The sequence below is a fragment of the Buteo buteo genome, chromosome 16 (genome assembly GCF_964188355.1).
Source record: "Buteo buteo chromosome 16, bButBut1.hap1.1, whole genome shotgun sequence".
Classification (NCBI taxonomy): Eukaryota; Metazoa; Chordata; class Aves; order Accipitriformes; family Accipitridae; genus Buteo; species Buteo buteo.
In genome coordinates, this window is record NC_134186.1 from 4,534,159 (window position 1) to 4,644,001 (window position 109,843).

The 109,843-nt window shown below is 48.6% G+C and overlaps 4 protein-coding genes and 1 long non-coding RNA gene across 21 annotated transcripts in view; all 5 read left to right on the top strand.

The window, feature by feature from the left end:
- The window catches only part of LOC142040633 (uncharacterized), a 15,886-nt gene extending 7,355 nt beyond the window's left edge, over positions 1-8,531 (top strand). Inside the window, exon 3 of the long non-coding RNA XR_012653244.1 lies at positions 7,802-8,531. This is a non-coding gene — a long non-coding RNA (uncharacterized LOC142040633). The remainder of the gene's footprint in view (positions 1-7,801) is intronic.
- A 6,667-nt stretch (positions 8,532-15,198) lies between these two features.
- On the top strand, positions 15,199-76,743 carry ARID1A (AT-rich interaction domain 1A). Of its 2 annotated transcripts, XM_075047538.1 has the most exons (21): positions 15,199-15,372; positions 16,365-16,602; positions 39,179-39,391; positions 40,096-40,557; positions 41,567-41,680; positions 57,288-57,528; positions 57,898-57,987; positions 58,697-58,864; positions 59,488-59,803; positions 61,126-61,271; positions 61,358-61,467; positions 63,908-64,117; positions 64,675-64,882; positions 68,732-68,864; positions 69,234-69,406; positions 69,586-69,736; positions 69,895-70,026; positions 70,137-70,233; positions 71,706-72,579; positions 72,833-72,963; positions 73,798-76,743. In XM_075047538.1, the coding sequence occupies exons 2-21, from the start codon at positions 16,459-16,461 to the stop codon at positions 75,520-75,522; spliced, it is 5,838 nt and encodes a 1,945-aa protein (XP_074903639.1). In that variant the 5' UTR covers positions 15,199-15,372; positions 16,365-16,458; the 3' UTR covers positions 75,523-76,743. The 2 variants fall into 2 exon arrangements, with proteins under 2 accessions (XP_074903639.1, XP_074903638.1); XM_075047537.1 differs by lacking the exon at positions 15,199-15,372 and having other exon boundaries at positions 15,409-16,602.
- Positions 76,744-79,446: 2,703 nt separating this feature from the next.
- Positions 79,447-87,252, top strand: PIGV (phosphatidylinositol glycan anchor biosynthesis class V). 8 transcript variants are annotated; one of them, XM_075047539.1, is made up of 5 exons: positions 79,457-79,515; positions 80,127-80,402; positions 83,029-83,182; positions 84,602-85,759; positions 86,578-87,252. In XM_075047539.1, exons 3-5 carry the CDS (start codon positions 83,096-83,098, stop codon positions 86,884-86,886), a joined length of 1,554 nt encoding a protein of 517 aa, XP_074903640.1. In that variant the 5' UTR covers positions 79,457-79,515; positions 80,127-80,402; positions 83,029-83,095; the 3' UTR covers positions 86,887-87,252. The 8 variants fall into 8 exon arrangements, with proteins under 8 accessions (XP_074903644.1, XP_074903640.1, XP_074903647.1 ...); XM_075047546.1 differs by having other exon boundaries at positions 80,127-80,290; XM_075047544.1 differs by lacking the exon at positions 79,457-79,515 and adding an exon at positions 79,621-79,696.
- A 368-nt stretch (positions 87,253-87,620) lies between these two features.
- ZDHHC18 (zDHHC palmitoyltransferase 18) lies at positions 87,621-102,756 on the top strand. 9 transcript variants are annotated; one of them, XR_012653113.1, is made up of 11 exons: positions 87,622-87,946; positions 90,494-90,654; positions 92,579-92,728; positions 92,872-92,976; positions 94,128-94,265; positions 94,760-94,808; positions 95,267-95,369; positions 96,890-96,999; positions 98,315-98,414; positions 100,892-100,984; positions 101,920-102,059. XR_012653113.1 is itself a non-coding variant. In XM_075047551.1 (11 exons), exons 4-11 carry the CDS (start codon positions 92,584-92,586, stop codon positions 102,328-102,330), a joined length of 1,161 nt encoding a protein of 386 aa, XP_074903652.1. In that variant the 5' UTR covers positions 87,820-87,946; positions 88,505-88,596; positions 90,494-90,654; positions 92,579-92,583; the 3' UTR covers positions 102,331-102,756. The 9 variants fall into 9 exon arrangements, 7 of the variants coding, with proteins under 7 accessions (XP_074903649.1, XP_074903651.1, XP_074903654.1 ...); XM_075047551.1 differs by lacking the exon at positions 100,892-100,984 and adding an exon at positions 88,505-88,596 and having other exon boundaries at positions 87,820-87,946; positions 101,920-102,756; XM_075047548.1 differs by lacking the exon at positions 100,892-100,984 and having other exon boundaries at positions 87,621-87,946; positions 101,920-102,756.
- Positions 102,757-105,856: 3,100 nt separating this feature from the next.
- SFN (stratifin) lies at positions 105,857-107,110 on the top strand. The gene has a single exon (XM_075048731.1). The coding sequence runs from the start codon at positions 105,920-105,922 to the stop codon at positions 106,658-106,660; it is 741 nt and encodes a 246-aa protein (XP_074904832.1). The 5' UTR covers positions 105,857-105,919; the 3' UTR covers positions 106,661-107,110.
- The last annotated feature ends 2,733 nt before the right edge of the window (positions 107,111-109,843 follow it).

Consider the following 109,843-nt stretch of genomic DNA (forward strand, 5'->3'; position numbering starts at 1 on the left):
GCAGTTTACTCAATGGTGTACTGTTTCTGGGTGTAGTCAGCTAGCAGTGACTGATACACAGGGTACTGGTGCAGAACCGGGATGGCCAGGAGCAGTGGCCACACATCAGGATGATGAAATTGCATTCCTAGAAACCTGGGCAGATCTCAGCTGTCGAGGCAGAATACAAAACAAAGACTTTCCTTCACATGCAGAAACCCATTGCCATCTGTGGAAGAGCATAATTTCTGATTACTTCCAACTGAAAACTAGCCAGTTTTATGTCAGGGATATTGTCATGGGATTTTTTTTTTATGTATCTGTCTGGAGAAGGTGCTGATCCTTCTGTGTCATAAAGCTTGGCAATGCATAAGAAATTACCTAGAGTTTTTCCTGGGTACAGTCTGTGAATCAAATAAGAGTTATGGGGTTTCAAGGAGTAAACATGGTCTGTCGAGCCAGGAGAAAGAATTTATGAACACAAAGAACAACTTCTTAATGGTTGTACATGACCTTGCTCATCAATGTAGGTGATTTACCATTGAATGGATGTAGAATGGTATTAATGAACTTCTTCAGAACAAACTCATTAGAAACTTGAGCTTGCCCTGATTCGTACAACATCTGTGAGAGGCAGGGAAAGATGCTGAAAAGTGGGTAGAAGCAAGGAATGGAAAGACACTTTCAGTGTTATGGACGTCCAGTGAAAAAGCCTCTGCAAAATAGCCATTTTGTAAGGAAAAACTGCACTGTGATTTTATGAACAAGAGGTAACAGAGCAAATTAATCAAAGAAACAGTGTTTGACCTTATTAACAATTACTGTAGGTGATGTCATGCTACTGTGGGCTGAGGTGGAGCTCAGTGAAGTTCTTCAACAAAAGTCTATCAAAGTAGTTTGACTTAGAAAAATAAAATTAACAAACATTTAATCTGAAATGCCTTGTAAACTTTAAACTCAGAGTGCATATATATTTGCATAAGTGATGCACTTAATGCACTCCCTCATCTCTTCTGGAGCTGGCAGTTGCAAAAAAGTCCTCCAAGTAACTTCCTGAAACAGTAGCCTGAGACAGTGACCCAGAATGGTGTGTTCTTCATCTAAAAGTCCAATTTTTTAATTGAAATATTCCTTTCTCACCAGCATTTTTCTTCCTGTATTGCTATAATAATAAATATAGCTGTCACAGAGACATCAGGAGGTCCTTAGATCCCGTCCTGACTCTGAGACAAGAGAGAGGTGCTTATCTGTATCGCATACAGACATTTTTATATCCTGTCCTTAAAAAAATCTGAAATGCAGGGCATTCCGCAACTTCCCATGCTAGTGTTTTCATTGTTTAAATGTCACTTTTGTTACTTTACCAGATCTTACTGTGAATTAAGTCTATTACCTATTCTACTTTGAGTGGACATGAATGTTTGATTGCTGACCTTTACTGTAACAAAATGGACTATTGGTATTTTGTCCCTTCTCAATTCTCACATGATGTCTCTCCTCTTTTTCTTTTTTTTTTTTCTTTTTATTAAGCAAATCCCATATTTCTGTTTGTTCTTGGGAGTTAGATTTTCTCAGCCTCCCAGCATTCTTGTTGCTCTCTTTGTGCTCTTTCCAGTTGGTTTATATCTGGTTTTATGTTTTTTATGTGGTACCTGAAAATGGATTCAATATTCCAGCTGAGATTTCACCAACACTGGGTTGAGCAAGATAATTGTCATGGGTGTCCTACGTAAAGCAGCCTTATTAAATATTTCTGTGATGTATTATCTTTATTGCGTTGACTCAAATTCAGTTTGTGATCCATTATAACCACTGGCTTCTTTAGTGCAGTACTGCTGCCCAGACAGTTACTCGCCTCCTTGTGCATGTTCATGTCTTGATCCTTGGCTACAGAAAAAACTCTGCTGAAAATGCCATGCCTGAAGACAAGGGGGAGAAAAAGATCTGGTTTTCCAAATGCACTATTCTTGTGAAGTCCAAGTGGGTCAGCCTGACAATGGAAGCGGAATTGTGAGATAATGTTAATTTTCAATATTGGATGGAAATTATAATATGTTTTGTCTTATTATTACTCAGAAAGCATTAATTTCATAAAAAGTTCTAATATGACCTGGAATAGGAATGTTTGCTTGCAAATGCAAAATAACATGAGTCTTAGATTATCATTTTCTTGCTAAACTTTTTCACTCTCCTGCTATTCACGAAATGAGCAGAATAACTTTGTTAATGTCCCTTTTAAAAAAATAATAGACATAGTTGCTAGTGTTGAGATGAACCAAAGTTAAATCTGAAAAGCATTTGAAGAAAGAAGAAAACAACAACAGAAAAGTTATGGGATTCTGATTTTGTCCAAAACATTGATGACATGAAGATACAATTTATGGATGTGAGGTGTCCTCTTGGTCTTCCATGCAGTTATCTGGTCAGAACACTGAAAAAAGAAAAAAAAAAAAAACAAGAAGGAAAAAAAAAAAAAAACAAACTGAAGAAGCTTTTCAGCTCCATGCCCCTGCCTATTATTGTTTATAGAAACATGAAGAGGTGGCAGGTGCAAGGAAGGAATCTTTGACAGCATGGAACACCGTGCATTTGAAATCATGAAAAAAATCTCCAGTGGTCAAACAGTTAAGAATAGAAGATCCCAAGAAGGGCAGCTATGGTTGGTTTGCTAAGGAAAAGTATCGCTAAAGCAGGTATGTTTTGTCTGGAGAGATTAAGAGACCTTACATGGAAAGAAATAAGTGATACATATTCCTGGTTATGTTATTTATGATGGAAATGAAAAGCTGTTATCAAAAACTAGAAATGCAACGTGAGCCTTTTATGGTCTTCTGGGGAGGTGCCATGCTCTCTGGCTTTTTGGAAAGCTTTACCCTTAGAAAAGCTGCTTCTTTCAACAGTTCTCTGCAGAACTAGAGGACCGTTGCACTGCTGAGGTGACAGTGTGTAGCCTTGACTACAACAAGGATCACTGCTTAGTTCTCCAAGCACTGTCTGACACAGAGAATTTGCTGAGCTTGTGCGTACTCCAGGGCTGGGTCAGCCTACATATTACTCACTCTCTCTATTTCATGCTTCTTTACGCTCTTGTGACCCGGATGAATTTAACAGGGAACTGAGCAGTGTGTTCAGTTTTCCTGTGTACAGTTCTTACAGTTTTGCCCATCTTAATCCAGTTCCTCACACTGCTATGCAGTCTCTTAATTATAAATCAAATCATATAACCTGCCTTCTCAAACCCTGTCTCATTCAATGAATGTTTTTTTTCAGATTTTCCTTTTATCCTTGTTATTTGATGTTTGCTTACATATTTTATTTATTGCATATAATTCAAGTGCTGCAGTAAATACAGAATTACTAATTGTAATGGATTTTCGTGATGATTTTAGTTTTCATTATAGTATCCGAATACTTTTTAACCACCATAAATGTATCTTCACGATATTGCAAAGAGATTTTCCTGATTTCACTGATGCAAAGCGGGGAAATTAATAGCCAAGCTATCAAAGTTCTCCACTGTATCTGTATGTTCCACAGTGACAATAAACAAATTTTGAACTTGCCCCCAGTAAACTAATTGTATCTTCTTTATTGATCATCCACTAGGTTGCAGGTGAGCTTTCAAAGGGGGCTGCTGGTACTGGTTAACCCCTCTGTTTGGACTTTCCTAATGTTGGGCTTGAGGAGCCTCCCTTAGCTGTCTTATGCCAGGCTTTTGAGGCAACCATACCTCATTTTGACAGTAAGGACATCAAGCGCCAGCATAAAAACAGTTAGTCCTTTTCAGCCTGGTAGCCTCACTAGAAGGATTTTTAAAAATCTAATTTTGTAATAATAAGACATTCTAATCTAGCTATCATCTTAAATGTACTTAGGCCTTTATATATATTTGGTGCCAACATAACCCTTTAGTTTAAATACCTGTGTTCAAGCCATAATCTATGTATACAAACTAACCCTATCCCATATCAGCCTTTCTTTTGTTGGAATTAGCTGAAATAAAACTTCAGTCTTTTCTCATGATAGATTCTTTGCTCTTATAACCATCTTAGGAAGCCTTTTCTATGACTATTCTAGTTTTCTTGTATCATTCTTGAATATAAACCGTACCCAGAATTCTGCAAGAGCGCTGTTGCCATAACATCTGGATGTGCCTTACCTGGTCTTTAGATCACATTTGTCATCTTCATTTTTGTGATGTTTAGTCATTTCTGTGACTAAATAATGCTTCTGAGTCTTCATCCTTCTCTATTAACTGTGATGAATTCCCAGTTTACAAGAATTTTGGCTGTTAGTCCCTGTGTGAACAGCCTTGTGATTTGCATTAATCTTATTACTGCATTCCACCAGTCCATTCCTCAGGATTCCTGTGCTGTTCCAGAACCTCATCCAGTTCTTCATTTAGGATATTCCAGTTTTCTGTATTGATGGTTTTTGATTTTGTCAGTAACTAGCTATATTAACACTTTTTTTTCAATTCCTTGTGCTCATATCACTTAAAAGCGATAAGTAGCACCAGTTCTGAGACCAGTGCTGGAACAGCTTTTAAAGCACTCGCTCTAGCCCAAAAGTTCCCATTTCAACACAATTCAGCATGGTTTTTTTAGCCATTTTTTACCCACAAAACTTTTCTTGCACTAATCTTCACATCTTCCAGTTTAACTTGTATTTTCGCATGTGGCACCAGATCAAATGCTTTACTGAATTTAAGGTGGGTGAGATGAACTGTGTTTTCCTTTACCAAGAAAAATCTGCTTTCTTATCAAAGAAAGACATCAGATTTGTCTGGCATGATTGCCTTTATTAAACCTATGTTGCATCTTATCTGATTATTTTCCTGTACATCTCTTCCCCCTCCAGGGGAAAAAGAACTTAAGTTTTACATCTCACTGAGGCCAGGCTAATTAGTCTCTAGTTGTCTGGACATTACTTTCCAAGTATTTGGCTTGATTTTGTTGTTGGTTTTTTTTCTTTCTTCCCATAGTAGAATGTCAATTTTAGATTATTTTTGTACCTCTAGAGGTGGTAGAAAAATATGCACTCACTTGCATCACAACTCAACTGTAGTGCTTCATGTTTTGGTGCTTGGTGTTTTTTCTTTTTTTTTTTGGCGGTGTTTTATTTGGTTGGTTGGTTGGGTTTTTTTAAGAAAGATGCTATGTCATGGCTATTGATACAGGAAAAGTAATGAATTTTGAAGTATTGCAAAGTCCTTAAAAAAAAAAGAAAAAAAAGAGAAGATTCTTAAATGGTGATAGCTGAATCCAGGACTCCTTTATCCTGTGTAACTGTTCATAACTACCAGTGGATCATTACAGCCCGTGGCAACACTGATCACTGACATTCAGAAGTTATGTTCCTCGTGCTGCTTCAGCATTATTTACTGTGATCATCCCTGTGTTTTACAGAAAGTGTAGTGTGCTGGCTACTCTACACCTATGTATAAGGTAGTCTTTAAGAACATACAGTCTAAGAATAGACAAAGTAAAAGAATACAATAGGAAGGTAGTGAATCTGGAGGGTCAGGATTACATAGGGAAGGCTGCAGTGCTCAGTGATTACATGAACCCATGCCACTGGAAAAGGTAGGTCATTAACTATGTTTCTTCAAGGTAGGAAAAAAACACTACTTTTAAATACTTTGTTTCATAATGTATGTAGTTACACTCCTTAGCAATACATGGAATGAATATGAATCTTTCTGAGCACATTTTTCTCAGGTACCTAATTATAAACATTGGAATGTAAGCAACAACCATTAAATGTTTGAATTTGGGGTTTGTTGTTGTTGTTTGGGTTTTTTTGCCAGATATACTCAATTTTTTTAGAAATATTTGAAAACTATGTCTTTTTTATGATTCTTCAGTCTGTCTGGAGCTCAGGGTTCTGCTTTACAGAGAAAGTGAACATTTCTGACCAATGCCTTTGTTTTACTGAAAGTGCATGTGATAGTATCAGCCTTTATAAAGAACTAATATAACTAAGGTTTGATTGTGGGCCTCTTTAAAGGCATAGATAACTGTTAGATAAAAATGACCTTGTTTCACAGTTCCAGTACTGAATTCTAAAATTTCCAGCAAAGCTGGTCTGAATGTCCTTAAATTTTTGTTTCTAACGCAAGTAAATTTCACTGAGGTACATACTTGTGAAGTTAAGAGTCTTACTTTTAGGCCATGTACATTTGAGCAAGATTACAGGATGGAGGCCTTAAAAGCAGAAAATCAGTCACATCCCTGCATGCAGACTTCTGTGCATGTGTAAAGTCCTAAAGCTCCCCATGTGGGTTAGATTACAGAATTAAGAGTTTGAAATACACATTTATGGGTGACTGTTGAAAGGTAGATCAGTAGAATTTCTGTCTGGCCCTTTCATGATCAAATGTTTCAAAGCTGGTCAACACCTTGTTTATGTGGAATATTGCAATTGTTTTGTTTTATTAAATTTTCTATCAGTTATTTGTGCCTGCCTTTGTACAGCTGAAATGAAGGGACATTACTAAGTGTTCTCCCCATAGCATGAATATTTAACAGTTTGTGTTTTCTTTCTCTGTATTGTGTGTGTGCCTATATAATATCAACAAAATATCTTAAAATCAGTTTTTGCAAGAGATTTTCAAAGGACATAATATGATTGAGTCACAGTGCTGAGTAAACTCAGCTATTGTAGAATTTCACCTGAAATACTAGAATGAATTTGCCAAATGGTGGTATTTTACAAATAAGCATGGATTCAGCTAACTTCCCCTAGAGATTTTATTTCAGTTTGATCTGAGTTCCCAGTACTGGTGAAAGCGAGTCTTTTAGAAATAAAAAAAATCTTTAGCCCATTTCAAAAGAAGATTTTCTTTGTTTTCTCAGATGTACAGATACTCATTTTCTTGAACTAGGAGCTGGTATGAGTATTCTGGGCGGATCCTGCAAAGTGCTGAGTACATGGTTAACTTTAAGGGAGTATATGCTTAAAATCACTGGGACTGCTGATGTTTAAAATTACGCATATACTTAAGTACTCTGGTGGCCTGAGGCCAGTGGCTTTTGCATCTTCTAGGACTGAGCCCTAAGGAGACTACAGTGAGCAGTTGCAGCTGAATTTTCCCATTTTAAGTATAAGGTTTAAAGCACAAATTCTGACAGCTGTTTAATTAAAAATACTTATTTTAAATGCGAGGAATGCAATATGCAGAGTCGATACGCCTGGTTTCTTTCCGTCTCTCCTGGCATCCGAGCTCTTGCTCCTCTACAGCGTTAGTGCAGGGCTTGCAGTTTTCAGTGGTGCTCCGTTCCTGCCTTATCCTCTTCCATCTTTTCCATCTGCTTCATTCTGTTTGGAAAATGGCAATGTAGAATGTGTTTGGTGTAACCTTAATCCTGACCAGCATCTGGGCTCCGTTTAAAAAAAAAAAAAGCATCTACTGCAGGCAAGGGTTCTGTATGTGTTTCCCTGCTTTAGTAAAACAAAGTTGCGGGGGGGGGGACACCAACCAAAAATAAGCATAGCAAAATAATATTTAATTGACATGTTGATGAATATGTAGGTTTTAATATGTTTTCCTGCATACATGGGCAAACCGTGGTGTTTGTACTTTTCACCTCACATCTATCCTGGTGGGTGTCATGTCCGAGGTAAACTGGATTTGCACCATTTTAGAAAAGGAGAGAAAAAGGGTGGGTGGTGGTGGTGTGGTGTCTGTCTTCAAATTTCTTTCAACAGCCACGCTGTTAATTACTCACAAATACGTAAAAGTTAATGCCACCATAAAAAATGTGATGAACTGAAATTCCTGCGTGATGCCTTATGACATTTCCCTATTAAACTTTTACAGGCCTTTTAGAGGTCCCCGATGGCGAGGCGATTTTATGAAATACTCCAGAAGAAAGTCACGAAGGTGAAATTGCGGCGACCCAGCCGTGACTGCGGATGGTCCCCCCGTCCCCCCCCACCCCGGCCATCCCGCCCCGGTTCCACGACCGCGGACCGAAGCCGCCGATCAGGTCGGTGAAGCCCGGTGGCGGGGGGCTCGCACCCCGGGCCGGGCCGGCAGCCCTTCGTCGGGGGCTCCTCCGGTCAGCCCCCGCCGGTCCTGGGATATTTCCAGAGCTCAGCCTGTCGGGCAACCGGGCGCCTTTGAAAATCTGGCGCTAGATGTCTTCGGCACCTGGAGATCGCGCACATGACTCCGTAATTGTGCACCCTGCGGAGTAGCATTGTGTTTAGCCACACGTTAAAACAGCCGCTTCAGAGCGAGTTCCGATGGCTGGGGTGTGACTCCTCATTACAAAGCGCAGAATAACGCTTTTCAGCCAATTGCCCTTCCCTGGTGGGTGTCCCCCCCCCTTCCATTTTTGGTTGCTGTTTGATTTTTCCCGACCCCGAAGCCGGCGGTTCCGTGCCGCATCTGCCCTGCGCTCTCAGCTCAGGGCTGTTGAACTTCACTCCCCGAGCAGCCGCAGAGGTCGCTTCTGAGCAGCACGAAAAGGGTTGGTTTTTTTTTTCCCCCTAATCCGCGCCCCCCCCCCCCCAGGCTCTCAGTCCCTCATGGCCAGAGTGGAAAAGCACGTTTAAATCCTGAACTCGGATTTCCCACGTGGTGTCTGGTTGAGCTGCTGTCACAGCCACGCCGCGCACTCCCTTGTACAGGGCGAAGGCGCATCTATCCTGCCTCTGCTGAGAACGCAGGTGGTGATTAATATTTTTAATCAAGCGGTATTTTCAGGACACTGCACTGAAAACCAAACTTGTGCGAAAAGCTAGCACTCGTCATCAGCCAGCTCCTGCTTTCTGAATCCACCACCAAGTGTACAAATAATGAGGGGATTAAAGTTCTACTCCACCTTCCGTGGGCGACTGTTTATAAGTGATCGATGTTTGTCAGTGATTTGAGGGTTAATTCAGCCAAGTTTATAGTGTTTGGCATTCTGGGTCCGTACACATGCAAAGAGCATGTGTGGTTTTGGAGTGAAGAATTAGCAGTGTGTACCGGGAGACAAAAACAATTGTTTATGTGAATACGGGATATATTGGATACGTGTATAAGCATTAAAACGGGGGGGGCGGGGGGGAGGGAGGGGGAAGCTTTTTTTTAGTTGACTTTTCAGCCCATTCAGAGATCATGGTCATAATGCACAGTGTTTCAACACTGGCTGGGGAGAAAGGGAAACAGAGGGGAGGCAGGGGAGTACCCAAAGTTGCATCTGGTCTTCAGATCTCGCTGTAATTTCTAAGGGAAGGTGTCCCCTACCTTGAATTATTTAGTTTAAACACACCTAGAGCACACCTCATCTTTAAGGCCTCTCTCCCGATGTCTCTAGGAGGCACCCTTTATCGAGCAAGGAGATAAAATCTTGGCAAAAAGAGCACCGAAGGATGTGAACCCCTCGGAAAATTCCACTTCCTGCACAGCAATGCTTGTCCTTGGGTCTCTCACTCATTCCCATGCACTTAACAAGGGATTTCTGCCTGAGGCTACCACACCAACTTTCTAAATAAATGCCGTGCTGCAGAGAATACCCGAGCTCCCTGCTTTGGCAGTTAATCTCAGCTCAGCACGATCTGTCTCTCCTCTCTTCCTACTTCCCTCCATTTTATTTCTCCGCTGGTTTTTCTCTTCGGCAGACTCCAACTCTCTCTCTCCTGCTGAACTTGCCGGGAACAAAAGGCTCCGTTCCAGATCCAGCCCGCAGTTGCCGTGAGAAACTTCCTTGCAAGCGCTGTCTGTCGCTCCGCTCTCCCTCCCTCGCTCGCTCCCTCCCTGCCTCGGTAAAATGGCAGTGCAAGAGCTTTATGAAAAGGGTGAAAAAACCTCCTTTCTCGGCGCCTGCCTCTCCCGCAGCAACCCCCCTCCCAGCCCAAGTCGTGACGCCTGAACTCAAACTTCTCTGAAAAATACACTTTAGGAGGGCAGAATTTCACGGGAGTGAATATTTTTTTTTTTTTACACTCCGCTGAAAAGAGCAGCTGAGGGTGGGAGAAACAGAGGGACAGCTCGCTGGGAGCCGGTAGCTTTCTGTATGCAGGCGAACCCGCTGCTGATTTCACCTCCCTGCACGGCATTGCCAGTTCCCAAGTACTTGAAACAGAATAATAGTTTTGCTTCAGTGGGAAAATCCAGGCCCAGAGTTGAGGTCTTTCTCTTTTCGCAGCTTTAAAAGCCTTTTTTTTAACTCTTCCGAGTGGGGTTCGCAGTGTAACGCGGTTGTTTTGCGAGCCCACCCGACAGGTCCCAAATCTGGTGGGATTCAGTAGGAAATTAGAGGGTTGGCTCCTGATCCAGTGCAGGGGTTTTTAAAAACTCCGGTCCGCGTTTTTGTTTTTTTCTTTTTTTTTTTATTTTTGCCTTTTTTTTTTTTTAAAGTAGATTTACTCTTCCTTCTCCGTGCGAGCGCTCAGCACCAGAGAGCTGCTGTGTGAGGGCAGCTGTGCAGCCCGGTGTGCACACCAGCGTGTATAAAACAAATGCGGTTTGCTCTTTCCCTGCACTTTATTATTGTTTTCCTCCCCGAGTCGTCCCCTTTCCGAACATCTCTCAATTCTCGCTAGAATTACTAAATTCCAGCTCCAGCCTCATTTCTATTGACGGGTGAGAGCTGCTCTCCTCGATGAGCCCCGAATCCGCACCCATGTGCCCCAAAACTTGCTCCTGTTCCGCTTTTACCACGCCGGGGATGGCTTAGGTGGGAGATGGCGGAGCGGGGGCCGTGGGGCAGGGGCCGTGGGGGCAGCGGACTCCCGTGACAGCAGCCCCGGCTGCCCCGAGCCCGCCGCTGCCTCCCCGCGGGGCGTTGGGCTCTGCTCCGCGGCCCTTCCTCTCCGCAAACTCCGCTTCGCCTTTTACTCCTCCTAGCGAGGGCTGCTAAAATAATGCATTTCCTTGAGTCAGGCCGAGTCCACTTTCCTCTCTTAATATGCATCCAAAGTTTTGCAGCTCCCTGTCAAATGTTAACACCAGAGTCTGGCAGGGCGGCCGAGGCAGGGGCTCGGTCCCTTCCCTTTGTAACCTGCGGTGCTCGCTCGGTGGGAAGCGGCAAAATCCCGTGTACAATCCACTCCTGCCTTTGAGCTGTGCTGCTGCGTTCAGCAAACTGACAGAGTTACCTTCTGCTGAAACTCCACTTCAGTTGGCAGCGTAGAGCTCTCTCGCTGCCTGCCCCTGTGCCATTGTGTCAGCGCTGGAGAGGGATTTTATACAATATCTTGACATTTTTTTAAGAGGATAAATAAGCATTGTCTTGCACAACGCCCAGCATGTTAGCCACTCACAGCAAACAAATAATTCAAATTAATATTAGTGGTTATGAAGCTGCAACGAGAGCGCTTAACCTAGATACGACAGTGGCTAAAATACTGGAAGGCATGGGCTGGGCAAATATAAACATATTTACAGGAAATGTAATTTTCTTTAGCAAAACTACTCTCAGATAAGCTGAGGTACAGTAGATAACCTTCCCCCACTCCATTCCATATTTTACAGCGTGCTCCATGAATTATAATAGATGGGTCTCTTGTTCTTGGGTCCAGTCTGCATATCTCAGCATACTGTGCCTTTCAGTAAAATGGAAGAGCATCCTTCTTCACCCAACTATATTAATTGCTTCTCAGCTCATTTCATTCTAGCTTAGTTGCGCTAGTTAATAGTTTATTATAGAAACTCTACCCAATTCCTGAAGTAAGAATCCAGTCCACGTTTGTAGCAAGTTGAAAGGCTGGGGATAATGATAACTTGTGTGTGTGTGAGCGTGAGGGAGCGCGGCTGACTTTAGTCCGGTTTCCATGTCAACGATTCAGTCCATATTTGCCATCACACAGTTGGCAGAGCCTTTTTTTTTTCTTGGGGGGGGGGGAAGACACTACTCCTGTTTCTAGTACTCTAATCTAGACCAGGTTTCCTAAACTGCCTTAGTGTTGGGTTAAATGGCATGGCCACCTTCATGAAGGAGACTTCCACTCAGGAGGAGCCAGCCTAGTGGTGGTGGCCTGCAGTGCCATGTGAGAGCGCAGAGCTGGTTCCCCAGCCTATCTGAGCAGCCAGGGGCTGAGCCTGTTGTGGAGGAAAGCGTGCTCAGCACTTAGGGAGATGGGGAAAGGAGGACTGCTGCATGCTACTTAGCAGGGATTGCTCAGGCTGAGAAAAGACTGTTGATGTGTTGCAATGAAAAGTCTTGTCCGGTTCTGCAGAGCCGGGAAGATGGTAGTTACAACACGGGATGACATGACTGGCGGGAGAATTTTCAGCTATTAGGTGGAAATGTTGTTAAGAGCTGTACTGTCATCTGCTTCCCAAACCCCATAGTTGGAATTTCATCAAATGCCTTAATATTTAATAAAGTGCCAGGGCCTCATTGATGAGGCATATTCAAAATCTGCTTCAGCTTTCACAGACATTTGGTAAAGTGAGTGTCTCCTTATTGTGTGGGTGGCTGGGGAATCCAGTCTGCTTTTCACATTACAATCAACACCAGGTTTCATAGTCTGCCATAGCGCTCTTTGAAGAAGATTCCAAAAGATTGACACATGTAGAGAGAGGTTGTGAGCACAGGGTCTTTACCTGGACGCACCTGAGCTGCAACCTAAGCTCCTGAACCGTAGTCGTTGAACTTTTGGTGGTGCTCAGTTAGACTGGGGGGCTTTGCTTCCTGAAGTAGACTGTAGCTTTGGAGTTGGGGAGATGGTTGCCTGAGATGGTTCTGGGATTCAATGGCAGAATTCTCTGCAGTTTAGGTTTGGTTTTTTTTTAAGTTTAGCATAAATGAAACATCTGAAGAAGAGTGTTTTGGTGCTGTATTGCACTATAGCCCACCATAGACATTAACAAAGCCACTGGGCCTCACTTGTGAGAGTCTAGCCTGATGTGTTGAAGGAGTTTCCCCCCCTGCTTCTTTGTCTTCCTAGAACCCAGGGTTTGATCAAGTAACAGAGGCTCCTCTGAAGAGAGCATGTAGATCAACTTTTTGTTCTAGCATGTTCCACAGTTTTCAAACTCTTCTGAAGAAGAGTATCTTGCTGGTTTTGCTGCTCTGTAGTCCACACAGATATGAGTAAAGCCACAGAGCCTCCCCTGTGAGACTGAAGAACCGCACTGGGACTCCAACCTTCATGAAGGCCTTTGAGTACTATCACAATACCAATGTCATCATTTATTACCGTTTGGTTTCTAGTAGTTTATTTACAGCTGTGGAGAAAGACCAACTGGCCAATTCGCTGAGACGGAATCTGCTCTGTGTTGCACAGTCAACTGTAAAGACTGGAAAATGGCAGAGCTTTGTTCGGGAGCCTGCAGGGCACTTTATTGCTCTAGAATACATTTAAAATTTTGCTATTTATTGCCCTGTCCCGCCTCCCCTCCCACTTTCCAGCTTTGGCATAAACCCCTTTGTTCCGCCACCTGCATTCTAGATGATAAATATTTTATATTGTAAGTTTTATAATGAGTGTGAGGGTTGAGTTGACAGCAGGAGACACCGAAATCTTCAATTCATCCATAACAGGCATACAGTGTTGGCAGTGATTCAGTCCTTCTACGCACTGCCTTGCCTCTTGCTCTGGACTCAAGTTTCCCCACTGACATCAGTGTTGTTCAAACGGGATTTCTTGTGGTGTGTCCTGTTGATTGTTAGACTTGGGCTGAGCCCGGTGCTTTTTTCACTGTACAGCTGGTAATCGAGGCTACTGCTGCCCTGTTTTTTGTTGTGAGGTGATGTTCTAAAATGGCAGCCTCAGACCTCAAAAGTGTCTTTTGACTCCCCACCCATTGTTTTCTGATGTTTCCCCTCTCCTTAAAGTTGTATTTACTTAAACTTCACTTTTCCAAATATTTCCATATTCCAGAGGAGACACCTGCCCATATTCAGTATGTGGGACCCAGATCTACACCGTACCATGACCACCATTTTTACTAGGCAACTGTGTCCTAATTTCTGAGTGCTTGGTTTTTATAATCTAATAACTTATCTTTTTGTACCTTCCATGCTCTGCTGCAGACCCATACCATCTGAAGTAAAATACGCAGCTACAGAACCTGCTGGCATAGGACAGGCCGTGTCCGGGACGGAGTTCCAGGTACGTTTCTCTCCTTCCTCTTCCTGCTCTGGGAGAGGCTGCGGGGACGGAGGAGGTGGGAATCTGGGTCTGAAACGGTTGCAGAAGAACAACGGCCCAATTCTCAGTTCACCCCTTGACGGTTGGGGAGCTTCAGCACCGCATAACCCTCTGCGATTGCCAGAGCATCCCGTCCCGTTGCTCAACGTGTTGTGTCTAGACACGTTCAGGTGGTTTTGGTTCTCCCCATCCAGCCGCCCCGAGGGAGTTCCTGGTTCAGCGCCCACTGCCCTCACTTTGGCAGCAGCGGGAACCGGACTTTCTTGGACGTCTGTCCATGTGTGCCGTTACAGTTCTGGCGTGCCGCCAGCACCTTTTCCAGAGGGACACAACCGGCGGAGAGGAAATGACAACCGCTAACAGTTTGCAAAGGCTAATTCTAAATGGAATTTCTAGGGACAAAGAAGAGGCGCTTCGTTAACCCACGGGCCGTCTCGCCGCCGAAACCCCAGAGCCGGCGGCCGGCAAGGCGGCCCTGCGCCCTCGCCGCTCTCCCGGGGGGACTCCGGCCGGAGGACGTCGCCTCGCTGCCCTGGGAAGCGCCCCGGCAAGGTAAGGGAGGCCGCCCCCTCACCCCGAGCGGCGCCGGGCCGCTGCCCGCCGCCCCGCCCGCGCTGCCCGCTCCCCCGCGGTTCGCTCGGGTTCCCAGCCCCGGGCCGCTGCCGCTGCCGCTGCCCCCGCCCGGCCCGGCGCGGCGCGGGGCTCGGCGGCCGGGCAGGGCTCGGCTCCGCGGATCCGCTGCGGGTTTTGCGTGCGGCAGCCTCCGCCGCGCCGAGCCGCCAGCGGCCGGGGCCGGCCCGCTCCTCCTTTGTGACGGGGGGGAGGCTCCCGTCCGGGCCGCGCTCCGCTCCGCTCCGGGTTTGGCAGGCGGCCGCGGCGCTGGGTAAAATGGCAGTGCTGAGCCTCGTGTCGGAGTGAGCCCCACTCGGCGGACCAGAGTCGGGAGCTGCCGCGCGGCTCGCCCAGCCCGGCCCCGCCGCCGCTCGGCCCGGCTCCGGGGACGGCGCCCGCCCGCCCGCCGTGTCCCCCCCTCCCTCCCTCCCGCCTCTCCCGCACCGGGAGCCCCGTCCCGGGTCCCCCCCCCCCCCTCCTCCTTCCCCCCCACTCCCTCCTCCTCCCCTTTCTCCGCCGGCTGCAACCGAGGAGGTACAGCGGGGCCAGGCCCCGGGAAGCCCAGCCCAGCGGAGCCCTCCCCGCCTCGCCAACCAGGCCGGGGGGGAATGAGCCCCCGCTGCCCTGAAGAGCCCGCCGCCGCCTGAGCGGGGAGCAGCAGAGCAGCGAGGCCTCACGCCGGCCGGCCAGGCAGGGAGCAGCTCGGGGGGGGGGGGGGACCGGTCCGGGGGGGGGTGGCTGGGTGGGGAGGGGGGGGGGATCATGGCCGCTCAGGTCGCCCCCGCCGCCGCCAGCAGCCTGGGCGCCCCGGCTCCATCCGAGCTGAAGAAAGCGGAGGCGCAGCAGCGGGATTGTCCCCCGGAGGAGGCGGGGGGTGAGGCGGCGGCGGAGCGCGGCGGCGGCGAGAAGCAGGCGGAGAGCGAGGGCCCCACGGGGAAGGAGCTGCAGGACGGGGCCGAGAGCAACGGAGGGGGCGCAGGGGCCGAGTCCGACCTGAAGAGCTCGAACGGGAACCCGGGCCCCAGGCCCGCCGCTGCCGCCGCCACCCTGAACAATAACCTCCCGGAGCCGCCCGGTGGCGGCGGCAGCAGCGACGGGGTGGGGGCGCCGCAGCAGCAGCAGCCGCCGCAGCAGCCTCCCCCTTCCCACCCGGCCGCCTTGCCCCCGCCAGCCTACGGCTTCGGGCAGCCCTACGGCCGGGGCGCCCAGGCTGCTGCCGCCGCCGCCGCCGCCGCTGCGGCCGCCGCCGCTGCCTTCCACCAACATGGCGGACAACAAAGCCCTGGCATGGCAGCGCTGCAGAGCGGGGGCCTGGAGCAGTCCTACCCGGGGCCGGCGGGAGCCCCCGCGGGGCCGCCCCCTCCCCAGAACTCGCACGGCGGCGCCGAGCACGGCTTCCCCAACCACCAGTACAACTCCTACTATGCGGCCGGGGCCGGGCGCAGCGCCGGCTCCTACCCGCCTCCCCCCCAGGCCTACGCCCTGAGCTCCCCCCGGGGCAGCGCGCAGAGCTCCGCTCCGGCGGCCGCCGGCGCCAAGTCCCCCGCCGCCGCCGCCGCCGCCTTCCAGCAGCAGCGCTTCGGGGTCATGGGGCCCTCGGCCGCCGGCGGCGCAGGAGGAGGGGGCGCCACCCCGCAGCCCACGGCCACCCCCACCCTCAACCAGCTCCTCACCTCCCCCAGCTCCGCCCGCGGCTACCAGGGGTACCCCGGGGGCGACTATAGCGGCGGGCCGCAGGACGGGGGAGCCGCCGCCAAGGGCCCGGCCGCAGCGGAGATGGTCTCGCAGTACGGCGGGGGCAACAGCCAGGGCTGGGCCGCGGCGTCCGGCGGGGCCCCGCCGAGGAGCCACCACGCGCCCATGAGCCCCGGGAGCAGCGGCGGCGGCGGCGGAGGACAGACCCTCGGCAGGAGCCAGCAGGTAACGGCGGGGCCGCGTGGGGCGGGCGGGCGGCGCGCCGGGGTGGGGGGGGGGGACGGACGGACGGACGGGCCGGGACCGGGCCGGGCCGGGACCGGGACCGGGGCCGGGACGGGCCGGGGGCGGCGGCGGGGGGCGAGGGGCCCGGGGCGGGGGGACGGCGCCGCTCCCGCGGTTCCCCCCGCCGGGCCGGCGCTGCCGGGGAGCTGCCATTGTCTGTGCCTGCTCGCTCGCTCTAAAATGGCTGCCTCGCCGCCTTCCCTTCCTCCCTCCCCAGCCTTTTGTGCGAGGCTCCCGGCGAGCGGCCGCCGTCCTCCCCGCCGCCCCGGCCCGCTCCGGGGGCTCCGGCGGGGGAAGCGGCTCGGCCGCCCCCGGCGGAGGGCGGCGAGGAGCAGGGGAGGCCGGGCGCGGGGGGCCCAGGGCTTGCGGGCGGGCCCGCCCGGGCCAACGCGTGGCCCCGGCGGCGGCGCCGCCGCCATCCGCGCCGCCGCCCCGGCCCCGCTGCCCGGCTCCCCTCGGCGGCCGCGCCGGCCCCCGCCCCGGGGGGGGCCCGCACCCCTCGGCGGGGACCGGCGAGGTCCGCCCGGGCGGCCGCGGCTCGGCCGGGCCGGACGGGGCCATCTTCCCCGTGGGGCGGCCCGTCGGGCCGTCGGCCGGGGCCTGTGGCTGGGAGCGCTTGGTAAACAGCTCGGCGATGGGAGCAGTAAGTGCAAGATCGCTTTGGTTTGGGATTTGAATTATGGAGGTAAAATCCTTCTGTCAAAGCCAGGAGACAGTTGGTCTTAGGTTGACATCCTATCTGTGATCTGATTGGCTCCCCATCTCCTGCTCTTGGCCATTTATAATTGCCTCTGATGTAATGGTACAACAATCCTGATGAGCTCATAAACTTTTACACTCGGCTTTTCTGCCAGCCCCGGACCCACGGCAGCCCTGCCGCTTCACTCGCTGCCTCCTCGTCCCCCCTCGCCGGAACCGGCCGTGACCTTGAGGCGGTTGGGTGGCAGCCCCGCATCGGCGGGAGCGGAGCCCCAGACAGCCTGCCCTTGTTGCATTGTGCCTGAAACAAAAGAGGAGGCGATGGCATTTTGTTTGTACCTTGGGTTTATTTTGCTTGTGATGTTTTATGCAGCCTGGAATAGAGTCTGTGTTGTCGGAACAGTGGCAGGGCTGCTCTGCACAATGGGCTTGCTGTTTATTTTGGTTATGTGACTTTCCCTTTAGTATAAATGATTTCTTTGATGGCTCTGAGGATGCGTTTGTTCCTGGCTAATTTTGGCCCTTTTCAAAACTGGGGCTGTTTGGATTCTTTATTGGATGGGGAATGTGGGGGTTTCTGGCGTATGTTACAGCCTTAAGAAGAAAAAAAAAACACCAACAAACAACAAAACAATCAAAACCAAACTTGTCGCTGAAGCACCGAAAATGGTGAATTATCAATTTACGTTCAATAGAGCTTTAATATAGGACGGGCCTGACCCTCTAGCTGTGTGTCTCAGGGCACATTCTGACTTTTATTTTCAATAAGCGCTGATGTGTCTCCTTCCCCCCCCCAAAAATAAAGGGACTTATTACAGACATTGAGATGCTGATTGTGGTCAGCTTCAACAGTGTCACAACTCTTGGCTTTTCAGAGGAGCAAAAATAGGAAAAACTAGCCTGAGAATTATGTTTATCGTTGTATGTGTAGAATTACCTGTTTGCTGGAAATATGGATGACCAGAAAACATGCAGGGGAGAAAGCAGTACAGCATACGCATCAGACATTTTAGATACCAGGAAAAGAGGTGCTGGTATCTAATATCGGGAAACCTTGATGAAAACCAGCTTACGTTCTGTGTTTAGACACGCATCTCCAGGGCCTGTTGTGGCCTCGTGCAGAACTGACAGACTTCCCTTTTCATTCTGCGTACTTTGCTCTAACTTCAGGCCCTGGGTCGGAGACATTTGATACCGCGTAGTGCGACATGCAGCCTCCAGAGTTTCCCTTCTTGCTCAGTACTTCTCTTGTGTCGCTCTGAAAACTGCTTAATTTTTGTTCCTTGATTACCGAAGGCAATGTCTCCTTCAGTGTCTTGAATTACTTAATTGTCTTTTCTGTCAGATTGAAGTAGTGCTCTCTGAGAGAGTGGATCTTATCTCTGCTGTGGTCATCAAACTGTCCTATGGTGACTGGTAGCGAGTATTCGATTATCCTCAGTGAAGATTTCAGCTTCCCAGGAATATGTTCATGTGTAGCTGCGATACGTTCGGACAAATGTCACAGACGTGAGTGTGTTTACTTGAAGGTACTTTTTGTATCCTGACAAATTTCAATTTAGATAAAATGTGTGCTAAAATATGGTGTCAGATTGAACTTTTCAAGCAGGTATTTTACTACAGCACATACCTGACAAAAGTGTACCTCTGTCAGTATTCTGATATGAATTTGTAAAAGCGGCTTATTTCATCTTGGAAAATGAGTTTAACTTGATTCCACGAGCTGCTGAGATAGAGTGTATTAATAATACCTGAGTAACTAGTCCCATCCACTGGCATTATTAATGCAGAGTTGTTCTGAAAATTAGTTGAACTTTAGGTAGTACAAATAGAATAAATAAAAAGTAAACCAACAGCCCCCCCCATCCTGATAGCCAAATGAATCCCCCCACATCCTTTTTGTGCCAAGGATTACTGGACTCAAACTGACAATTCCACTTTTTTTTTTCTGCTGGAAAAAGAAAAGAACAGACATATCTAGTATGAGGAAAAAAGCTTCCACATGTCATCGGTGCTGCCCACAAGAAATGGTTGACTAATAATAATCCTCCAGCCCTAAATTGCAGCCTCCTTTCACTGTGTATTCTGTTAAATTTCCTAGAATGGGAGAATTTAAAACTTTGTGTCTTTTCTGTGTCTTGTACAGTGATGAACAGAGTGGGTAGTTGCCACCTAACTCCTGAGAAACTCTGGGAGAGCGAGAGGAGAATGTAATTCCTCTGACCAAACACTAGAAAGGGAAGTGTCTCTTGGTGCAGGCTCGGAGAAGATGATGTGGGAAGAGTGTGGGGTTCTTCCGCTTGGGAATCCTTGGGATAGTAAACCTGACGTTTTGGGGATGGGAAGCAGGACTATGTAGAAAAGAGAAATACCTTTAATTCTTGATGCTTTTTAGGATTTATGGATGATGCCATAGGGATAGTTTCATCGCTCATCAAGAAAGGCAAAGTAATTTCTGTTGTGAAAGTTGTTTGGGTGGAATATTTCCTGTAATAAAATGAGAGTATAGTCACTTGCACAGAGGTGGACTCCGGTCTGTAGCCCTCACAGACACCTTTGCTTGCTGGCCGGTCCCAGGAAGGTGGTGCTGAGCAGGAGCCCCTGTGAAGGCAGGCGTGCTCCGCGTTTGTTGGGACTGCAATAGAGGACTTTGTGTTTTTTTTTTTCCTGATGATCTCTATAGCTGGGAAATGTGGAGTAGAATCAAGAGATCAGAATGGCTGTTTTACAGTGTGTGGGATGAGAAATCTGTGGTTTTCTGTGGGAATGACTTGTAAGAAACCAGGCCAGGGATCTTAGTTTTCAATTTTTCCAGCTCTACCATGTATTTGTTTCCACCCCCCCTTGCCCTCAGAGTATGTAGCAGTTCTTAATAATATGCTGGCTTTCCCAGTGTCTTGGGACTTAAAGGAAACTGCTTAAGAGAAAGGACTTCCCTCCTTTTAATAGATGGGCATTTCTTGTGGTACATGCTTTTGCTACAACAAACGACATCTCCTGTAACGGGAGATGTCTTTGGATCGCATTAAACATTGACATCTTGGATAACCTCCCCATAGGTGCACTGACATCTCTAGGCCTTTATTGTAAGTTCAGTGAAGGCAGTTTAAAAATCGTATGTTAATAAAAAAATGCTTTTGGGCCTGTTGCCATACAGTAGCTATTTTTTGTTGACTTAGATCTCAACTTTAGTAGCAAGTGAGGCATGAAAAATGTTGTTGGAAATATGTTTTTTAAACTAAATTGGCACCAAATGGCTCTGTGCTGCCAATGAGCTGCGATATCTTGGAATCGGAAATTGAGACCTGGCTCCTGTTGGCTTGTGTCGCAGGGTTTTTCCTTGCTTAGCATTGTAATGTTAGGAGCCCTTGAATTGCTCGCAAGGTGTAGCAAGCACTAGATCTTTCCAACAAAAAGGAGAGTGGTACATCTTCTTTTTCTGGGGTAGGGTTCGCCTCCGAATGAGCGATTTTAGGCCTTGTCTGTTTTAGAAAAAGTAGGAAAATTGTGCTAGTTTAATTTTGTTGTTAAGATCTAGTTGTTTCTGGTGTGGATACTGAAGTTTTTGCTGGCTTACCTTTTAGAATAGTCTGCACTAGTCTGAAGTAAACTAGGGGTTGCCTCATTCTCTTAAAATCTCTTTGTTTTCTGAAATGCCATTTCCTTCATGTTTGGTTTTGAGGTGACCAATGTTTCTAGGCAGGATATGTGTAGGGTACAGGACAGTAAACCTCAGTTCTGACTCTCAGTTGGAGCTTTTTTTCCCTGCCCTTATCACCACCAGTTTACTGGGAAACCCAGGACAAACCACATGATTGTTCTGTAGTATTTTTTTTTCTTGGTGAAATGGGGTTAGCAAGGCTTGCCTACCTGTCTTTTACGAAGTATAAATGAAAAGCTCTGTCAATCCTTATTTATTATCTGGGCTAGGGGAGGGTTTCTCCATATGGTGTCTCTTGTAATCATGTTTGTTGGTTGCAAGACAGAAACATGATTTCTGGAAGGTTATATGTTTGACTTTCGGGCTTTTTTTTTTTTTTTTTAGCTAGAATACTTGGTTTGCTAAAACTGTCCAGTTTAATTACTTTTACCTGCTACAACTTATGTTTCCTGAAGCGACTGCTCAACAAACAGGCAGAACCTCTTCCCTGTTCTTAAATAATACTAGAAACTGGGGCTGGGGGAAGCGTGAGAGTCGAATGTTTTGTCATGTACCTGTGTCTTACTGTTCTTGTAAGCTTGGTATGTTCAAAATACTTTGGTTTTTTTCTGTAGTCTTATTTGAGAACGCTGGTCAATGAATACTATGTTACAGAAGTATTACACGAGACCCTATTAAGGGTCTTGGGTGAAGACTGTTTTAAAAAACCCAGCAGCTTTCCTTCAGAGAGAAACCAATGTCTAAAATTAGGCTAAATAGTGCAGCTGTTTATCTGTTACCTCATATGCGACTTTTCCACCATTTTTCTTCCTACTCTTTTCAAAGGAACACCACCAACTTGGAAATCCAGTTTTTACCCTATGAATCTGAATCTGTGATCTCAGTAATTAAAATATTAGAGGAGAAAGATGCCCTTTCCCGTTTTTACTCTGTGTATTTGAAATTCTTTGTCTAGTCAGTTTGATTTCTTTTTTGAATTGCAACTCCTGTGTGATGGATTGCTCTGGGGAAAAGCTCATCAGCATGCCATTGCCCAATTCCTGCCAAGAATGTTTGAAACTCTCAAGTAGCAGCAGTAGCAAAGCAGAAACCGAAGGCAGGCAAGCGTAATTGCGGGGGGTGGGGTGGGAGGGGGAAATGAAAAAGATAAGCTTGTCAGTATTTAGCATTGCTGTTACAGCTGCTTGCTTTTTCTTCTGGAAGGGTCCTTAAACCATCAGTAAGGATGCCAAATAATACCTCCCCTTTTGTTCTGGTGGAAAAAAATAAAGGAAACATTTTTCTTGGGAAAAAAATGTTTTTGAGAAGTCCTGCAAAAGTTTTCTGTCATGTGCTGATTTCAAGAAGTTCAACCTTTAATTTATCCGGAGGTTATGCATGTGCAGTGGTAAAACTATACTGGAAGTCTGTTAGCCAGAGCCATAAATCTCCAGTTAGAAGTGAATGACAGGTGGGATTGGAGGAAAAAAGCAGTTTTCTTTGGCACGCTGGACCAAAACTGACATGCATTCTGTCTGGGTCCCTGCTGTCCGCCTGTTCCTGGATGACATGAGAGGACTTGATGCCTTTTTGTTTTTTGTTTTAGTGGCTGGAAAAGCAGAGAAGTTGGTCACCTGAAGAGAGACTGTGTGTACTTTCTGTGGGCTCAGGAAGACCATGCTGTGTTTATAAATTGATTCTAGTAAAATTCCAATCATAAATTCGATGTCATCTCTGCTGTACTGAGTGTATCATTCTTAAGGCTGAAATTCTGTAGAAACTAGGTTTCAGGCAGTCTTTTGTTTCACCCTGGTATGTAGAGGAGGAACGCAAGGTCTTAAGTTCTTACAATGACTTTTTCAGAGGAAGTAGCTGAGATGCTGATGTGGGAACTTGCCAAGGTGAGGCACTAGGGCTGGGACAGGGCAGAGAGTGGAATATAGGTCTTCTGAGTCTTAAGTGTGAGACTATTTTTCCTCCCTAGTATATAGTTGTAGCTGAATATATTGTTAAGACCCTTTTAATGGAGTTCTGCACTTAAAGAAGCAGCACCCAAGCCTGCCCTCAGAGGCTCGTAGAATGAAAGAAGCAGGGCTGGAACAGGAGGAGCTGCTTCTGTCAGGACTGAGCTCATGTACATATTTTACCAGTTCCTGTAGTGTCTTAATCAGATGATATTATGTATTAACATATGGATGAGGGAGGGGTTCCCATTTCTTACTCTTCTTCTGTGCACCTGCACTCCCAGTGTTATAACTCAGCAGTTCAGTCATGCAACCTGAGCATTTTTGATTTTTTTTGGACTACATCGAGAAGAGCATTTCCAGGTTTGCCACGGTGTTCTTTCTGGAGTATTTCTGAGTTTTAAGTGACAGCTCAGTAAGTATTTACACAATGTGGGCATGAGCTTTCTGTAGTGAAATGTAAAGGATGCTACATAATGATAGGTAAACTTAATAAGAGCTACTTCAGAATTTCTCAGCAAATAATTTTTTTGCTTTATGTGTTCAGAGTAAAATGATAACTGTAGCAGAATCTAATTTCTAATCATGTTCATGTTTATTTGGGGGAGAGAATAAAGGACAGAAGTGGGTAGGAGCAAATAGAAGGGGATCGGTTCATTCTGTAAATACTCATGGTAAAGAAATTTCTTTATGGCAGAGTGAGAGAGTGAACATAGTGTGTTAATTCCTATGAAATTCCCATGAAAAATCAGTTTGTGTAAATAACTCTGAAAAAGCTACTGCTCCATTACAGTTATTGGCATTTCATGCGATAACCAGCATGTCATTATTTCCTTAAGTTAGCTATAGTAATTGAAACCCTTTCAAAGACAAATTAAATTGCTGCTAACTTTTTCTTTTATTTTTTCCCCCCTTTTTTTAAACTTAAGTAACTTCCTTTTGCTCCTGGATAATTAATATTATGCCTGAACTGTCCCAAGAAGCTGCAAGTTAGACATGGAGAGTAGTTTCTAGAGAAGCTGTGGGGGACCCTGACACAGCCAGTATCCCCTCTGTGTGGAGCAGACCCCTGCTGCTCGTTCCTGCTGTGGGCTTGCCCTGTGTTTTGTGGGTGCATTTGACTGTGTGGGGAACCAGAGGGGACTGAAGAACGCATCTGCCTTTTTGGTGGGATGTGATGGTGACATCCTGGACGTGGCCGGGAGGAGAGGGCATTTTGATGGTCACTGATGTCTGACCGTGGTCTAAGGTAGCTGTGACTTTCCATCCTGAGAGATTCTGCAACTCTTCTCAAAGAGAAATTCTTGAATTTCGGAGGACTCTGGAATTTCCCCCTGGGGACAATTACTGGGTTAAACAAGTACTTTCCCCCCCCTTCCACTCACTTGTGAAATTTCATTCAGGTTTGACTAAGAGAAACCCTGAAAATTACCATTTCCCTTCTGATGTCAGCACCGTTCTGGCACCCTGCCTGTGAATAACTGAACAGGAATGTTTTAAAACCTGTGCTCGGGCCACAGTTACAGCTGCAGCTACACCTCTAGATGCTGTGGTGGGAGACCTGCTCTGCCCCGGCCAGGGCTGAAATTTAGGATACGCTCAGACCAGTGCATAATACAGCCAACTCAAATTGTCGACAGTGAGTTTGTACTTTCTTAACACTATTAGTGTCCAGAGCAGTAGTTTCAGCAGTGTGAATACGGTCTGAGAAGCATGAGGCACAGAAGAGGGAGGGGTACCTGCTCTGAAAATAGCCATTCTGTTCTGGGTTTGTGGCACTGATTTTGGTTTGGTTTTTTTTGGTTTTTTTTTTGGTGGGGAGAATGTGCATTGTAGTCTGCGCTGCCTGTAAAATCTTGCTGTTGGTTTGTTGCCTGCATTGTATTTGTAGGTGACTATATTTTTCTTGTTGAACAGAGGTCTGGATCTGAATTTGAAAGGTCATGTAGCCTGCTGTCCTGCTTCAGGGCAGGATCAGCTATACCTGAGAACAGGGCAGACAGCGATGAATGCGATGGAGCTGCCTCAGTCTGTTTCAGTGCTTTGCTACCCTTAGCATTGGACGTTAGGAAAAATATTTCAACTCAGATCATCTTAATTGAGTATCTCTTGTCCTAGTCTCTCTAGGTATGGAAAACAGGCAAAAGTGTATGGTAACCAGTTTTTAAATGCATGACTCTCTGCCTGTCCCCTGTTTCCTGGAGATAAACTTGCTAGTTAAATCACAAAATGTCTCCCTTTACTTCCAGATTACTGTGGTCGCTGGGGATTGCGTTGAAGGGATTGGACTGTCCTGCTTTGTCACCTGAACTTCTTCCAGGATTCTGGAGCTGACCGGGCTCACTCTATACTTCTCTGTATGGGATTCTTCCTGTAGGCTTGTTTAGAGTTTTGTACTTCATAATAGTCTGATGATGGATTTAAAGTCCAAATGACTAGGACTATGCACCCTGTACAAGCTTAGGAGGAGAATCTGGTATTCATTAACTGTATGTAAATAATTAAACCAGTGCCAGACTAGAGGTGGTCTTCCCTCAGACATACTCCTTGTGAAATGGTTTGAAGAAAAGTTCTTACCTTTGTGCAGAAGATACGTTGAAACGGTAGAAGTGCTGGAATTAGTTAAAACTTGATAAATTTGTTTTTTCTTTTAAGTATCTCTGATTTTGGAGCTGGCATGGCTAATCAAGGAAAAGGCTTCCCATTCAAGGCCAGTTTGCTGAGCATGATCACGTGTTCTCAGAAACTGCCTTTTTGTTGTGCTGTGGCTGCATGTGTTGTGTCAGTAGTCTTAAGGAGTACTGGAGTCCTGCCCTTCAGGCTGGGGTAGCTGTGTGGGTGGGGGGTTTATTTTTTTAATAAAAAAACCCCCCAAACTCATTTGCTTACTGTTGCGTGGGGGGCTTGTGGTAATTGTAGTGCTTTGGATCCCCTGGAAAAGATTCAGGGCAGCTGCTGCATGTAACAGGTTTGAACTTTTTTTTTTTTTTTTTAATTGTGTGTGGATAATTGAACAGTGTTGTGATAAGAAGCATTTAAGTATCAGAGTATCTCCTAGTCTTTCAGTTTATCGTGATAGACCAGCGAGGCTAGTATGAGCAGTTCTCCATGTCTCAGAAGGCTTTCCTTGCCTCCGCACCCTGCAGCTGGGTGCATGGGAAATCTTCAGAGTAGGTGCTCAAAGCCGTATCTCTCAAAATCAAGGTTAATGCTGTAACTAGTAGATTATACTTTCTCTCTGGACATGGGATTGCACCTGGAACAGTTTTCTTTGGTTTTACGAAAAGTTACCTGGCTGGAAATGTCATTTCTAGCTGTCTGTGGGCAGAACGTGGCTCCCATGGAATAGGGCACATTTGTGCGGAAGGGACTTTCAGGTGATGAGTGTGCTAATCCAGGATGAGGGTTCATAACAGAAATGGCATACAAAAGCACTCTTATTCAGCTCCTGCTCTGGAGGAGAAGCAAAATGCCTGGCTATCTACTGTCTACTCTTGGATGCGCAGAAGAAACCGACGGACCTATCCCAAATTGTTCTGCCTGCCTGTAGTTTAAAGATACTTCTAAAGTGCCTTCTTTGGCCTTCCTGTTCGGTTCACAAGGCATGACAGTGTTGCAAAAGCTTGTTTCCACGTTAATTGTGATTGATTACCCTGCAATCTAGGACAAGATTTCCTTTGAAAAGCTATATGCTGATTTGGTGTCAGGAATTAAAATCAGATGAAGTGATTAGTGTTCTATGAAATATCCCAGAGCAAGTGAATGCTCCTCGGCTTTCAACTGTGTTTTGGCCTTTAACCCTTGCCTCCCTTCTTCTCCGGAGCAAGGTGCTAACTAAATCTGTTGTCCGCACGCTCAGGCGAATAACTCCTTAGGCATATTGTATCAGGAGATCGTGGTATAATTTGCTGCTGAGCTTCAGAGTGCAGATTTACTGTCCTTAATGATGAATGCAGTGTGTTGAAAGTGCACTGTGTCAAGGCAACAGTGATACTTGTACTGAATGGTGAACATGTATTAAGGTTAGCTTTAAATCTGATCACTCTGTAAATGGCAATAAACTGTTCAGAGTTGTCACTGCTGTCAAGGTACAGTCATGTCTCATCTTCCTTTTCTCATATGAGTTGTCTTACAGTTTCTTGTTATACCTGTTCCTGAAACCAGTGAAGACTTTGCAGCGTTGGCTGTTCCTCCTCCCCCCATGGCATTGGCACAGTTACGAATTTTTGTATCTTCTCACCAGCTGCCAACACACACTCCTTTTAACTTGCTAAGCAACTCCCCACGTTGTTCATTTTGCTTTAAAAGAAAGCTGGATTTTTCTGGATGTAGATGAAATAAAAGCCCAATGACAGAAGCAAGCATGGGGCAGTGGACCCAGGCTTCAAGAGTCACTATAACCAAGGGCTGGTGGGCTTTTTAAAAAAAAAATTACTATTATTTTTAAATGACAATGACCTTGTGTCACTGCAGGGCTGGGATTCGTGCTGGGCTTGCCAAGTGTAACGAACCTGAGTCACGACAGCGTTGGCTTGATGAAGGCTCTAGTACTGTGTCTTCTCTGCTGTCTGGGAGCTGGCTTGGCTGCAGCTCTGAGTTTCTTGCCTACGTAGTCTTTTCATCTCCCCCAACCTCCTCTCTTACCAACGCAGGCATGACAGCAGCTCTGCTTTCTGGATGCAAATAGATCGTTTGGGTATAAATACTGGAGATTGGTTGTTGCTTGCTATAAAGTTACCGAATGCATCCTTGGTAAATGCAGATGGTAACTTGTCATTGCTGCAATTCTAAATATTTTTGGTTCCATGGAACTGAAGTGGAGTCTTGAAGGCTGAATTTTAAGGCTAAAATAAGAGAAGGCTCAATAAAATCCACAAAAATAGCACCCGAATTTGTCAGCTGCTGTAATGAGAAGGGAAATAACTTTTCTTCTTCCTATTAGCAAAACAAAGCTTTGTTACCTTGTTTCGTGTTGGATCCCTCCTATAAAATACCGCTGCAGAGTCAGGAGGGATGGACAGCGTTTAAGGCGTACTAGATTGCTTCCTGATGAGGTGACACTAGGGCTAACCCTGGTGCAATACAAAATGTGCTGTGAATGTCAGCTGCTACCCTGTAACTGAGGTATGTTTGAGATACTCTTGAAGTAATTAGCAGATCATTACCCCACCTCTGCTGGCTGGGATAAGGGTGTGCCTTTGGGCAATTACAGCTGGCTGATCCACATTACCCCATCACAAAGCAGAGGTGATGTCCACCACTGAACTGTGAGTTTGAATTCAAGGTCTAGGAGGCAAGGGTGATGAAGCAGAGAGTTTTGTGCTAAGTTAAACTGAGATTGCCTGTCTTTTCCACAGATTCATTCCAAGACTCAAGATGTCTTGGATTATTTTGATCTTCCTTTATGTTGCATTATACACGCTTTTAAATAAATTCAATTATTCTGCAGAAGCAAGGGAGAGCCTGTGTAATTCTGAAACATGGCTTGTAGAAACTACAGGCCCTGACATGCAGCTCTTATTAAAGCAGGCAGCTGCTCTGGACAAGATGGAGCTCTGCATGCTGAGATGAGGTAGCGTCCGACAGCTGTACCTCTTTCTTACAATGAGCGTGTCTGCGTCCTCCTCCATCTTAGTGTTGTGTACAGTAGGAGAATTGGAACTGCTGGAGGCCTGTTGTGTTTTAGAGCCCTGACCTGATCTGGAGATGTGTCTTGGGTGTGCCCTTACCAACCTGGCATGGTTAAGAGGTCATGGGAATTTGCCTGTCCAGTTGAGTCTGTTCAGCCACCATTTATTCTGGCATAAAATGAGACAAATTTGCAAAGTGATGAGATATTCAAATACAGATTGAGCTTTCAGACAGACACAAGTGGGTAGAAACCTGCAGTGCTGCATTTTATGGATGAAGAGTTAGCAAGAAATTGTTTTTAGAAAGCTAGGAGGCTATGCTGGAGGTGCCTTATCAACTCTTGAGTGTGCACCAGGACCCATTGGATTTCTGTGCAGAAACAGCTTTTAAAGAATTGATAAAACTAACTTTGTTCTGGAAAGTAAACTCTAGTGAGCCTCTTGCTCACTAGAAGGAAGTGGGTCTTCCTTCAGGGCTAAAGTTTTGGAAAACATCCACTGTGTTCAGTAGCAAAAGACATCCGTCCATGAGATCAGTATTGCTTGTTTTAAAGGAAACAGGGGTTATGGAGAATTAACTGGAAGACTGAAGTTTGCCACAGGTCGCAGTTGTCTGAATGTATTTACAGGGCTTCTGCAGCCCTTTCAGGTTTTCAATGGTGCTTAGTGCAAATATTTTGCATCTTGCTAGTGATCTGGAACAGCTGATTGAAATGAGATCACTTAAGTGGTGGTGACACTTAGTGTAATTTTGCTCTTCCATCCTAGCCCTTCCTCCTCTTGCTTTTTTTATGGCTTGCTCTTGGCCCGGTCCCATTTCTGTGGTACAACGTCAGCTTGCTTGCTCCTTCTAGTGTGTAAGTAGGCCTGGAACGAAAATGCTGTAATGAGACATTTAACTGTCTTTTTGTTGACTTGCCTCCAGTTCATTAAAGCAGATGTAGGAGGTTGGCTAAACCTAAGCCTGATTTAATATTCAGGAAGGAAGTTTCTTTCCATCTTAAAAGGAACACCACCTCTTTACAACTATCATATGTTCCTTGGGATCATCTCCCATGGAGCTGCGATGCAGTTTTCTTTACATCTTGGTGTTGCTTAGGTTTTGGGAGGAGTCAACAGTGGCACTTGGGAAATCTTGGGGTGAGTTGGTTGAATAGTGTGCTTCTAAAGTGAGTTGAAGTCTCAGAGTGAGGGGATAGCTATTTATCTAATATTCAGGTAGAAGGAAATTATATTTTCATCCTTAAGTGTAAGTTGAAATTATTGGAGGTGTTAGAGATCACACTGTCACTCTAAATAGCAAACTGCATAATCTGACTCTTGACTACCTGTGAAATGTCTGAAAATTTCAGTAGTCTCCAGCTATTGCAAAAGAATCATAATCCTTTGTTAATTTTGACTGCATTTAATTCAGTAAATAGTGTTTGTCAGAATCTAGTGCCATGTTAAAATAATCACGTAAATAGTTGTCAGCTTCTGCTTCCACATCAGGGTCTGTTTGATAAAGAAGGAACCGACTGCCCAGCCAAGTCATCCGGTCTGGGCTGGGTTGTCAGATAGGGACAACGTGTGTCGTCCAGCCTGCTGCAGTGTGAGCCATGCCATGGGCAGACTCAGCCTAGGCGTGGGCTGTTCTCTTCCCTGCCGTTCAGAGCCCCCGCAAAGGCATTACATTACGGTATTTTGAAACAATGTGGATGTTTAGCCACATTGTTGGTGTCGTGCTGGCGAAAGAGAGATGGAGAGAGAGGGAAATTAATCCTCTGGTTGTTGCCTAATTTTCAGGTGGTAGGGGATCCCTTGCACTGTTTCCACAAGGATGTGTGCTGAGCTTGCAGACAGGAGAGGAGTCCATGAGGAACCTGCCATTGTGTTGCTTGCGTGTCTCAGGAGGACGAGGGTACTGTGTGAGCCCGGCTGTGGGCAAGGTTCAGCCTGGTGCTAACTTTGTATAAACACAAAGCAGTTTCCCCCTCTCCCAGGTCAGTCCACCTCACTGTTCCCAGCATAAATCTTACTTTTGTACTACAGCTTTTCACAAGTCCAGAAAAATGTCCTATTAATGTGAGCATGCATCTGCCTTTGAGTATATCCTGAAGATTGCAGAAAACCAGCTGTGAGTCATCTTTAGATATGATAGTGGTTGAAATATATCGAGGGTCCTGAGAGATACCTAAATATTGTGGTGTGATAAGCAGTGTGGCCATGTGTCAGAGAGAACAAATGACTGAAGAAAGGAACTGAAATCCAGAGCCTTGATAAGCTGGATTTGTTGAATTTGTTAAGGGGGGCTTAAAGTCAGGCTGGGAAGGAAAGATGAGATCAAGAAATGCACTTTGTTTAAAATGCAGGCAGGCTTGGAACCTTCCAGCCCTCCACCTTTTTAAAAAAACAGAAAAACCCCAGAACCCTGCTTGTACTTGGGCATGAATGCTTGCACCCCTGTTGGGTTATTTCCAGTGAGGGTTTGAAGTGAGGCTCTCATTTCACTTCCCCACTGGATCACCTTCTTCTGATTGACTTCTTTCAGGAATAAAATGTTCCATAATGATACATACTGTAAGCAAAACTCTGGTCAGTTTTAATCAATTTGAAGAGTATTAGTAGGAGTGGTGCTTAGGAAGGTCCTCTGAGATGTGTGGACTGGCCTCTTGCTGAGAAATGTTAATAGGGTAATTACTGAATTGTGTTTAGCCAGGGAGATATAGTTCACAGTATAGCTGCTCAGAGAAAACTTATTCATCTTTTTTCCACTGGTAAAACTTAGTATCCTGGATTTACAGAAAATCTCCCTGAAGGAACTGGTTTAATAAGTGTATGATCAAGGAAAGGAGCAACATGTAACAGGGCTGATTTTAAGTTTACAGGAGCTCCAAATAGTGCGAAGCAGGTGACTGAAGTAATTTAGAAAATGTCCTGTTTTCCTTTTGTGTGTAGCGTTGATATCATTAGCTTATTCTGAGGTCTGTGTGTTAGCAGAAGATTAGAGGAATAGAAAGTGTCTTCTGTCAAACTCTGACCTACTGGAAAAAGTCAGAAGAAAAACCAGGCTCTCTCTAGTTGCAGAACTGAAACTGTTGAGGAGAGGTCAGTTATTTGAACACTTTGGCAACCAGTAATTTAATCTGCATTGGTCATTGATAATGAGATGATAATACATCACGTCTCAGTTGTGTATTCAAATCTAAGCTAGATTCTAGGATTTTGGCGGGGGGGAAATTTTATTTTTCCGTAGTTTACATAAAAATAGACTGATCCTGCACGTTTCCAAAAGGTGAATGTTTGTAACCCTGAAACCAATCTTGTACTGTATTCCAACAGTCAGGTTGTGGTACCCCAAGCTTATGGGTGTGAGGCAGAGCAACCCAGCCTGCTTCATTACTGGAGTGCTTGTTTCTCAAAGTGATGGGTACTGCCCTGGAGGGTAGGCAGGAGAGTAACTGATGGGTGCTGAGCAGTACCAGTGCAGCCTTGGAGTGTTGGCCTGCTTATGCTGAGGGACTGAAGGAAGTTGGTGGATTTCTCAAGTTTAAAAAAGGGAGGGGAAAAGAAAAAGAGGAAGTGCACATTTCTGTGATGATGTTCGCAGTAACACAGGCTTGTCGTTTAAACTGTCCTTGTGAGACACTTGACACACATCAGCGTAGTGTTTACTGCAGGGTTTTCTAGATGTTTTGTCTTTTGGGGGCATCTTCATCTACTACAGGAGGATTTTTCTTTTTATCTTAACTTTAATTTCCCCTCGGCCTCTTCCATCTCTCTTTAAAAGCAGACCACCATAGGAAGAGAGGCAATGAAGTATGACCTAGTGCACTGGCCCTTCAGAAGGCTATAAAAGGCAGCGAGTTCAGGCTGGGATATTGACCTTAGCACAGCCAGTTGCACCTTAAATAGACCAGATGAAAGTGTTCCTCACTGGAAGATGAACTGTGTTTGCTCACGAATGAGGATGGTTGTTAGTTTGTGCTCATTTCTCAGCTTGAACTCTCTAGAGTGGTTACGGAGGAATTGGGAGTCACTTACGATGGAGTTTCAGGAGATACAGACAGGCATGAAAGTGTCTGAAGTGCAAACCTGAAGCATGAGAGTGACCAGCTGAAAGTAGGGTTTGCTGAAGCATCTTGTGTTGCCTGCTGGATGTCTTTGTGTTCCCCCCCCCCCCCCCGTTAGTTCTGTTTTCTCAGCGACGTCATGGCGTTGCCATGGTTGGATGAAGTCACGAGGGAGTACCTGCCTGCTTGCTTCAGTCTTCCAGTCTGCCTGGCTGGTGTTGGTGGGTCTGCGAGGCTTTGTGCCAGTTTGGAGCAATCCCTCCTGTGCGTTTCACGTTTGTTTGCGAGTACCCGCGCTTTATGTGCGGGCACCATCACACCTAATGTAGCTTAACACTGGTGAGTATGCGGAAAATTGGGTTTGTCTTGACCAAGGCACTGGTGCCTTGATGCTGCAGGCAGCATAACTCTTACATAGTGCCCTTTGAACTTGAAAATATGGCAGAGGTTTAGTCTAGGAGGTGGGAGGTCAAAGCCCTCATCCTTGGAGGCAGTGTGAATGTGGTGTGTTAATGGTGTTGGATGTTAGAACCTCCAAGACCCAACCCAGTCTTGGTTGTCTTGCAACAGCCTGAGCTCTTGGTAGCTCCAGAGGATGTGGAGTGTACTAGAAATGGCAAAGGTCAGTGCAGCCTCTCCACTTTGATTAGGGTTGCTTCTTTGAAACATTAATGCTCAGTTGATAAAGCCTTTTGGCAGCCTTGTGATCAAGACAAAATATTTTTCCTGGGTGATTCTCCATTTGCCATGACTCTCATGTGCCTTCGCGTGGTTGATGTTTCTTAGCGGGGTGGAATGGGCTGGAAAATGGGCGGGGAAAGCTGCTGATTTTGAACCCAGGTCTTTTTCATGAGCCACTCTAGGTGTTACCAGCCTGTTAAGCTGATGCTGCTGTTGCTGATTTTCTGCTTCGTACGGCTTGTTGATTTTGATAGAAATGGCACAGAAAGGTTGGGGACCATGGGTGGTTTTATGCTCTTGCCTGGTTTCAGTGATTAAATCCAATATGACCATGATCCCAGCTGACTAATTCTTAGGGAAAATGCCTCCCCTTTCCCAGCATTGTCCATCACTAACGTAATTTTTATAGCCAACACGGCAATCTGGTTTGTAGCTTCACTGGCTGCAGAGACTACTTGCCCTTGCCTTTGGCTAACGAGGAGTTGCAGACACGAGGAAAGAGCATGCTCTTCTGCCAAGACCTAGTTTCTTCACTTCAGTAAGATCCTATCCGGCTTCAGCCCTGGGGAGGTGAGCAGTTCATTCTGTGAGCCTGTGGGACAGCGTTAACCCGCATTGGCGCTGGTCAGCATCTTCTCAGCTTGGCAACTTCCAGGCCTCCAGGGTTCAGTGGTCCCCATCCTCCGGCCAGCCTGATGATGGTAGGGGAGCAGCTGCCGCCTCTCACCGAATTCGCAGAGTCCGGTCGGGCTTGTCTTTGTACCGGCGCTCAGCAGCCAAACAATAGTTTGTGCTCGCGGGGCCATGTGGCGAGTCACGTGCGCGGTGCTGTTTCTGCCGGGGTCCTTGCCCATCTGTTCTCGGCTCTTTCTGGGTTATCAGGCGCGGGTCCAAGTCCTCGCAGGCAGCCAGCTCCATGGCCAGAGATTACGAGCACTAACCTTCCTGGCAGGAGTGGTGTGGCTTTGCTTTTATGCAGATTAGCCATGTGCTTCTCACTTCAAGGCGTTCCACAGGAAAAGACGTTTCCTGTGTTTGCTTCTCGGTGGGCGGCTCCGGCGTGTTGTACCGGCTGGGGCCGAGCCTGTATGCGGCGAGCGGGCTTGGGAGAGGGATTACGGCGTGCTGCCCCCCCTTCCCCTTCCACCTCCACTGCTACGTCACCACAACACAACCACACGCGCGCTCATACTGTTGGTGTCATTCATTCAGTGCCAAGATTGCTTTAAAAAATTCCCTTGGCCCCAGTTCAAACAGGAGTACAGCTGGGATGTGTTAGATTTTAGGCAGTCTGCCCTCAATTTGAGATGAGTTATAAATAGCAGTGCCGACTTCCTTAACTACCACTCTCCGAGGTAAAATGCAGGTTAATTACTGTGGGAATCAATTAGGGCTTCTCTCGGTTAAACAGCCAGTAATGCTTTTTATTATTTTTTATCACAAAAAATGGACAACAAATCTGGTCAGGAAAAGACATCAAATCCAAGGTGAGAGCTTAGGGCTTTTTTATTATTTTTTTGGCCTTTCTATTTTTTTTTTTGGGCAGCTGAGGAAGCCAGTTGTGGCCAATACCCACGTTTGCCAATACCCACGTTTGCCAATAATTGAATGATGCTGATTTGAAACTGGAGAGTTCAGTAAATGACTCTCCTTCCTTTTCTTCCTCTGGCGTAATAAAATACAAATATGTAATAAAGTAATCGGGAAAGTCAGAGTTACATTTTTCTATACAGCTGTGGAGAGTTTGGCTCTTGCTTCTGAAGTGGGATTTGCCTCATCCCTTTACTCGTTTTCCTGCTGGGACTGTTAAGCAAGTCCCCTCCAATTTAACCAAACTGTTCTTTCAGGAGGCCAAATTTCTCTTCTACCGGACAAAATCTGAAAAAGGATTGTTTGTGGAATCCTCTCGTCTGCTTAAAAGCTTTTTTTTTTTTTTAGGAAAACTCTGGCGTTGTTTTTAAGAATAGCTGGTTTTCACAGTGCCATTTCATTTTAGGGGTCTGACATACTTCACATTATACATACTGATTTGGAGAGCTTTTGAACTCGGCAATTTAAGCTCACTTTGGGCTTGCTGTTACAAGCTCTTAGTCTAGAAATATCTTAAGTTTTCTCGAAAGCTCAGCAGTTTCTCTGGAGCACTGGCTTACAGTTGCTTTCATTACACACCGTACCAAACAACTTTGCTTTTGAAAGTTTGACTTGTGTCAGGGCTATGTTTTGCCAAGTTTTTGGTACTTAACAGTGTTATAAAACAGCAGAGATACTGAGATTGAAGGGAGAATAGAAGCAATTTCTATGAATGCAAGGAGGTGTAAGCAGGGGGTCTGGACTTCAGTGATCAAGGAGCAACACTTTCTCTCAATTATGTCTCTCTGTGGCAGGGCCTTTGCTTTTGAAGTGTAATCACAGTAATCTACTCCTGTGGTTTCCTATTGAAAGGATTTCCCATGTATCAGTCCAGAGAAGAATCTCCAGCCTTTTGCAGTCGGAGTTTGGTATTTCCTTATTTATCCTGAAGTGTTCTTGCAAGCGAATAGGCGTCGCTTCCTCTTGGCTTACCCATCTCGTGTAACATGGGTGTACAAAGGAGCTGTGCAGCACCTCTGCTCCTCCTAAAATCTTCGCACAAGCTGTTGGATCGATCTGCACTTTGCTGCGTTTCAACTTTGACTGTTCTTTTCTTGTGGCACGTGTAGTTAAATTACCTAAAAGGATTGAGACAGCAGATTCAAGTAGACTTCCTGATGGTAGGCTCTAAGCCAGAGCAACACTGCTAAGATGAGAGCAGTTAAAGCCCTGTCAGCAAAAGAGATATTTGTCTTTAATGGGAGATTTTAAAGGAAGAAACAATGTGTTGCAGTGTTTGAGATGTACGCGGCAGCCCCAGGGAGCATGAATTAGCCTGTTGGTTTGCAACGAGTCAGGAGTGTGCGTATGAAATAGTTCCTTCATTAGAGATTAATTGGCGTTTACATTTCTTCTGTGTATAGAATTTTATCTATAAGGCTGTAATTTAGAGTGATGCTCTTCATGTTTGTTTTTAGCATCCTCTGTGTGCTAGGGCCTTGTAGAAGAGTGGCAGTTCAAAGCAGCGCAGTTTGGAAGCGCGTTGCGTACTCCTACGCTGAGCAATCAAGGTGACGACTTGGTCACATCCTGGAAATATGTTTGGGTTTTGGGTTTGGCTTTTTTTTTTTTTTTTATGGCTGCATAAACAGTTCCGAATGTTTCTTGAAGTTTTTTAACAGTCGTCATGCTTCCTGTAGGAGTCATGGAAAAGTGCATCTTCACCTTGTTTCTATCTTTCCTGAAGATATGGTTAGCTTTGCGGGTGACCACAGACAAGAAAATCTGTGCAGAGAAGGCAGCATGTGGTGTGTGCATATTTAGAAAAAAAAAATAAAAATCCCCAAACAGGAATGTATTTGAGAAGCTGCTGTTGCTAGCAGGCTGCGAAGGTGAGGTAACCAGCAAGAGGAAGCAAGTAACAAACGGAAAAGATGCTGAAATGTTCAGTCAGTAACCCCAAAGTTGCACTTGATCAGGTAGAAGAAGAAAGGCGGTGTGTGTTTGGGGGGTGGTGAAAGAGAGGTTTGACTTGTCAAAAGCTAGGGGTTGGGAAGCACTCCTGGTGGCACTGTTTTTACATACCAAAGAAGGTAGTGTGGGGAGGGAAAAGATGTTGGTAATCTAAGGTGATACCCACAAGACAAGACTCAGGAAGCATTAGGAACAATTGCTTGAAAGATGTAAACACGATTTGCATCCGTTAGGGTGTAAGGAAGCTCCACATGGGTGCTCCTCCATTCAGGAGGTAAGTCACTGTAGCTCTGAGTATTCAGACTACAGCCATCAAAGACCTCTTTTTTTTCCTTTCTGACCCCTGAATGGAAGCTCCTTTTCAGAGTATGGTACAAAACCTGTGTGGGTGCATGGCATGGTCTGTGGGGTACGGCTGTTTGGGAGTGCAGGGATTTACGGCTTCTCTGGACTTCGTCCTCTGAGGTCCTGCAGCCTCTGTCCGTCTTGCTTCTCGGTGGTAGTATCCATGATAAGTTGAACATAAAACGTAACTTTTTCAGAACTCCTGTAGTATCAGTATGGATGAAAATGGAAACATCCAGCGCAACTAAGCATGGCAGGGCATCTAAAATCTGCCTCAGTGGAGAGAATCATACTGGTGCCATGCGCGTGGTCGTTTGTGAACAGCTTCCGTAGAACGGCAAACACTGTATCTGCAGGGGTGTCCGGGGCTGAACTGGAGTGGAGGAAGGGACTTGGACCTGGTTCTTAATTGGTTTATGCCATATTGGTGCAAATTTGTCTAAGAGAGCCTGATTTCAGTTGAGTGGGTAGCCCCCCCTTACCAAAAATGGGGCGCTTTTCCTGCCATCTCCATTAAATTCCCTCCCATGGCCCAGCTCCTGTTGCCCCACAAGAGTACTATTAACTCCCCGTTGTGCCCCTACTTACTTCTGTTTGGCGTGGGCTCGGTGCTGTGTGGCTTGCCTGGCAGGCAAGACGTAGCAGACAGCTGGTCAAACAAATGTTTTCAGGGTCTGTGTGTTGGGACTTCAAGCTGTGCTGGCTGTTGGGGTAGGATTTTCTGAAGTGTAGCATACTGCACGAACTTTTTTTCCTAGGAGGGTGGATTCTGCAAACATAACTGAAATACTGTTCTGGTCTCTGGGATTCTTTCAGGTTTCCAGCAGGAGCTGGCTTTGTGTGATATTTGCTTGTGCAGGCCTGTAGTGCCACTCCTCAAGCACCTGATCTCAGCAAGAGAGGGTGGATCTGTACAAATACCACCCTAGGGCTAGTTGCAGGAAGGAATGGTGTAATAGAGAGTCCATTGTCATGGTGATCTGGTGGAAGACATCTAATTGGTATTAGGTCATCAGGAGATCAGTGAACAATTCTTATTCAGTTCAAGTGATGGAGGTTAAAGACTACGCCTGGGATTCGTTTAGAGGTCGCTACACCAAAGCAGTCCTTGCTTTAAGGTGGGAATAGTACTGCCTAGGTAGAAAGACTGTGTTTTGAGGTTTATAGTATTTTCAGGAAATATGATTGACTGTTCCTATGTCTTGGCTGCAGGCAGGGGTAGTACAGATTAGGAAGTCCTAAGAAAGTTGCATTTATTCACTTGTCTCATCATGTCTGCTCTAAAACTCAGGGACCTGACTTTCAAGGCTGACAAATCTTTTTTTCATGCATTGGAAGAAATTTGATTTAGAAACCTTTATTCTACAAAAGCCAGCAGACGCAAAGCACATGTTAAAAAAAAAAAAGGCAAAAATGGAACTGCAGCCTTGAATGCTGTCAATGTCAGTAGCACTGCCCAGTATTACTACATCAATATGGATTAAATGAAATGCGTAAGTGTAAATTAACGGCCTGTAGTGTTTTGGGAGACCTTGTTATATGTGAAAGAAGCAGTGTTTCTTGTGAATATTTAAATTTTCAGCCTAAATTTACCTTGTTGTGGAGTATCTGGATATTAAACTACTACCTACTATGGGGAAAAGTCACTTACACTGATAATTCATCTTCTTTAATGATCCTTCCGCGCTTCTTCCCTGTCCTCCGGCCATGGGAGATACGTCAGCACAAAATGACTTCTCATTGGGTTTGTTCTTTGTGAAACGTCTGTAGGTTTGAAAGGGCAACAGGAATCCTGCTGTAATTCAGAATGTAACTGTGGGGTTTAAGCCCCTGAGAAGAGGCAGACGAGCTTCTGCTTCTCTGCGCCAACCTGTTGAAGTTTTCTTCTGGGGTTTTTGGGAAGTCGTGAATGATTCCTGTATGTAGCTGGATGTACATTGTGTGTCACAACTTGCTTTGCAGCCTTCAAGCCCAATGGATCAGATGGGGAAGATGAGGCCTCAGCCGTATGGAGGAAACAACCCGTACACACAGCAACAGGGACCTCAGGCGGGGCCACAGCAAGGACATGGCTATCCAGGACAGCCGTATGGGCCACAGACTCCCCAGAGATATCCCATGGGAATGCAAAGCAGGACGCAAAGTACAATGGGCAGCATCTCATATGCACAGCAGGTAGAGCACCCAAGCTTCTGTAGTCTCTGTTTACAGCAGGGGCAGGCAGAAGAGCAACAAAGTACTGTGTCTTCTGAAGGGGCCACCTTCAACCAGGTTGGAATCGGTTGCTTAGGTAAAATGACATTTCTTTAGGCTATGTTGCACCGCATCTGGATGCAGGTGTGATCGATGGACAAAGACCTGTGGAATCCTTGCTTCCAAGAGAGGCAGCGGCAGACCATTGAATCAAACAAGGCAGAAATAAATAGTGGGGGGAGTAAGATGTTCTTTCTGCTGTGTTCTGTTAAAGACACAGCTGTTCTTTACAGAGGAAATGACTTCAGGTCAGTTTTGACTCATTACATGATCCTGCTGGACTGTTTGCAGGATTCAAAAGGCTGGGTTTTTTTGTTTTGTTTTGGTTTGGTTTTTTTGAGCAAGCAGTCTTTCCTTTCAATGTTACTATCGCTGAAAGGTGGTCAGGTAGGGATCCCTAAAAACTTAGTTATGGTGCCTATTAAAATTTTGTTACTGCGAAGAATAACATCATACACAAGTGACTTGCTGTTGTCTGGGAAGCATCTAAGTAGTGGCATTTCCAGTGCATTCCCAGTTAACTGCTCTGCACAGGTATCTGAATTTTTTCTTTTTGAGCATAACCTTATTTGGTGTGTGTATGTAAAATACCTTAATAACTGGTATAACTCTATCCTCTTCTGTAGATTCCTCCTTATGGACAGCAGGGACCCAGTGCATATGGGCAGCAAAGCCAGACTCCATATTACAACCAGCAAAGCCCTCATCCCCAACAGCAGCAGCCTCCATATTCTCAGCAGCCTCCATCCCAGACCCCTCACTCTCAGCCTTCTTATCAGCAGCAGCAACAGCCTCAGTCTCAAGCTCCACAACTTCAGACATCGCAGCCTGCGTATTCTCAGCAGCAGTCCCAGCCACCCCATCAGCAGTCCCCAACTCCATATCCTCAACAGCAGTCCACAGCCCAGCAACATCAACAGAGTCAGCCTCCCTACTCACAGCAGCAGTCACAGTCACCCTACCAGCAGCAGCAACAAACTCAGCAGACAGCTTCCTCGGCTCTTTCTCAGCAGTCATCTTCATACCCTCAGTCACAGCCGCAGCAGCAGCAGTCTGCATACTCCCAGCAACGCTTCCCCCCTCCTCAGGTAGGCTGTCTCCTGCTTTGTTTCCTTCTGTAAGTGATTTTTAAAGAATCTTGGGTAAATCCTTTTCTTTGTGCATTAAAGTTGGTTGAACTACACGTCAGCAATCTGGCTGGAATGATTACAGTAATACATGTGCTGCTTTCTCTGTTGTGTCTAGATCTGTATCTCTTACAGAGGTATTATGGTGGTAACAGGCTAAGCCACCTTAATACTGCAGTTTTGAAGACCAATGTCGAGTAAATGCAGCTGATTGGCAATACCAGTCTAAAGGATTTCATAATGGAATGGTTTTCATGCTGTGGTCTGCAGAAGTTCTCCAGGTGGTTTCCAGAGCCACTTGGTTTAACACAATAGCAGAACACAGCTTGCAGAGTGACACATAGATGGTGACAGACAAGTTTGCTCTTAAATGTAAAACTTGGCCTTAGGGAGGAGAAATAAAGCAGCAAGTGCATGGAATTGAAGAAGAAATCATGAAGCAAATTTTTTTTTTTTTTTTTTTTTTACATAAACCATATTTATTTTCAGCAAGGCTTAATAATATTTTAATAGTTGTGTGAAAAGCTGGCTGGGATGTTTTGGCAAAGATTGCAGTGCATGGAAGGTAGCTTTTGAAAAATTGAAAGATTTTAATTGACTTGCCTTGTTTGTGTAATGAAGTACTTAGAGCTATCGTAAGATGTTAAAAGATCAAGAAGCTAAGCGGACAGTCTCCCAGGACAGTCTGTGTTCTTCAGGATCTATAATAAGGGAAAGCTGGAGAATTACTGTTTTGTCATGCTTTAGACTTCTACTCCCAACACTCTCTGTAGTAGTCCAGCAGTATTTGTACTCCTGCAGAGCAGTAGACATGCTGTCTTGAACTCTTTGCTGTCTTATTTCCTGTTTTGGGCAAATGTCACCGAGTGTACATAATTCTTCCACAATGTGAGAATATACCAGGGTGATTCCAGCAGAGCCTTTATTTTATTCCCATTTGTGGTTTTTTTGGTGTTTCTTGATGTTTCAGGAGTTATCTCAAGACTCATTTGGGTCCCAGGCATCATCTGCTCCCTCAATGGCTTCCAGTAAAGGGCAAGAAGATATGAACTTGAATCTTCAGTCCAGACCTTCTAGCCTGCCGGTGAGTGGTGAGCTGCTCTAGAAGTGAATGGGGCGAGGGCAATCAGAAGCACAGCAGGATAAATTAGCACTGGTAGTATTCCACATGGAAATGGGAATGATGGAGGCTGCTTGTGCTTTTTACTAAGTCATTAGCTTCTGGCTTCCCACTGGAGATTAAATGTAATTTACAAAAGTAATGGATTTGAGAGTAAAGTTTAACCCTAAATACTCTGGTCTCATGTTCTAGCCAAAAGATTTTTTTTTTTTTTTTTTGAGCTTTCTGTTTGTAGTGTCTGAAGTACCTGACTGCTGTTAGAGTAGACCCTGACCTTCAGGGGAAAGTGTCTCTATTTTATTTTATTTTATTGTTCCTTCAGCCCACTGTTGCACTGGTGGTTAGCAGACTGACAGCGCGGTTCCCTTTCTGCGTCATTGGATCCTTATACTGCTGATTTAAGCTTCTTTGGTCCAATCAGAATGAACAGTTGGTGAAAAAGACAAGTTTATTGTACCTGGAGTGAGGAAGATCAGTCACAGATAGCTTCTTCCTTGACAGATGGAGAATTATATTTTCTTTTGCATTCTAAATCTGCTTGCTGTAGGAAGAGCGAGCAGTTGGGTGTGAGACTAGTGCCTAGTGTTCCAGTACTTTTTGGACCAGAGTAGTTTAACTTTGGGTTAAAAGTTCATCAAGAAAGTGGAGAAGGGTTAAAAGCTTAGATTAGTTTGCACAAGTTGTTCTGTGCCTCTGACTTGGAGGAAAAGTTTTGAGCTGCTGAGTTCTGATTTTGCTGGTTACTTTCATTGTAACCAGCAGGAAAGGAGTGAGCTTTTATTTTTTTATTTAGCCGCTGGCTAAGTCAGGTTCCTAAGCTGCAGTTGGATTGGTCAGAGGAGAGTGAGCTGTGTACATAGCAAAGTTATTTTTGCTCTCAGCAATGAGAACGGCTTTGTTGTGAGCCCCTTGAAATAATTCCTTTGGATTGTGGGTACAAATTGTCACCCAAAATACAAAGTGATTCTAGTTCTGACCACCTAATGAGAGTAGTTGTGGGTTGTTTCTTTTTTCTTTCTTTTCCTTTTTTTTTGCCTTTTGGACCCTGATTACAAAGATTTAATTTGTTCTGAGGCCTGGGGAAAAATCCTTTTAAATAGCATGTTTCTTTCCACTCTGCCTCTCCACAAGTTCTTCCATGTGACCCATCTTCTGGCGAAGAATGTAGGAAAAGTGAAGCCACTGAAGTAATTGAAGAAATTGCTCTAGCTCCAAACGGTGGGAAGTCCTGTTCAGTAGCATTGTTGATAGAGCCTTCATGAATCCTACCAATCAGCGCCCTCTGACTCAGATTATAGGAATTAGTTGCTCTGCTTAGCAGAAGTGGCTCCTTCTCAGCACCAAGTGGGAGTTTGTTTTATACCTTGTGGTTATATGTATTTGGCCTCTTTTGAGTTTTCCATTTTTCCAAGCGGTTTAAGAAAAGATACCCATCTGGGCTGTAAGAGTGAAGGAACCTAGAAGCAAGGGAATTTGATCCAATTTAAAAGTTTTAAATGTCCACCAATTTCCGATCAGGTACTTTAGAGGTTTGATGGAAAAAAAATCCAGGGTGTGAAAAATAGGTCCAGCTTTTAGATGTGGCTAGCTATAAAGCTTGCTTCTGTTTTAAACAGACTTTATAGTCATCTTGTTTTTCTGAGTTCATCACCGAATGATTTGCATTTAAGAAATAAAGCAGTCTTTAGCTTACCCAACCCTGGTGTATTTTTGGGCCTTCTCTTCCTTAGTAGGCAAAAATTTAAAAAAGGAGACCCCCCTGCAGAAACTCACCCTTACTCTTGTACGTGTTTCATAATTCCTTGTTGTCATGTTAGGATCTTGTAGGACAAGACCAGCACCCCTGCCTGTAAATTGAGAAATGCATCAGACAGTGATGCTGTGGAATGGTTTAAAGGGAGGACCTCTGAAGTGTATGGAAGTCAACTCTTTGTTTCAGTGATCAATCTCTTGCATGAAGTTTGGCCTGGGGATGCTTAGAAACAAGAGAGCTACGTGGAAGGGTGCTATCAATTTCTTTTTATCTTCCTTATATTGCTCAGTCTGTCTGTTTTAGAAAGTTTTATCCTACTCGGGAGGATTCCTAGATCCCTGTTTTGCCATTATGTATGACTTACAGAAGCATAGTTAGTTTATGGGCTTTTAATTTTTTGTGGAGTTCTGAGCCCTTTTCCAAGCCTCAGTGGGCGCTGTGGAATAGCTCACTGGGTATCTTGGAATTGGGGCAAATTGTGCCATGCATCATCTTTAATTAAAAATAGATCAGCTCCAGCAGGAAAAAGAGGTTTGCTGCCTTTTAGGTTCTTATAAAGTGTTAAATTTATGCACCCAGTGCCTTTACGAGTCCTTGGCCTTTATACATGAATATTGTACATCAACATTAATGTTGGAATTCCAAGCAATAAAGGGGGGAGTATTTTCTTCGCCTTATCCTATCACCATTTCAGGAGGTGGTGATCTCCTAGATTGTGATGTTGTCAAGTTGTTCAACTCCTGTGAGCTCTTGCTGGCTTTGTTAGGATCTGCCTGAGAAATGTCACATTGAGCCTTCTGGGTGGGGGTCTTCAAGATATCATCCGGATAACAATTTTTGTGTCACTAAACTTTTTCCTGATGATGTTCCTGTATTCAGACTTTTAACAGCAGAAGAGTCAAATTACTGATTTCTCTAATGCTTTGTCTGCTCATCTGTAAGCAGCAAAATGTCTGGTCTTCCATTTCTGCTTGTGTTACAGGCTGTTCTAGCTTAAGTATTTCCTGGTTTGTTGTTTCCTTTCTGAAGATTATATTTGCTGTATTTTGGGGGAGAATGCTGCTGCTAACTTGAACTCACTGATGCCTTTTAAAGAGTAATGCATCCATGTGAGTGTCCTGGCTGGTACTCTTCACCTAGCCTGCTACAGGAAAAGAATTTTCTCTGAAGAATTTGCTGCTTCCCTAGGGAGTCTCTGTCAGGATTGCAGCTAAACTAAACTTAGATTGCTATTGTGTATGGGAGAAGTGAAGTGTAGTCTTTTGTGTCTGGGTGTAATAGAGGAATAGTAATCCTTAGTATAAATCTGTTTCTCCCAGGAGATTCCCTAGTCTCTTCTCCTTAGCAAAGAATTCTTCCTGGCAAGTCGTATCCAGTTTGTTTGGTGTCTTTACCTTTTGAGGCTTGGATTCTGAGTCTGTAGGAATCAAATATTTCCAGCTATTAATTACCTTCTGCTTAGACATGGAAGGTGGTGGTAGCAAGTATAGGGGAAGCAAATAGGGTACTAGGACATCCATTTGCGTTTGGATTGCAAATCAGTTCTGCTGCAAAGTTCTCTGGAGTTTTAGGTTTGTTGGGAGGAATTTTGTATCTCATTATGGAACATGCAACAGATTGTTATCTTGCCTCAGTCTCTGTCTTATGGGCTGCTGTGAAGGAGTTGAGTGCAAGTTCCTGATGTCTTTGAGATGGATGAGGAGTAGAGCATCAAGACAGTGATTGCCACGCCAGGCTGTTTTTACACCTTCCCAACCACAGAAGTTGGTATCTGTGGCGTTAGGACTTCCAGGTTGGCCCCAAAAGCCATTTATAAAGCAAAACTGTTTTGTTACCAGCGTGTGCTGGCTTTTATTTGCTTTTCACTGGCCTTTCTGGGATTTCTTCAGTGAAACTTTCCTATCTGTGGAAACCAAAACCTTTGTGAGAGCTATTGTTTTCAGCAGTGCTTCAACAGGAAAGGTTCTACATAGGGTGGGACTTCTGGCCGAACCAGGAGGACGGATACTGGCTAGGTTTTGGATGTCCTGAAATAGCAAGGTTGCGTTTGAGTTTTTGTTGCAGCGGATACATAATGAAGCAAACTGGGGCAGCTTGGACAGGATTTTCAGAATTCCGACCCCAGAATGTCCTTAGTTTCTTTTGGTCAGTGTACTGTGTAGCCTGAGGGAGAAACCCCATCCCTGTCCTGGGCAACTTATTTTCATCTTGATGTGGAGTGAGAATCATTTTAATCTCAGTATTTTGCACTATTGGAAAACTGTTTTGCTTATTCAGCTGTGTTTTGCTTTAATTCATCTCTGACTTTAGATCTGAAAAGTGTCTTGTCAATTGCAGAAGGGAATATAACCAACTGAAAACAAATTCCTGATCCTTGTTTGACTTTTGAACGTGCATTCTGGTCTTGGGTCTTTGCAGTATGGATTTAGCAAAATTAGGTTTTGTGAGGAGGGGAGAGGAATGAAGCTGCAGAGTTTTGGATTGTGCAGAAAGAACCCTTCTGTGAATATCCCCAGCAGTTGCAGGGCATTTTTTGTTTGATTACCTTTTCCTTTCTTGAGTCAAGTAGTTTCTGAATTTGGACACTGGAGGTTGTCACAGAAGCGCCATTTGGATTTAACATTCTTACAAAGTGGTCATTTCAACTTGTACTCTGTAGGTACTTGAAGTGGAATAAAGTTGAGCTCTGTCAGCTGTGTCCCCTGACCTGGAAATAATCAATGCAACAGGCTGAAATGCAGCAAAAAACTGTCTCGGAGCTGCTGTAGATGGGGAAGGAGGTGCAGCCCAGGAAATGAATGTTTTCTTAAAAATTCTTTGAGCTTAAAATTAATCATTTTGACAATTTTTTGGGGGGGAGGGGAAAATAACCTTCTATAGTTGAATCTGCTGGTCACTTTAAGCTCTTTTTTTTTTGTCTTTTTTTTTTTCTCTTTTTTTCTTTTTCCATATGGGACTTCCTGCTTCTGTTTGGTTTGTATTTGGCCTTTTGAGCTTGTCTTATTGCTTGCCTTAAGAGAGGGATTAGTGATGCATGCATTTCAAAGCAGGTTAGTTGCATGCTGTGGTGCCTGGGCATTACAGTGGATATGCAGGTAAACACAGCAGCACCCGAAGGCTTGCCCTGAGGAGCACAATACCTGAAACACTGGTATTAGAGAGAGTGGTGCGTTCCAGTTTATGCTAATATGAAGTTTTCGATTCCAAGTTATGGTGATATAAGGAGTTGAAAATGTTTGGTTTTGTTTTGTTTTGTTTTTTTTTTCCTGACTAAGGCTCCTCTGCCTAAGCTTTTTTCCATGTGTGATTGTGTCCGTCATTTCTGTGTGGTTTCTTGAGAAGACTGTGCCTTTTTTTTTTTTTTTTTTTTTTTTTTTTAATTTTGCTAATAGTGGAGACTGTGGAGAGCTGCTTGCAAAGCTACCCTAATCTTCCAGCCACTCTAGTGACATGTTTCACGCCTGTGACCTGCTTCTCAGGGTTGCTCAGCTATTTGTCCATGTGGCAATTTTCTCTCCTCCCACTCCTTCCTCCGGGTTTGAACTGAGCTAATCCGACCCGGTGCTCGGGAGGAAACTCCCCACCCCACGCTGCATCGCCTGGGCCCGCTCCGGGCTGCGCGGAACCCTCCGCCTTCGTCGCCAATAAATGTCCCTTTTCGTGACGATGCCGAGCGGAGCCACGGATGCAGCTTCACGGGAGCCCGCGCTGGCAGCGGGCTGTGCTATGCTCGATGCCGGGCTCGTTTCCTGTTTCTATTCTGGTCGAGAGCAGCTCAGCTCTGCTTCCTGCCTGCACGCCTCGCACTGATTCCCCTAACCCCCAGCCTTTCGTTTTCTTAGGAGCGATTTCAGTTACGGACCCAACGGAAAGAGGAGACGGCGACCTCCGCGTGGAGGTGGGCGGCGGGGACGGCTGGCGGCTTGCTCGGGAGAGGACAGGCTTTCGTTCTTTTAGGCCCGGCCGGAGTGACTAGGCGGGTCAGTGTTTAATCAGGAAATTGCTGTAGGATGACCAGTTCTGGTCTTGGATCCCGAACAATAGTCCGTGCTCTGTCACACACATCCCCTGCACTGCTGCAGCCTGAAAATACAGAGCTGCTCCTTGTGTCATAACTGCTGAAGCGCACGCCTCGCGAGGTGACCCTCAGCTTTTAAATGCGCTTTCAAGAAGCTCGTTGTTGTAGGGCAGGGAAATCAGTTTTTCACTTTCTTTTGCTGCTGACTTGGTGTCGTTGGAGACCCTTTAAAATGTGCGGGGCCCTCTTGTCAGTCTGGTATCGGACATACTAGCCTCATCTTCTTCCTTGTCCATCAAAACTTAACCCTGCCAGAGATCCCACACCATGTAGGGGAGGGAGAGTCCATGTTGGTGTGACCTTCATCTGCTGCGTGGAGCGGTCACAGGGATAAGTGAAGGTGTTTAGCTTTGGCTGACAGCGCTGCACGCGTTTTAAACGCTGCCACACCTGAGCTTTCAGTTTACAGGAATCATTTTCCTGTTAATGTCCTTTTGGCGTGCTGGATTGACTTGTCTTGGAGACGTGCACGATCATAAATGCCATGGAGAAAACTGTTTCCACATGGTGCTCAAATGTGGGGCATGGCAGGGGCCCAAGGCTCAGTCTGCTCTGCTCCCTTCCTGCAGCGGCCACGCTGCTCCTATGGGCTTGTGCCCGCACCATTGTGGGTACAAGGTTTATGCTGTGATTTCAAACACGTCCTGGTAATTGGAGGAGGAGTTGTATAATTGGTTTTTATTATAATTTTGAATCAGGTCTTACCCAGGAAAATAGAAACCTTTATTTAAAAAAACCAAAAAAAAACCCCTGAATTTCCTGAAATGACAAGAAGTGACATCTCTAGGAATTGACTGTTCTGGCACCCTGACCCCGAGGGCAGCACTGGGTGTACGTCAGCGTCTCGCATGGGCCAGGTTTCCATGGTTATGTTACCTCTTCCTGTGCACACTTGCCGCTCTGAGCCAGGGCGAGAGGAGAATTTCCTTGATTCTTTCCAAATGTGTCTTCAGTTTCTCTGTCCCATCCAGATCCGTGGTACCTAGGTACGGGTGTGGTATTGCAGACAGGTTCTTGACTGGAAGTGGTTTCTCTAGAGATGCCCCAGCTGGCAGTGTTAGGGGGCTCAGCCGTAGCCCCTCGTGTTGCTCCATTGTTGCCTCCCCACAGGTACAATGGACTTTGGGAAGGAGCTGCCAGCTTTCAGCTGTCTCTACAGCAGCTTTTTTTCCAGTGAGGAAACTGCCAGATTCATCAGGCTTGCAAATACCTGATACCTTAGAAATCTTGTTCTCTCCTAAAATCATCCTTCCACTTTTTTAGGAATTGATTCTGTCACTCTTAATTGTTTCAAAGAGGCTGATAACAATACTAAAAGCTGAGTTGTCTTAAAATCCAAAGTATTGGCCTGAACAGGGGCCTTTTTAATTCTTTAATTATTTCAGACTTCTGCCTTTACTGCATTTCTTTGCCCACCCTAACTCGTGTGGTTGGCATGGTGGCATAATCACATGCTGAGATGACTAAATGCTTTGGAGTCTAAATTGAACACATCGGAAACTGGAAAGCGCCTTCCAGAGGAAGCACTGCTGGGGAATTGGAATATCCCTATGGCTGGCAATAAAGAGGGTAGCTTCCTGCCTCTTACGTGATTTAGCGTTTTATATGATCTGGGGTTTGTCTTCAGACTGAAGTAGAATATTTAAAAACCTCTGGAAAAAAACCAAAAGCTCTTTAAATAAACAGCTTGTGGTCTGTCATCTGAGACCCATGCTAGTTTCTCGCTTGCACTTGCCTTCCCAAGGCCTGGTGTCAGACCGGCCTTTCCGATGGCTGTGATTGACTTGTACGTCTTGCTCCCCCTGCATCCCCAACACCCTCCATAAACTCAGCGTTGCTGAGAGCATCCTCGGATGCTGCTGCAATGTTGCTGCTCATTGTGCCTGGGGTCCTCCATGTTTCTTTCCTGCAACTTGTTTTAGGGTCAGTGTTACTGTTGAAGCTGGAGGTTTTGTCCTCTTGTGTGGCAATACTGCTGCTAGATGGCTGGGCCAACTTCTGTGTTAGCCAGAGTGACACTACTCTGCCAAGCAAAACTTCAGCATTTACCACTGCTGCTTGGAATACTTTATGTTGTCTCAATGTTTAGATAAACCTGGGAATGCTTTTTAGAAGCTGAGCGGCTTTCAATGGGTTAAACAGAAACTCTCTTCTGGAGAGTTTTGCTGCTGCATTTGCCAGGGTCCTGCAGAGTGGCTCAGCACCCAGTGCTCCCCGAGTGGGAATGCTGGCCTTCCATGCAGTGGGTTTTCCCTTCAGCGACATCTTGTTCTGTGGATGAATCATGTTGCTTCTTCTATACTTTGTGCTGCAACTACAGCTTTTGAATCTCTCGTCTCCGAAGACTGAGAATATGAAATTTGTTAGTCTGCTCAGTGTTTGGAGGGGGAGGAAAGTACCCTTGCCCCCCTGCCTTTATTTTTTTTTTTCCTTTTTTTTAAAATTTATTTGGAGGGGGAAGAGAAGGAGGGGTAGCACAGGGTAGGAGCAGTAGATGTGATTAAAGCTCCTGCCGAGTAGATCTGTGGGAGTGGAGTATCGACCTCTGAAAAATCAATGGCTGCTGCGGTAGCAGTGCTGGCTGTTTTGCAAGGTCTCCCGTTGCAGGAATGTAGTAAAGCCAGCAGCACTTCCGTCTGTCGTCCTCCCTTTTTATTTTGTACCTGCTTTCTGCCAAACAACCAGACTTACCTAGATTTACTGAGGTGGATTAGAACAGCAGCTTATTTTTGCAATCAGAGTAAAATTTCTTGTGTGACACTGAGCCCCTCCTCCTGACAGCCTCCTTTCCAAATGCTCTTTTTCCTGCAGTGCAGCTAGAGCCAGCAGCTTCTACCAGTTTGTCTAAAGCCAGCCTGGAAGAATGAGCTTTTCAGCTTCTTTTTTGAGCAAGGAAACTGCACGAATCTCTCTTGCATGTTCTAGTCCCCATCTTAGGTTTGTAATTGTCAGCACTGAAGCCTGAGAGGAGCTTAAACTCCTCATAAGGGAAGGGAATATGGACTCCATCTAGCAGAGGCTGAAGCCTTGATAGTGTTACCTTCCTGATATTTGTTTTAGTGGGCAGGTGTTATTTCTTTGAAGTAGTAAAAGTCTAGCACTTATTCCCTTTACCTAAGGACTGCTTGGATGAGCAAGTGGCACGTAATAGGACTCGAAGGTTTTTATGCATGCTTAGTTTTGTAACCAGGATCTTGGGTTTTCCTCCAAATCAGCTTGCTGCAGAACCTGAGAGCTGTCTCGTTTTCAGTTGCTCACATGTGGTCCTTGGTCAGATCAGAGGCTGAGCTTCCAGGGACATATCTGAGGGGCCAAATCCAGTGATTTCATTGCGTAATTAAATCCCTTTGTTCCTTCTGATCGGTGATCTTGTCCCATTTTGAAGTGGATGTAAGAGAAGAGGCAAACCCATGAATTTAAAAACCTTTCATAAAACACAGAAGTGTGTTGTGCAGCTTGTGCTAGTGTGGCAGTGATCTTCCTTCTGGGCATTCCCTGTTTCTTATGCTAGGAGAAAGTCATCTTTCCTTGTTAAAGTAAAACCAAACTTTTCAGCGCCTCGGAGAGCAGAGGTAAGAGCTACGTGGCAGTGGACGAAAGCTGTATGCCATCAAGGAGACACCAGCTTGTGTTGCTAGTTGTGTTGCTAGGCTTTGGTTGTATTTGATTGCTCTTTAGTCATCTTGAGTAGCTTGGGAATGTGGATGAACATGCTTCCCGCACATGTATGAACACAAAATCAGTAACAGGTAAACTGGCAGCTTAAAAATACATATTTTTGGTTTCTACCCCACTCCTCCCAAAGTATAACAGGGTACAGAGCACACAGGAACAGAGCGTTAAGAGCATCTTTTACTTCACTTGAAATTCCAGAAATATTCTGGGTGTGGCGAGAGGTTTTATTGGAGAGACATCCTGCATGCATCCTTCTTCCTCCTCCCTTTTGCCTCTTGTCCAGCCTATACGTGCACCAAGAATGATGAGCATCTAGAAGGTGCTTTTGGTGCTATAAAGATGGACTCATTATCTTCTGCACAATAACCGATGGTAGAAGAGCAGAGTGAGGTGAATGGTGGTCTTCGCTGGGACAACTTGTATATTTTTGGGATAAGACAGGACTTGGAAATCTGCTTTGGCTTTGGAATAGTTCACTTTCTTCTCATGGTGATGGTAGGTCTTTACATTCCCACCCAGGGTGTTCAGTGAGCCTGCAGCTGCCTACCAAATGCTGAGAGCCAGTGCTCAGTGGGTTTCGTGTTTGTGGTGGTAGATGCTGATGGATTTTGTCAGAATTTTAAAGCATGGCAGTCGAAATTGAGCTGGTGGTGATGCAGGGCTTGCAGGAGCGTGTGCCCTTTCCAGTGTGCTTCCAGTAAGCTGGACCAGCTTGGAGACTGAAAAACTCCATTCTGACTCTTTGATTTGTGAGCAAGAAAAGACTTTGGAGAAAGTAGTTTATAACTCTCTCTGGGTGAAAAGTATCAGCTGGATTTCTACTGTAGCTTAACTTGTGTTCCCCAGCTCGAACTTCTGGTTTCTACTGGGGAAGCAATCTGGAAGTGGCATACAGTAAGTAGGAAGGCTGTGGCAGGCTGCAGAGCCCTCTCCAGACCCTTCTGTCACATCATGTGGCAATCTCAAGTCAGCTTTGCAAGGTGTTGTCTTGGATGTGATGTGAATCTGTAAGTCTGGTGTAAATTGAGCACGGTGAGGTCTCTAGGCCGCTTTGTATTACGAGATAGAGTGCTTTGTGAAGCATAAGATGCAAGATTCAGTTGTCTGTACTGTAGAAGGAGGAATAGGTCTATCCATTTCCCCAAAATAGCAGGGAGATCCTAGCTTGTCGGTCAGCTGTGTAATTTTTTGTGATAGAGAGGATTGAGGTATTTTGGGTGTGGAAGTAAAGGGGAAGGAAAGGACAAGCTTGTGATTTCTAAGTGTTGATAGTTCTTGAATGAGTGGAAAAGAAACTGCAGAGAAAATGAAATTGCAATAGAAAGTAGGTGTTTCAATTAGTCAGAAGCAATGAAGAGGCTTTTTCCCTTTCAGAAAGAATCGGGGAATAAATTTAGCCATTGTTCTCTGGTCTTGCTTGTAAGCATCTTTATGGAAACAACTGGCCTTACAGAATTTATAAGCTCCGTGACATGCTCGTCTCCAGATCATAATTTCCTTGAGTGCTATCTAGTGATCTGATAGTGCCTACAATCATTACAGTCTGACTGCGCTCCTTCCCTCTTCCCCCACACTTTTCATATGCACTTAGGTTGGGGATGGGCAGGGGAGTAGTAGAGGAAGGCTGCAGTCCCCAGTGAGGAGATCAATTTGCTTTCTGGTCAGTCTTCCTGCTCTTCCAGATCAGTGGGATGGGCCAGAGTGGAGCCTTGAATCTCTTCTCCTCTGGGGTTTTGTTACCTTGATCTTAAGTATTTCTTGTTGTTTCATCTTTTATGTTTGTTTAACAAATGAGCTTGTATCAGATAGTGAAATGGTGGTTCCTCTTTTCATATAAAAGAAACCTTGCTGTTTCCAGCATAAACTAACTGGCTCCCTTGTGTTGGTCATGCCAGGACTTGCAACCCTTTCCCTGAGATAGATGAACTCCCCTGCCCCCTCCTTTGGGTACCAGATTGTGTGATTTCAGGCATGGTTTTGTTGTGGTGTGAAAAGAAGGTGTTAGCTGCTGAGTCCTTGTTTGTCAGCAGTACTGACAAACCCATGCTGGCATTGGTGAGGGCTGGGCAACCAATCGCAGCTGGAACAGTTATCGTTTCAGGGTCCCTGTGGGCTTCCGCTATCAGGTCACATCCCAAAATAACACTGGGCAGTATTTCAAGTGAAGAAACTCAGGCTTTGGGGCTGCAGCCAGCCTGGAGTGTGAGATTCTGTGTGAAATAGTTGGAATCCCTCCAGCGTTTTTGATCTGCATGGCAGATGAGCAATAAAATGCATAAAAAACACATTGGAAACACGTGAGGAAATTCTCCAGACCCTGACGTTTCCTTCAAGTTGGCAGAGTTACTGCTGTCAAGCCTCACCTCCTGTCTCGGCTCGATTGGCTGTGCTGGCGGGAGGATGGAAGAGGAGAGCCCTTCTCCTGGTGCTGCTGTGTCTTTCCAGGTCTCCTGATGCTCTGTGGGAGGCAAATAAAACCTCACTGGCCCTCTCCTCTTGGGCTTGATCCAGAACCCACTGACGGCAGCAGGTCTCCATTATTTCAATGAGGTTTTCTTTTTTTTAAAGGCTTCTCTGGTACGGCTGTCCTTAAAACAGTCTGTAGAGAGACTGAGAGATTTCTTTTTCCCCTAGTTTGTGGTGCACTTAAGTAAATGGGATATCAGAGCTGGAGGGTGTCCTTTAAGTTTAGTTAAAAAAAAAAACACTCTGTGCCTTGATGGTTGGCATCCTGAGAAAATAACTTGATAGGTAGAAAACAGCTCCTTACTGATCAGCTGCTTGCACTTAGGCATTCCAGTCCCTGCTTCTCTCCTTTCCCTTGCAGGAGTCTCACTTCTGAGAAACTTAGTCCTGCTGAATAACACACTTAGAAAATGCTGCTGCTGTGCTGGCAGAGTGTTTCTTTGCTGGGAGATGGCTTTATTGTTGGAATTCATAAAACTTACAGATCTTTAGTGGTGAAAGTAACTTTATGAGTTACTTGATTTTTATGGTCCTGTTTCAATTCGTGTCCTAACATCCAAGAAAGGTTGCCGTGTAATTCACTTTTAACTTATTTAAACTGATGATCTGAGAGTCTGATCCACAGTCTTATAGCTAGAAGGCCTACTTTTCCTATATGTGAGGTCTGTGATGGTATGCTAGCAATGCAGAGGGGCCCTTGCTCGCATGTCTACCCTGTATTAACCTGCTTAATTAAAACTGAATGTTTTTAAATGACTTGCAGTACTTAGGTTAAGCTTTGATGCATAGGCAAGGTCGAAGACATCAGCTTTAAAGATTGTTATCTAGTTACTTAGGAGTTAATTTTCAAACAGTTTTTAACATTGCTTCATTTTATGTCTTGCAGATATTTTCGTGCCTGGCATTACCAAGTCATACCCTCTTAGTCTGCCAAGTTTATGTATGAATATTGCTCATACCACGTAGCAGACAGTGACCCCCTCAGATCCTGGAGGCAAATGTTCTCTTTTGCCTCTTGGAGAAGCATGTCACTTACACTCCTGATAATGGAAGGAAACTTTCACATTTCACCTTGCACACTTGCTCTGTATATGTCCTTTCATGCCAGTATTTTGCCTCAGGTGTACATTTTATAATGTGTTTTTTCCTTTCTGCCTAAAAATCTCTCACCTAAGTAGCTATAGGCTCTGCCCCTCTGGTCTGAAGGTTTAACTGCTCTAAAATGCTGTACCCGCATAAGCTCATGGTGGTGAGGATTTTAAAGCTGCAAAGGGTTTTGGTCTCCATTTCAGTGATGATGAAAACAGTGTTTGGATGCATTTGGTGATTCAGACTAAAAGTACCTTAATGTGTTTAAGGGCAACACCAGTATTTCCATCCAGTTTTAGGTTGGACTGAATTGGCTTCTGGACATTCTGATCCCTTTGTTGACTTAGAGGGAGGGGAATCTATGTGTGTATCTTATACCAGTGGCTCAAGTTAGATGCAGTGAGTCCAGGAAGAGGAGTGTTTTGTTCTTGATTGTTTGTGTTGGTTGATGCTTTTTAATGCAAAATGTTGGAACTACTGTCTCTTCACTCCCACTTCAGATGGTTTCCACAGTAGGAATGTGGGTTTTGTCAAAGTTGTCCGGGGGGAAAAAAGAAAACTGAGTAGCTGCATAAAGCAGCAATGCTTTTGATGTTACAATAGGAAGGTAGTGAAAATTGCAAGAGCTCTTAGACACTATTTTTAGGCTTTTTCTGCAGTTTTTTAGCTTTCATTGGAATAAAACAAAGCTCTTTTTTTTTTTCTCAGGAAGATAATACTTCAGCAGTAAGCAAATGCACCTCTGAGACTGTCGTGCAGGAAATGATCTCTCAAACAGAAGCAGTAATGGAAGGGGAGGAAGGACGTGCTATGCACTAAGTCATCCCACCAAGTGACTGGCGTTTTCAGCTCAAATGTAGCATTTGCCAGCATTTGTTAGAATTGTTTTGATGAAATTCCACTGTTAAAATGGACAAGATTGCCTTACTGCAGCAGGCAACTGAATGTGGTGCAGCTGATGCCCAACTCTCCCCTTTGTCCTTCTGAATGTCACTGTCTATCCAACAAGTGTGATGAGGTGGCTGGGTGTCTCCCGGGTCGTTTTTTTATTCTTCTGTAACTCCAGTTTTCCACTTCCTAGGATGTGGTGATGTACTGTTCTCCAGCTTAGATGATGGGGACATGCTGTCAGAACCTTTTCACACATCACCTGGCAGACAGGTGTTACAGAGTGATAGGGCTCTTGCTTGCTTCTGAAGGCTGATAAGTTTGCAGTATCTTGTGTCTGAGGTCCTTCCGCACTGCACAGAGCTGGGAAAATGTTATCCGAACTGCTGCTAAACAAGGCATCAGCCAGTCAGTGTAAATGAGACCGGAGTGTCCAAGTTATTTATCAGTTGGCTCAGCCTTTCTGCATGGTGTTTTAAATGAGGTTGGCTCTGTTCATGCTGGTCAGCTGAATACTGTGCAGAGGGAGTTGGATCTGAAATGCCTTTAGGGCTCAGTCCAGAACACTTCAGATCCAGGGTTGATTGCTCTGAAGGACTTACAAAGGATAGGTGAAGTCCTGGTAAGCTCTGGTCTGCCGCTTCTTCACCTGCTGTGATCCTTTGAATCTCTGGCAGAGATTTTATCTAATCACTGGAATAGTTATAACTTGCCAGCTTTCTGTTCAAATGTGCCACCACTTACTCTGTCTTGGACTGTTACTTACTCATTTATTCCAGGCCAAGCCTGAGTAGCTGATGCACCTTATTATCAAACAGCTAACACAATTGTGCATGTTGGATCTGCACATCACCTTCTTGGAAGTATCCCCATTTTTCAGACTTGCCAGCTGATTTTTGGTGCTGTTGCTTTGCAGTCGCTACTGTGGCAATCGGAGGTTTCAATTTTCTTAGGCTTGTGCTTCTCTTATTCAGGGTGGATACATGCAGTAGGAAGGGTATTTTCTAGCCTTGCCTTCAGGAAAAGCTGAACTTCACAGGCTGATACTGTAACTGCTAATTTTTGCTATCTTTGAAGAAAGGGAAGTGGGAACCCTGAAGAGTATTCTACTGTTTTCTTTTAAATCTCTGTTTAGTTTGTTTTTATCCATCTCAAGTGAGTAGTTTCCCAGCTCATATGAGGTTTATGAATTAATTATGTTGAGGCAGGAGTTTTCTGTCTTTCAGAGGCTGAGCCACGTTTCTCTTCCAAGCCATGATCACATGGAGTGTCTCTTCTGTTTGCAGTTTTACCTGTATTGTTGATGCATTCTTTAATTTCTTGCCTCTAAACTGAATTAAAAGAAGCAAGTAGGAGAATTAGCTAGTTGTTTGGACCATCAGGAAGCATTCAGCAAACCAGCTAGGGAACTCTTGGGTTCAGAGACAGGCAGCAGGATAAGACACATTTGGCAGTTACCTCAGTCTGCAGCAGCCTTCATTACTGACAACAGCATGAACAGAGTTCATTGATTTCTATTTGTAGTATGCCTAAGGGAGAAATGCACTCTTTCTTAGTGGTATGTGAGAGAACAGTCCCATGTCTTTTTATTTTTGCCTGATCTGTTTCTCTGTGTATTGCAGGACCTGTCTGGTTCAATAGATGATCTACCCATGGGTACAGAAGGAGCCCTGAGTCCTGGAGTAAGCACATCAGGGATTTCCAGCAGTCAAGGAGAGCAGAGTAACCCAGCTCAGTCTCCTTTCTCTCCACATACCTCTCCTCACCTGCCAGGCATCAGAGGACCCTCCCCATCCCCAGTTGGATCTCCAGCTAGTGTTGCTCAGTCCCGCTCTGGTCCACTTTCACCTGCTGCAGTACCAGGTAACACTACTCATGTGTTGATCTTTTGGTGGGGCTCCTTCATGCAGCTGGAGAGTGAATTAACATGGCCGGTGGGGAGGAATTGGCCAGTGTCAGTAGTATGTGGTTATTGAGGTCCTGTGATCTCATTTGTTTGCTTTAAAATGTCTGTAACTTTTAAAGGATGCAGTAAGATGGGTGGGATGGTTGGTAAACCAGCAGTGTCATTTTGCTGGGTTAATGTGACTGATCTTGCTCTTGTTTTTCTTCACTGTGGCTAACGTGCTCTTCTCCCGAAGTTGTTTGTAGTTCTGGTATTTAATACTCTTGCATCCTGGGTTTTGTGGTGTGCAATTTTTGTAATTAACCACTCTCCTTTTTGCGGTGTAGGCAATCAGATGCCACCCCGACCGCCCAGTGGCCAGTCAGACAGTATCATGCATCCTTCCATGAACCAGTCAAGCATAGCGCAAGATCGAGGTGTGTGACATGAGTTAAAAGATGTAATTGTAAAGCTAGATGTGTGACTAAAAATTACCTGGCCTGATGGCATGGATTCTATGGTGAGATAGCATTTAAAAGCTGCCCCAAGTTTATAAGTTGCAAGCGTTTAGGCACCTTGTAGTAAATTCAACTGTTACTGGTTGTTCAGCCTCTTCATGTTCCATCCAAGCTAGTAGTTTGGCTTGTAAGATGTTTTCTGTGGCTTTTGACACACTTTTCTGTGAACAGTGCTTGTCCAAGGTCCAGGTCCTTAAGCTCAAAATGAGGGGTGCTCGCAACAATATTGTGTGCCTTTTCCCCCTAAGAAAATAAGGTTAATGTGGGGAAAAATGTGTGTAAAATTTCAGCTCTCATGGATGAAGGTATATAGTTGTCACCCTGAGAAAACAAACAAGCAAACAAAAAACCAACAACAAGAAGCCCCTAGGATTTGCAGAGTTGTACTGTCTACTCCTGTGACACTAAGTTGGTTTTTTTCTGGTTAAAACAGGAAATTGGATCTGTTATCTTAGCAGATAACACTGGCTCCTTAATAGCAACCACTGTAAAAATCTGTCTAGGCTGTTGCTGAAAGGATTTTGTTAGTGGGTCCCAGGGGTTGCTGTTACCTAACAACATGTGTGTCCAGTGGCACCTCTGGATACTTTGCACTAATAATTGTCTGCTCCATTCACTGGGTGACCAGGTTACATGCAGAGGAATCCTCAGATGCCCCAGTACAGCTCACCCCAGCCCGGCTCAGCCTTATCTCCCCGTCAGTCTTCTGGAGGACAGATGCACGCTGGAATGGGGCCATACCAGCAGAACTCCATGGGAAGCTATGGACCGCAGGGTGGGCAGTATGGACCTCAAGGTGAGGCACAGTCAGCTCCTCCAGGTGGGAACTGAGCTGAGCAAATACAAAAGGCCTCTCTCGACTGTAACATCTTGTCTTTGATAAACTGTTTTTCTTTGTCCCCTCTGAATATGTGGGTAATACAAAACAGTGTGCTCCTTATGAGCTGGAAGGAACTGTACTTTGTTCATGTTGAGATCAATGAAATACTTTGCTTTTGGGGCTTGTTGTACTTCTAAATGTAGGATCCCTCCTCCTCGTTTAAAAAGGTGTAGGTTGTGCATCCAGTGTAATAGAGAAGAAGGGCCAGTTCTCTTTGGAGAGGAAGAAAATTGAGTGTTGTGTGTTTTGGAAAGGGTTAAGTGAGTTTTTTACATCCTGTCCTGGACCCTTTAGCTCACTCTGCTTGGTTGAGGTTTGGGAGAGTTTCAGGCAGCTTTTGAATCGATGTTGTTACTTGGCTATGTCAAAACACATTTTATGTGGCTTATATCCAAGTACTTTGACTTTTTGTTGAGGTGTTAACACTCCCCCTCATCTCTGTTAGTGATCTTTAAATATTTGCTGATAGAAGATTTTTATGGTGATTCATAAACTAACTAGTTGAATGATGTTGTCTTCCCCTCTTTTTATCTCCTTAGGAGGTTATCCCAGGCAGCCAAACTACAATGCTATGTCCAATGCCAACTACCCCAGTCCAGGAATGGGAGGAAGCATGAACCCCATGGGAGCAGGGAGCCAGATGCATGGGCAAACTGGTGTGCCACCGTACAGCGGGCTTCCTCCAGGGAGGATGAGCCATGCAACCATGGGGAACAGACCTTATGGACCTAACATGGCGAATATGCCACCTCAGGTGGGGACAGGCATGTGCCCCCCACCAGGTGGCATGAATCGCAAAGCACAAGAAGCGGCTGCTGCCGCGATGCATGCTGCTGCCAACTCCATCCAGAACAGGTAAGAAATGAGATTGCCCCTGGTCTCTGTTAAAGTCCCTTCTCTATGTCAGATATATGTTTCAGAGCTGTGGATGGGATAACCCAAATTTCAGGTAATACTGAACATACACTACCTTGAAGGTTTGCCCTTCTTGGAGATTTTTTTAATCAATCTTAAGTGTTAAAAAAGGAAGAGCATAAAGCTTGGATGAGCACTGTGTTGGAATACATCATTAATGACGTGCTTAGGGAATTTTTAATATTCATAGGTGAAATATATTTAACTCTGAGATCCCTTCAGTTGTTTTCCCTTTCTGGTTGTCTTTGTTACATGAGTGGCTTAAAAGATGCTGCGTGTGTGGTAAAACCCATAAATCTAGCAGACAGCCATCCAGCTGCATTTGTCTGAACCAAGGCATTACTTGTCCAGTGTAATGAACTTCTTCCTTTTAGGGCCTTGATGAGCAACTGTGGGAAAGGGAGCTGGAATTCAGCACTGAACTTTGCAACTATTTTCTGTGATGGTGGTTTTTTGGTGTTGTTTTTTTTTTTTTTTAATTTTTTTTTTTTATTATTATTGCACATTTCAGAGTAGGTGTATGTGGCCTACCAGAATGCCAGGAGAGCCATGAACCTGCTTATAAATTGGGTTCCCCCAGTAAAACTGTTAGATATATTTGTTGTCTGACTGGCCATTGTGCTCCTCTCCTTATGCTGACTTAAGGACTGCTTCTGCAATCTACTGTCTGATGTTACCTATGACTGCCAAAAGGCCAAGTTCCCAAATGCCAATAAAGGCATCAAAGCCTGTCCCTTTGAGTAACAAGTTTGAGCAACAGTTGTGTATGAGGTTTTCTGATACAGGTAAAATAATGTAGCTTGTATGGGTAACACAAAGGAAAGAAAGAAAGAAAAATCATTAAATGTGGCTGGAGCACTACACTGTTCATCTATACAAATAATGGATTCTCACTTAAATGCACAGGGCTGCATTATTTGCATATCTGTTCTTCCTTGTAAAGGCAACTTAACAACTGAATTGAAGTTCAGTTTGGGGATGTAGTAGAACAAGATTAAGGATGAAAATGTTCAGAACTGAAGTCCCTCTTTTAAAATGGTTTGCATCCCCTTTTCTTTTGAGAATGAGACTTAGGCTCTAGGGTTGCTAAGCTTTAAAACAGCACCTGATCTTTGGTCTTTTACTGGAAGATTGAGCTGGAGAAAGTCACTTCTCCACTTCCTTTGTAGAAGGTTTCTTTTAGCAAACCTGCTTCCTTGGAAGACAAGATCTTAATGCTTAGTATTTGGAGTAAGTGTCTGTTTCTTCCTTGCCTTCTCTAGGCCTCCTGGTTATCCCAACATGAATCAAGGGGGAATGATGGGCACTGGACCTCCTTATGGACAGGGAATTAACAGCATGGCTGGCATGATAAACCCCCAGGGCCCACCCTATCCGATGGGTGGGAATATGGCTAACAACTCTGCAGGTAAGCCAGTGCTGACCATTAGGCATTTCCTTGATTTCATTGTACTGGATGGAGGATCAGTGTTAAAGATTGTTTTAACTTCCTAGGGATGGCAGCAAGCCCTGAAATGATGGGTCTTGGGGACGTCAAATTAACACCTGCAACTAAAATGAACAATAAGGCAGATGGGACGCCAAAAGCAGAATCCAAGTCAAAGGTAAAATGTTTTGGTTTTTGTTTTTAATGACTCCAATTCTCTTCAGCATGCAGGGAAATAAAATCATTGCATGTTAACTTCGAGTGAACAGTGCATCTGTCTAGTAGTGAGCGTGGTTCCTGAGAGAAAGCTATTTTGATCCATCCTCCTCACCCTGAACAGACTTCTCGTTAGTATGGTTGTCCTTGTAGTAGTATGTGATCTGACTGCTACTTGTGACCACGGTTCTAACTCACAAGTGTGCCGAGTGAGTGGGATATCCTCTTTTGGGATGCGTTATGTTTTGGAGCGTAATTAAAGACATAAGTGTCTCGAAACGTGTGTGTCTGTGTTTTAGAGTAGGTTCTGGCTATATTTGCAATAAACCACTAAATACCCACATATGTTAATAATAGTATTCTTGCGGAGCCTGAACTGTGCCATCCCCTACAGAGACCCTCTAGCCCTCAGTAAGGCCAGGAAAGGGACTCTTCCATTAGAATTCACATGTCCTCCCCTGTTTAAGCCTTTATCTAAAATTTCTAACAGATGCCTGGCACACCTTATTTGTATATTCTCGTTTCAAATGTGGGCTAGTCTTGCCTTTATTAACTGGGGACAAGGTACCTGAACAGATGTGCCTTTTGGATTGGCTTTATCCAAGTCCCCAGATCCTACAAATAGCTGATTAGACTGTTGCTTGAATCAGAAGTGTAAAGGTAAAGACCATGTAGTTGAAGTGCTTAGTGTAAGGAGATTCAATGTGAATTATGCTTGATGTGTCCAGCCCTGGCTGTGCTTGAACTGTGGCAGTGGTTCCAAGAGGTTCTCCAGGATTTATCAGGAAAATTCAAACAATTGAGGGTTTTACTGCTGGGATTCATAAACTGTTCAGAAATGAAGGGGAGCATTTCCCAGTCCTTTGGGACCAATCAATTTCACTTGAAAAACAACTTAATATTAGGAAATATCACTTGCCACAGTGAAACTGCCAAAAGAAGTGTGAACAAACCTGAGTTTGTTTCTGGTGTAGACTTGGAGCTAGTTACTTACCACCTCTCAGCTGGGAGGTGGTACACTAAAGTGTTACTGTTGTTTCACAAACAAACTAATCCTGTGTTAAAGCCAGAAGAGGGAGGCAAACAAGTTCTTCAGGGACTGTTTTTCTTTGCATTACTGCTACCAGTTTCAAAAGAACCACCAAAAAAACAGTTTCTGAGCCTGTAGTCTCCTCTTTTGCTACTTGAAAGAAAATAAAAGCTCTGCAAGTTTGATACCTGTACCACCAGCAGTCTCTGGGAAGATTCAGAAGATCTCTCAGTGCTGCTCATGTGTTCTGGCACCTGCCTTTCTATTTATGACGAACAAGGACTTAAATAGTCTTGGGCTAGTAGATGCCAGAAGCTACAAATAGGGTTGTTCTGTCCTCCTGGTCTGTGCTGTTCAAGGATTATCTTGTGTTAATGAATATACTCAGTCTTGGGTGTAGGGGTTCATCTACAACATCATCAGATTTGAAGTTCACTTCTACCTTGGAAGTTCATTTTTAAGTAAGCATTTGGAATGCCAAAACCATTTCTGCCTTTACTCCAAGTATGTGTGATCCAGGTGGTGAAAGACAAAATAACATGCTTAGGCACTACTTCAGAAGACTTGGGGGAGGCAAGGCAAGATGCAGGTCCGCAGGTTTTACCTCTAAATAGACCCTCGGACAATTCAGTGAATCAGATGTGTAGGAACTAGTGTGATACTCATACTTCGTAACTGAAAGCTTGTATTTGAAATTGCTGTGATGCCTTTCCACATCAGTCTTCCTGGGTCCCGATATGCCAGTGATAGCAAACCAGTATGGGAGCTTATGTCGTATCTAGGTAGCAGGAGATTTCTGCACTTCTGTCAGTCAGTAGGCAAAAGTAGAGAGATGGTCTTTGTGGGGGACCCCTCGCACACATTCGTCAAACAGGTGCCTCTAATCTTTATTTTTCTTTGAGGCATGTTTATTTTTATTCCTTGGCAGTGTTTAGTGACAGTTTAATCTGGCATCTACGACTTGGGTAAGAGAAGAGACTAACTTGCAGTAGCCACGGGGAATCTCATTTGCAGTTGAATTAAGTGTTTTCTCATATATTTAGCAAACAAGCCCACAAAGGATGTCTTAAAGAGATGGCTCTCTGCAAAGTCTCTTTGAGGTTTGTTTGGTTTCTGTAGCATTCCTGAAACCCTTCACTTTTTAAAAATACATACTCTATGAATTCCCTGAGTAGCGACTGGTTTTGTGATACCTTTGTCAGATAATACTTGCCTGATGTTGATCTGAGACTAGTGTAGGTCTAATATAAAGATTTTCTCAATATAACAGCAGAACTTTGAATTCTTATCTGACTGCTTTTTTGAAACCATCTCAGACGTGAACTAGCTGCTTTTGTGCTGCTCAGTCCTGATATCTCTTTGCTTCTCCTAGAAGTCCAGTTCCTCTACTACAACCAATGAGAAGATCACCAAACTCTATGAGCTGGGTGGTGAGCCTGAGAGGAAGATCTGGGTAGATCGTTACCTGGCCTTTACTGAAGAGAAGGCCATGGGCATGACAAATCTCCCAGCAGTAGGCAGGAAACCCTTGGACCTTTACCGGCTCTACATCTCAGTGAAAGAGATTGGAGGATTGACTCAGGTGAGCGTCCAGCAGCCAGTGTGGTGACTGGGTATTTGTATTCAGAGCTGCCTACTGTCTGGCAGTTGCAAGCCAATGGGCGACACAATTTAAAGTCAGCTTTGTAGCTAGATGTAAACCATGACTTTCCATTTAGCTCTGTTTATTTTCTTTTTATTTTTTTAAATAACGCTTATAAGACCCAGCATCCTTTAAGTGACCCAAATGTCTGCTCTCCTGTTGTCTGGCTGAGAACAGTCTGTAGTGAGATTCAATTCAGGTGCTTTTTTTTCCATGTTTTGTCCAGTTCAAAGATTGGTGACACTGTCTTTGTCTTTGCATCTGGCTGTCAACTGACCTCGTGACTAACTTGATTTGCAATCTGTCCCTGTTTCAAAAGTTTTTTGTAGGTGGGGAAGAGGGTTTACTAGTTTTGGGTTCTGAACACAACTGTATCTGCTCTGCTTAGCCCTTACTGCATCCTTTGTGTTAGCTGGGAAGTGTTGATTTCTCCCCAGAAAATTTGTTGGAGAAGTAGCTGGGATTTTGAGTTTAGAGCCTCTTCTTTGTTTGTGCAGGTCAACAAAAACAAGAAATGGCGCGAGTTAGCCACAAATCTCAATGTGGGCACATCCAGCAGTGCAGCTAGTTCTTTGAAGAAGCAGTACATCCAGTGTCTCTATGCCTTTGAGTGCAAGATTGAGCGAGGTGAAGACCCCCCTCCAGATATCTTTGCAGCTGCTGATTCAAAGAAGTCTCAGACTAAGATACAGCCTCCATCTCCAGGTGAGTTTAGACACTGGTTTAAGGTGTGCAATGAATGTTTGAACCAGAGGATCTCTGGTACTGTATGCCCGACTCCATGTGCTGTGGGCCAGACTGGTTCCAAACTTCCACAAAGCCCCCATGTCTGTTTCTAATTAGATGTTCTCTGGTTGTGTAGATTAAATACTTTTGTAATGGGGGAGTGAATGGTACTGGGAATAAGTCAAGTCGCTTGAGGTAGTTCAGTTTTTGTGTGTTCCACCTCTGTAGTAAGTTTAAGAAAAAGGAAAACATAAAAATACATACATACCTATATACACATACCTCTATGTTTACTAGTACGTCACTGCCTTATGAGAATCTGGTGGGGAGAGAAGTCTTGAGTTACCCCTACAAGGTGATCTCTGCACTTCTAACAGCAGCCCTTGTTGTTACTGCTGAGCTTTGGGAACTTGCTGGAAGAGTTGTGCTTGTTTTGACTATGCAAGTGCTACCTTCTGGGATTAAGTGCTTGATGTGGGTGTGCACTCATCTTCTCATGAGTTAGTTCTTTCTGTCTTCAGCAGGAGTCAGTGAGGACTTTCTGAGGCTTTGTGGACAGAGAGCATTGTAAGCCTATTACAAGTTGGATGCTCTAGAAATCAAGCCCTTTAAAATGAACTTCTACTGTTGTTTCAAATTTGATGAGGTGGTCCAGTTTCTGAATATTTAAGCAGTGTTCAATTCAGATTTGTTTAACATCAAAAAAAAAAAGAGAAGAAAAAAGGAGAAAACATCCAGGCTAGCAGTGCATGCTGTACTCTTTCGTCTTCGGAAAGTCTGATCATTTCTGTCTCATTTGCATTGAGTTCATTGCTTGAATTGCTGCTGAACTTGCCAACCCTTTCAGCTTCAGTTTTCCAGTTTGTCTTATATAAGTAAAACCTTCAGATGCTCTTTCTGGTCAGAAGCCCGTTCTTGTAGGTGAAATAAAAACTTTGTCTGCTTTGATGTTCCTGTAATGTTTGCAAAAAAAGCCTTTTTGGTTGTGAAACCTGGCATCATCTTTGTCTCACTCCTGAGGAGTGGAATAATGAACCCTTTTTAGATTGTACTGCAGTTGTGTCTCAGCCCTGCTAAGCCCTTGATCGACAGTATGCTTGTCTGAATATTCTGTTGGCAACTACATTTATCTATCTTCTCAGTTACAGAGTGTTGTTTTTTTTAAGAACTAAATCATGTCTTTTCACTAGTCAGGAAACCTGTCCCAGTGTAGCTTCAACCTTGGTGTATTCTGCAAGATAAAGCTTTGTGTCATTAGACTAAACTTCTGACTAAAGTGGTGTCTGAGTTCCACTTAAACTAGACCACAAATCCATCCCCACTTTCTTTCCAAAACCTCTTTCTTGCCCCCCTGAGACACTAGGCAGTGGAACAAAGATGTTAAGAGCATTTGGAGTTTATTTGGAGAGGGCTGAGACTTTTAGGAAGGCACTGAAAACTTTTTGTAGCACTAGATGCCTGTCAGAATGGATTAGATGGTGCACCAATTTTTATGTTGTTTTAGCTGATGTGGTGCTATGTGAAGGTCGTGAGTCTGCCTTCTGGGCTGTGGTACAGGTGATCTCTTGCCTCAGCACATCAGTGGGAGGAATTTGCGGGGCTGCTATTCCAAACTCTGCACATTTGTGCAGCTCTGTTGACTTAGTCCACAGGTTTGATTCCTGCTATGTGAGGACTGTGCTGTATTTTCTATTTAAACTATTCTCTCTACTTGTCTTGCTCCAGACTCCTGCAACTAGGAATATGCAGAGGCAGCAGTGAAGCATGGTTGGTTGCTCTGATCCTTTTAAGCTGTATCACTCAGCATGTTCATGCTTCTCTTTCGCTTTGCTTTTCTTCCTCTCTCTTGCTCCCCTGGATCGGCAGGAACTGAGGGTGCAGGGCATGACACAAATAGCTCTCCCAACCCCAGCTCCAGGCTTAAGAGCCCTAAAGGAGCATTGAGTCCCAGTGGGCACTACTGTTCCAGAGGCTTGCTGAGGCCCGCTGAAGCAGCGTCCTCCAGACTTGCACACACAGAGGTCTGTCTCCCAGCAAAGCACCCTTACGGAGAATAACTTCCCTGTTTGAAAGGCAAGTGGACAACAGTGGGGCATTTTGAAGTCCCATCATTCAGATGAAGTGCTCTGTCATCCCACACAGACACACATGCTCTGCTCTTCTTGCAGACTTTATAACCTGTTGTTGTTGGCTTACACTTCATTTCAGCCTGTTCTGTCAAATTAACTACTGCATAAGTTTGTAAATGATGAGGATCACACTGTACAATTCTCCATTAACCACTTTTTGAGGCTGCAGAGCATCTAAAGGCCTTGCAGGACAGTCATCTAGGTAGAGCTTTTGCTGCCGGAGCTGGTTTCCATACAGCGTGCATTCATAACCCTCGAAAACCAAAAGTGTTTACAGAAAGGCCTTGGCTGGAGTGGACTGGGTATTGCCTCGTGGGCACTTGGCACGGGTTTCCTGCAGACCTTCTTGGGTTCCTGCTCACAAACTGCAGCATGTCCCTAGGGAGGCGTAATCAGTCTGCTGTTGGGTTTTAATTCCCAGAGCATGGAACTGGCCCAGCTCCAACTGTGTGTAAATTTGTGAGTGGGAGGGACGGCAGGGGGTGGGGACAAACACCAAATGGCAGCGACGCAGGGAATGTCTCGAGGCCTCTTCCTGCCGATGCCAGCATTACAAACCAAGAGGAGCGACGAATTCCTGGGGGAAGCGAGTGGAGCTGAACCGCCACTGAGAAAGGCGGGGTGGGCCCATGAATGAAACTCCCCGCTGAGCTTGCCTCTGCCCTTCCTTCTCCCGAGACCTCCCTGGGCTGGGAGGGAGTCCTGGAGAAGAGGACAGGGTGCCAGGAAGGTGGGGTGTAAACAAACATGCCCTGGACGTGACCTCGGAGGATTTTAATGAATAGCTGGAATGACTCATCAACCAGCAGGGCTGAAGCTGAGGGATATCGGGTGCTGGGGATGGTAACTAATGGAAACATTAATTAAGAGTTCAGCTCTTGCCAGCTGTGAGGAGCGTATGAACCTGAGAGCTGACAGTGTCACAGCAATCCAGGGGCAGAGGAGAGCTCCTAGAGCTCATGGCACAGCTGGATTACACATGACGGCCTGGGATTTTTAGTGAAAGCTTACTGTAGCGTAAAGCAACCCCTACAGAGCCAGGGAACTTGCTGGACAGGTTTTGTCATTCAGTGAAAGATCCGGCATCTCCGGCATTCCCTGTTCCAGGAGTCCTTGGGAGTGGTGCTTGAATTAACCTGCATGAATTAACCCCTCTCGAAGGGCAGAGCAGACAGAGGAGCCTTGTTCACAGTTACTTGGTGACTTCAGCTGGTGTCCTGGAGTTTCCATCACTAGAAAGATTGTGAGACTTCCAGGAGAGGACTAAAACCCACCTTTTTTCTGGGTAGAAAGAGTGCGAAGGTGATGGGTCAGTGGTTGTCACTTGGCAAGAAGCACCATATTCCCTGCCGCATGGTGCACTGTAGAGCATCAACCTTTGAAGCTAGATAGCTTGGGCAACATGACACAGTGCCACAGTAGTGGCATGGTGTGTAAAAAGGAATGTGGTTAAGAATGAAGGCATAATGAAAATGAACGCATCCTCTCAGCTTTCAATTACTGTACATGGTTCTTCTGGGAAGTCTGGCCCAGTATGTCCTTGTAATGTTGAGCTCCTTGTACTTTTTTTTGGCCATATTTCATCTGTCTCTTTCTTGAAGGACTCTTTGCTCTCTGTTCTTGAGGCTGATGTTCTGGGAGGTTCTGGGTTGCATCTGTAGGGTGCAGAGCTGCTCACACCACATTTCTGTTCTTGCAGCGGGTTCAGGCTCAATGCAGGGTCCTCAGACACCTCAGTCCACCAGCAGCTCCATGGCAGAAGGAGGAGACTTGAAACCACCAACTCCAGCGTCTACGCCACACAGTCAGATGCCCCCTTTGCCAGGCATCAGGTATGAAACCATTGCACCCTCTTCCGCTATGCTGGATGCAAGCTGTGAATGTGAGGTCACTTCTGGGACATCACTACTGGTGGCTGGAGACTCGAGTACCTGTTTTAGTGGGGCTCCATGGCTTTGCTCCTTTGTTAATGGCTCTCAGCAACATTGTTGACTCTGCATCTGTGTGTGAGTAATCATTACTTTTGGATTGGGTCTGAGGACGGTATTGTAGGAGGGCAGTTCTTCATGCGTCTCTTGGGGGAGCATGACTGTGGTCCTTCTAGGGGATAGCAACACCTGAGAGGGAACATGTGGGGAAAAGTATCCTGAGGAGCATTGTGGACCTCTATAATCCTGTGTCTGTGGGTTTTTTTGAATCAGGAGTAACTCAGTGGGCCTTCAGGATGCCTTTGCAGATGGTAGTGATCCTACGTTCCAGAAACGGAACTCCATGACTCCAAATCCAGGGTACCAGCCCAGCATGAATACCTCTGACATGATGGGTCGCATGTCTTATGAGCCAAATAAAGATCCTTACAGCAGTATGAGGAAAGGTAAGGAAGTCTTTGTGTGCTCCTCTCCCTTTTCTCCTTGAGTGCTAATCCCTGTATCTGGCTGTACGCTGGAATGTGCTGTAGGAGACCTTCTACTTGCCCTTCTTCCCCAGAAGATGGAACATTTCTTTCTAAGGCAGGGGTAGACACGTTTATTGGTCCTTTTTTCAATATTTCAGCTCCAGGAAGCGATCCCTTCATGTCCTCAGGGCAGGGCCCCAACAGTGGTATGGGTGACCCTTACAATCGCGCTGCAGGTCCAGGGATGGGTAACATGGCCATGGGACAGCGGCAGCATTATTCCTACGGAGGTCCTTATGACAGAGTGAGGTGGGTACTTGAACCTGGTGAGATCCTGATTTGCTTCACTCATGTGAAATGATTACTTTCTCTTCACTACTGTGACTTTACTGATCATCCTTTTCCATCTGAGGAGCAAGGGTGAATTTAAGTGGACATGTGGGGCTTTTCTCTTTGTTTCCCTGTAGGACGGAGCCCGGCATGGGACCTGAGGGCAACTTAGCAACCGGAACTCCGCAGCCCAACATCATGCCTTCCACCCCTGAATCGGGGATGTACTCTCCCAGCCGCTACCCACAGCAGCAGCAGCAGCAGCAAAGGTCTGTGCGGGGTGTTGCCACAAACAGCTCTTCCCAGTGAGAGAGCTCTGAGACTGTGAAAGTGAAGCATGCATCTGATCAGACAAGTAATACATCTGTTTCTTCTCCAGACATGATTCCTATGGCAATCAATTCTCCACTCAAGGCACATCCTCGGGCAGCCCCTTCCCTAGCCAGCAAACTACCATGTATCAACAGCAACAGCAGGTAAATTATCATGAAGTTTCTGATTTGTTCGACTGAGAGGCAGAAAAGTTTTATCTGTGAAATTTGTGTAAAGGGGACAGTAAAAACTCTTTGGGCTGTGTGTTTGCTTTATGAATGTGTAGAATTAAGTACCTTATACAGGAGGCTTTTATTTCCCCAGTTTCCAAATAGTTTAAGTAAGTTCTAATTAGTAGTTCCAGTGTTGCCTTAGCAAAACAATGTTCTGAGAATGGAGGTTGTGTAGTTTGCAGACATCCGTGCTCTGGTCAGGCAGCAGGAGATCAGAAAGTGTTATTGGGCTTCTGTGCCCCTCTGGAACTTTCTGAATCCCATCCCGTTTCTGTAACACTTTTGGTCCAAGTGATCAGATGAGTTTATTTGGAGTAAGTCCTTCATCATTCTGGGGAGCTGTTTCAGGTGGATCGTTCTGCACAATCCAGGGCTTTTTTTTGTCTTTGCCTTACTGAGCCTGCAGACAAAGGCTTCAGGCCTGCCTCCACTGTCCCACTGCCTCCTACTCACTGTTCTGAAGAACATCAGGTTTGTTTCAGGACAGAGTTTGAATGAACATATATCTCTTTCTGTAATCCTTATGTATTACTTGCTCTTTGTGTCAGTGCCAGGACCCATAATGTTTTTTCAGATAATTTTGAGTCTTCTGGTTTAGGAGAGTATGGAGAGGGCACTTGCTGAGCTGTGCTAAGAATAATTCCAACTGCTCTGCAGTTTGGCTCTGCAACCAGAGCCACGGGGCTCTGAGCCAAGAGTTCGAGTTACTCTGGTACTTGTCATCTTTGAAGCCCTAGAGCTCCATCTGAAGCCAGTCATGACCGTGGAGCTTCTGAGTAGACTGTGTAGCAGCTAGAGCATAGACCCTTGGAGGCAAGAGAGATCTTGGATTTTAATTTTGTCTCAGCAATTGACTGTTTTCTCCATTTGCACTTAAAAGAAGAAGGGGGGTGAATAGTTCTTGCTCCTTTCAGTGATGTGTTTTGAAATCTACAGGAAAGGAAGAAGCAGGAAGTACAACAGTTTCTAATGCATCTTGTTTGATGCTTCAGCAGAAACCTCTGTTTTCTGGGAAATGCAAGAGAAATAAGGTCTGATAAAATTCTCGGATGTGAAAGGAAGCAAGTACCTGTGCACAGTTTGGCTTGTGGTGAACGTATAGTAGAGCGGAGTCTTTTCTACAGGAAAGTCCTTTCTGTGGGCAGACTTCTGCCCCCAAGGCATCCTTGTAGAATCCACAAGGAAACTACCCAGCCAGCCGCAAGGAATTGGTCTTGGCTTGTGAAATTGAAAGACTGATCCAACTTCACACTGGATATGGCTAACGAGACAAGTCTTGCCCTCCTACAGGCCATGCCGTGGGGCATATCCTCTGGCTCTGAATAGCTCTGCCCACTGAGGTTTGGGTTGCTTGTTTCTAAGTAGATAATCTCCTATTGTCGATGCTTTTATTTTCCCTGTAGAATTACAAGCGACCGATGGATGGTAGCTACGGCCCGCCTGCTAAGCGACATGAAGGGGAGATGTACAACGTACCATACAGCGCCGGGCAGGGGCAGACGCAGCAGCAGCTGCCTCCAGCACAGACCCAGCAACCGAGCCAGCAGCAAACTGCACAGCCGTCTCCGCAGCAGGACTTGTATAACCAGTATGGGAGTACATACCCTGCTGCTGACCGCCGATCTGCCGGAGGGCCACAGAACCAGTTCCCATTCCAATTTGGCAGAGACAGGGTCTCGGCTCCCCCAGGCTCCAATGCTCAGCAAAACATGCCTCCTCAGATGATGGGTGGTCCTATACAGTCTACTCCAGAGGGCCCGCAGCAAGGCGCCATGTGGCAAGGGCGCAACGAAATAGGGTACAGCTATCCGAATCGGCAGAGCACTGGCTCTGCGCCCCAGGGGCCTGCTTATCACGGAGTGACTCGAACAGACGAAATTCTGCATTCAGACCAGAGGGTCAACCATGAGGGACCATGGCCTTCCCACGGGAACCGGCAACCTCCTTATGGTCCCTCTGCCCCCGTGCCCCCAATGACTAGGCCCCCCCAGTCTAACTACCAGACCCCCCCTAGCATGCAGAATCACATTCCTCAGGTATCCAGCCCAGCACCTCTGCCCAGACCTCTGGAGAATCGCACTTCTCCTAGTAAATCTCCATTCCTGCACTCGGGGATGAAAATGCAGAAGGCAGGACCGCCCGTCCCTGCCTCGCATATAACACCAGCAGCTGTACAGCCTCCCATGATCCGACGAGACATCACCTTCCCTCCGGGATCAGTAGAAGCTACGCAACCTGTGTTGAAGCAGAGGAGACGGCTGACAGCAAAAGATATTGGTAAGAGGAAACTCCTGCTTTTCTGCTTACGCCTGTCAAGGGGATGGGTGCTGCCAGGGCTTTGCTGGCTTTGAAAGAATTACATTTTTGCAGGTTATTTGTGTTTTCAGACATCATTTTGGCATTTGGTACATACAGTCTGTACATCATCTCGAACAGGCTCTGCTCTTCATGGGTCCAAAAAGCAGTATCAAGTATCTCCTTTTTGTTTTTAAACTCCAGGAGCTGGAAGTATCATGTGTTTATGTTACAGGAACTCCTGAAGCCTGGAGAGTGATGATGTCTCTGAAGTCCGGGCTGCTAGCTGAAAGTACGTGGGCCTTAGATACCATAAACATCCTGCTCTATGATGACAACAGCATAATGACCTTCAACCTCAGCCAGGTGGGTGCAGATGCTCTCTGATGCAGGTCTTTGAAGTGCTAATTTTGTAGGGTTTTCTGTCAGCGAGATAGCAACAAGCAGCTTGTGCCCTTGTAGGGCCAGACTCCCCGATGTCCCTGTACCTGTGGAGCATGCCAGGTCGGAAGAGAGCATGGGGTCTGGGTAGCTGTGTGCTGGTTCCTTACTAGCTCATGTAATTTATATGGTTGTTGGTGTGCAAGCGTGTGTGTGCTCCTCTCTGGTGAGATGTATTGCCTCCGGAACAGAGGAAGTGAATAACAGTGGGGAGGCCATAATGGACTTTGCAGCAAGAGTGCTATGAAAGGTTAGAAGACGGTTGCATTGCAGGTGTTCGCTCACCTCTGGCTCTGTCTTTCCCCGGGACAGTGCGCAGGGAGGCTGGGATGCCCGTCCGGAGGGCCAGCTTTTCTCAGTTAGTTGCCATGTGCCTCCGTGGCTGTTGTAAAAACTGCTTGGCAGTACTGTAACGGCTGTTTGGCTTAGCACTGCCCTCCACCTCCCTGTGTATGAACCAGAGGGGAGATACAACCAAGAGCAGATGTGTGTTTGCACAGGTATGTATGTGTGGAGGGGGGTGGCTTGGATACTGAAGGTCAGCATCTGGTTTTGTCTTTGTTCCTTTTCCCAGAGGACGGAAAGCTCTCTTTTGCAAACAGTTTATTGCCAGCATGAAAAGAACCTGTTAATTAACAGCACTGCGTAAATTCTTAGCCCTTTATGCCCTGCTTTCCCAGTTGCTTGTGTTGGCCTAAGTTGTTTTCTGATCACTGTTCCCTTCCTTCCTTCCCCTCCTGTTTTTCTCCTCCCTCATAGCTGCCAGGCTTGCTGGAACTCTTGGTGGAGTATTTCCGGCGCTGCCTGATCGAGATCTTTGGAATCCTAAAGGAATACGAGGTGGGAGACCCAGGGCAAAGAACACTATTAGATCCCGAAAGGTTCTGCAAATCTTCAGCTTCCTCTCCTGAAGAAGGGGAGGAGGATGATGAACCACGGAGCCTGAACTGTGAGGAGGAAGACGAGGATGAGGAAGAGGAGGAGGCTGCGTTTTCAAGCAAGGACAAAGCACCTCTAGAGAGCAGTGAGGAAAAACTAGTTAGTAAATTTGACAAGCTTCCAGTCAAGGTCGTGCAGAAAAATGACCCATTTGTGGTAGATTATTCAGACAAGTTGGGGCGAGTGCAGGAGTTTGAAAGCGGGCTGCTGCACTGGCGGATTGGTGGCGGAGATACCACCGAGCACATTCAGACCCACTTTGAGAGCAAGACGGAGCTACCTTTGACTCATAAACGAGCTTCCTGCAACTCTGTCTTGAGGAAACGTTCAGCAGCTGAGAGCAATCTGAGCACTAGGGAAGGAGAGACTCCTCCATCCGACAGCTCCTCAGAGAAGAGGATAACTGCCACCATGGATGACATGCTTTCGGCACGTCCGGGCTCCCTAGCAGGGGAGGAGGAAGAGGTCAAAGCTTTGGAAACGGCGAAGGAAAGCAGCAAGTTTCCCTTTGGCATTAGTCCAGCTCAGAGCCACAGAAATATAAAAATTCTGGAGGACGAACCTCACAGTAAAGACGAGACGCCCCTCTGCACCCTCCTAGACTGGCAGGACTCTCTGGCGAAGCGCTGCATCTGTGTCTCTAACATCATCAGGAGTTTATCGTTTGTGCCGGGCAATGACTTTGAAATGTCTAAACATCCCGGGCTGCTGCTGATTCTAGGGAAACTGATTCTCTTACACCACAAGCATCCAGAACGTAAACAGGCACCCCTAACCTATGAGAAAGAGGAGGAGCAGGACCAAGGGGTGAGCTGCAACAAGGTGGAGTGGTGGTGGGACTGCTTGGAGATGCTGCGTGAAAATACACTGGTCACGTTGGCCAACATTTCTGGCCAGCTGGACCTCTCCCCTTACCCGGAAAGCATCTGTTTGCCTATCCTGGATGGACTCCTCCACTGGGCAGTGTGTCCGTCAGCAGAGGCCCAGGATCCCTTCCCAACACTGGGGCCCAATGCGGTCCTCTCCCCTCAGAGACTGGTTTTGGAAACACTCAGCAAACTCAGCATCCAGGACAACAACGTGGATTTGATTCTTGCAACTCCCCCCTTCAGTCGCTTGGAGAAGCTGTACAGCACGATGGTGCGGTTCCTTAGTGACAGAAAGAACCCGGTGTGTCGAGAGATGGCTGTGGTACTACTGGCCAACTTGGCACAGGGGGACAGCCTGGCAGCAAGAGCGATTGCTGTGCAGAAGGGCAGCATTGGCAACTTGCTGGGCTTCTTGGAGGACAGCCTGGCCGCCACGCAGTTCCAGCAGAGCCAGGCCGGCTTGATGCACATGCAGAACCCACCCTTTGAGTCGACGAGCGTGGACATGATGCGCCGAGCTGCTCGGGCGCTGCTCGCCCTGGCCAAGGTGGACGAGAACCACTCGGAGTTCACGTTATACGAGTCGCGGCTGTTGGACATCTCCGTGTCGCCTTTGATGAACTCTTTGGTTTCACAAGTTATTTGTGATGTACTGTTTTTAATTGGCCAGTCATGACAGCTGTGGGATCCGAGACCCTGTGTGCGTGTGCGTGAGTGGAGAACTTAGAAACTGACTGTTGCCCTTTATTTATGCAAAACCACCTCAGAATCCACTGTCTGCCCTGCGCTGTCCTGCTTCTCCCTTGGGGAAAGATGTCCCCATTCCCTCTCCCCTTCCCTTGCCCTTCAAATTTGTCCTGAATCCCTTATTAAAGGAGACAAAGTTCTGTCTACATAGAAGACTTTTTTTATTTTAACCAAAGTTACTGTCGTTTACAGTGAGTTTGGGGAAAACGACTTGCCGTGTTATCACATTGACAGGCACCACTTTCATAACTGTTTTTAATGGTAAACTCTGAAGGACAAAAGTGACTGCTGAACTCTGTGTGGTTTATCGTTGTACATTCACAATCTTGCAGGAACCAAGAAGTTACCAGTTGTGAACAGACCTTGTCCAAGAGAGGCCTGTGCAGTAGCGTGTAGAACTTCATGTACTGTACACCTTAAACTGTAAACATACTGTAATAATGTCTCACATGGAAAAAAAAAAAAACGCTGGATCAGCAGCAAGCTGTAGTTTTTAAAAATGTTTTTAGTTAATGTTGAGGAGAAAAAAAGGCTTTTCCCCCAAAGTATCATGTGTGAACCTACAACACCCTGACCTCTTTCTCTCTTCCTCCTTGATTGTATGAATAACCCTGAGATCACCTCTTAGAACTGGTTTTAACCTTTAGCTGCAGCCTGAATGCTGCCACGTGTGTATATATATATGACGTTGTACATTGCACATACCCTAAGATTCCTTGCAGTTTTGTCCCCCTCTCCCTACCCCTTTATAGTATGACGAGTTAACGAGTTGATGACCTGCAAAAGCGAGACACAATTATTTAATCTCTTGCCAGACATCCCTCCCTGGAGGATGCTGTACAGGTCTCTGTGTATAAAGTCATTGCTGTCTCAGCAGCCAATCAACTTATAGTTTATTTTTCCTGTTTTTGTTTTCTTTCTAATCGAGGTGTGAAAAAGTTCTAGGTTCAGTTGAAGTTCCTGATGAAGAAACACAATTGAGATTTTTCAGTGATGAATTCTGCATATTTGTATTTCAGACGATGTAGCTAAAAACTTGATGTAAATTCCTCCCTTTTTTCCTTTTTTGGCTTAATGAATATCATTTATTCAGTATGAAATCTTTATACTATATGTTCCACGTGTTAAGAATAAATGTACATTAAATCTTGGTAAGATGTTTGTAAGGGTTTTTTTTATTAGCAGAATGGAGAGGTAACTTCAGTGCTGTCAGGTCTTATAGACGTGATGTTGTAGGTCAGCTCCTTCTTACCACGCAGCACAGAGACCTCAAAGGTCCTGCGTGGTACATCCCCAGTGTCGGGGGATGACAAAGTCCTGTCTTGCTCTGGAGACCTGCTTAAAGCCGTGTGGTCTGGCTTTGCTTTCGCTGTTTGGCTTGTTCCAGCCATGGAGTTTTGGCTTAGTGCTGCTTAGGCTCGGGTAGGAGTGGATTTGCAGCGTGAGGTGAAGCTATGGCAGAGAGACACTTAGTTCACAGGGTGAAAAAGACTGTTGCTCGGAAGGGAGGCAGTTCCCTTTCAGCTCTGTAAAATGGAAAATTTTCATTCCCCTCGCATTTTTCACATTTTCTTGGAACCGCGATGTGGACTCTGACTTCCTTCAGAGGACGGGGTTTTCCAGCGGACAGAGCTGTGATGCCCTTCAGCAAATGGCCAAAGTTCAGGCTCCTTATATGAAAATCTGCACATTTTCATGGGTTAGTAAATGGGTATTTTATTTAGCCTGAAGCTTTATCCTCAAATGATGATAGAAGCAGGCTAGTTAGAACTGCACTGAGCTCGTTTAGGCAAAAGAGCTAGTTAAAAGAAAAAGGAGAAGCTTTTTTTGAAGGCAGATGTTATTTTTGTTCAAAAAATCACCTCGTTTTATCCCGCTAGTCCTCTCCTAGGAAGGTCTCAGTTCCCAGAGCCCTCCCTTAGTTGTATTCCTAGAAGTAATTGTGCCAGAATCAGGCTGACTCTTTTCTGAAAAGTCTGTTTATCAGCAGGAATCGTGGGAGCTCTTTGCCTGGCGAAGGAGAGTCCTTAAAATGGATTTCTTAAGAGACAGGAATGGTGCTGGGCTTCCTTGGCTTTAAAAAATACTGAATGGAAACCAGGTTGTGAGATAAGAATCCTGCTGGACTTCACTGTTCTGCGACAATGTTGTTGATTTAAAACCAACTTCTCTGATAATTTAGTTCTGTATCCCAGGAGCTTTGTTTAGTCTGATTAAATTAATGTAAAAATCTTACTTTTTTTAACAGAAAGGACCTCAGCAGCAAGGTTGAAGAAAGGAACATGAGCAGCTTTTGTACAGCCTCTGTGTTCACATTATGATGAATTTAATCATAAGTGAATGCTACGTTTGGGAGGGAAAGAATAGTCACAAGTGGTATTAACTACCCATTTTACCAGTATTTATACAACCAGTTGATCTGAGGGGAGTAATTTCGCTCCCCCGGCGCTTGCGTGCACGCAGACGCATACACCTCTCGCACTTCTAAAATGGCTAAAAGAAAAACAGCATAGATGAGAAATTAGGAAAATGAGAGCAAGCAGTGTTCACAGTTTGTAATAAGGGGCTATTTTGAGAGCCACACCTGATCTCAAACTCGGCTGCCCGGAATGCAAATCCTTGATGCTTTGACCTGATTCATAGCCAAAGGTTTCCATTTCTGCAGGCATTCCTTAAAACGCCTCTCTTTGGCCCTGACTGCTCCGCCGTTTCCCATTTTTACCAGCAAGGGAGAAAACTTGAGTTCTTCCCAAGCCAGAGCCCTGTTTAAAAGCACTCGGGGAGTCTCCCTTAAGGACTCGTTTGGCAATGCTGATTCTCTTTCATTCCTGCAGTAGATACGGTGCCACTTCATGTCTGTTTTAAGCACAAAGACTTGCTGCTGTCTTTCCCAGGTGCTGCCGTGCCGGCACCGGCAGCAAGACCTCACGGCGCGCTGCCACGGGCTTGCGATGTGGTTAAGCGTAGCGTGAGCTTGGTTAGGGTGAAAGCAAAATCTGATGCCTCTGTCATCACGTGGACGAGATCTTGAGGGAAACCTGCCCACCCTCTTGTAATAGTAAGTAATTAATATAATAACATGCACTTATTACCAGGCTATTGTTATGTGATGTTGCTTAATGTGTTTTGGCAAGAGACTCGTGTAAGCCGTGCCCTTGCTGCAGCCGCCGTGCGGCTTCGTTTGAGGTTTGTGTTGGTGCGTCTCCAGCAGTAACGCCTTGCTCTCGGCGAGGGCTCCTGGCTGGCCATGCCTTGCACGGAGGAGGGCAGCTTCTGCTTCCCGCTCTGCACCCCGAGCCGCGGCTGGAGCCGAATCCGTCCCCTCTGACCCGAGGCGCGGGCCCCAGGCCGGGGCGAGGGTCCTGGCTGAGGGATGGGCCACAGCAGGCTGGACGTGGGGCGCTGGAGGCAGCCCCAGGGTGTGAGACGGGCACCGGGCTCGCCACCTCTTCCACTGCCTGCGCCTCCATGGAGGAAGGTAATTTAAATGTGTCTGCGACTGAGGAAGAGCGTCGCCCCTGCGGTGCGGAGCGTCCCGTTTTTTCAGGTCAATGTGACGCTTCACGACGAGGCAGGCGGGAGGCTGGGGGCTAACCTCTGGAACAAGGTGCCCCAGCGAGGCTGGCCGTTACCGCCTGATCCCCTCAGCCCCTGGGGGGGAGGCCCGGGGAGGCCATAACCGCCTCCGCCCCCGCCCGCCCTTAACAAAGATGGCGCCGCCCGCCCCTTCCCTTCCCCCCAACACACACACACACACACGCACCCGGCCGCCACGTGACGCGGCGCGCAGCCCCGGAAGAGGCGCGCGCAGGCCCGGAAGAGGCGCGGCCGGAAGCGGGGAGAAGGGAAAGGAGGGGGGGAGGGGGAGGGGGAGGTGACGGCGGGATGGAGCCGGCGCGGGAGCCGCGCGCCGGGCGCTCAGGTGGGGGAGGGGCGGGGCCGCGCGCGCGCCGCGGGGGGGGAGGGGCCTGCCCCTCCCCCCCCTCCTTTGCACGGGGGCGCACCCCCCCCCAACCCCCCCCGGGCCCGCGCAGCCCCTGAGGGGATGGTCCGGGACAGAGGCCCGGGTGGGCCCATCGGTGTCACCTCAGGCCCCGGCGCTGGTACCGGACGTAGTAAGACACGGGGGGGGGGGGGGGTGGAGTTGAACCGCCGGGAGGCCTCGTACCAGGGCTCTGGGGGGTCCCAGCCGTGTAGAAACCGTGGGGGGAGGACACGATGCCCGTGGCTGACGGGGACAGGTGGTCCGAGGGAGGGGAGGGGGCACCGGGCGTCCTCTGGGGTTTGGTTTTATTTTCCCAACCAGCCCTTTGGAGCGGCCGCGCTGGTCATGGGAGACACAGAGACCCGGTTCCTTCGGCCAGGGCCCGAGGCCTCGGGACCGGTGATGGCGGCCGGGACGCGTCGGCGTGCCCCGGGTGAGCCCTCCCGTGCTTCTGAGAGGGGGACCGGTCCTGTATGGCCTTGCATATCAACCCAGTAACAAACACACAAGTGATAACTGGTCCTAATCTTGAAAACATCCCTATTCAGCGCTTCAACCGTCATCCAACCTCTGCTGGAGTCTCGGCAAATTGCCAGCCTGTCCTATCTCCAAAGCAAAGGGAAACCATCCCACGTTTCACTTCTGTCCATCTAAACGCCGGGTACCGGCTGCGACGGCTTTGGCCGTCTGAAGGAAGCAGCAGAAATGGAGCGTGAGTCGCCAGCGTCTCACCCGATAGTTGGTCTGTGTGGGGATGTGCTTTATGGAGCGGGATTTGTGACGTTGCTGCGTGCAAGAGCAAAGGCAGACGTGAAAACACGCAGGTTAGCGACCGCAGCATGTTCTCGCTCTTAGCTCGGACCTGATCCAAATACCCACAGCTCCGGTGTTTGCTCAGCGGGTCCGTTGTCTCGAGCTGAGCGGTCAGGTTGCGTTTTGATCCAGCATAGGTTTTGTTCACACCCACGAACCATTACAAAAGGTGCGAGGGGTACAAATGTTCCCAATTCCATTCAGACGCAGGCAGAGCAGTGCTGGGGCTGCAGCCCCCCGGACCAGCAGCTGAAACCGGGCAGGAGTGAAAACAGCTGCGAGGCCGGGAGCTCTGAGGCCCACAGAAACATCTCTAGGCAAACAGGATTTCCAAAATTCGGTCGTATTTCTTTGATGTCCTGGTTAGAACGGGTTTTTAAATACATCTGGAGTATCTTGAATCTGACAGCAGGTTGGAGAAGTACCAAGAGGTGCCCAGAGCGTTGCTCTCCAAGTGTTCCTGGGATGCAGACGGGAGTAGGTTTCCCAACAGGAATCCTGTACCCCAGCCAGGAGCTGATTGCCAGGCGTGTGGAGGGAGGAAAAGCCTTTGTGGCGAGTGCCTGCTGCCGCCGGGTGGTAATCAGTCTCCACTGCATCTTTGCAGACCTCGCCGAATTCATATTTTCATTTACATGATAATTTACCCAGCATCTATTTTGTTTGTACGCGCATCCTTTTTTTAGCGCTGTTTCCAGAGCGAGGAAAACACAATTCCTATCTGAGAGCAAAGGGGAACGCAGAACGTGGAAAGACATCTTTAATTAAGACTTTGCATCTTTTTCTGCTGAAGCATTTTTAACCCGCTTCTGCCTTTTCGTGTCCTTTTTCTGTTTGTGCAGGTGCTCTTTCACACAGCACTTTTCAAGGTAGAGACATTCCAGCTCTTGATGCCGTGTTCTCTACCAGAACGGTAGTTGTGGGCTGCAGCTTTTTGTAGACTTTGCTGCTTTCCGTTACAAGGTGTGCTGCATCGTGACAGGAACAGGCTTTTTAAAGCTGTTTGCTTTGAGCCTTCTTGGCACATTCATGCGAGGCTTTTTCTCTGCTTTTTAAAAAAATATTTAAAGTGCTGGGACAATTTTTGCTGCTGTGCTTTAATAGGATTTGCAGCTGTGAATGCGCTTTAATAGAATTTACAGCTGGGCTGAAGTATCCCCTCTCTTAAAATAACATTGCAGCTTCGTGATTCAGGAGAATGTGCCTCCCACTAGTTGCTTTGTCTGTAGCTGTGAATGCTCTGGAGCAAGAGGAGAATATGAGCAAACCCAAAACTTTTGTATGTGGCTAAATAGGAAGCATAATCCTGTGGTTAGGGACTGGAATTATAAATGAGCGTATTTGGATCTTGTTTTCTGCTTTGCTGATGACTTGCTTTCTGCTCTCTCATGCAGTTTTTAATCTGCCAGGGTTTTTTTCCGTCAGTAGAATGGTAATAGGAAAACCTCAGTGTGTTTTTAGATCATTAGGTGATCAGTTTGGGGATCTTTATATACTGTAAGGCGCTGGATCAGAAAGATGGCAGGTGGGAAATAGTGCAGGATGTGGTGTCATTGGAACCTAGCGAGAGCTGTGGGTCTTCTGTTTCTCAAACTGAAAAGCAGTTGGTGGCTAGGGAACCAACGGAAGAAATGTGTTATCTTAAAAAGCTGCATAACAGATACTGCTGCCGTTCATGGCTCTGGGCCAGTAGTTTTCATAGCTGGTCCCACAATGTGAATCCAGAATATACAGAAAAGAAAGCAGTGAGACTCCACAAAGCAGTTTAAATCTTGCAGGTAAGGTGTGCATGGAAGAGGTGGACGAGAGCCACCTTAGCATGGGCAATTTGCTTGACAGGCAAATGTCCTCACTCTGGAGACCAGGACCCCTGCCAGAATACTGGAAAACTGCAGGTGGTGAGGGTGGAGTGGTGCGAGTGTCACATCTTGGAGATGCTGTCTGATCGATGGAAGGGGTGGGGAGAAGCCTGCCTATCTGAGAAGACACCTTAGCCTTGCTCTGATGGAGTTTGTGGGGTTGGTGCCTTGGAGGCAGCTGAATAAAGCCATTCCCGGCTTCCCAGGGGCAAACGCAGGGCAGAGAGCAGGAGCGAGGAGAGAGCGTGCCTGGCAGCGCCTGGCCGGCTGCGAGCCCCAGTCAGCAAACCACTTACATGGATGTTATGCTCGGAGTCCACATTTTAATTCTGTCACTATTCCAAAAAAAAAAAAAAAAGGTTTAAATCCCATTCAGCTTATTGGAACTTGAATGTGTGTGTAGATGCTTGGCAGAGCTTGGCTTGCGCTGCTGGTGTTTCTGCTGAGGCAGCCACTGAGGAGGCCAACGAGCCTGTCTGCTTCTGGTATTTACACTGGCCCGGTAAGAAATGGGCTGAGAGTACATGTTATAACCTCTCTCCTTCTGCATCCTGGCCAAGGTTAAGAAGTCAGGGAAATTTTCTTTAATAGGAACAATATCAAAGAGGTTTTCTGCATCATCTCCCAGATCCATGATCTCTTTCATGAGTGACTTTCTTGTTCATAGAGATCTGCAGCCCTTTGAAGTCCCTGATAGTAAATAAAGGCGCATAATTTACAAACATGGCTGAAGCCAGAAATACCTTTCTGTGTCTGTGCTCTCTGTTTACCAATTCAGGTTTCCAAAAACAGAGGAAGAATTTCCCAGGCATCAGTGACCTACTGAGGCAACTTCCAAGCTCAGAATGGAGCTGGTGAGCAGGCAAGACCCCCACCTCCGAGAGGCCGTGTGGTTTGCGGTATGCTGCAGAGCCCTGACACTTCTGCTACAGGCAAGTCTCCTGTTCTGAACCAAAGATGCTGTGACGTCTGTTGTTTGCTGCTCCAGGGCTTCTCTCTTCGGCACTGCCTTCCGGACCGTGAGCTAGCTGGTTCTGCTTGATTGGGAAATCATATTCTCCTTTGGAGAACCCACAGGCTAGCTGCATCCAGGGAGGCAGGTTGCTGTTAAGTAAAATTACGTAACTTACTGTGTTTTCACACCACTGTTGCAAGAGGCCAGTTTGGCAGCACGAGAGGCTGAAGTCTCTGTTTATCCACAGAAGAAGAACAATAATCTCCCCCTGCACATTCCTCCCGAGTCTCATTTCCAGAGACATCCTTCTCTGAGCATGGGAGAGCTTGGTTGCTCACTCCATCCTACCTGTGCCTATCAAGACAGCCAGCAAAGAGTCTAGCTGTAGCCGTGGCCCTCCTGAAACAACATCAGCCTGAGAAAGCTGTTCAGCAGCAGGCCACTAGCCAGCTGGCAGGTTCTGGCAGCCCCAGTCACCACTGGGTAGGGCTGAGTGGAACCATCAGCTGAGATGAAAGACTCTGTGTTACAAATGCCAGAGGCCTGGTTAGACCAGATGTGTGCTTCATGGTAAAACGATGGCTTTGTATTTCTTTTAGTCCCAATTTGTTCAGCGTGGCCTTTTCTCTTTTCTCTGCCAATGTTGAATTCATGGCAGTGGAGTCATCCCAATCTACATGTAGCTAAGCTACAAAACTTACCATCTGAGGTTTTTGGGGTTTGGGGTTTTTTTAAAATGTATTTTCATTTGGAACGACATTACAATGCATTAAGCTGCATACTTCCTATCTCATGAACTCTCTTTTCTCACCTTTTAAAACGTGGTCAGCACCAGAAGCTCCTGGAGGCAGAGGTGTGTCCATTCTGCTTGCTCGTCTCCGGGAAGCGGACCCCTTAATGCATGCCGAGCTGCCTGGGTGATGGAGTGATCTAAAGACTAGAGAGGGGGCCTAGAATCGGCTGATGTCTTTTGCATCAGTTTGCCCCGGGAAAATCTTTTTCTCTAGTTTTGTCTCCTCTCCCTTGTACGTCAGCTGGGACAATAATGCCAAATTCAGTAGAACAGGAGGCTTACCAGTGCTGCAGTACCTGGTGTGAGCATACGCAGTTAGATGTGCCTGAGCATGGGGCCGAGCAGCTTTCCCTGTCCAATTCCGTAGGGGTTCATGCTGGATATGTTCCAGAGTTTTATTCAGTTTAGGTATAAATGTCCCAAAAGATTGCATTTGCACCTTTCCACAGGCTTACAGGTGTCCCTTGCTGCAAAGCCCCTCAGCCTGGCTTCTGTGCTGCTCCTGTCCCCTTCTTTGAAACCCAGGAGTCCTCCTCCTGCTTGGTGCTTTCCGTAGGGTACAAGAGGATCTCCGCTCAACTTCAGTCCTCTCTTCTTTTTCAGGCTCTGTTTAACCTCCTGATCCCAGATCACGCTGCAGATGCCTTCTCTCCCCCTCGCCTGTCCGAGCCTGGCCTGTGGGACCTGCTCTTGGAGCAGCTGCTGGGAGGCCTCTCGCACTGGGACGCAGAGCACTTCCTCTTCATCGCCGAGCGTGGTTACCTGTACGAGCACAACTGCGCCTTCTTCCCGCTGTACCCCCTGAGCGTGCGTGCCGTGGCCGAGGGTGCTCTGTGGCCCTTGCAGTGGCTGCTGTGTTTGCGGAGCCGCCTCTTGCTATCAGCTGTACTTCTCAATTCTCTCTTTTCTGTCCTGGCAGCCGCTGCCCTGTATAAGCTGGGCTGCGTTGTGCTGCAGTGTCGCAGGGTGGCTTTCCTTGCTGCTGTTCTCTTTTCTGTCAGCCCTGCCAACGTATTTATGGCAGCTGCTTACTCAGAGAGCATGTTTGCCTTCCTGGCATTCAGTGCCATGTGGCAACTGGAGAAGGGGCAGAGCTGGCTCAGTGGACTGCTCTTCTCCCTTGCTTCTGGGGTGCGTGCCAACGGGCTTATTAATGCTGGCTTCTTTCTCTACTCCCACGGTAAATGCTTTGTCCTCCAGCTCCAGGTGGGTTCAGGATCGGTAAGGAAGCTCCCTCTGTTGTGGAAGCAACTCCTTAGTGTGGCATCTTCAGCAGTTCTGACGTGTGCTGGGATTTTTCTGCCTTTTGCTTTATTTCAGTATTATGCTTACATGAGGTTCTGTGGTCCTGGCGCTGGCCTGGAGCAGACTGTTCCCAAGCCGCTGCTGCAGCTGGCTCGGGACAAGGGCTATCATCTGGCAGCCGTGAACGGGGTTAGACCTGCTTGGTGCTCCCAGCAGTTCCCTCTGGTCTATTCCTATATTCAAGATGCTTACTGGAATGTGGGCTTTCTCAGGTATTTTGAGCTCAGACAGATACCAAATTTCTTGCTTGCTTTGCCTGTCGCGCTTCTGGGCTCGTGGGCTGCCTGGACCTACATGATTGCAAACCCCCGGCACTGCCTAACTCTTGGTCTAGAGAGAAGAAAGAGTGAAGAAGAGAGTAAACCAAGAGCTGGATTTTGCTGCCCCGCTGTCTTTGTGTATGTGGTCCATGCCACGGTCCTGCTGGCGTTTGGATTCTTCTGCATGCACGTGCAGGTAGGATGTTCGCAGCAACACAGAAGAGTGATTTCTTCAGGGGAGTGCAGTGTGGTGGCTGAGGCAGTGACAGTCACAGCCTGAAGCTGTCCCAGCTGCAGGGCAGCACAGGGCAACACAAACCAAAAGCTTTGCCTTTCCTCTTTCGGAGTTACTTCCACAGAGAGTTTCCAAAGCCAGTTAGTTCCTCTGCTCTCTGCTGGAGAGTTCCCGAAGAGAGCTTGCCAGGTGCTTGGTGTGCTGAGGACACCGGGACGGGGATCAAAGGGTCTGGCTGGCGTTAGCGGCGTTTGACATGTGCTTAAGGCCAGGCTTGCCAAGCCCTGCTAATCGCCTGTTGGAGAACAACGATACCGGGTCATTATCATGTTGGGCCAAGCTTAATGGATGGCAATGAAAGGATCCAGAGCCTGTCACCAGTGTTCGAAGGTCTTTTTAGGACACAGCTGGTGGCACTAAGGGTAGGGGGTTCCACTGAAAAAATAATTGAAGAGTAAGATTCAATTCTCCCCTGAAGCTGCTGCCTCTGCCCAGCTCCTGAGCTGGACAGTGACAAGGAGCGACAATTAGTTACCCTGCTTGTCCAAAACCTGGGGACCACTTCACTGCTTACACAAATGTTGTAATAAATAAAGTGGGTTGAGCTGAGAGGTGTTTCAGTGTAATAAATCCTAGCACCATGAACTGGGGCTGTATTTCAGCTGTCTTTACCAGCGACCTGAGGCAGATAGATGGCTCCTTCCATACCTCAGGACCAGGGCTGGTCGCAGTTGGAGACCTGCAGTTTATGTGATTTTTGTTCTGCCTGTCGTCTTCAGGTGCTGACCCGGTTCCTTGGCTCCTCCTCTCCCGTCCTGTACTGGTTCTCCGCTCACCTGCTTCAAGAATACGAACCTTTACTCCAGAGTGAAGGGACTGATAATCAAACTGTGGCAGCTCGCTCCGAGAAGTCTCTTCTAGGTAAATCTGCTGGTTCCTGCGGGAGAGGGACTTCTGAAAACCCCATCGTGAAGCTGCTGATGAACTGTAGATTAATCACCCCCCTCAGCAAATGCATTCTTGGATTTTTCCTGTCCTACTGGCTGCTGGGACTGATTCTGCACTGCAACTTCTTGCCGTGGACTTAGGGAGGGGTGTGTATTGGTGCAGACGGGTTGCGGGGCAGAAGCACTGATCAGAATTGAAACTCACTTTTTCTAAAAAGCCTGACGTATGTGTAACGATGCTGTTGTCGCGGTTACAAAGGCGTTACTCCTCCATTACTACGTATGTACAGAGCTGTCACCGCGTGAAACCAGCACATTCCCTTTGCTGTGATGCTACAGCATCCTGCCCCTCTTTCTGCTGTCGTTACTGATGGCCAGAACTCCTGTAAGCTGCCCGCGACAGGGAATGCATCTCGGTTCCTCCGTCTTCTGGGAGAAGTACTGGTCCCGAGAAATTATTTATGGCAGGGATCCGTGTCTGTCGGATTCCGGTCCGTCGGGAAACCTCCGGTACAGCACAGCGAGCATCCCTTGCAGGGAGGATCCTGCAGCCTTCCGTGATCCGCTCGGCCCGTTCCTTCTCCTCCCAAGCGCTCACCGCCCCCCTGAGCGGCCGTGGGGCAGAGACGGGACGGCTCCGGTTGCTCCTCCCGGTGCTTCCACTCGGCGCTTTGCGGACCGGGGAGCGCGGCAGTCGCCGTCCGACCCCACGCCCCGTCCCCAATAAACACCTCGAGTCCGCCGGGCCGGGCGGTTCTCCTCCCGGTCGGGGCTCTCCCGGGACGAAGCCGCTTCTCCTCCGGCAGGAACCGGCGGGGACGGTTCCCGGCGCGGCCCGCAGGGGGCGCGGCGGGGAGGGACCGGGGCTGGGCGGGGCCGGGGCGGGGCGGACACGTCCACCGGGCGAGCGGCGCGGCGGGGCCGGGACCGGGCGCTGCGGCGCCATGAAGGACTGCGAGTACCGGCAGATCCCGCCGGGGGTAGCGGGGCCGGGACCGGGTACGGTTGTTTCGTCACCTCCGTTATCTACCGGGCCGGAGCGGGCCGGGCCGGCCCGTCGTCCCCGGCGGAAGTGGGAGGTGTTCCCGGGCCGTAACCGGTTCTACTGCGGCGGTCGCCTCATGCTGGCTCGGCACAGCGGAGTCTTCGCTCTCACCCTCGGCCTCATCCTGGCCACCAGCGGCCTCTTCTTCGCCTTCGAGTGAGTCCGGGCTGCCGGGCCGGGGGGGGCTCCGGGCACCGCCCCGGGGTCTGCGGGGCTTTGGGGCGTCCGTGTCCCCCCGCGCTGGGGCCCCGGGACCGGCCACCCCACCAAAAAAAAAAGGGTTTAGGTCCCCTTCCCTGCTGGGGTGAAGCCGCGTGGGGTCTGGCCCTCGGATCAACCCCACTGGGGGCTCCGAGCAGCTCTTGTCCCCCTCCTTTAAGCCCCCTCCTTTTGGGGGGGAGCCGTGGGTTAGCTGGCATCCCACCCACGCCCTCGGGGGTTGGGGGGGGCACCTCTCTGCCCTGCCATGGGACTCCCGATATCTCTCCCTTCTCCCCCCCCCCCAAGCCATTCCCCTGCTGCACAGCCCCCAGACCCACTTTGCAGGCAGTCCCTGCTTCCCCTTTGCCTGTCCCCAGGTGTGTTCGTGCGGGGGTGGGCAGGGGTGGCCCTGCAGCTTGTTTGCTCAGTCTGGCCCTGGGAAGGGGGTTAACATCCTCCCAGGATGCCCCCCTGGTCTCTAAATACCCCCACCCATCTCCCTTCCTGCTACAGAGGAGAGAACTGGTCCAGAATTGCAGCCAGGAAACCCCCAAGACTGGTGGACTTGGTCCCTAGAGGCAGCAGGACCAGTGTTTCTGTTCAAGGTGCTCAATAAATGGTGAAATCCTTTGGGGTCCCACCTTGAGGGTCTGCGCTGGAGCTCTGTCCCCATTGTGCAGCAGTGTCTGAGGAAGAGGGAGCTGCATCTATCCCAGTCCCCTTTCCTTTTGGAAAGCTGGGCCGGGGAAGCTCCCCATTCCTGTGCCCCGCGGGAAAGGAGAGCCAAGAGCACCCCGTTACGTCCTGCGCTGCCCGGAGGAGCTGGGGAAGGAGCGCCGTTGCTTATTGACACCTCTGAGGGATTCTGCTCTCCTGCCTCCGCATTTCTGTCTCAGGAGGGAAGGGAGCTTGTTTTTCCTGCCACTGTATGAAGCCGGGGGGGGGGCCGGGGGGAGGTGTTTGTCTGTCTTTGGATCATGGCGTTATCTCTGGGAGTCTCAGAGTAAAGCTGTCCAAGCCTGCTGGCAGGGAGATGAAGGTATTTGATCGGATTAGAGGTTCTGAGAAGTCAGATGAGCTGAAAGGGGCAGGCAGCTGTGGGAGGCAGTAACGGCATCCCGACGCGAAAACTCCCTTCTTACTGTCGTCTGTGCCTCTTTGACAGCTTTCTCTGCTGTATCTGAAACTAATGGGTAGCTCTAGCACAGTAACTGCTTTGTATGGGGCCAAGCAGAGGACATCTGCTCTCCTCTCCCTTCTTGCCTAGTCACTCTTGCTTGCTTGAAGATGCCCTGGGGCTTTCCAAGTTGTTATTTTAGCAGTGTGCTTCTGTTTGCATCGGTTACGGTTTGCTGAAGGTATAGCAAATACATCTTGCCTGTGTCTACAGTTCACTTTTTTTTTTTTTTTTTTTTTTCTCCAAATGCGATTTCTTGTTGCCTGATGGGGAAAAGCGGGCTCCAGAGATTCCCCTGGAAAAGGGGTGGCAACAAAGCTCACACCTCTCATTTCAGAGACCTTTCTGTCCCTCTGTCAGGGAGGTGACGGAGGGGCTCGGCAGCAGTGTTGGTCTTGGGCTGAAGGGGTTTTGTTGCTTGGTGGCTGCTTTGTTCTGGACAGCTGAGCTTGGGAGTTGAAACAAAAGTTGCTTAATCCTCTCAAACTGCCTCGCAGCGTTACTGAGACTTAGCGCTGCCCGCAGACATCAGGGCTCAAGCAGCTTGCCTGTCTGCGCTCGACTCTGGTACTTATCAGTGCTTATAATAGCAAATCCCTCTGCAGAGCGGGGGACAAGAGGGGTCGCCGGCACTGTGCCGTGCAAAGAGCTGTGTTCCTCGGCTGTCTTCACCTGTCGTGCTGCGAGTAACAGAGCTGCCCCGATGTGGACCGCGATCACGCCACTCCCCATCTGTGGAAAAACAGCCCCAGGTCGTAGTACGGCAAACCCAGGAGCGGGCATCGTCTGCTTAGATGCCTGGTGGCTTGTCACAGGGGTGTCAGTGCTGAAAGGCATCCTCATCCAAACATCTGGCACGCCATGAAGGCCACACGAGTCGTCCAGAGATGGCAAAGCTGTGTTGAATCGAAGCCAAGTTCCCTCTCAGCTTCGCGTGTTGGGACCAAATGGGATCACATTCATGCCGATTTTGATCCCTGCTTAAGTTTGGGGTGTTTCTCCGTGTGTTCTTGATGCTGCTGTTGTAGAGGGTGACCGAGCTTTGGGGCAGCTGACAGGTTTTTGAAACGCAGTTCTGGGACGTCAGAAAGACAAAGAGGTTGTGTACAGGGGCTCGTACTGCCGTCTCTGTGCCGAAGACCCTGTCTTCCCAGTGCCACTCCAGTGTTCTCTGGGCTGGCTCTTGCTGTTCCAGAGGTGTCTGCAAAGCAGCAGCGCTTCAGCTCGCTACCCTGTGATAATTCATAGTGTGTAGTGTCACAGCCGAGAGCCAGTTCTATAGTGATGGTTGGTAACAATGCAATTTTTTTTTTTTCTTTTAACAGCTGCCCCTTCCTTGCCAGTCACCTCACCTTGGCCATCCCCATCATTGCAGCCGTCCTCTTCTTCTTTGTCATCAGCTGCCTGCTCCAGACAAGCTTCAGAGACCCGGGTATCCTGCCCAGAGCCACCCCAAGTGAGGCCGCAGACCTGGAAAAGCGGATTGGTGAGACTTCTGTTCCCTCTCCTGTGTTTGGTCCAGTGCATGCTTCTGTGTGCGTGCGTGCACGTGTGTTTCAGGCTCAGTGAGTCTCCTTTTGGTCTTTACTCCTCACCAGTTGTCCAGGGGGAGAAAAGGTCAGAGTATCAGATTGTGAGGCTAGAGACTGTCTTATGAGTCCTGGTAAGAGACTGTTGCAACAAGCTCCTCTAGCAGAGCAGGCAGTGCTTCAGAGAGAGGATCTGCAGAGAAGCAGAGGTGGTTTTCCTTTCTGTTCAGTCCCATCGCTTTCCCAGGCAAAGCCTTGTACAGTGGGTCGTGGCTGTACCTGTTCCTGCCCTCAGGACGATGCCTGAGTGGGCAGTGGCCCCGTGCAGAGCTCAGGGGAGGGAGAGCTTGCGACATCGGTGTCCTAAACATGAATACCGTTAGGGACTGTGTAGCAGCGGCTGGGAGAGCACAAAGTCCCCCTTCAGAATCACGCTGCCAGGCTCTTGAAGACAGAGCCGAGAGTGTTTGTGCTGCTCCGTAACGGTGCGTTAGTTACTTTGAATGTTGTCCAAACTCAGAGGAATCGGACCCTGTGTGTTCTTCTGCAAAATATGGGCAGTGAGGACATAGGATAATTAATTTAAGCATGAATGCTTTTTAAGATTATGATTTGCCATTGAGCCTGCTGTGCCGCAAGGTTTTCTTTATTGTAATGGTTTCTAACAGTATGCTAATGTTTGTCCCCATCTAAAAACTGCTCTGTCACGCTGTTTTGGTGGTGGCCAAGAAGGTGTACGCATCAAGGATCTGGGGACCTTGTTGATGTGAGGCGTAGTAACAAATGCTTTAGCAAAGCTGATGCAAGACAGCTTGAATCTGCCTCGCTGAAGATGGTTGCAAGGCAGTAATTCTACCTCTGACGAAAAAAATGGTTTTAAAATACCCTCAGAGTGGTTATCTGTGTTTCTATTTATAAGTGCCTGAAGCAGTAATCTGGTTGCAGATGCTGCCTGATGCGCCAGCTGTTGCTGTTAATATAATCCACTTCTTACCCTCTTAACACGCTCACTGTTACATCTCTATTCTCAAAGACTTCCTCAGAGTTGGAAAGGTGCTCTTATAAGAGTGACTAAAATAAAGGAATAACCCCCAAAATTGCAAACGTGATACAGAGCTTTTCCAGCTCACGCTTTTGCTGAGCGGAGAAAGAGCCAGTCCCCAGTGAACAATGAAGTGCCAGCACGCACAGGTGTGACTTGCAGCATCCCTAAAAATCCTCAATCTCGACCTTGAGGAGGAGGATTCCTCTTGTGCTACTAACATTCACATGTCAAATTTCAATGAAATCTGCCTGGAGCACTTGAGACCTGCTCGCTGTCCTCCCCCGCTGTGATGGAAATGAGTCCCTTGAGCCTGGCAGTGCTGCTGGCTCCAGCTGCGGGTTGGCAAGTTCTGTGCTGGCAGCGGTGGGGGATGCTTCTGCTGAGGTTACCCTGATTTCTGTAACTTGGATGCTTACAGCAGAGGAGGAACCACGTGTACGTTGACAGATGATGTTGCCTCCTTGTGCTGTGATCTGTTGGACTTGCAGAGATGAGTCGGTGTTACTGGGCACGTTAACACTGCTGCTTTTACGCTCACTATTTATAAATTGCTTTAAGTTCTTAAAGCATTGGGCAGATATTACTTCCTCTTGGCATCCCAGCAGCATTGTCATTGAACAGACAAGGAAAGGACATAAATAATGCTGCGAGGAGCTGACTGGAGTTCCTGGCTGCCCACCCCGCAACAAATCCTGTATGCTGAGCTGCCTCTTAGCTTTTGCTGAAAATCAGGAGAGCACGTGCCAATCCCTTACCCTGCCAGGAAGCAGCTCAGGGTGATACGGGGGCTTGGGTTTCACCTGCAGCAATTTGACTGTCTCTCCTTGCCCTTGCAGACAGCATGGGTACCTCTACCTATCGCCCACCAGCCCGCACGATGGAAGTGGTCATAAACAAGTATGTGGTGAAACTCAAGTACTGCTACACCTGCAAAATGTTCCGCCCTCCACGCACCTCTCACTGCAGTGTCTGCGACAACTGTGTCGGTAAGCCCAGAACGTGGAAAGGTGCTGATACCTCGGGGTGGGGGTGTGTGTTTTGTGTTCCTGGACAGATTGCTTTTGCTTCTCGTAAAGGATTATAAAGCGAGATACTGACTGGTCTTTCTTCTTCCCATTTAAAATGAAAGCAACGCCAGCGCAGTGGCTCAGGTCCAAGACTCTGTATCTCTGCTTTCCCCGGTTCTGGGAGGACGGTACTGTGAAATGCAGTGAAGGCCTCCGCCAGACACGAGGTTTGCTGCAGGCTCCTTGTTGTCCGTGGCCTTGCTGTCGGCAGGCTGGTAGAGACACCACCGTAGATGCTGGCTGAGGTCTTCTATGTCCTCTCCCTGTGCCCTCAGAGTGTGGTGGGGCAGGAGGGAACGAACAAAGACCTGAAGAAAAGCCTCTGATGGCTCCACGCAGTCAGGCGCAGGCGTGGGGCAGCTGCAGGGGGGTGGGCAGGGAGGTTCCCAGCGTAGCCTGGCTGCACCGGAGCAACTCGAACTGGCAACAGGGTGGCATGTGATGTAGGGGCATGCCCGGAGAGTTTACTCCTCATGCGGCTGCTCCTGGTCGTGCATCGTGTGGATGTGGAGGCTGTGCTTTATGCTGTCTGCCAGGGCAGCCTGAGGAGCGACAGTCACAGGACCCCAAGGCTCTGGTTAAGAGAAGTTTGGGAGTTACTGAGCGTTCTGTGTTCAGGGATAGCCGTGGGTGGTTGTGACTCCTCCTTACGCTGGAATGGCTCTCTGGAAAGCAGCCGTGGCTGGAGCAGTGTTTGAAGAGGAGCCATCTGGGGGGGCGGGCATGCGCCTGCTTTGTGGGCGATGGGTTTTTGTTTGCACTGGTGTCCCCCGCAGAATGGTTACCGCAGTCCTGTTAGTCTGAAATGCAGCTCTTTCATTAGAAGGCAGTCGGGAGCGTTTCCAGATATATTGCACCTGCCCTGGGTTCCCAGGCAGTTTCTGTGGTTTTATAGGCATATCTTTATAACTTTGAAAATTATTTTCTGCCCTGAAGAAGGCGGGTGAAGCTGACATGCAGAAAGGGAGCAGCGACGCTGTGTGCGCACGCACACACCCAGTGCTGCTAGGTACTGGAAAAACTGCCACGCTTTCCCTGCCCTCTTTCAGTTTTAGTAATGGTAGATGTCACAAGGCTTATATTTCTGCAGGGTTTGGCGAAAGGAATAGTTTGGCCTTTGATGGTAAAAAAGGGCATGTGAGCAGGTGGCAGTGCTCTGTTGAAACTTCTTGCTAACGTACTGCTGCAGAGGGGTTGTGGTCTCAGGGTGGTGGGTGGAAGCTGGATTTGTAGCCCCTGTTTTTTGGGGGCTCAGCAGAGTTTGCTCTGGTGTGGGATGCAAGGCGGCAGGAGTCCTCACCGTGTCCCTTTGTTTCAGAGAGGTTTGATCACCACTGCCCCTGGGTGGGCAACTGCGTGGGGAAGCGCAACTATCGCTACTTCTATGCCTTCATCCTCTCCCTCTCCTTCCTGACAGCCTTCATCTTCGCCTGTGTCGTCACCCACCTGACTCTGCGTAAGTACCGCGGGTACTAACAGCGATGCGTGCCGTGCTCCCGGCCACAAATGACTTGAGGCAGCACTGGGTCACTGTTCCTGTGGGACAGAGTGTGGGAAGGGTCTGGTTGGTTTACACCGGGCTTTTCAGTGCAGGTGGCCTGAATAAACGGGGTCTCAGACGGCAGGGAACCACAGATCCACCCTGCACGGGGCTGCAGAGAGACCTTGAGAGCTGGTGACTGGGTTATCCCCTCCAGAGCAAATGAGCTGGTGGGTGTATTTGCTCTTAACCTGGCGGGGAAGGTGACTTGCCTGTCAGCCCGAAATCTCCCGGAGCTGTGTCTGCACACTGACATTTCTGCAAAGTTACAGACTGCAGATGTTTCTCAGGCAGCCAGGCAGATCCATATGGCCCACAGGGAGGTGACTGCCTGCTGGGGAGTGTAGCGTTGGCTGGAGATGCAGGGCTGCCTGATGCAGTGTTGTTCCTTGTCCTATTTTGCTTTGCAGGCTCTCAGAGAGATGGATTTCTTGCCACTCTGAAGACAACACCTGCAAGATATCCTTCTGATGCCATCAGCTGCTCAGGCTGTCGAGCACTGGTGCAGTGACACTAACCATGTAACAGAGAGGTTCAATGAGCTCTTCCTAGGGTCGCCCTGGTGTACTTTCCACAACTTAATTTAATCCCCTAGCTACCTGGTTGGGTCAGGCAGGCATCCCTTCATCTGTAGACCGATAACGTCACAAAGTTGGGAAGACCTTTAGTTGACCACCAGGGACTAAGGGTGGGTGACAAACTTGTTTCCCAGGTTGCAAGTTTACATGGAAAGGGAAGCGGCTGGAGCAGGCTGTGCCTTGGTGGATGCCTGCAGAATGGTATGGGGAATGGGAAGCTTGTTGGGATGTTTTTGTGGCCCAGTGTGTGTGGTTGCAGCATGCACCTCCCAAAACATTCCTCTGCCTCTCCTTGCAGGATGATTTTGTTCTCTGAGACTTCCTTGACTTTTGTTTCACTGTGCTGGAGCTGGTGATTTGTTTTTTCTCAGTCTGGTCTATTTTGGGCCTCTCAGGTTTTCACACTTATTTAGTTGCTTCCAACCTGACGACAAACGAAGATGTAAGTACCTGGACGCTTGTCCTTCTGCAGGGCCGGCCCTGGTGCTTCCTAAGTAGAGGTGAGGTTTTCAGGAGATACTTGGCTGCCTGCCTCAGTGCAGTATCTCAGTAAGGCATGCTGCCTGCATTGCCTGTGATAATCCATCGCAAAGCAAAGGGCCCGTGCCCAAGGCATTTAGGCTGTAGTTTCAGGTAGCTGAGTGGGAGGAAAGCAGCGTGCAGCAGCAGGGGACTGTGCAACACGTGTTGCTTGGCAGTGTCAGGCTATGGGGGTCACGCGCTGCAGTGTTAGAAAGGTCATGTGTTTGTTTTTTCCAGTCTGTATGTGGCCTCACTTAAAATTAGGAGTTCCGAGATTAAAAAAGGAAGGCTGTCCCCAGAGATTTATTTGGGTGTTAGCCTGGGACATGGGTGATCTTAATTCAGCATCCCGCATAACCACAAATTTCCTCTGAGATCCTGGGCAAGTCCCTTTGTCTCTATCAGTTCCTCATGTCTAATAGGCAAATAATGTACAGACATCTGATGAGATTTACGTCAAAGTCTGGGCTGCTTGCAGACTCCAAGGGCCAAATGAGTACCCTGAGCAGGGCAGATTGTATGGAAAAGCAGGATCTGTCGGATCCTCAGAAGGAATCAAAATTCATCCTTCTGGCCAGAAGTACCTGTTATCCTTGCTGGAAGCTTCCAGCACTGCACAAGGCATGTTTGCATCCCCCCTTTTTTTTTTTTTCTTCCCCACTTTTTCCCCTCTCCACCTCTCTGTTACGTTCAGAGGTGTTGGCAGAACTGCACAAGGCCACGTAAGTGAAGCTAATGGAGGTCGCACCCCAGTACTGAGAGCACCAGGTCCAAAGCACGTGGCCCGTTGCCTCTCTGGTTGCATTGCCCACGTTGCCAGCCTTATGCTGCAACTGGGGAGAGGAAGTAAAAACAAAAGGAGGAAACGTAATGGTAAATGGTTCACTGCAGCCAGGGGCCTGAGGCCAGGTATAGCATCTGCCCACTCGTGTGTGCCTATGCTTGATGTGACCGGGGTTTCAAAATCAGAGTCCCAGTGGCAGCTGCTCAGGGTGGGGGCAGATGAGATTGTTTCCTCCTGTTGCAGCATGGCCTGGGAATCCCCTTGCTGTTTGTTCAGCCTGAGGAGCCCAGGAGGTGCCATGAGGTAGAGCCCTGCTCTGATGAGCTTTCAGCCTAGGAGAGGATGAGGGGAGGAGGAGGAGGCTGGCATTGAAGATGGTGATACTGACAAGTTGCCATGCAGCACGGGGAGGGCACAGCTTTGGAGCTTTCTCGCTGCGAGGCTGAACCTTGGCAGAGGCAGGAGCAGCATATTGCTCTCTCTTCTGGCTGCCTTTCTGCAGCTGTCCAGCTTGTTAAAGCAAAGAGAGGGAGGACGTTTGCAGTTAGACAAGCCTTCTACTTCTTCAGTAAGGATTTAAACCAAGTCTATTATCGTGAAATTATCTGTTATCACATCTTTCCTGTCTTAATCTGCCTGTATCCTTTCCCTTTCAGATCAAAGGGTCCTGGTCGAATAAGAGGGGTTCAGAGTTTGCCAATCCCTACAGCCATAAAAGTATCCTCACAAACTGCTGTGCAGTACTGTGTGGACCATTCCATCCCAGGTAAGAGCTTTTGACCTCCATGGCATTGGGAATTGCATCCTGCTCTGTGGGAGGAGCCTTGGAAAGGACAGATTTATCACAAATCAGGGGAGACTGTGTCAGCACAAACACATCTACTTCAATGATGATGAGAAAACAGTTTCCCAGTCTCTGCATAGAAAGGCTGGAGATATGGATAAGTAAGAGATACAGCTGTTGCTTCTCCTGTGTTTGAGCCCGATGAGTTTGGGTCGCTTGTAATTGTTTCATGGAGTTTGCAGATAAGACACATCCTGCGATTCAATAAGGGGAGGGTAATGGCACCAAAGGGCTTGGCAACAGATGGTAAATACCAGTAGTGGCACTACTTCTTAGCACCGTTTTTCCTCCTGTACTCTGAGGATTGAGCATCGTGGCACAGCTGGCAGAGATCCGCACCAGGCAGCGCGGAGAGCCTGGGTTTTACCAACACTTAGATTACCTGAAACGCTCAGTAGCCTCCTACCAAATGCTCTTACCTGAGTTAACCAGAACTGACGTTAAAACAAGGGCAAAGGTGGGCAGTTTGCTGCAGATGTAAGGAAGCTTTAGGCCTGAAGCATGGGTACCTGCAGCACGGGATCATCGCTGCTTTGTCACAAGAGGGTGCAATTGGGCAGAGTCAGGCCGGCGTCCCCATGCGCTGTGCAGCAGGAGCTGAGGACCTCCACACTGACTCGGAGCTCTCAGCCTGTCCTAGGGCATGTGGGGATCCTTGAGACAAGTTTATTCAGTGGATCCAGTCTGGATTTGTGTGGAGCGTCTCAGAGGTGCTAACTCAGTGTAACGCAACAGCCGGGGAGGGTGTCCTGAGGCTGTGGAGCTAGAGTCAAAGTATGTTTTACGCTTATATCTGGCCCTGCTCTCTGAAGTGCCCCCAAGCTTTTGGTTGGATTCGGAGGTGCTGAAATGCCAGTGCTGCCATTCAGAGATGGCAGATCTGCAGATTCAGGGAGCCAAGCTGTTTGCTGGGAGGCTGTGGAGAGAATAGTGTTTTACTCCCAGTTCTTTCCTCATTCATGTTGTTTTCCTGTTGTGAAGACCTTTCGCCAGTTCCCGTTTGGGTTTGTGGTGACCCAAATCTTTAACTGCCTAAAAGCTGTTTGGTGGCTTGTGTGATAAGTCTGTGGTTTGTCTAATGGGCAGGAAGCTGTGTTATCCAGCGTGCTCCTGCCGATGCTTTGTTTGGCAGTTCCCACGAGGAGAACCCTCTCTGTGGCTTGTGAGCTCCTGCCTTCACGGAGTCTTCATTTCCTGAACTCCTCTCCCCTTGCACCCTTCCCTTTCTGTTTTCCAGTTTGATAGACAGAAGAGGATTTATCCAGCCAGATGTCGGGACCCCGGCCAGTCCTAAGAGCGAAATCCCTTCCTTTGGAGCCAAAACTGACACCAGCATGGTAGGAGGCATTCCCTAGCAGTGCTGTGATGTAGCCCAGTGCCTGCTGTGCCTGCACCTCGCTCCAGCCAGTACCTTCCCCTCTTACCATCTCCCCAGCCTCAGGCAGGACAGCCCTGTGATGCAGAGCTGCCAAAGACTCGGTCGAGCCATATGTTGCCTTTCTTTTTTTTTTTTTTTTTTTTAAGTTTATTTATTATTTTTTGTTTCACTGTGATGTGGCCTGTCTGGACTTTGGACTGAGAGAGCCCAACAGCATGCAAGACCCTCAGATTTGTGCAGAAAGCAGGGGGTTCCTGCTGCACCTGGGAAGCAAATAGGTCTGGGGAGCCACCAGACCTTCTGAGTCCGGAGCGTCTGCTCCCGGGGATCACTGTTTCCTGCCAGGAGTAATGAGGTGGGCTGATGATGGGAGCTGGGGACTGGCAAAGGGTTCCTGCTCTGAGCTGGGCTGTCACAGCTCATCTTCTGGGCTGGTGGAGGCATAAGTTCCCTGGTATCCCTGTTATCTTCATGAACATGTCCTGCTCCCCTGTGCTGACGTGGAAGGACTGTTCTGTCTCTTAACGGCTGGGTTCTCACCTTGACCGCTGCCGGAGTGGCTTTTCTTTTCCAGAAGTGATTGTGCCTCGGTAATTTGGGGCTCTTTAGCTGGGAGGACTCTGGCTCCCAGCAGATGTGGAAGAAGCTAGCTAGATGTCCCAGCTGCTGTTGATCCTATTTTCTGGCTGGTCACTGAGGAGGTGCTGAAGAACTCTATGTTTTGGCCCTGCCAGTCAGTAAGACAGTGTTTTGCAGCAAGGACACGAGTTAGGATGACCCTTCTTTTAACAGGGAAGAAGAAACATGCAGTGTTCTGTGGCTCTTGTCATGAGATGCTGGTTGGCAAGGCTACAGTTGAAAGATTTGGGACCCTTAGCTTGCCAGGAAGGCCTGGTTATGTCCTGTCTGTACGAGACCAAAAGGCAACAGAAAAGTGCCTGAATTCCTGAGGGTCATACCCTTTTGAGGTGGAGTTTCACAGAGGAAGCAGTGAAATGGGTGCTGATCTCTGATAACCTCACGTTGTGCTCTTGGTTTGGGTTTCTGGCCAGCAGACGAGAGCAGGGCTGTCCCCAGCGCCTCAGGAGCAATTCCCGTGTGCTTGGGCTCATCCACGAGCATCGCTCCATGCCTGCGGAGGCATGGGAGAGCTGGGCTGGGCAGCCAGCTCTGCGTCGCTGACACTGGAGTGTGTGTAGGGGAGAGTCACAGACCTTGTTAGCAATACTTGAATCGTGTTATTAAAAGCTGCTGGATATTTTTGCACAATTTGTAGATTATTTTTTTGTCTATGTAGAACGTTTTATATTTGGCGCAGGTAGCGTTGTGCATGTTAGCACCAGGGCAGAGGCTTGCAGCGTTTTGTGTCGAGCTGCCTGGTTAGGTTTCCGTGGGTCAGACGCATGTATCTCAACCTCAGGCAGAGGCAGCACATTTCTGGGGGCAGCCTGTCCCCTCTGAATTCACCAGCGTCGTGCTTCGCACACTGTGAATGACCGCGCCAGCCCGTGCGCGGCTTCGAGGCACGCCGGGCGATGGCGGAGGCACAAGGTTCCCCCGGCCTTACGTTTCTGGCTGGCTGCACAGAGATCTCGGTGCTGCTTTGCTGTGGCCACCAGCTCTACCTTCCCCTCTGCAAAGAGCCAAGGTGAGAGCACGGGCGACGGTTGCTGAATTTCTACCGGATCCCGGCAGATGGCCCTCACCACCCGGGGAGGCTCCCGGTGATGCTCTGCCAGCCGCCCCAATCCTGCACCTTCGTGCCATCTCACGGGCCGGGTGCTTTAGCGTGTTGCATCCAGAGAGGCCACCCTGCCCTTCCCTCCCCGCTTCTCCTGCAGGGATGTCCCCAGCGGGGCTTGTCCGTGGCAGGCGTGGGGCCAGGGCGAGCCGAGCTGTGCGGAGCGGGTCTGGTGCTGGGGAGTGAGGAGCGGTGCGGGGGCTGTTCCCAGGGGCCAAACTCCTTCCTGTTTTTATTTAAACCGGTTTCCTTTGTTACTCAACATAATAAAGTTTTATTTTTAAAGAGTTAATTGCTTGGATTATTATTTTATTCTTTTTAAGAGAGAAGAGGGCAGGTGTCTCTGTGTTTAACAGCTGTCAGGTGGCGGTTGGACTCTTTATGAGTTCCAGGCCTTGCCTGGAATCTGTTATAACCTCCTGCAGGATGGGGCTACGAGGGATCCTTAGCAGCAATTGGTGCTGCCGTGACTCTTGCTGGAGCGAAGGGATTTTTCTGTCCCATGACTCCAGGCTGGGAGGATCTCACCTGCTCGCTGGTCCCCTTCCTGCAGAAGCTGTCACCTCAGCATCCTTTCCCCACCTACCTCGTTCGGTCCAGGGCTGTGCCGGGAGCTGTGGTCCCCCCGTCCAACCGAGCCTGCTCCGGCTGTACCGGCAGGTGTTGAGGTGCATAATCTCTGGTGTCTTCCCCAGGAGGATGCCTGCCAGGATTTTGCCATTTCCTGCACAGCCTGACGGGATTTGCCCCCTCCTTGGACGTTAGCCCTGCTTTCTGAGGGTTAGCTGGTAAGAAAGCGCTTTCTTCTCCCTGTCATCCACTCGACCGACCCATCTCATCTCCACTGCATGACCAGCTCTGTCCACGGAGCCCATCACCCTCCAGTTGTGTAGACATCTGTTTGCCTTGTGGCCCATCCATCCCACCAGTATCCCACTGGCATCCTGCCGGCGTGAGGGTTGTGCCATCTCGGTGCAGGGCTGCGTGGCAGAGGGGTTGCCCACAGCCTCGGTGAGAAGGAAAGGATGGTTTCCTCCAGCTTTGTGCTGGGGCTTGGTACGAGATGGAGCCACCCGGTCTGCGTGGTGCGTGCATGCATGGTGGTGCTTGGAAAACTGGGTGGCTGAGGGTTGGTTCGGGCTCCAGGCAGAGGGTTCATGAAGCCCGGGGCTTGCTGGATGGCACGCCGTGGTGGTTTGTGCTCGGTGGAGCTGCCATGATGGGATGGGAGGGAACGCCCAACTGATGCAGAGATTTAGCATTCGGAGCGAGCTGTGGCCCAAAGAGAGGAGGGGGGGCCTGGAACAGATTTCTAATCCCAGCTCTGACCTGCTCTGTAGTTCAGGCAATTCCTCCCCTCCCTCCCTTGCTGCCTGTTTTCATCTCTGTAACACCAGGTTCCTCCTCCGGCGTGCCCATGGCCACAGTAAGTTCCTTCCAAAGCACGTTGTGACGAAGCCCTGCTTCACTTGTGGGCTGCAGAGCTGCCCCTCTCCCTCACCCCACGAGCTCCTGCCTGCTCGAGCAGCGATGGAGGAAGGCTGCCCCTTTCTCCCTGCCTGTGGCTGCCAGCGCTCTCCTCCAACCTGGACTTTCTCCCCTTTCTGCCACCAAGCCTGGGTGCTCCTCTCTGCTCCCTGCTGCTCCTCGCTCGTGTATTTCTGGCACTAACCCTCTCTTTCTCTTCCTCCCCTCTCCTCTCCCTCACACCGGGTCGATCCAGTATCAAGAGCCCTGGCATCCCGCAGCCCTCTGCCTCCCGTGGAGCATCCTGCGGGGAGCCAAGACACCGCGGGCAGCATCCGAGACTACAGCCATGACCACCACGAGTGCCTCTGCTCGCCAGGGCTACATGGCTGCGCCTTCCTCCCTCCCACCACAAGAGAGGGTGGAAAGCGGCTGTGCACAAGGAAAAGCTTTTCCAACCCCTCTCTGGGAGCCGGGACGGCCATCCTGCAGGTTCAAAGCTCAAAGCCATACAGCCGTCCCATCCGAGTGCAATAACTGGAGTTCCTGCTGTCCCCTGCCACTGGATGGACTCATGCAACCAAGCCGAGGCTGCCAGTGGCTCCCCGTAACCACCAGCTTTACCCCCAGTGAAGGTGTCTCCCCTCCCGCAGATGCTGGAAGATAGCGGTTAGCATTCCAGCGGGCTTTCGAAAGGAGCGGGCTTCACGCCAGAGCGGTTACAGCCCAGCCGGTGGCATTACACGCCCAGCCCCACCAAGCCCCACTCTGAGCCGCATCCGTGTGCCGGAGGACTCACCTCTCCGGATGGGAGTTAGTACGTGGTCAGGGTTTACCCTTGCAAACCCCCCCTGGCCAGCTCCCACCTTCTTGTTTCACCTTAGCGCAGCTCTAGTTTTAGGGAAAGGGGTTCAAGCCCTGCAGCACCTCGACCAGCCGGCATTGCCGGAGGCTGCAGCGCAGGCTGGGCTGGGAGCCGGCGCTGCGGAGCTGTGCAGCCGGGCCTGTCCCCCAGCCCAGCGTAGAGCCCAGTAGACTTCACCATCTATTTATGCCTTGTACTTTTGTAACGAAATAAAAGTTTCTCCTATTTCCTGTACGCCAGCGTCTGGCTGCTGCTCTGCCAGTGGAGGGGAGCTGCTCCCTGCAGCTCGTGCCCGGGCACGCCGGTGCTGCGCGGGGTGGGGAAGCCAAGCAGAGCCACAGAGGGCTGGCACCCCTCTGCCATCGGCCGTGCCGGCCGCGGGACTGGGATCCAGGAGCTCCCTAAATTTGGCTGTGGCACTAGCCGTGGCCTTGAGGCAAGTCGCAGCCTTCCGTGGCTCCGCACCCTCCTGTACGGCGGGGAGGGCACCAGCCTTGCCGCTGGGACCGGGGAAGGAGTGATGGGCAGTGCCTGTGGGACTCGGGGTGCGGTGAGCCCCCCCGGCAAAATTCGTCCCCCACTGAAGTGGCGGGAGCTGGCAGTGTCCCCACAGCCAGGGGAGGCGCAGGGCTGGATGGGTGAGGATGGGGGTGGCCGGGTGGGCTGTGAGCATCCTTCCAGTGCCGCTGGGAACGGCCACCAGCATCCTCTGCCTCCTGCCTGCCGTCGCGGAGCCGCTCGAGTGCCCAGCCCATGCCTGCCCGCAGCATCGCCAGCTCAGCTCACGGGACTGGAGAGGTGCGCTGACCTGGGCAGCGTCCCCTGGGGCTGGGGCTTAACTGGGTATCCCTCTCTCCGGGGCGATGCACCTTCTGGTGTTGTTCTTTGGCATTCGGGGCACCCGTGGGTGCTCTGCAGGGGGATGCTGCAGCCGAGTTCACCCGCAGCCTCTGCGCGGCGATCTGGGGCTCTTTCCCTTCACCCACCCGCTGATTTTCACGAAACCGGTAGAGCAGAATGTTTTTGCAGCCTCCTCTCAGCCCATTGTAACTAAAATTTGGCAGCAGCTCAGCCCCTTTGGCAGGGGCTGCCGGCAGACGCCTGAGCCGAGGTCGAGCCATCGCACACCCCATCTGAGCGTCCCCTCCTGCCGTGGGGGGGTCCTGCCAGGGGCTGGGAGGCTCCCCACGGAATCCTCTCGGAGCAGAACTGACACGGGATTAAACAGCCCAAACGCAGCCGGGCTGGTGGAGGATCAGTCTGAGATTTTTTGAAGCCAGGTCTGGCGGCAAGTGATTTGCCGGGGCTGGGGGCTGCAGACCCTTTGCTGCTCAAAGAGGTGTGAGCTCAGGCTATCTCCCACCCGGGGACTGCTGCCTCGCGTTTTTGCACGGGAGCGAGGTGGTTTTTAGAGGGCAGGGTACATCGGGCTGCCCGTTTGACCCCCAGTCCCTATTTGGGGGCTTTCGTGCTTGGTTGAAGCTCTTAGAGGGTCTCTATGGGTCTGCCTCCCTCCCCAAAACACCTCGTCTGCTGGGCGGAGGGTGAGAGACGGGCAGCGGTCTCCTAGGTGGCCATTCCTTCGGGAAGTGCCTTTTCCCAGCTGCGTAACCTGCTCCCAAAGTGGATCACGCTCACCTGGGGAAGGAGCTCTTAATTGCCGGCGCGGCACCGCACGTGGTGCGGTTCTGGGGTGGGACACGGAGGGGCTGCAGGGAGGCTGGCGGAGCTGGACACCCTCGTGCTGCTACCGCATGTGAGCCCCTCGATGGGCCGGGGTACCCCAGACCCACCATGTGCCCGGAGGTTTGGCCGGGAGGGGGTAAGCAGCCCCGAATCCCCCTCGCCAGGGCAGGGAGGGAGCGGTGTGGAGGCTGGGGGTGTTTTTCTGGGCTGCAAAGGGCTGGGAAAAGCATCCACGGATCTTTCTCGTGTCGTCTGTCCCCAGCATCCTCCATCGCCCTGTCTATGCGGGAGCTGAGCAAGACGGAGTTGGGGGGGGGGAATGACAGGGATGGGGTGGCACCGGGGGCTGTTTACAGGGATGAGTAAAGCAGCGAGTCACACTGATTAAAAAAAAAATATTAAAAAAATTAAAAAAAAACCCAAACCCTTTTTGCCTTGGCCCAATGCCGCCAGGCACCGGCCCCACCCTGCCCTTCCCGCACGGTTCCCGCACGGCAGATAAGGCCGGGGATTGGCACAAGCTGCGAGGCCGAGGCTTCGCCAGCACGGCCAGCAGCCGCCAGCACCCGGCGTGTGGCAACAAGCTTAAGCAGGATGAGAGTGAAACTGCAGCGCAACGCGAAGCAGAGATCCTAATCGGGGCGGCGCGTTTCCATCGGCGGCCCAGCACCTACGGCGAGTTTGTGTCAAAAAAAATTTAAAAATTAAAAAAAAAAAACACCAGCAAACAACAAAACGACCCCCAAAACTCTTCCAGTTATAGCTTGAGAGATGAGAAAAGTCCCCGGCGATGGGGAAATGGAGCCCTGGGCTGGAGGTGAGCAGTGGAGGAGCCCCGAGTTCGATGGGGCTGGGGGGGGGGTCTCCCTGCTGCCGGCTGGATCCGGGCTCGCAGCACCGGTGGCTGCCCCACCGCGGGACATTTTGGGAGGGGGTCGGTCCCGTCCCGCTGCGCGGCGGCTCAAAGGCACGGGGCGATTGCACCCTGCTTTGGGGCGGTCCCTCCCGCGGCGCTTGGGCGAGTTGCTGAGCCTCTCTGCCTCGGTTTCCCCACCTGTGGGAATAAATACCTGCCCGTCAAGCCCTCGCAATTACTAGCGAGTTAATCACCATATAAAAACGACAGTGATACGATTTTTTTTTTTGGGGGGGGGTGGGGAGGAAACCGTTTTTACGACCGGACACACCCCATGGCCCATTTCTCCAGGGGGGGGTGGGAAGAGCTGAACACTGCTGCATCTCTGCGTAACACCCCCCCCCCCCCGAAACGATAACCCACCGGCTGTCCCCCCCCCTTCCAAGCACTTTTAGCAGCGGGACGGGCGTTCCCTCCGTCCCGGAGTGGGTGTTGGCTGGGGGAGACCCCCAGGGCATCCATGGGTGCTGCACCCACCGCCAAGCCCTCCCCAAGGACCCATGGGGAAGGCAGGGCGTTGGCCACCCCCCTCCTTCGCCCCTTCCCCAGCACCCGCCGCCCGCGGGCGATGATTCACCGCAATTTTCCTTTTAAGGCCGGGCTCGACGGGGAGGAAGCAGAGGAGGAGGAGGAGGACACTCCTTCGACCTTCGCTGGCTCCTCCTGCTCTCGCTCGAGGCTCCGACGCTCAGCCAAAAACGAATCCCGGCGGCGGGGCTCGGCAGAGGCTCCGACGGCTCCCGGCCCCGCTCCTCGCCCAAGCGTCTGCCCCGCGCCCGCGTCCCAGCCATGGCAAGAAACCACCAAGTGCAGAAGGCCAAGCTGGCCGAGCAGGCTGAGCGCTACGAGGACATGGCGGACTTCATGAAGGCGGTGGTGGAACACGGGGACGAGTTGTCCAACGAGGAACGCAACCTCCTCTCCGTCGCCTACAAGAACGTGGTGGGGTGCCAGCGCTCGGCGTGGAGGGTCATCTCCAGCATCGAGCACAAAACCGAAGAGGGGGATGACAAAGCGCAGCTGGTGAACGAGTATCGGGAGAAGGTGGAAAGGGAGCTGAATGGCGTCTGCAAGAACGTCCTGGCCTTGCTGGACAAGTATCTCATCAAGAAGGCGAGCGACGCTGAGAGCAAGGTCTTCTACCTGAAGATGAAGGGCGACTACTTCCGATACCTGGCCGAGGTGGCCACCGGGGACGACCGCAAGAAGACGATAGACAACGCCCAGGAAGCCTACCAAGAGGCCATGGACATCAGCAAAAAGGAGATGCAGCCCACGAACCCCATCCGCCTGGGGCTGGCGCTCAACTTCTCCGTCTTCCACTACGAGATCGCCAACGCCCCCGACCAGGCCATCTCCCTGGCCAAGACCACCTTCGATGAGGCCATGGGGGACCTGCACACGCTCAGCGAAGACTCCTACAAGGACAGCACCCTCATCATGCAGCTGCTCAGGGACAACCTCACGCTATGGACAGCCGAGTGCGCCGGAGAAGACGGCGGCGAGGCTGGCGAAGAGCCCAAGAACTGAACGGCCCCCGTGGAGCTGGGGACCGGCCCCCACCTGCCCCCCCCTCCAGTCCCTTTGGCATCTCTTCATGGTTGTTTTTTTTTTGGTTTGGTTTTTTTTGGTTTTTTTTGGTTTAGTTTTTTGCGGGGGGGCGGGGGGAAGGCATCTCAGCTCCCCCACGGCCCCCCCCAGCCTGGATGCCAGGAGTGGGGGTGGCTTTGGCATGGCTCCCCCCCCTTCCCTCTCCCCCATCCTCTGCTCTGGGGAGGGGGAAAGGAGGGAAGGGGGGTGCCTCTGTCCCAGCGCTGCCAGCACCCCACTATTTAACATTTTGGCTGGGGGGGGGCCCAGCCTAGCATGTGCCTGCTCCAAACCCCCAGAGGGCTGGAGCCACGACGGGAGGAGGTGAGGGGCCAGGATGGGGCAAGAGGGGGGGGGTCCGGGCAGCCTCGCCATCCCGGGGCGGGGGGGGTCGCGTATTGCCAAAGCCTCTGTGCGTCTCCAATAAACCATCTCCTGCACGCCTGCCTCTGGTCTGCCTCATCTCTCCCCTGCGCACGTGTCCGGGCAGCTCCTTGCCGCCGCCGGGCACCCGCTTCGCCTTCCACCCGGGGAGCGGTTGGGTCCCCTGGGATCTGCAGCACCGGTTTGGCTGCTCCCGAACCCCCCCCCCCCCAAAATCCTGTGATGGGGTCTCGGGGTGCCCGGCGAGCCCCGTCCCTCGGCGGCTGCCCGTGGAAGGGCTCATAGGGTGGGCTCTGCCTCCACGGGGCGAGGGTTTTGGCAGCCCCACGGGGAGTGAGCTGCAGTGATTTCCAGCACTGGCTGCTCCACGGGGCGCACCGAGGTCCCCGACCCTGCTGTGGGGTGTCCCACCCCCTTGGTGCAAACCCACCGTGCCCCAAAACCTGTCACCGAGGCCCTTGTGCAGGTCCCCTCCACCAGCTCTCCTCTTTGCCCAAGGGCTGGGGTACGGGGGGGGGGGGTGTCCCCCCCTAAAGGAGCATTGGCAGCCACATGGGGACAACCCTGGGGTGTCATCAGGGTGGGGACGTCCCCGTCGAGGTCCTGACGTGCTGGAGCGGGCGAAAGCTCAGCACTTCTGGCCTTGGCGTCCGGCCACGGCGAAGGGTGCAGCTCACCGAGCGCAGCCCCCCTCCTCCCTCCGCCGCCAGCACGAGTTTCAACATGAAAAAATAATTACAATAAAATACAGTCATGGCACCCTGGGCTATGAGCTCATCAGATCAAGCGCAGCAGGGCTGGGCAGGAGCCGGCCTTTGATGGGAAACGCCGGGATGCCGGGAGGAAACGTGCCATGACTCAGGACGTGCCGCCCCGGTTCAGTGGGGTCCCCAACTGGGGACGTGGGGGACATGCCAGCCCTGAGCCCCGGCATGGCCAAAACCCAGCTCCTGGGGTGCCAGGAGCTCCTGGGCTTTGGGGAAACTGAGGCACAACCAGGGAAGTGACCCCTGCCCCCCCCCGTTGTGTGCAGGGATTACGGGGCACCCAGTGTAAAGCCCACGGGGCTGCTGCTCCCTGTGCAGGGACCGGCCTGGGATGTAATGAGGTTTGCCAGGGCTCTGCCGTGGGAAAGCGCTGGCTGCTGTGGGAGGTTTAGCTGCGCAAACCAGAACCTGTTCGCCCTGGATGGGACACGTCACCTGGAGCAGAGCTGGGCGCAGAGCCCAGCCGCGGCATTAACCCCTGCGAGACCCCCCCCTGCCCCCAGCCCCTCACCCACCCCTTCCCAGTCCCCAGCCCCATCAGGGCATCTTGTAGAAGCAAACGTGGTTGCCGCCTTGGCCCTGCCAAGGACTGGGTCAGCGGCCCCAGCAGGTTGCAATTTGCTCGGCAGGTCCCAGCTGAATTGGGGGGGCCCCCGGCGGTGTTGGGGAGACCAGCCGGTTCCTGGGGGGGGAGGCCAGCGAGGGGCCCCGACGCTTGGCCTCCACCCGGCCTCGAGCGCTCCCAGCCTGGGAGCCAGCCCCAGACCTGTAATTAGCCAAACTGGGGCTGGCCGACGTGAAAAACGAGCCAAGGGCTCTCGCTGGCCCTTGACCCGGCAGTCTGGGGACACGAGCAGCCTGGGCTGGTTAAACTGGGGGGGGGTAGCTATTTGGGAGCTGGGAGGTGCTGGTGCAGGGGGTTAACCAGGGGTGGCCATCCGACCCTGCTGCTTTTTGGGGCCCATGGGTGGCAGGAGGACAACGGGGCTCCCGCTGGCCTCCCAGGAGTTAACCGATTTTGACAGCGCCCAAAATTGCAGAGTGGCTGGGCCGTGTAGGAGGACAATGCTCCCCGGCCTCCCAGCCGGTCCAGCAGCTTTTTGGGGCTGGGAGGGAGGCCCTGGGCCCCGCAACACCTCCCGTGAGAGGATTGTGCTGCTGGGGAGCGCAGGGTGTTCCCTGGGGTCCTCCTGCCCCCCCCCCCCCCAATTTCACATAGGGTGCTGGGACCCAGACAGAGGGGACCAGGGAGACATTGGGACCCTGGTCCTCATCCTCGTCCCATGGCTGGGGCGACACTCTCAGCATCCCTGACACCGCGCGCAAGAAGGGGTGCACAGCAAAACTTTCAAATATATGTGTTTTAGTAGCTTTAACACCAGTAAAGCAAAGGGACACTGGTGCCCTGGGGCCAGTGTCCCCCACCCTGGAGCCACCCTCCCAGCAAGGCACTGGGAGCAGGGTCCGGGTACAACCCCATGCACAGGGGCTGCCCCCCCATAGCTAGTAGCCATGGGGCTAAGGCTACTGAAACAGGTCTCTGAGGGCAAGTGGGGGGGGATGATGCCCCTGGCCACGCTGCCTGCAAAAGGCTCTGCCAGTCCTGAGTGGGGCTGGCGGGCTGCAGGACCCACAGCCAGGTTTGTCCCTTGTCCCCAGCTCTCACAACCTCCCCGCAGAGATTTGTCCCCCGGGGCCAGGGCTGGCCGGCTCCTGGCTGCCTGGCAGGGCCAGTTGAGGCTGAGTCGTGGCACCCAAGGGAGACGGTGCTGGCTAGCTGTCACCATTTGTCCCAGGGGTGGTGATGGGCAGCCTCCTGCCAGGCAGGTACTGGGGTGTGCCAGGCCTGCCCTGGGTGCCTGGTCTGGGGGCTTTTTAGTTTTTGGAGAGGCTTTTCATACCCCCTCAGAGAGCACCACTTGATGGGGAAACTCACAGCCTTTGAGCAGGAGCCCTGTGATGGAGCCGACAT

What these genes read in the sequence shown, in the direction of transcription:
- PIGV (XM_075047543.1), top strand. Translation starts at nt 83,096, where the DNA reads ATGGAGCTGGTGAGCAGGCAAGACCCCCACCTCCGAGAGGCCGTGTGG. An exon ending in CCCTGACACTTCTGCTACAG is followed by an intron (nt 83,183 to 84,601) that starts GCAAGTCTCCTG and finishes CTTCTTTTTCAG; the next exon opens with GCTCTGTTTAACCTCCTGAT. An exon ending in TCTTCTGCATGCACGTGCAG is followed by an intron (nt 85,760 to 86,577) that starts GTAGGATGTTCG and finishes TGTCGTCTTCAG; the next exon opens with GTGCTGACCCGGTTCCTTGG.
- ZDHHC18 (XM_075047548.1), top strand. Translation starts at nt 87,690, where the DNA reads ATGAAGGACTGCGAGTACCGGCAGATCCCGCCGGGGGTAGCGGGGCCG. An exon ending in GGCCTCTTCTTCGCCTTCGA is followed by an intron (nt 87,947 to 90,493) that starts GTGAGTCCGGGC and finishes TTCTTTTAACAG; the next exon opens with CTGCCCCTTCCTTGCCAGTC. An exon ending in TGTGGACCATTCCATCCCAG is followed by an intron (nt 97,000 to 98,314) that starts GTAAGAGCTTTT and finishes TCTGTTTTCCAG; the next exon opens with TTTGATAGACAGAAGAGGAT.
- ARID1A (XM_075047537.1), top strand. Translation starts at nt 15,445, where the DNA reads ATGGCCGCTCAGGTCGCCCCCGCCGCCGCCAGCAGCCTGGGCGCCCCG. An exon ending in CCCTCGGCAGGAGCCAGCAG is followed by an intron (nt 16,603 to 39,178) that starts GTAACGGCGGGG and finishes CTTGCTTTGCAG; the next exon opens with CCTTCAAGCCCAATGGATCA. An exon ending in GATACAGCCTCCATCTCCAG is followed by an intron (nt 64,883 to 68,731) that starts GTGAGTTTAGAC and finishes CTGTTCTTGCAG; the next exon opens with CGGGTTCAGGCTCAATGCAG.
- SFN (XM_075048731.1), top strand. Translation starts at nt 105,920, where the DNA reads ATGGCAAGAAACCACCAAGTGCAGAAGGCCAAGCTGGCCGAGCAGGCT.